This window comes from Poecilia mexicana, unplaced genomic scaffold (genome assembly GCF_051168715.1).
Source record: "Poecilia mexicana isolate PSO_F unplaced genomic scaffold, ASM5116871v1 scaffold_21, whole genome shotgun sequence".
Classification (NCBI taxonomy): domain Eukaryota; kingdom Metazoa; phylum Chordata; class Actinopteri; order Cyprinodontiformes; family Poeciliidae; genus Poecilia; species Poecilia mexicana.
Window position 1 is genome coordinate 12,628,483 of NW_028263390.1, and position 142,481 is coordinate 12,770,963.

The 142,481-nt window shown below is 38.5% G+C and overlaps 9 protein-coding genes and 1 non-coding gene across 16 annotated transcripts; 6 read left to right on the forward strand and 4 right to left on the reverse strand.

Annotated features, from left to right (window-relative positions):
- Nucleotides 1–582: 582 nt before the first annotated feature.
- Nucleotides 583–3,598, reverse strand: LOC106928313 (adenosine 5'-monophosphoramidase HINT3-like). Of its 2 annotated transcripts, none has more exons than XM_015004473.2 (5): nt 3,418–3,598; nt 2,802–2,919; nt 2,646–2,710; nt 1,487–1,613; nt 583–1,351 (listed from the first exon to the last, which is right to left on the reverse strand). In XM_015004473.2, the coding sequence occupies exons 1-4, from the start codon at nt 3,538–3,540 to the stop codon at nt 1,500–1,502; spliced, it is 420 nt and encodes a 139-aa protein (XP_014859959.2). In that variant the 5' UTR covers nt 3,541–3,598; the 3' UTR covers nt 583–1,351; nt 1,487–1,499. The 2 variants fall into 2 exon arrangements, with proteins under 2 accessions (XP_014859959.2, XP_014859958.2); XM_015004472.2 differs by having other exon boundaries at nt 2,641–2,710; nt 3,418–3,597.
- A 744-nt stretch (nt 3,599–4,342) lies between these two features.
- On the reverse strand, nt 4,343–18,700 carry ncoa7b (nuclear receptor coactivator 7b). Of its 3 annotated transcripts, none has more exons than XM_015004479.2 (17): nt 18,501–18,700; nt 17,605–17,752; nt 12,196–12,341; nt 10,388–10,458; nt 10,136–10,243; nt 9,944–10,045; nt 9,674–9,799; nt 9,098–9,282; nt 8,563–8,684; nt 7,823–8,380; nt 7,490–7,661; nt 7,207–7,354; nt 6,980–7,105; nt 6,549–6,701; nt 6,293–6,388; nt 6,128–6,201; nt 4,343–6,025 (listed from the first exon to the last, which is right to left on the reverse strand). In XM_015004479.2, the coding sequence occupies exons 2-17, from the start codon at nt 17,640–17,642 to the stop codon at nt 5,890–5,892; spliced, it is 2,361 nt and encodes a 786-aa protein (XP_014859965.2). In that variant the 5' UTR covers nt 17,643–17,752; nt 18,501–18,700; the 3' UTR covers nt 4,343–5,889. The 3 variants fall into 3 exon arrangements, with proteins under 3 accessions (XP_014859965.2, XP_014859962.2, XP_087858275.1); XM_015004476.2 differs by having other exon boundaries at nt 8,563–8,717; nt 18,501–18,699; XM_088002149.1 differs by lacking the exon at nt 18,501–18,700 and adding an exon at nt 18,252–18,423 and having other exon boundaries at nt 8,563–8,717.
- A 179-nt stretch (nt 18,701–18,879) lies between these two features.
- Nucleotides 18,880–18,951, forward strand: trnae-cuc (transfer RNA glutamic acid (anticodon CUC)). The gene has a single exon. It is a non-coding gene; the product is annotated as a tRNA-Glu (tRNA).
- An 18,614-nt stretch (nt 18,952–37,565) lies between these two features.
- gata4 (GATA binding protein 4) lies at nt 37,566–46,623 on the forward strand. The gene is made up of 6 exons (XM_015004467.2): nt 37,566–38,406; nt 42,010–42,176; nt 42,274–42,399; nt 43,200–43,281; nt 44,224–44,384; nt 44,509–46,623. Exons 1-6 carry the CDS (start codon nt 37,887–37,889, stop codon nt 44,632–44,634), a joined length of 1,182 nt encoding a protein of 393 aa, XP_014859953.2. The 5' UTR covers nt 37,566–37,886; the 3' UTR covers nt 44,635–46,623.
- A 109-nt stretch (nt 46,624–46,732) lies between these two features.
- LOC106928311 (uncharacterized) lies at nt 46,733–51,380 on the reverse strand. Its single transcript, XM_088001973.1, has 2 exons — nt 50,477–51,380; nt 46,733–47,864 (listed from the first exon to the last, which is right to left on the reverse strand). Exons 1-2 carry the CDS (start codon nt 50,608–50,610, stop codon nt 46,733–46,735), a joined length of 1,266 nt encoding a protein of 421 aa, XP_087858099.1. The 5' UTR covers nt 50,611–51,380.
- A 5,427-nt stretch (nt 51,381–56,807) lies between these two features.
- fdft1 (farnesyl-diphosphate farnesyltransferase 1) lies at nt 56,808–62,803 on the forward strand. 2 transcript variants are annotated; one of them, XM_015004488.2, is made up of 8 exons: nt 56,808–57,037; nt 58,786–58,883; nt 59,505–59,688; nt 59,826–59,954; nt 60,337–60,528; nt 60,812–60,988; nt 61,643–61,795; nt 61,878–62,803. In XM_015004488.2, exons 1-8 carry the CDS (start codon nt 56,939–56,941, stop codon nt 62,097–62,099), a joined length of 1,254 nt encoding a protein of 417 aa, XP_014859974.1. In that variant the 5' UTR covers nt 56,808–56,938; the 3' UTR covers nt 62,100–62,803. The 2 variants fall into 2 exon arrangements, with proteins under 2 accessions (XP_014859974.1, XP_014859973.2); XM_015004487.2 differs by lacking the exon at nt 56,808–57,037 and having other exon boundaries at nt 57,092–58,883.
- A 103-nt stretch (nt 62,804–62,906) lies between these two features.
- ctsbb (cathepsin Bb) lies at nt 62,907–67,052 on the forward strand. Its single transcript, XM_015004471.2, has 10 exons — nt 62,907–64,128; nt 64,478–64,601; nt 64,695–64,780; nt 64,912–65,026; nt 65,118–65,233; nt 65,501–65,586; nt 65,670–65,813; nt 65,893–66,009; nt 66,401–66,529; nt 66,653–67,052. The coding sequence occupies exons 2-10, from the start codon at nt 64,479–64,481 to the stop codon at nt 66,727–66,729; spliced, it is 993 nt and encodes a 330-aa protein (XP_014859957.1). The 5' UTR covers nt 62,907–64,128; nt 64,478; the 3' UTR covers nt 66,730–67,052.
- Nucleotides 67,053–68,008: 956 nt separating this feature from the next.
- On the forward strand, nt 68,009–73,600 carry LOC106928321 (phospholipase ABHD3-like). 2 transcript variants are annotated; one of them, XM_015004493.2, is made up of 9 exons: nt 68,009–68,451; nt 69,099–69,259; nt 69,337–69,519; nt 69,722–69,767; nt 70,135–70,247; nt 70,326–70,499; nt 70,594–70,642; nt 71,806–71,971; nt 72,071–73,600. In XM_015004493.2, exons 1-9 carry the CDS (start codon nt 68,332–68,334, stop codon nt 72,325–72,327), a joined length of 1,269 nt encoding a protein of 422 aa, XP_014859979.2. In that variant the 5' UTR covers nt 68,009–68,331; the 3' UTR covers nt 72,328–73,600. The 2 variants fall into 2 exon arrangements, with proteins under 2 accessions (XP_014859979.2, XP_014859980.2); XM_015004494.2 differs by having other exon boundaries at nt 68,011–68,215.
- A 1,865-nt stretch (nt 73,601–75,465) lies between these two features.
- Nucleotides 75,466–91,265, forward strand: prkg3 (protein kinase cGMP-dependent 3). Of its 2 annotated transcripts, XM_015004469.2 has the most exons (22): nt 75,466–76,271; nt 78,589–78,678; nt 79,625–79,687; nt 79,798–79,924; nt 80,218–80,384; nt 80,510–80,623; nt 81,599–81,704; nt 81,832–81,895; nt 82,074–82,151; nt 82,230–82,318; nt 82,766–82,831; nt 82,947–82,994; nt 83,111–83,152; nt 84,389–84,500; nt 84,633–84,769; nt 84,867–84,956; nt 85,335–85,476; nt 85,574–85,737; nt 86,960–87,076; nt 87,300–87,362; nt 87,797–87,872; nt 89,536–91,265. In XM_015004469.2, the coding sequence occupies exons 2-22, from the start codon at nt 78,591–78,593 to the stop codon at nt 89,620–89,622; spliced, it is 2,040 nt and encodes a 679-aa protein (XP_014859955.2). In that variant the 5' UTR covers nt 75,466–76,271; nt 78,589–78,590; the 3' UTR covers nt 89,623–91,265. The 2 variants fall into 2 exon arrangements, with proteins under 2 accessions (XP_014859955.2, XP_087857803.1); XM_088001677.1 differs by lacking the exon at nt 89,536–91,265 and having other exon boundaries at nt 82,074–82,318; nt 87,797–88,671.
- Nucleotides 91,266–103,158: 11,893 nt separating this feature from the next.
- Nucleotides 103,159–132,744, reverse strand: kcnk2b (potassium channel, subfamily K, member 2b). The gene is made up of 6 exons (XM_015004491.2): nt 132,413–132,744; nt 124,453–124,570; nt 119,221–119,381; nt 117,158–117,368; nt 113,439–113,581; nt 103,159–108,206 (listed from the first exon to the last, which is right to left on the reverse strand). The coding sequence occupies exons 1-6, from the start codon at nt 132,599–132,601 to the stop codon at nt 107,850–107,852; spliced, it is 1,179 nt and encodes a 392-aa protein (XP_014859977.2). The 5' UTR covers nt 132,602–132,744; the 3' UTR covers nt 103,159–107,849.
- Nucleotides 132,745–142,481: the final 9,737 nt, after the last annotated feature.

A 142,481-nucleotide genomic window follows, 5' to 3' on the forward strand; every position in this document is an offset into this window, starting at 1 on the left:
TTTTTTCCCCCTCTCTAACATGTTGGTTTATATTTGGTTTATTTGTAGCTTAATGTCACAATAAATGTGGAAAAGAGTGCTGAAATATTTTGTCTTGATCATCATCATAAAAAACTGACAATTTTTAGAGGTATGTAAACTTCATTATGTCCATTACAAATTGTCCTACAAGCAAGGAAGCCAAAACACACTGACAAAATAAAAAATACGTCAAACGGATGAGTTTGATTTCAAAACTTAAATTACAATATAAGTTGGCTCATATGCTATACATCTTTAAAGAAAGACAACAGACACAAAATTTTAACTCTTGACTCCAAATGATGTGAATAAAAACTATTTTGAGGTGACACAAATACTGAGAATTGTTATCCTATAAACAATTGTTTCATCGCTTTATAAGTTTAAATGGACATTTAGAACTTTAAAATAAATCCAAGAATAAATACAATAAGTTTTCTTTTCAATCACAATTGTATCTTCTATTGTGATTTAAAAAAAGATTTTTGGTGTTGAGGTTTCATTTCACTGATAAAAACCACATTTTAAAAGACGTACGCATCTTTTTTATATATCAGACCATTTTTCAAACAAGTCAAAAATCATCTTTTAATGTTCATATTAGTTATCTAACAGTTCATTTGGTATTAATTATAAATAACTATAAAAAAAACAATTGGCTTTACACAGATTTCAGTAAACAATACAAATCTAAAATTGATGATTTATAGGCCACAGTTTGGTTTATTGTCTCCTTAACATGTAAATGTGACTAAACATAAAGATAAAATGATTTAAATAAATGTGTAGGTTGTACAGTGGTGCAGTTGGCAGAATAGTTGCCATGTAACAAGAAGGTCCTGGGTTGGAGTTCCATCCAACCTGGATTTTGCATGTTCTCCCTGTAAATGCATGGGTTCTCCCCGGGCACTTCGGCTTATCCGTAAGTGTGAGTGTGTGCGTGTGTGGTTCTTTGTCCTGTTTGTCTCTGTGTTGCCCTGCGATGGACCGGCGATCTGTCCAGGGTGTATCCCACTGGAGGTGGGCACAAGCCCCCCTTGCGACCTCTGTGATACATAATGGATGAAAGAACAATAAATATTCAAAACGGCACACCGGAATTTAGTTTTTCTGTCTTAACAGCCAGTGCTTGTAAAAAGTCTCTTTCCAGGCTGAGTTTTTTTTTTTTTTTTTTTTTTTTTTTGCCACAGCTGCACAATCATGAGAGGTTCCTTCGCTGTGGTCCCTTTAGGGTAAATGTCAGATCCAAAACCTAAAATCCCAAATATTGTCTAAAACTTGTAAAGGTAAGTGGAGACACTTTCTTTAGACGCTCCCTTAGAGACTGTTCCTGGAGAAAGAGTAGAGAAAGGACACACGTCGTTATATCTGATTCGTGTAATGTTTTCTTCTTTAAGTGAAGAAAACATTACAATAGTATAAAAAATAAAATAAAATAGGAAGAGAATTCGTTAGCCAATCTCACAGTAATAAAACGGTCAGTTCCTGGGGTGAACTTGTGCTGCATATAAGTTGAGATCTGGCTGGCCGGGGCGAGCACATGGAGGTGAAGGTGTCCTACTGAGATGAAGGGAGGCTGGTGGAACCCCAACCTGAAGAACAAACACACATCAGTGCCACGCTCAGTTTCTTTTTGCTGCAGTCTCACAATATGTGAGTGAAGCGGCAGATTGAACAGAGTTGCTACAAGCTTGTCTTCACTTCTAATGTCTTGTATTGCAGCTGACTCAGAATTTCAGGGTTCTTTTTCAATTTCCATTTTAAAGCACAAATAAAAACACTTCCTACTGAGTTTATACACTAAGTATTTGATTCATTCTTAATGATAACTGCCTCCAATAACTGGTGAACAGAAAAAAAATATGCACATTTCTATTTGAGACCTGCAAAATCAAGGGAAAAAAAGAAAAGTTAAAAAAGAAAGTTAGGAAGGATTACAGAGTAAAAGACAGCAGGGCTCATGGAAAGAAGAAAGGAAAAATTGCAAAAAAAAAAAAAAATAAAGAGAATCAAGAAGAAAGGGAGAAAAGAAGGATGGATGGAAACAGGTGAAAGATTGGAAGGATACAAAGAAAAAAGGAAGAAATGTAGAAAGAAAGAAAAGAATGATAATTTGATAGAAAGTCTGTAAAGTAATTTTATTCCCACCAATCCAGGCCTGAAATATATTTGCACATATTTCAGATTCAAATTCAGTACTTTCCTGACATTTCCAATGTTTTTAAGATGTTTAAAGTAATTTTATGGTTAAATGAATTGCCTCACTATGGCTAATTTGTGGTTAAAATGACCAACCTTTGATCATTTTGGTTGTCTGTCAGTTTATTTTTTCCTTTATTTCGTATATTGCTCTACTGTCACAATCTGTGCAACCATTTCCACCTGTCTCCTTGTGGACATTTTCTGGTCACCCTGCATGTTGTGTTTGACATGTTTTGTTTAATTTCTGTTGTTTTGTTTTATAAACTACCCATTTTACATTGCAAACATCTTACATTTCTATTTTATTCCCCTCATGTAAACACTCAAGAAGAAGAAAAAAAAAAACAGAAGAAAGGCCAGAGGAAGTTTGCTGGCCACAAGTGAGAAATAAACACACTTGTCAGATTAGTCACCCACCTTACATTCTCCATATCGGTGATCCCCTGGTCCAGGAGCACTTCTTTCCCAAATTTGGCCATCCTTTCAACTGTTGAACACACGGTTTGTTATTGCTGGCTGCTATGAGCAGCATATATACAAATATAATAGAACTAGTGAAAGGAGAGCATGTCACCGACCGAGGTCAATGTGGCTTCTGTTCAGTGATTTGCAGCTGACAATGTGGTCTCTAGGAATAACCAGGTAGTGATGAGGAGCAACAGGATCAATATCTCTGAAGCAAACAAACTCTTCGTCCTGCAGAAAAGTGAAACTATTTCATTTGAGGTCATGATGCCTTAAATGAGATGTTGACCTGGGTTCTTTTAACTTCCTGGATGATTCAGAGAAGTGCTTGTCAATACGTCAGACAAGTTCTATTCACTTTTTTTTCTTTTTACTTTTAAATATCCCAAACACAAAAATAATACCCACTTACTCACCCAAAGAGAACCCACATTCAGACGTGATATCCATTTAAAAATTCTGAAATGTATAATTCAATTCAAATATACTTTATTGATTCCAAAGGGAAATTAAATGTTGTTGTAACTCGTATTAATTCAAATTCTTCAAAGAGTTATTGTAGATAGATCAATAAAAATCTTGGACGGGGTTTTTATTTATTTATGTATTGCTTGTCATGTTCTGTGACAACGGAACGAGACAAGAGTTTCAAAACATAAATCTGAAACTCTGGCCTAAGAGTTTCAGCTGTATGATCTCTCCTCTTTAAGCCCAACAAAAACTCCTTACCTGCTTAAGAATGGTCGTTTCTACGTCTCTATTGTGCGCAAAATGGCAGAAAATACACGATTCATCAAACTCTTTACAAGTCTTTCCTTCCATCTTCCCTCCAGGTGTTTCTTCAATCCGCATTTCCCCATCGGATACGGTTCCTCCTGTGTCTTCCCTTTCAATTTGTTTTTGTTCCGCATTACATGTCTACAAAAGATCGTCAATTTTTGCGAGTGGACATCACTCGTCAGTTTTCCTAATAGATAAATGGAGATGAAGTTAGGTTAAAATAATTTAGAAAGACCTTAAGAGTAAAACAAAAGTACCATTTAGTTAACATATTCAATTTGCCAATCTCTTGAATCCCCCGAACACATTCGAACCTCCTTTTAAAGCTAAACTGAGCTAAAAACTGTTCGTAATCTACAGAGTGATGCATCTTTTCTGAAAACGGTCTTTGTTGAGATGACGTTCTACAGCGCGTGTCAAACTCAAGGCCCGGGGCCCAAATCCGGTCCACCACGGGTTTTTGCGGCCCTTCAGACTACAGAGGGACATAAGTCTAACCTTTAAGAGAACAGTTGTATATTTAAATTTTATCAATCAAATCAAAGCAGTTTTTATCTGTATGCTGCCAAATTACATCTCTGTGAAAAGATGTTCCATATTATTTAATTTGAAGTACTCACTGAATGGAGAGACAACTATTTATTAATATTTTAACAGTTTGTTATTGGGTTTCATAAATACATTCTGGCACAACTGGCTCTTTGAGGACAGTTGTGACCTGCATAAGGCTCTAAATGAAAAATTAGTTCGACATCCTATTATCTACAGGCTATAACATCAGGGGATTATGTTCCAGTACACATGTTCCGCTTTCAGCAGTGGAAAAAAAAAAAAAGCTTTCAACTCTCAACAAACTGAAATCATGAGCAGCTCATTGTTATATTTATGTTATATGTTCGACATTTATTTAAATTTAAATGTGGTGGCAATAACAACAATAAATAGCTTCTTAGAGACATCACAGAGCGCAGCAGTTTTGAATTCACAAGAAATAATACTTGGGGAGCATTCACAGTTACAACACCAACCAGCTCTAAAGTAATATCGCTCAATTTTAACATGAAGCATTTTTCGGGCATTAGTGAACAGAGCATGGCAGGTAGTGGTGTTGTATTCATGCACTACAAGCCTGCATCAGACACAAAAAGAGGCTTCATTTCTGTGTTAACAGATCTGACTGTGTAGTTAGTGCCACATCAGAGTGGAATAACAGTTGATCCCTTTTTCTCATCAACGCTTAGCTAATGTAGAGAGTGAGGCGTGGTTGGACTTCCCTTTTCTGGTTAAAGATTCAACTAGATTCAGTAACAATTTAACAGTAATATTAAAGTAATGCTCATTACCAGGGGCCACAAAGGCAGCATTAGCTGCATCCTGTAGTGCAAAGTGGCATCATGTTAAACTGGCTCAACAACAATGACCAAGTAAAAAAAAGAAAAAATAAACAACAGAAAACAAACCAACAAAAATTCTTACATAAAATTACTCAAAACAGAAATAAACTATGGTAAAAAAAGAAAAAAAACAACAACAACATAATACCAAAAAAAGGAGCAGTTTTCTCATAAAAAAAAGAATATAAAAATAAAATGCAAAAATATTCTTATAAAATACAAGGTCAGGAACAAAACATTAAATTTGGTCATTGCAAACTTGTTTCTGGCTGTAGGAGTCTTTTTGGATCACATTTCTTCATTTGGAAAGTGAAACGTATCTCACTCTTGCCATTTCAGAGAGTGGATCAGTTACCACCAAAGAGAAAAAGTTACCACCAAAAAAAAGAGAAAAAGTTACCACCAAAGGAGAAGCGAATGCTTCAGATGGAAACAATTTAGCCATTTGTCGTTGAATGGATTAAAATTAACCCTGGCAATTGTCACTTTCCTTCAAGTTTTGAGTAAACTGCAGCAATAACAAAAAAAAAAAAAAAAAAAAAAAGATTGACATTCCGAATTTCTTCAGTACATAAATATGTACATTGTCAAACATACAAATATTGTCAACACTGTTGATAATTTCTGTAAGGATTAAGCCCAGATCATTCTGAGACTTCCTGGTGTTGATGGGAATAATGTGAACATTAATGTGAGAACTTTGGCCTCTTTAGGTCTTAGCCACACAGTCAAAGAGCAGCTTTGAATGCAAGGCAGCCTTCACGCCGAGGAAGCTGGAGCCTCTGTTCCATTGGTAAGGCGGCGAATGAGCTCAGGGCATTTTGTCGCACTTCCACTTGCAAAAGCAACTGGATGTAAACTCGTGATCAGGCTCCCTGCAGAACACAGACGCCTTTGCCGCTTGCTTCTGTCTCACATAACACTCAGTCCCTTTCATGAGTGGCTCCAAGTGATGCATAACAGACTTGGGAGTGTTTGTCTAATGGCTCAAGATGTGTAGATGTGTCAGGAGCCTGAGCAGATGAGGCTACTCAAAGGTCCACACCTCCAGGCTGTGGATGTTGAAGTCCTCCCGGGCGGAGAGTGGCTGATTGTTGAAGGTGGCGCACTTGGTGGTGGTGCCTCGGTACAACTCGCCGTCTAGCCAGAGACCCAGATGGCCGCTGCAGTAGAGGGGACACAAAAAGTCAGGGAGCAGCTAAAACGCACTTTTCTGTTCAACAGCCAAGTGACAGCAAAGGGAATAACGTGGCTGTTGTACACACCCTCCTCCTCCCATCTGCAGAGAGTCAGTGTTGCCTTTCACAAAGTAAGAATTCTCCCCCGTCCAGCGGTACACCTGAAATCATGCCAAATTACGTCAGAATTAAAACACTCTAAAGTGAGTGCAGATTTCTGGGATGTGTTTATGGAGATACTGAAGCACGAACCTTAATTTCAGGACAGAAGCTGTAAAGGAATGTCTCTCCAGTGCCATAGAAATGTTCACTGACTCTGAAGGGGTGAGTTGAAAAAGCTCCAAATATCTGTAATAAGACAAAAAATGAAATATACAAAAATAACCTTTCTGATAGAAATATCCACAAATGACATGACTTGGGGTTTGTGAAGTCTATATATATCTTTCACCACTGTGAGGCGCCAAAGATAAACAGTTTTATCTTGCACAATGAGTCTGTTATTTACTTGCTCATCCACATCTTTGACAACCAGCAGCACGGGACTGTCCACATCTAACAGGTTCCTGTACAGAGTCTTCAGACTGGTGCCATGTTTCTCAGTGCTGTAGACCAGCCTCCACAGATAACCCTGCACGCGGGCTGGCAGGCGACAGGCAAGCTGAAAGAAACAAAACAATCAACTATTAGACTGTGAATTAAGGAATTAATACTTGCATAAGCACCTAGGGTAGGATTTAATATGTTTATATTTCTTTCTACCCCATTTTAAACATAAAACCAAGCTGTTATGCTGTGATTTTTTTTTTGCATAGATTTTTTTTGTCGTGTTTGACAAAGTAAAATGAAATCTCAGTTTAAAAAAAAAAAAAAAAAAAAAAAAAAAGAATAAAAGGTTTTGGGTGGTAGGAAACCTGCTGTATGTCCTATACAACTTACCTTCTCAATGTGTGTATCTTGCAGCAGATCACTGTTATCAATAAGCATGGGCAAAGCGTCGACCGTGGAGTCTCTGTCACAGCTGCTGAAGCTCTGTCTGCGTTTGGCCTCGTCGATGGTGATGATCTAGAATACACAGCAGGAAAAAAAAAAAAGACAAAAGAGGTTAAAGTGGGGAATAAAACACACACACAAAAACTGGGGCGATGGTAGCACAAAATCCTCACCTCCCAGCTGCAAGACGCAGGGTCACTGAAGAAGTTGTCGATCATGTCCAGCTCGTCTTTCTCCACCACAACAAAGCCCTGCTCACGGGCTTCCTTCCCGTACACATCAGGAGACCACTGGACGAAAAAGGAGTAGAGACTGTCCACCCTGAAACACACACACGCACACACACACACACACACATCTTTCAACAGATTATCCTCGAGGAAAAAAACAAAAGACATTACCATTTTCTGATGTTTTTTTTTGGGGGGGGTGGGGGAGAGGGGAGAAAAACATCACCTCTCCTGTGGAACAGCAAACCAGTATTCTGGCTGCCTCTCCCGGACTCTGACCGAGGAGGCGGGACTGGAGGTCATGCAGGTGGCGAAGGACTTCCTCATTGGCTTCCCAACCTTGAAGCACAGGAACATGGGTGGATTTTTGCTCTTCTCCTCCGATGGTAAAAGCATGTCTGCCAAGCAAGACAAAAAAAAAAAAAAAAAAAGAAGAAATTAAAACTTCTTAATGACACAGTTTTATTCTAACTTTTCACAGTTCACTGAAAAGTTTGAATTTTTGAGTTGTAACATATTCAGCATATAAATACCATTAATAACCAACCCTCTGATGTACCTTCTATTGGAACCTGCATCCTCTTCAGCAGCCAGGACCTCATCTCTGATTCCTGGTTCTTCTTTTGTCTCGCCTCCTCACCGACTCTGTCGCCCTCTGCTAGTCTGTCTGGGCCTCTTCTCTCTACCTCCGAAGCCTCCTGCAGACTCAGCCTCCTGAGTGTTTTATCTTCTACTCTACTTGGCAGCTCTTCGGTGCCTTCGGGGTGCGTATCTTTGGTTTCAGTTACCTGCTGGCTCAAGGGTTTAATCTGCGAGCTACCCTGCTTCTCGGTCTCCAAGGCAGACAAGACTGACTCTCCGTCCTCTACGGAGCTGTTCTGAGCAACACCTTCGTCCTCTTCGTCATCCAGCCTCCCTTTAGCTCGACTGAGTGCTGAATGGTCTCGGGACTCTTGCAGGTTGAGGCAGGTTGGTCCTACGTGATCATAATTGTCTCTGCAGTGTGTAGTCGAGGAGCTCCCCTGGGTCTCCTCAGTGTTCCAGCTGATGATCGGCTCCAGATCGGTAAATCCCTCATCCGACGGAGACTTTTCTGCCTGCTCCCCCTCTGTACTCACTGAAAATAGGGAATATGTTAAAACAAAGCCCTGTACAAAACATAAAAGCCACAATAAAAGCATCTTTTACTTTTAAAGGTTTTGAGTCCTTTGAGCATATTTGACCAGTCGATTTTGGCATACCGCTAATGCTATGGGAGGGTATACAGACTGGAAAAATCCATATTTGATGACGTCTTACCAGTTTCAGAAAGAGTAGACTCAATGTCATCCAAAAATATGGGTTGTTTGGGAACCAGAGCCTCGTACCGACTGAAAGGGTTCAACTCCTGCTCCGATGGCAGCTGCTCCCACTCACCTGGCCTGTAGACAGGACACAGATCCTGGGGTAGGTCTCTGTGAGGACACGGGACATCACATAGACGGGAAACAGGATGGAAGGAGGGGAGGGGAACAAAAAAAGTACAGGGGAAAAAAACAACAAAGAACATGACCAACTTAAATTAAAAACTGCACCCAACTGAAAATAACAAATGTGATGTGAGGCAACAAAAATCTCAAACAAAGGACACATTTTTAACAAACGAAAACGCTCACGATAGGATGGATGGGAATTGGAAATGTAGCGTTCTGAAGAGAATGTCAGGAAAAAAACAAAAAACAGCTGAGGACAAGAGAAAGCTGAGCTGGACTCAGGATAAGGGAAAACAGGAGTAGAGGCGAAGGCCAGGAAGGATGGCAAGAAAACGGCAGAAATGTGGAGCGTCAGCTCTTACGATGGCAAAGCGTCTTTGAGCTGCATGCGCGACACGTCGTCGTACAGCGCCACGGAGACCACCTCCTCCATGGGGCAGATGAGGCCGTACTCCTCACAGCCGTTCTCGATCACCAGGGGGTCCGACTTGTGAGGGTCGAACATGATGTTGTTGGGCGTTACAATTAACACACCGCCCACAACACCCTAACACAGGGAGAGCAGCTCTTTAAACTATGATGGGGAATGAAGTCTGAGAGTACAAATATTTTTTTTTTCCAAACTCAGCATCGTCCAAACTTGGAAAATGCTTAGACCAAATTCCACAGTAAAATTTTCTGCGTAGCATATGTGCCTCAGGGTTTTTCTTTCTTCCATAAAAAATACAACATGAGAATGTACATATTTAATTATCACTTATGCATAGTATACATTAAGGTAAGGTATACACAACAGCCGGAGCAAAAGAAGACAAATCATTTATCAACATCAAAGGACATGCATGAAAAAGAATAACTTTCTACATTTCAAAGAAGGAGTCTTTCGAGATTTAACCTACATTTTAACCAGACATCAGCAAAGCATGTAAGCTTCTCACCATGCCATCGGTGAAGTACTTGCAGCTCATCTTAATGAATTTAACCGTTGCCGGGCTCTCGTCCTCAGAATTTGGCGAGAACTCCCGACGGATGGACTTCGCTGACCGGCAGCTTTGAGTGCAATCCTGGAACGAGTTTAAGGACAAATCCAATAATATGTGCACAACTGAAGTGTCAAGATTTGACACTCATAAATGCCACGGCACGCTGTTAAGGTATTTTAAGGTCAAATAACCTAGCGGCAACATCCCAGACTGATTTCGACTCACTTGTAAGGGCTTGTCAGAAACGCCGTTAGTGAAGGAGGCGTCAGAAGCCGTTGGCGACTTCGGGTCTGTTTCCGCTTGACTCACATCGGGAACAAACAGCTTCTGTAATGACAGTGGACCGGCCAGTAAATAGTCAGATAATCTATAACGACGACGCAAATCAGCCCGACCGGACAGTTTCGGTCCTCTCACCTGGCCAGGGTAGACGCTGCGGGCGAAGAGCTTGTTCAGCTGCACCAGCTTGTTCGGGGTGATGTTGAATTTAAGTGCGATGCTGTTGATGGAATCATCAGGTCCCACCTGCAACCACAGATCAGCCTTTATGTGAAACCTAGCTTCTGCAGACTTTCTAAACACACACACACACACCGCTTAAAAATGATGCAAAATGAATAGATTAGCATCTTGTTTTTCAAACTGTCTAGAGAGTGTCGGGCTACTCACAATGAACTCTACTGTCCCCGGCGGCTTCTTTTTCTCCATTTTTGCCTGGTTGTTACTTTTACAGCCATCACCTGAAAGTCGAAGAAGAATTATAGACTCTAGAAAAATATTAAATATTAGAAATCTCTTCATTGGAAAGCAATGTCTCAATAAAAACACAAACTTCAAAGTATATTAGTAGGGTTCGTGTGAAACATGAAGCATAACTGCAAGGGGAAAATAAAAAAACTAAGCTGAAAGAGACAGAGCAAACATGTGGAGGACGATGTCATGTGATGTCGCATGAGGATGAAATTGAGCAAATTATTCACACCCTGGTAGAGCTAGACCTTAAGTCATCTTTTAACGTTTTAAGTCGCGTGAGAAAAATTAGCTACATAGAGTATATGGTATTGAATAGTCATGCCACAACAAAATTTAGAACCTGTGATTAACATATGTAAGGACAACTTACATTTTGTAAATTAATTTAAGACATTTTAAGGCCTTAATTATACATACATGAATTTTAAGATTTTTTTTTTTTTTCAGGAATTTGTGGTCATGCTGTCAAAGTCACAACTCGAACCTCAGAGAGAATCTGTGGTGCAGTGAAGGGCCTTCACATCCACTGAGTTACTTGTCTCCCAGTACCAGTTATTTTTTTCTCCCCATTATCATCATTCAGCACGGGATGCAGCAGTTCTTGTAAGCAGACACACAATCAGACTCCTGTTGCAGATCATTCCCACAGTCAGCACTTTCCTCTTGCCAGGGCGCAGAAGCTGTTAGTGCACAATTGACCGAAACGCAGTGCATGACTAAGACTGCTGGAACGTTTGCTGCATGTGCCCGGACAGCCACTGCTCTGACCTCTGCACTTCACCGAGTCTGCACAGAGCTGACACTGTAATACCACAACGTAAATTCAGTCTGTGTGTACAGGCTAACACCATTGTGATATTACACTACATTTAGGGAGAATAGAGATCCTGTAAAAAAAAATAAAATAAAATTACCCATGCACATCAAATAAATGTAAAAATATATTTAAAATAATTTAACACCAAAACTTTTATTTAGGTATAGCGCATGTTCACCTTTGTATGATGTACTACTTTTACTGTTTGGTTTATCAATACAATGATTTATTTATAAGTATCCACAGTGAATCTTGTGAAGGACTCATTGTCAACAAAACAAAACAAAAAAAAACAAACACTATTTCTACCATTTCTTTGCACTTTTATAGATCCGATAAAATCAAAGTGCAAACAGATTATGCAGAGTTTTAACATTTCTTTCAGGATTGACTAATTAAAAGCAAATCTTACTGCATGCAGGCTTTGTGAACAAGGTGTCCTAAGTGTCCTCACTGACTCTTAAACAAACCAGGAAAATGATTACGCAACTTCCCATTTAAATCTGCTGAGGTTGCGTCAATGCAAACGATTCCCTATTTCGTGGGGCTTGTGTGTTGCTCTGAGACCACAGGAAACATTTTAAATAAAAAGAGGAATGTTTGTAATTCTCACAGTCACTGTCAACAGCTAACTCAGCAGAATAAGTAGTTTCTGAACAGAAACACCAATGATTAGACGTCTGCAGTGGTTGAATATGTCGTGTTACATGTAACTGTCAAATGCGGGTTTCTTTATTATGCTCAAAACAAGAAAGACATCAGAGTAGGCCAAAAGATACATTATCCAACAATTTCTAACCCAGATAGATTTATCTTACTTCTGCTCAAACCCACTAGGTGAAATTTGACAGTAATAAATGGACTGTTTATGCTTTTCATAGATATTTGAAGAAGAATCAGCTCTCACCCAGATCTGCAGGCGGTTTATCCGTTACTCTGTGCAGATCCGCCTTCTTGTTGGGATCCGTGTCACAGGAGGAGATGATTGCCGGACTCGGCTCATTCTGGCTCTTTTCTGGTTGGGTCGGCTTCAGCTGCTTTCGCCTTTTCAGCCTAATGAGATAGCAAAAAAAAAAAAAAGGAAAAAAGGACTTGTTTACAGGAACCTGGAAAAATGGTAAGACTGTTGCATATACCATAATCTAGATCCTTTTTTAAACAAAGTGGATTTGCAATAAACTGTAGATGGAGTGAGTTTTGAGGCCTCCTGTCAAATACAGTTTTTTTTGCAGTGTCAGCAGTATTGTCTTCCCAGACTCTTCTTACTCCCTGTTTAATCATTGATGGGCAGCAAATGATGGGCGTACATTATGGAAGCATACTACTGTGAAGTACACGGGTAGCCAGGGTTAATGGTGAGCCACAGGTTATGTACTGTGCCTCGTAAGTGTATCTGCACCCTTTGAAGAGCATAAATATTAGTTGTGCAAAAATCTGGCTTAGATGTTTCAACGTGAAACTGATGGTTGAAAGAAGACCAGAGGAAGTTTGCCGATTGCGTTTAGATCAACGTGCCATCTTTCATTAGAATGGCCTAGTCAAAGTCCAATCTAGACTGAAATTGGTGTTCAGAGATGTTCTCCATTCGATGTGACCGATCTTGAGCTATTGTGCAAATGTGAATGGTCTCAAGATGTGTGAAGCTGGTGGACACACACACACACCCAAAACATCTGGAACCCAGTTTAGGGGGAGATGAATAAAAATGCACGGCTCGCTTTTTAAAAAAATTTTATTCATGAAACAATTTGTAAAGCAGGCATCTTTTTTTTTTCTCCACCAGAGTCTAGACTTAAAATCTAGACTCTGTAACATCAGAACAGTTAAAGAAAGACTTACAGTAAACCAGCACCACTTTGTGTTGACTGATCACATTAAATTAAATTGAAGTTTGCAGTTGGAATGTAACAGAAATGTGTAAAACTTCAATTGGTGTGGATACTTTTGCAAAAGCACTACATGCTCTATAAGAAGATATCTCAAGAAAAGATAAGCATACTTATTGGGGGAACTGGGGTAATTTCCAGCACAGCCCCAGGTGAAGAGCAAATAAAGGAACATCACAACAACAGGATCTTAAGTATTGAAGTGCTTTAATGGAACGGATGAGATTGGGTCGATAAGGCTGCAGAAGGAGGGAGCTGAGGTCTCTCCTCTTTGTAGTCTTAGACACAGCATGGATCTCTAGAAACTCAGCAGTAGTAGCATCTGTTTCGCTCGGGGGCATTTCTCATACTGCACAGATCAAAAGGGTTCCTTTCATTTCCACACTCTGCTTTTCTTCTTTCGCGTGTAGCATTCGATTTGTAAACGGCACCTCTGCGGTGCTGTTCTACAAACCAGAGTCTGGGCAGGAACAGATTCGAAAGCCCTGAGACAAAGCAAAGTCTTGCTTGTTGAATCAACCAAAAATGTAACTTAGACTTTTGGTTGGTGACCACAGTTAGTTCATACGACTTAAAATTCAGATAGAATTCCTGTTCTGTACAAAATCTGAACAAAGCCTTCTCATTTGAAAAATAAAAAATAAAAAATTGAGTAAGCGCAATACTTCCAAGAGCCACAAAGTGCAGGTTAACATCAATTATTATCCCATGTCCTTATATCTCCCCGTCTCACTGTTCCTGACTAAATGTGTAATGTTTTAATATTCATTTCTCCAGAAATAGAAACATACAACCAAAAGTCAAATTAATGAACTATATCATACGACAAATCCTAGTACATTAATCTACAGTGGGACTTTGACATTAGTTTATTGCAGAAGGATTTTAACACACCCACTTTTAGCGCAGCAATCAAGTAAGAGTGATTAATCCTCAGCTCAGAACATATAGCATCTCTTTATGACACTTGAATGTTAAGATTAACCTTGGCTAGCATGAGTCTTATTGCTTATTAGAACAACAGTGTGTTGGTTTTACATTCACAACTTTGTTTTGACTTTTGCTGCACTGAAGCAATGATTGTGCACCATTCAAAGAAATCGTGCATGAATAAACAAGCGTTTGCCAGATAGCAATCAACTACATCAACAAAACATTACTTTGAGTCGTAATAGTGAGCATAACTGGAACAAAGCAGTTCGGTGCCTAATGACTTTTGCTTGGACAGCAAAACGCTGGGCGGCCGCATGTTGACCTTTGCTCGATATGTCAGGAAGCGAAGTGGCACCCACTTCAAATAGGAGGGGATGTGGTTGTTACAGCAGTAGCTGTGTTGGCTGATAAGGACTATTTTTGCTACGAACATATTGATTCTTTTCCCAAACACACCGTGAGCCACTTGGCTCTACAGCACTCCCTCCGAAGTCACTCGCTTCCCGTGATGAACAAGCCTAAATCCAAAAATAGGTTTAGAATGTTGAAATAATAATAATAAGAAGATTTTAACTTCTGAATTTGAGATTATTATAGACACATAACTGAGGAATAATCAAAGCCGTTTCGACTTTTACATCTCAAATCGGTGCGTTTCCCTTTTGTAATAGCAAGTTAAATCTCAAAGCTCAGGCTAGCAGAGGGAAATAAAAGTCAGGAATGAACCATGGCAACCACGGTCGGTATAAAACATACTGCTCCACGCACCACCATTTTCTACCAAAAAAAATCCAAACAAACAAAAAAACAAACAAACTGCAAAGCACAAAATAGCAAAGGGTAAAACAAATTAAACATTGTAGCAGTAACATTAACTACCACTCTGTCCAGTTAATCCGTGATTCAAAGCCGAGCTTTTAATATGAAAGAAAGCTCTGAATTAAAATCACAAAGTGACCGCTTGATGGTAGCTATAGCAATAGGCATATTAAACACCTCTGTTTGACAGAACTCCATCTTACTGCACGTGAGACATCAGACACCTCTGGGTAACTTTATTAGAGGTGATCTGCTGCATGTTGCTTTAGATCTGCTTAGTGCCCATACAGGTAGACCTCTCCTAATAGTACATAGAGTCAAAATCCCATTAAGAACCAACGCAATGATGATCCAATAATTAAAGTCCAGTATTTCCAGGAGAAAAGACATGACTGATGTCTTATTTGAGCCAGATTGTCAGCCCAATCAGAACATGAAACCGGAGCCATAATGCAAGGGAAACAAGCCCATAAGACACAATTGAATCACATACCCACTCTGAAAAAACCAAAACGCTGCGCTAACCATCCGGGCATTGATTGTGTTTAAATCTACTTCACCCCCCACCCCCCATTTAGGAAGCAACTGAACACTCTACTTTATGATTCACTCCTTCCACAGGTATAAAAGTTGATTTGTGATTATATATGGTGCTCACATCCACTGAAACACAGGATGCACAAACATCCTTTTTTTTCCGTGCATCCTGCACAGAAAAAAGCTAACAACCTTGTCCAAGAGGAATGAATGCTGCAAGTCCATGACTCGATGTAATCTGCTGAATTTCCTTAGACAGAAATGTTTTGTGCAATTGAATTTTTTTTTTTTTTGTAAAGTGTCCTGAGACAACATTTGTTGTGAATTGGTTCTATGTAAATAAAATGAATGGAATCAGAATAAATAACAACTGGTGACAGATTTCACAGTAATCAAACGTCTGAACTGCATGCAGCTCGCTGAAGCACCTCACCTGCAACAGACGTCACAGACTAAGAGCTGCAATTTGCTGATAGCTTCACAAGTTCTCATCCCTCCTTACTCCGTAGCTGTGAAAAGTCCTTTTCCACTCCTTTCCCAATATCGTGTTTCACAACACTGCCAAAATCCAATTTTAAAGTCAACAGCCAGTGCCTCTCTGTGTGAAACTCTGACGCACTACTGATTAAACGGAGGTCTTGTAAGGTGGGTGTAGATCTGCGACACGTAGCAGAGATTGAAAATGCACAATTACTCAATGCGCCTCGGTGTTCAGAACGGATGATGAACAGAAATGCCGAAGACTTCCAAATCAATAAATATGTTTCGTCAATACAACCAGGAGATGCTTTTAATATTCGAGCATAAGCTTGAGTCTGGTACAATAAATTCTAGCGCTAGTAAGCTGGCGTGTTGGGTTCTCCAAACGAGAGAAATGAAAGAGAGTCACGCAGGTTTAAACCTAGATTAGCTGCATAAGAATGTTGAGCTGAGAAACTGAAAGTAGCTTAGAAGGATTTAGCTTTTGTTGCAGATGAAGTGAGAAATCTCGGACTCCTCGCTTGCTTGTGAATAAGCCGAACTGTTAATTCTGAATGTGCAGATGCCATCAAGCTATTTCTTTCATAATTTGATGCTTTCTGTCGTTTGATTTTTTTTTTTTTGGGTGCTAAAAAATTTAATCTCCATTTTCTGTTTGACTAAAAGGCTAATAAGTAGCAACTGGGATAAGGTGTTTCAAAAGGTGAAAGCTGTAAATAAATTGAAAATAATGTCTATATACAAGGCTTCAACTCAAACTCAAGAGTCATAACAGACGAGTCAAACGAGTTTTATTCACTGTGTTTACAGACACAGTAAACATATGGAAAATTATTAACTACCCAATAAAGTTTACTTTGCAAACAGCAAATGTCTGCATTGGAAGAGACCGCAGCTCTAATACAAGCAACCGGAATGACTGAACTACAGTAGTGGGTGGCAATAAATTAAAGATCTGCAAAATTACTATTAAATGAAGAAAAGTCACCAAATGTTAGCTCGTTTAAATCTTAAATGAATGTTTTTTTACTTAAAAGTATTTATTAGAAAACGTATAAATCGCTCAATGTCAATTCACTGCACATCTCTATTTCGTACCCTCATATTGACACTTTGTCCTTTTCTGTGCTATGTAAATAAACCTTGACTTGACTTTTCTGCTTTCATTTCATCCCTATAAACAACCATTTGTCTTTTAGGCATTTTTATGATTTAGAAAAATACCTAGCTCAATTGCATATTAATTGCTTTACATTGTACCATGTTTCCATGATTTGTGGTCATAATCATTGTTTGTGCCAGTTGAGTCCAATATGACCTCAGATCTGAGCAATATCCAACTGAAACATTGTACATATATATAGAAGTCATAAAACCACATTTCCATACAATACACAATGAGTAAATTATATAAAATTATTATAACAACAGTGAGAGGTTTGTACTGTCTGTGAATGTGAGGGTTTTTGAAGGCTCTATGGAAGCGTGTGGGAACAGAGATGCGGCTTAGTTCTCTAATGCCTTGGACGGGCAACGATAGCACCAGCTTGACTACCTCTGCCTGGTCATTTAGGCATGAGCTCAAATACAAACATTGGCCCTAAACATTGCAAAGCAAGAGACATTTAATATAGACAAACAAACCCCGAAGAGTGCCTTACCTGTCAAAATATCCCTGCTTTCTCTCTCTTTTTTCCATCAGGCTTCAAAAATCTGCATACAGCTACAGTAAACACATCCATACAAACATCCACACACAGCCAAGCTAGATGAGGATCCCGCAGTTGTCTCTCACACTTATTTTTCGTCCTGCAAATGAGAGAAGGAAGGAAATCAGAAAAGCTCTCAGTCTGCCTTCTCAAGCTTGCAGCACTCCGTAGGGCTGCAAAAACCTAATAACGCATCCCATAAGTCAGTCGTCTTGCGTGGAGGGCGACAAAAGCATCCCATAATGATCTTCGTGTCAGGTTAATTAGCATAAAGGGAGAAAATGCTCCTTTCACAAGCGCAGCTGCTCCCGATTTCCTGCCATAAACATGCGTTTTCATTATGTAATACAGCTTAATTGTAGGAGTCTGTTTGTCTATTATTAGCACTGAGCACTGGGAATCCAATTGATGTAAACAGCCACACTGAGATACAATTATCACGACGCTAAAATTAATGAAACGATTCAAGACATACTTAAAAAAAGAGGACAAGTTGATCCATGTGTAGCTTTCAAGTCTTATATAACAGGTAGATTGTTAACCTTTGAGGAAACGTAATAATTGAAGCTACGTTGTTTAAATTTAGCTAAATAGCTTACTTATCTTGACCAGTCGAAGCAGCGACAGCAAACCACAAAACAGCCAGGTATGTTATTGTCAAAAAACCGCCCGAGCAACCGGCAAATTTAAGCAAACAAAGACGCATCGAACAAGGTCCAGCTTTCTTCCAGCTGACCACACACAGCTGCTGCTAACGCTGCTACAGCGGCTAGCCACTTTGTTTACACACAATAGCAACCTGCTATTGAAGGTAGGAACGGAATTGCGGTTTAAAACCGTTTGCTTACCCTGAGACATCCCTGCTCCTCCAACCTGTCTCAGCAGTGGGCTGTAACGTCTTTGTGCAATGACTCCATGACGCGCAAAATTGATTTTGAAAACAGGTAGCTGAAGCAGCTCACACGCCAGGCGAGCATCTTCGAAGCGCTACATGAAGCCTCTCCTTCTTTGCAACGCCCTCTGGCGTCGTCAGTGCCAGAAAATGGGGGAAAGATCGTCCCTTTTATGTAGAATTACATCTCCCTTTGTGCTTCTTTTCTATAAATGAGGCAACAGGGCATTTATTGTACAAGTTAAGCAGTCATAGAACAAATACAACAAATAACCGACATAACATGACCATCGTAAAAGAGTCAACAACATGTCATGTATTTATTTTGAACACATTCCCTGGTGGTCTAGTGGTTAGGATTCGGCGCTCTCACCGCCGCGGCCCGGGTTCGATTCCCGGTCAGGGAACTTTTTTTTTTTTTTTTCAATTTTAAACAATTAATTATTTAGTGACTGCATAAAGTGTAATTTTTTTTAGTATATCGGCAAAGTGAAAATAACTAAATGATCACATAGGTATGGAAATAAACATAGCCATACATTTGTTTCCCTACAAATAATATCCTTAACCTAATTAGATAGCTCAACTGAACAAGGACGTCAAAATCAGAAAACTTGTGGTGATGATAACATCACCTAAAAGACCCCCAAAATCATAAATATTTACTCAAAGTAACTGGAACTGTTATTTTGGGACAAAATCACCACATTTTAATATATCATTGAGTAGTTGAATATAATTTATTTGTGGCAAAATAACAAAGAGCAAACAAATAAACAAAAAAAACATTAAATAAATATATCCATTTACCCATAATTATCTAAATTTACAAACAAACAAATATTGTGCTGATTATGTTAAAAGCATATGACTACTTTTTTATGATCAGTTGGTAAAAACATAAATAAAATAATGGAGTTATAATTATTTACTAGTTTCAAATACTTATTTAATACATTGTTGTGTGTTTAAGTCTTGAAATTATTCATTTACATTATGATAATCTGTGAAAATCATTATTTTATCTTGTCTTAAGATGTGTTCATTTGACCCATTGAATTTGATCAAAACAGCTGACAGAATAAACACCGGATCTGAAAATAGAATAAAATCTTAAATGATTCCACTTTCACCAAGTTTGAATAGAAATGTATGGATTTGAATAGCAATTTATTCTTTCACTTTTATTTTTTTATTGATGTAGTCATAGTCGATGAGTTTGTTAAATAAGTGGCAATAACAACATTGATTTAGCATTTCTATCTTTACTTAAGCAAATTATAAACTATATATATATATATATATATATATATATATATATATATATATATATATTTATATATATATATATATATATATATATATATATATATATATATATATATATATATATATATATATATATATATATATATATATATATATATATATATATATATATATATATATATATATATATATATATATATATTTTATAATAATAAATTAAATTGCGGCACTCTCTGATGACATTTATAACAGGAGCAGAACAACCACAAGAGGGCGCCAAAAGATCTGTCGTGTTCAAATCCAGTTATCCAGTTGATCCACTCTGCAGTAATGCAACTGGTGAAAACAAAAACTGATATTCACAACTCAGAATTTTTTCTTTGTTAGGCTTGTTTTGTTTATCTTTCTTTTTTGTTTTCCATTTAAATCCTGCCCCAGTGTTGTATGATGTGAACATATGTGGCTATCATCATCAGACCAGGTTGCCGCTGACAGCATACAAAGCAAATCTGAGAACTACAACCACTACAAGACTTTAATGAACAACCACCTAGTGAGATGCTATGCTTCGAAGCATAATCTATCCATTAACATATTTTCATTTTGTATATTACATACAAATTTCCCACCTCCTTGTAACAGAAATACAATCAAATTATTTTTTCTTAATAAGAAAAGACAGTGATGCTGAGGGTCATCTGTAACTTTATGTATTATTGTTAAATATAATTGGGTGCCAAGACAGCAGTGACATTATCAAGCTCAAGTGAGCCGTGTAGGAAAGACAAAGGCCCCGGCATTCTAGCTGGACGGCCTACAAGTTAACCAGTTCCTTGCTGGGTGTGTATCTTGGCTGTTATTTTGACAGGCGCTATCACTGAGAGAGAGGAGATAAGTTGTCTTAGGGATCGCCATGGCGCCGGTGTGTCGCTCCTCTGGCCTGTTCAGACTTTTGTTGGCCTCCCTTCGGCCCCCCACCTCCTCTCCTTGCCCTACTCAGAGCAAAGGATCGTGGGGAGGGAGGTGGCTCTGTTCAGAAGCAGGGTTTGTGTTGGCGGGGACGCTGTGGAACTGGGTGTCATTGTCCCAGATCCACAGAACCACTGTGGGACTGGAAAATTGGACAGTTCAAAACATGGCCTTCCACCCGCTCTTTTTCAGTAAATGTTGTCGTTTATCTGGTTCCAGAGAAGAAATTAAAAGACATCATGTTGAGTCCGAGATGTATTACATGGTCACATAATTCAAGCGCTCAAAATGCCAAAAAATGGGGTAAACTTTAAGCTCATATTTTTCAAGATGTGCACATCAAACAGACCATCATTATCTGTTTGGTATGTTTGTATTTATGGATAAAGGGATAGACATAAAGGAATTGCACAATACACATATATCAAAGTTGCGGCCCATAATCAGCTCTAATGCATCCCTGGATGCACAGTAAAATGATATTTACCCACTTCCAGATTTCTTCTGTTTGTCTTTTCCCCAGATTTGCAGTGTCCAGACCATCAAACGCTGATCAAAAAGCTGAGTTCAGATTCACCGGCCACACCCAGCATGGATCTGCCTGGCCTAGAGTTGGGAAGTCACTTTAATCTGTTGTCAGAATCTGTCTGATAAGATGAAATAGGCTAAAAGTTTTCCAAAAGCAAGGGATCATGGCCTGATCGAAAGTAATCCAAGAACTGCTGAGGAACAAAATCATCTGTCGTTGTCGTCTGTTGCTCTAGGAAGCGTTCTGAGCACAAAATGGAGAAAACATGAAACAGTGCAGTCTATCAAATTTACTCCAAGACTGCATTGCTGAGTCCAGGAGATCAGAAAAAAACTTCCTTAGCACTACAGGCCTTAGCCTCAACTAAGGTCATGATTCAACAATAATGGACGTGTGCTTCTTGTTACTTCAGGCACAAAACTAACACAGCATTTAAGAAAAAAAAAAAATCATATCTGGATTAAAACTGGTGGCTATAAGGTGACAATCTTGGGCTCTTTAACTACTGCAGGTTCACTTCTGAATAATTTAGGAATAATTTAAAACAAGCTAAAGGCTTTGGAGTAACCTGGACAATTTCTGAACTTAAATGTGATTCTAAATTGCTGTGGTAAAAGCTTTGATTTTGCTTAATTCTCATGGTCAAAAATGTCCAATTCAAACTATTCAGCAAAGAAAAGTGGGCCAAGATTCCTCCACAGTGATGCCATCAGAGCGATGTAGATTTAGATAGTTCTTTTCTCTTTGAATTATTTGAAAACTGCCTTTTTGTACCCACCCAGCTTTTCTTTGTCTGATCTTAAAACATGTTGGACCAGACCCAGCTGCAGAGGAATTTAGACGGGGATGCATTTTGCCTAATATAAATACATACGTTTATGTAACGTTTTGAATGAAACAACCAAGTTGTTTATTAATACAAAATATCATTGGTATAACAGTGAAATGCAAGTGCACGGGTCAACAGAATACACTAAAAAATTATGCTCAGATTAGCACAAACTTTAGCACTTATGTTGCAGAAATCTAAGAAACTAATGTTTACAGTCTTTAAAGTCTATTTATTTGAATGAAAATAATCAGACCCTGTGACTGATTTCTCCTCGCAATAGACATATTTTTCAAAGCAAGTTATAATCACTCCTTACCTGATAAGACGATGCATCATCATCCCTGCTTCTGGCCTCTGGTCTCATGTCTCCTCCCTGGTTTTGCTCTTTTGATTATAATAATAAAAAAATATAATAAAAAAACCCCATAAAAATGTGATAAGAAATAGCAAACACGATTTCTGTGCAGAAATGAAGGATGATTCTGTTTATTCCTAGTATTTTGTTTTTCTAGAAAGGGATGTAACACAAGTAACAGGATTAGCATTCCTACTAAGGCGTTTAAGGTGACATATTGGCGTGGATTAAGTAGTCATAAATAAACATTATTTGCATCCCACAACATTACTCAAATTAGCCTACTTGGTTTATTTGAAAAATACAAATATGCAAATTGGTTGCGGCCATAATTCCAGCACACATGCTCAGCAACATGTCTCCCCTCGCTGACCCACAGGTTTAAAAAGGACGTTAGTGTGTGAACGCTTATGCTGAGTTCAAAGGCGCCTCGGAAAAATACACTACAGCATGTTGACTGGAGATTAAACAGTTGTAAACATTGTAATGATTGAGAAAAAAAAAAAAGTGACGGGGACTCAGAACGGCAAGTACTGGAAGCAAATACCTTTCACACCAAAAACTTAGCAAGTTCCTGCAACAATCTAAAGATTTATCTAGCTAGCATCTCCTCAGTACTAATGCTAGAGTCATACCTTGCATGATGATCTACATAACCTTGTTAATTATCTTCTTAATCAATGTTGATAGGAAAAAAAAATACATGTGTTGTTTTTGTTTTAACATGGACAAACCCGATCAACATGATTGTTTTGAGTAGATAGAATTTAACTAACTTAGTAGGTTACTGGTGAAATGCATCTTTCTGTAAGAGTCTTTTAGCCATACTTAATACTCAAAAATACTGATTAAAATCTACCCAGGTAAAGTAAAATGTACTCAAACATGCACGTTGCACCAGCTTCACAGATTCAATTTCAACACGTTCTCTGATCAGTGTATGCCTTTTTCAGCAATTTCTCAATAAAATTGTCAGCATTTTGCTCTTGTTTTAGACATTCTCCCAAGAGTGTAGACTAAAGGCTTTGTTTTGGTAAGTCAGTGCAACTAAAGATGATATCTTGTCTCTATCTGCTTAAACTGACACAGAAGTCTGACCCAGCTCGGTCCTTGGATTGATTTAAAATCATTTTGCGCAGACGTCAAAAGCTCCAGCTTAGACTACGGCCACTGATAACGTCAAGTACACAGTGGCAACAAGAAGGAGAAAGACCTAAACACTGAAAAAGGAGATGTCACACAAATGATAATTGATAGAGACTATGGGGTCATAATTCATTTATAATAAGCCAAAACATGTTAAATAAGTGCTGCTGTATTATGGGGGGGAAGAAATCATGTGTTTTGTCTCAGAGTCTCAGAGAGTCTCAGATGATTGATGTTGATAGAGGGGTTGGGTCATAAACCAATTAGGGCAAGAAATCTTGAAAACAGAGCCAATCATGAAGATAAACAACAGAGAACTGAGCGTCCCACTTACAACACAGCTTCGACATAAATAAGCACAGCACTGAAGAATCTGAGATAGCAGAAGTTCAAAATGAGATGTCCATGTTTGTGTTATAGAGATTTTATTGTAATCACAATTTTCTTCCTGCTAATCTATTTATGCTTGCATCGCCATGGTTTATTCAAAATTACAGCCTACTTTCTGATAGTTAGCGTCTTTATTTGTCCTGCCATTGTTTATAAGATTAGCAGGGAATAGTAGTAACTTGGTTTAGACTTTGAATGTATTATTTAGCCCTAAGGTTAGCAGATAATGTAAACCCAAAGAAAAACAATTAAAGTAAGATCTTAAAACAAGAAAACACAATACAGTAACTTTCCACATTTGTTACGGGCTCTGGTAAAGATCTCTGAAAAGTCATGCAGAAGAATAAACTGAGGTTTATCAGTTGCATAATTCCACATGGAAAAATCCAACCCTTCTGAATTGTGTTTATTAAATGGAAAAAATGTCTTTGTGTGTGTATGTGTGTGTGTTTTTTTAAAAAATAAAATAAAACCTAATGTGAAGAATTTGTGATGTCTATGAAAACCTTGTTGAAATGCATGCTTTCATAAACCTTCCCAAATAACTGGACATTTTAAACAACAAAAAAAAAAAATCGGTGGCTTCTGCAAGTGAACTGAAAATGAGCCGTTACTAGATCGCTCAACGTCCAAAACGAAAGGTCAAACGAACACAGAAAAAGCATACCAGACACAAAATGAACCTTTTCCATGGCATTCTGACTCCCCAGACCTAAATCCTGTAGAAGACCTTCAGGATAACCTGAAGAGAGGAGTACATAAGGCAGGCCCAGCAAATGACACAGAGACACTGAACAAAACAAAAAAAAGGAACGGACAAAGAGACTTTTCTGTGTTTGCTCCAACTTTATGAAATGTTGTAGCCTATGACTAAGAAGAGAGAGGTGTACAAAACTTTACAAGAGGATGCTTGGGTAAAATATACATTTGTGATTGTTTCTGTAGTGAATAAATACACTATAATTAAAAATTGACTTTTCACTGTGTGATTATGCTATTGCAAGAAAAGGTCAGCATGTGCGTCATTTAGGTATGCTTATAAGCGTTAATCTAATCTAATTTAATAAAAAAAAATCAGAATGAAATTATTTAGTTACGTTCAGAAATTGGACTTTCACACTATAAAAACTGATATTATGACATACTAATTATTAGTTACTGACGATAATTTGGCATTCACCTTAAAGTAAAACATGCAGCAATGTTTTGGACTCAGAACATTCAACGCTTAAGTCAGGTTCAACAGACCTTCAAGTATGCTAATTTCCACTCTGATTTCCCTTCCAAAAAAAATATTTTAATTCATAAGTGTAATCAAAGGAGGAAAAAAGTGGGAGAATGCTCCTGAAGCTTGAACATATGGAGGTGATTAAACATGAATCTATGAAACTTAAGAAAAAGAAGGGAAATATTACTGAAAGTGGCGTATGAGGCGAAAAGGAAAAGGAGAAAAGTCACATCGGTCTGAGCAAGAGCAGCGATGGAGAGGAAGCGCTTTGTGAGTCGTGAGCTATCGTCAACACCGTCACATCGCAAATCCTTAATTACGCTGACGTTAATTGCAGGTAAACGAAACAAACAAAAAAACTTAACTCCATTATGTCCAATTAGTCCTTTTCCCTCTGCAATGATTCGTAAAACAAGTCAGAGGCCTGTAGAGTTAGAAATAAAATACATTTCCTAGATGCAAAAGAGAAAATCAACTCTACCTTGGTGGTCTGGGATTGTCCAAATCACCTTAAGGACCACCTTCTTTGTCACAATGAGTTTAATGACCTCCTGAACACACATGCTCCTTGATTACAGGCAGAACAACGACATGGCATCAGACGTCCCTGTGCTGTATACCATCCAGTGCCACTACACCTACTGTCAATCTGACATGTCAGCTGAGGTACTGCAGCCACGACTTTTGACCCAGAAATTAAAGAGAGCATGGAAAGAGGTTATCAATACTGGAGTTTTAGTTCAAATAGACATACAGGGCCCCCTCTATCCCCTCCCCCCCCGCACCCACCGCCCAGAACACGGATTAGACTGCGTCTGCAAAATCGTACCTTTTCAAGCTCACATAGAGGCTATCATCAGAGTTTCTTGATCATGTGACTGCTGCAGGGGAGCAAACAGTGCAGGGTTGTTTACCTTTCTTATCAGTGGTGTTGTAACAAGTAAAGGAACATGCAGGCTGACCTCAACACTTCACACACATGCGAGATGCCTGACATCGGACGGACGGAAAATCTGTCTAAAAACATACTGAATCCATATACTTTTCAAAATCCCCTTTAGGTTTTTTTTTTGATAATCTTCCTTCAGACACAGTCTATAAAGAAACCACGAGCGCAGAAGATGAAGAGTAACGCTACTAGTAAATCTCCATCGGGGCTACTTAACTCTCCTCTGATCTCACCTGCCATAAAAAAGAGGCTTGTCGTGTACAGTAATGATTACTTTTTAGGGAATAAAATCCTCTCTGTGTTTGAAAAATACATAAACCCTGAACCTTAATAAACATTTGCCAATAAATAACAGCTATAAACTCCAAATGCATTATTTCAGTGTCTGTCCATTTACGACTGAGCAGTGAATCAACTTTTCATCCACTGAAACAGCAATATTCCTTTAAGATGTTGAAGATATAAGGTAATAGAAGGGCTCCTGACTTTTGTTGCATGTCTGCGCCTTTTGAAGTGTGTTTTCAAGTGTCCTGGAGTGCGTGTGTGTGTACGAGCGCGTGTTGCCTCCCACTCTAAACTCTCAGACTCTGGTTAGTCCAGGCCAGCGCCACATCAGTCCATCATCGCAGATATGGCTCGTGGTCAGATAGCAGGTCTGGCGGTGCACAAGACATTTTGTCCACTCTGTCATGTTTACTTATAATGATAAGCTTTGATGGATTCTCCACAAGCTACAGACCCCACAGCACACACTCACACACACACACACACACACACACACACGCACACACACACACACAGCGGGTTTCATACATACACGCACACAAGAGGAAACGAGTTAAATGTGGATTCGACAAGGTGCTCTTAAATTTCTAAATTTCAGCAAGAGAAGCAACTTCAACGTGATTAATCTTAACGTATGTCATTCGCATTTGAAAAATTTAACCACAGTGCTGCTTATTTAATGATAAAAAGTCTTTTGAACAAATGATTTAGTCAAAGGAGACAGTTTTTTTATTTTATTACAAAGACCAACAAGCTATCGGGTGGAGGGAGTAGGTATATTTAAAAACTTGTGGTTTTTAGATAGAAAGGTCCACGAAAATACTCTCGTAAAAAGAAGTACACAGTAGTTGGATAAAACTCTGAAAAAGGCATTCAAAGCTCAGAATACAGGATTTTCTCATCGTGTTTAAACTTTTCTTTGACCTGTTTGATCTGTTGCTCAGTCTGCGTAGCTTTTCCGCAAGGTTACCTTATTTAAGTTTGGCAGGTAGCCAGCCCACAAACCAGTTCACATACAGCAGCTGCTCTGGACCAATTAAAACGCCTAATGAGCCCATCTCCTATAATGTCAGCCAGAGGGCAGAGATGAGGAGACTTGAGTCACTCAGCGTGGAAAAAAAAGAAAAAGAGTTGGAAATATACAAACTTTTTTTTCTCAGTATACACAGCAGACTTTCCTCCAGTCATTAAATCCGTAACATTTCTTGCTAATGCTCTGCTTTCTTCTGCTATCTCAACAATTTTCATTTAGGCTGAACGAGTCGAGGAGCAGCATAACGGAACAGGCATGATGTCTGAGCGCCGAGGTCACAGGCTTGGACATCCTTCTCATGCAAACACCTACATTTTCATCCATGCATTCATTTATTTAACCAGATTTGTTAAGTCTGGTTAAATAAGATTTAACAATTCACAAATTTGCATGTTAGGTCAATTGGTCTCTAAATTGGATTCCCTGATTCGTGGACCATAACTTCAAGTTAATCACAAAAAAATTCACTTTATAATTTTATTTTTTTTTTTTTTTGTACAGCATTTTTTAATATTTAAAAGCAAATGCTGCTTGGGAAGTAGGAAATACCAATATTTGACACGGTACTGGCATTTGCAAAGCAGCCAATGCAGGAGCGAAGTACATTTTCCTTGGCGTCGATTGACTGTTTGAGACTCAACATCTTTCAGACAAATTATTGTTCCATCTCAGAGTGAGGCAGTAAAATACAAACAAGCCTCGGTGCCTGCCCAGAGTGTGTATCGTCTCACATCTGAGTCACACACCTGCCTGGCTCGGTCAAGAATAGATCTGTAAGTTGCACATCACACTCTCTGAACCTGCCTGAGCATGAAGAAAATAACATTTAGTTCCTCTAAAGCCTGAATCGAGTCGTCTTATGAAAATGCATCTTGGTATTGAGACAAAACCCTAAAATATACATATTTTAGTACACCTGTTCCTATAATTTCTAACTGATGAGTAGGTGTTCAGCAGCCAGGGTGCAGAGTAGGTCAAAACGTTTTTGCTCAGTCACTCACCTTTAACCACATTGTGATATTTGTTTAATAGCCACGCATACGCTTCTTTGTAATTGTATCGATACTCTTTGAACGTGACAACTAAGCACTTTAATATATTTAAGAGAAGTATTATGGGATTAATCAACATACAAATAATGCAAAATTGAGAATTGTTGTGGAAGAAAACCTGTAAGAGGCCGAAAAATACTTGAGACTTGGGTGGAGGTTTGCTTTCCTGCAGGACGACCACATACTGGCAGAGGTACAAAAGAGCTACAAAGAAATGATTTTAATCAAAGCATATTCATTTGTTAGAACAACCAAGTCAAAGAACAGACCTGAATCCAATTGAGATTATGTAACAAAACCTGAAAATTGCTGTTCAGATGCTTTCCATCCAATTTGACTGGCTATTTTGCAGAACAGAATAAGCAAAAATAACAGACTGAATGTCAAACTTTTCAGTTTTGTAACTGCAAGCAAATCAAGCAAAAGCCAAGACCTTAAGCTGCACACATACTTTGTATTGGCCTGTCATATCCCAACCAAACAAAACACAATACAATGAAAGTATAACAGGACGTCTGGTGTAAGGAGTGTGTGTCTGGGAGAAATGAGAGCAAGACTGGAAGTAATAACGAGCTCAGAAACAACGGCTTCCTTCTTTCACAGATTCTTATTTAAGATCTCACCCCTCCTAGCTCTCTGTCAAGGCCGCTTGCTTCTTCCTCCTACTAGCTCGACGGGGAAGAGGTCAACGCAAGACACAAACACGCACACGCACCAACCCAAGACTGACCAACTACAACGGTTACAAATCTCCTTCGCTTATCGAGGACAACACACTGATAAGCGCGTCTCCACTCCCCATCCGACAAATCCATCACCGAAAACATCTGCGACACACTTAGGAAAAGTGGAAATATATGCTTGAGCAAAGGACAGATTGATGGTTCACCTCGCTCCCCTTGAGTGTAAATGAGCCAGACCAGAATTAGACAGAGGAACAAAGGCGCATTAAGCGTCTTCCTTGGGATTATTGATGTCGAAGTATGAAAATTAACAAGGTTTAGATGACATGAGATATCTTTGCGTGTGTGTGCGCGCGCGCGCGCGTGTGTGTGTGTGTGTGTTTTGCGTGCGTGCGCATGAGTGTGTTTTGGGAGTACAGCACCTGCACTTAATGATGTGAAACTTCATCTGTTGCAGCCATCCATGTTGCATTCACTCCCCACACTTCACAACTTGCACCTGTTGACCTGCACCAACAAACTCACATGTTCTCTGGCTTTGTTTCTCTCAAGCTTTTCTGCCAAGACAATACCAAGTCAACTATTTGGGGTTAAGAGCAACCTTACAACAGTCTGGGGAAATGTATTTCTTGTTTTTATTCCATGCGGTGCAAATGTGTTGGGTTTTTCTGGACCAGCACCAACACTTTTGTTGGGTTATTTGTAGTTAAAATTAGCAAAAACAAAAAAAAAAAACCCAAAAAAAAAACCAAACAAACATAAATGTAAGCAAATAAAGTATGTAAAAAAAACATATTTTATTTTATTGTTTTTTACTTAACCTTTATTTATCTTGTTGATATAGTAAAGTAAAGGTGACAAAAATGTTATGTTCTCAACCTGTTGTTTGGAAGCAGTTTGCTAAACTCTTCTTTGACTTTAACAGGAACTGTGTGCTTTGGACGGGTAAGACTAAAACTGAGGTGGGTCTGACCTTAAGAAAAGAGTGAACATGTGAAAAATCACGACCACTGCTAAGTACGGTAGAGGATCTGTGATGCTTTGGGCCTGGTTCTTTTCCAGTGGGTTTGGGAACCTTGTTAGGGTGAAAGTCATCGTGATTGGGAATTTGATCCAAAAGCCTCGGAGCAAATCAGCACCGATATGGTTCACCAGAGACAGAATTTACTTTTTCCCATTTGAACCAGAGCGATTGGGTTCCAACCTCAAGAGAGGGGTATAAAAGAAGACTAAATGTTATTCTACATGCACGAAAAGAGAGATTGTATTAAAAGAGCAATAAAAAAGATCTTATGCCTCTGCAATAAATGATGACATAATTATAAGGGTTTTTAAGCATCTTCACAATGGATGCCAATAAATACGACAAATGATAAAGTGATAAAAAAAAAAAACAGTTTCACCTTAAATGAATGAAGAATTGATTCTCTGGTTTTATCAAAATGACACAAAGTTTCACAGTTATTTTTTTTTTTCAAATTCATTAAAGTTCTTAAACTTGTAGCTGTTACTGAAAGTAGATTATTGTGACAAAAATAGTAGAAGATAACAAACGCAGATGGCTACTTTAAGGAAAATGCTGATGAATACATTTGTTGTATTTAATATTAAACTCTGACTTTTGATGAAAGTTTCTGTTTTGTGTTACTTCTGCAGCGTTTTCGGAAATGCAAAACACGAACTGCAGCTGTTGAGAGGCGCAAAAGCGATTGACATTTTAGTTTTCTATTTTAGTGCGACAGTCAAAAAATCAACAACAAAGCCATAAATTGACATGGAGTGTGCGCTGTCATGGATTCGCTGTTATTGCTTGCCTCCGTCTGTTCTGGTGGTGGACGTGCAGGGCCACTGGGTCGAACTGGGCTGGGCCGCTGGTTCCCACAGCCTTTGCGGAGGCAGCCTCTGCCACGCTATCAGCCTCTGTCTCCGGCCCCCCCTGACGTCAGGCCTGGCCTGATAACGGGGGTCCACGGCAAGCAGTGGAGGGCTGGTTGGACGGGAGCGGAGAGGGGGGTAGGGGGGGGGACATGGAGATGGAGGGATGAGGTGGAAGGAGAGCGGCCGTGCTGGAAGGGAGGGAGAGGGGTTACACTAACAGAGCCAGCAGTGGATAAGACCCTCAGACAGATAAGGCAGAGGAGAGTGTGGAGCCTCTTTTGTTTTCCACTGCTCCTCCTGTCTGGTGGCATCCTTCTTCTCAGCATTTCTTCTCTGTTTCTTGATCCACTTTCAACTTCATTTCTTTTTTCTTACTCAATTTATTAAACTCCTCTCACACATCATCCCTCCTCTCTCTGTCCAAACAAAAAGATTCCTGCTGTTATCAGACTTGGGTGCAGTTGAAGGCACCATTTCTCCTCCCTCCTGCTTCCTCTGAGTGTTTTTTTGTTTTTTCCTACTTTTTGACTGACAGAAACAGGACGGGTTTTCGACCATCTCCACCTTTCGGAGCATCTCGTTGAAGTTCCCTCCCAGAAGCAGCTTCTCAGACCACCTTTGCATGAACTCTGCCTGAACTCCTCATCACCTCCAGAACCCATTGTTTTTGATGACATCACTTCACCTTTACCTAACCTGGATCTTGCCCCTAATTTGCCCCTCGCGTACAAACAAGCAGCCTTACCTTTGCCTGCCACATCACACTGCGGCTAAGTCCCATGTATGCGTTTATTAAACACTCCGTATGTGTGTGTGCGTTCCCTATTTGCTCTTTCGGCCTTCTCTAGCCAGCGGACTTTGGTCACGGCTTATCACAGGGAGAGGTCCCGGGATCCCTTGGTCCGCACTGCTAAAAATACTCTTGCTATTGCTTGCACTCATACACTTAGTGTCACGGGGCATGAGATTTAAAACTGGCACTTATGATACTGTTGAGGCACATGTTAAACCATCGATAGCAGAGAATCATTCACAAAACTTCCAGAGGACCTTTCATTTCCGGGATCTTAAAAGAAAAAACATAGACTCACATGAACATTTGTTTTGTTTAGCTTTTCTGTCGTATTTGGAAATAATCAAAAAAAAAACTTCATTGATTGTAACATTGGAGATCATAAAAGCTGATGGAAATGCGAACATTTTTTGGTAATAAAACAGAAACCAATTTCTGGGTAGGAATTAACTTGGACACCCCTATTTTTATTCTTTTGTTAAAATCACACACCGGTGGATCAAGTCAGCACATGATTAAAACCCAGTGATTCAGCAATTTCAAAGAGCAAGATTGCTCGAGATTGGTCTGCTCCTTAATGTTGAAACGAAAGAGAGAACAAAATAGCTGTCCGGGGCATTCAGAAAGACGATTGTGGCGGCGTATAAGTCTGGTACACATTTAAAGAGGTCTCTAAAGAATTTGAAATCAGCCACATCACTGCCTGAAAAATAGTCTTCCAATGCAGGACATTAAAAAAATTATTATACCCCTGAGCCAAGTAAGCTCACCCTGAAATCAGAGCAGAAGTTGCTGAAAGAAGTCTCCAAAGAGCTTAAAATGTCGCAATATAGCAGGTCTTTTTGGTTGTTGATATGAAAGTCCATGCCTGTGCAATCAAGATGAGACCAGAGAAGCTTGGCTTTCATCGGAGATGTGCAAGGAGAACACCAGCAAACATAGACAAGGGTTTGGGAATATTTGCTGTAGCAGGAAAATGTTATACCATCTTTAAAAAAAAAAAATAAAAGAAAAAAAGACAGACAATGACAGTAAATATACCTGTATGCCGATCATATTTTAGCTGAGAATTAAGAAATGGGAAGAAGTCCTGGGCCCAGTCAAAACCCAAATGTCGATGAAGTGGGGCCACCTGAAACCAGAAACCCCTCAAACATGCCACAGATGACATCGATCTCAAACCAATCTGAGTGACCCGCAGCTGGCCTTGGTAGCACTAGCCACTGTAGGGGAGCTCTAACTTTCTCCTTACCTAGAAATCAATCTTTTGTTGATATCTTTTGCTTGATGAAATCAACAGTGTTTTTGATTAGTTGATTATTTGATTTTTATCAACCGTAGTTGAATGCTGCTCGATGTATTTGTATTTGTTTTGTTCTTTAAATTATGTAAATAGAGTCCACATCAGCTCTTCGGTAATTGATGAGAGATCAATTACCTGAGGAGTTAATAATTTGTTCAAAAATACACCTCTGGTTAATAGTGTGTGTGGATGTGTGTTTGCATGTGTGCGCGTGTGCATGTGTGTGTGTGTGTGTGCCTGTGTGCGTGTGTGTGTGTGTGTGTGTATGAAAAAGAGATGATCGTCTTGCTGATGTCCAGGTCTCTCTCTGAGAAAACCAGTGTCTGTGTGACTCTGTGTAACCTTAGTTACACAAACACACCCTAATCCACGAGATCCTTTAAAATAACACACAGATCCAGACCCAACAACCTTATCAAAAGTAAATGTAGAAAAAGTTCAGAATGAATAATGTGAAATCAAAAAGCCTTGATTTTGTGTCACATGGAGAGTTGAGTACAAATTGACTTTGTTTGTTTAAAGAAGAAAGATGAATAACACCATATGCATTACTGAACAGAGGGCCATGCAAAGCTATCGATAGCTTCTTACAGAGTTGGATTGAGCTCTAGACTTTAAGCAGGCTATGCTAACTAACAAATATATTCACACTTACGTACACTTTTGTGTGCATTCTGTGTTTTCTCAACTACCTAAGGGGGTATTGGGGAAGACGGCTGCTACCGCCGAGCCAGGTTCTGCTGATGGTTTATTTACATTTGCAAAACAGAAAGTGTATTTCTCAGAACGAATCGTACAAACAGCAAAACGCCATGGATTACCCACAAAAAGCCAGTCTCCTTTTGAAAATCCTTAGTCTCTCAAAAGTAGATATCAGTGCTTCAATGTGACAGGTTCTTGATTAATTGTGTATGGAAAAGACAGTCAAACTGCATAATCATGTTGTCAATACAACTGCACTCTGGATGGATATTTTGTTGTAAACTATGTCTTAAGAATTGCAAATTGCATTTATGGCAAGACACTAGACAAAACTATACTTACTCTTTTACTGTAATTTGTTGACAGACCATTTTATTGTGATACAGAAAGGAAAAGACAGCACTGCATATCTCAAAGAAAATAAAGTCAAAAGTAGAAATGGGAACATAGGACAATCTCCTTAAGAAAAACCGCACACTCTCCGAATCCTTGTCCTTCCATTGTGGGAAAAGGTAACATTGTGATGTGCTCTGGCTGTTTACACTTGTAAGTTGATTTCTGAATACTGGTGGATCATTGGTTGATCTAATGCTAGACACATTACCGTCACTACAGAAACTCGGAATTCACTGTGTCGAGACAGATTAAGAAAAAAAAACAATCTAATGGAAATGTACACAGTTTTTCTTGATTGCATTAATGCAGTTGTCAACTCAAACTTCACATTTTCAAAATGATTAACATACATTACAAGCCTAATCAGCAGAACTCATGGTCCCACTGACACACTTTATTTGCAAAATGCAAATAAAAAAAATGCTTTGGCATTTTTTTTATCAACTAACACATAGTTGTTGACTGAATTTGAATGCATTGCTTTATGAGCATAACTGGAATGTATGCAACTGACATTAAATCTGTCACACTGAATTGACTATATTTTTCTGTGTAGAAACTGGATTTGTTTGCCTTGTAAAAAAAAAAAAAAGCCTTCTGATAACATTATTTGTGAGTCGACGTTATATAAACAACTGATTTCATTTTGACTGGTTAGCGTATTCTACACTTCAGTGTTTTGCTTACTACGATAATTAATCGTGGGTTGACTTTCAGATATATTCCTGAACCTGCAAACAGTCAAACTTGAGAGAGTATTCTGAGCAACAAAACTGCAAAAGCAGACATCTGAGCTGTGTTTGAATTGATTTTCACTCTTTTGTCACATGAGGGAACATCAGCCCGGTCTGCTGTAACAAGACAAACAGGTGACATCAGCAGGAACAGATGCAGAAAAGATGAAAGGCCTTTAGCTGAAAGAACTCAGATTTTCTGCTTACTTTGCAAAGGAAAATGCCAGTGAAGAACACCTCGAATACAACGGAGTGACGTGTGTGTGTGCGCTTGTGTGTGTGTGTTTTTCACTGGCCTCATATCGTTGCTCTTCCTGGGTTTTCCTGCTTTTCCATTTGAAGTGTTCTTCCTGGAGCCAGGAGTCTACGGGCCTCTTTCTCCTTGAGAGCGTGTGTGTGTGTGTGTGTGTTTTTGTGAGCGTCTGTGTGTAAGGAAGAAGGGCCAAAGTAAGTCACCGACCCCGAGTGATTGAGTCTTTGCCCCCAGTCAGGACGGGGACAGTTTTCCTGGTGCCTGGCTCAAACACACACATGCACACGCACACACACGGACACACACCTTCCTCACGGCAGCGGTGTGCCGCACATACCAGCATCTCTATCTAGTCCCTCACCCGACACCTCCTCATTCATACACACTGACAGCAAACACACACTGAGCACTGAATCATCGTTTGAAGCGCACACATGAACACGCACACATTTCAAATAAGCTCTGGCCTCTGTCACTGTCAGCACTGCAGTCTGGCATGTGCAACGCCACACGAACCAAAACATACATTTTACAGTACAACAACAGGGGAGAGAGGATGCTTGATTTCAGACTGTTTTTGTGAACCTTTCACCTTGCACTCCAGCAGTCCGGACAGTAACAATCCACCCAGGACAGATATAAAACTACAGAAACCTTCAGCTCTCCCTGGAGAGTGTGAGCAAACCTCTGTACATTGACTGGATTGGGGCCATAAAATCACGAATAACCCGTGACTTTGATGCCACTTTGTGCCGTCTAAGGCCACACGCTGAGCCACACCTTGATATTATTAGTCAGCAATTGGTGCTCGCGTTATCAGCCTGCAGTTACACATTGATGGCAGTTCCCCATTTCCAAGGAGGCAATATTGCCCTGTTCGCCTTTTGCTCCTACAGGAAAGGGCGGATTGATTGAATCAATACTGAAATACATATGGACTGATATTCATAGTTTAGATAGATAGATAGATAGATAGATAGATAGATAGATAGATAGATAGATAGATAGATAGATAGATAGATAGATAGATAGATAGATAGATAGATAGATAGATAGATAGATTCTTCAACTTTATTCACAGCGTCTTTGTTTATTCTAAAATTTTAATAATTACACTTTAATGAAAGCAGGACTTTTACTTTTACTGCGATGCTTTCACCACGCTGTAAACAATCTTAAGTGTTTTTCAACGGCGGAGCATTAATTGGTGTGTGCCCCCCCCCCCCACCCCCATGTTTTCTGGCGTTATTCCATTCAGTCTAACACACACGCTGTAAGAGAAACACCATGCGGGACTCTACAGGCCTCCGTAGCGGCTCCATAACTCAGTATGAGGCTGTCAGCGGGAAGTGGCCGCACAATGAAATGGCCCCGTGTGTTTACGTTTTCTGGTGTCGATGACAGGTATAAATCTGTCCTCATAAGGGCAGCAGCCGCTGCCGGACACTTTCCACGGAGGCAGATTTTGGCCTCTCTCAAAATCTGTCACTTCCAAGCAAAATTAAAGGTTTAAATCGACTCGATTACTGATAATGTCTGTTTATTTTGCAAAATATAAATTATTAATATAGCAGTCATTGGGTTTGGGAATTTTAGTCTTTGAGTGAATAATAGTTTTGAAGAATTAATCCCTTATTTAACTCTGTAATAACGCGTTACAAATTTCAACGTACAACATTACTGACTTCAATAACTTCTAAAGGGTAGTCCAAAATATGTCAATTTTTCGGACAAAAAGATGAGCTCAATGTCAAATAAGTCTGTAACGAACGAAAGATTTAGATCAGTTTCAGAATTTTGAAAATCGAAGAAAGATATAATCCCCCATTATGTTATGTTGTATTATCTATTTATACAACAAACACAAAAATCCCGCCGATCTTATTGCTGATCAAAAATAAAATAAAATAAAATAAAAAAATAAAAAATTACATCCGCGCAAAATCGCAGAAAATCCAAACTTTACTGATGCTTCGGTCACAAGTAAGATTAAAAAATGTTAGTCATGGTTTAAAAACAAAAACATTTGTTCATCTTTTTCTGATCCCCAAAAATATTTACTCCGTTACTTTTTGCTCAAAATATTTCAAGTAAAAAAAACAAACAAAACAAAAACAAACAAATATACAAAAATAATAATCAAAGAACGACAAAATAAATAAATAAATAAATAAATAAATAAATAAATAAATAATAGAGGGATATCATTTCCGCGTAATAAGGGGAAAAATGGCATGAATGAGCATAATTTGGCATAAAGTATGTGTTTGAGTGAGAAAGAGAGGAAAAGAGAGAGAGAGACAGAGAGGGGGCAGATAACAGCTGGATCTTGATTTACTTGGATAGTCTCTTCCTCCACCTCCTCCTCCTCTCTCATGCAGCCTATCGTCTTCCTGCCTTCAGACAGATTTTAATTTTCTCAATAATGCGGTCGCTCCGCTGGACCTCAGCAGATCAGATCTGAACCAGGACAGGGGCGTTAATAAGCCAGATAGCGAGCCTTGCGGTGATTTGCAGGCTTCTCCAGATTTACCTCCACGGATGACCAGCTCCAGGTGGGGACATGTACCAGGGCATTATGACTTCCAACCACGGATCCTCTTCCTATGAGGCCGGTTTTCTCCACAACGCCTCGGCGGCCACGTCTCCGGTTTACGTGCCCACCACCCGGGTCGTCACCCCGATGATCTCCGCGCTGCCGTACCTCCAGACGCCCGGCGCTTCGCAGCAGGGCAGCCCGGTTTCGAGCCACTCCGTCTGGGCGCAGCCGGGTGCAGACCCGATGCCCTCCTACAACCACTCCCCGGTGTCTCCGCGCTTCTCCTTCTCCACCAGTCCGCCGCTATCGTCCGGTGTGGCCACGGCCAGGGAGGCGGTCTCTTACACCAGCCCGCTGAACATCTCTGCCAACGGAAGGGAGCACTATGGTCCGCGGGGCCTCGGCGGCTCGTACCCCAGTCCCTATTCGGCCTACATGAGCCCTAACGTCGGAGGAACGTGGCCGGCGTCCCCCTTCGACAGTCCGGTGCTGCACGGTCTACAGACCGGCGCTTCTCCTGGCACGACGCGGCACCCAAACATAGGTGAGCACCAGAAAAATACTATAACAATATATTTAAATAATAAAAAATTGTATGGACATATTTTGAATGTTGATGTTTTTAAGGGTTTTTTAATGTGAAAAAATAAAATAAATAAATAAATCAACAAACAAACAACCCTGCTATCCCCCCAACATAATAAAGTTTTAATTAAAATATATTGTGCACATTTGTGTCTCATAGGAAATACTATCAATTTAAAAATAAAATATAATTTATGGTTAAAAATTACTTTAAATCTATACGTTTTATAAAAAGTTTATTTTATTCCCACATATAAATATGGACTTTTCGTATAAATTAGTTAAAGAACAATATTTAAAACTAAACAAAACAGAAAAAACAGTTAGAAATTAAAATCTGTTTTGATTATTGACTTTTATGCAGAAATATTTTTTCATAAAGGAAGCAATGAGATACTACCGTCCAATTATTGCTATGAAAAAAATGACTGACTGATTAATATAAAATGTAATACAACACATGATGGTGGCTGTAATTGATAAAAAAAAGAGTTGGAAAGAAAATCAATTGAGCAAAGACACTTGCAATGAAAAAATGACGACAAAATAAAAACGATGCGGGGATTGTGCAGCAAAATTAGCATTTTAATGCGTGATTTAAATATATTTGTTGTGCAGATAAGTTTTTTTTCCCCACGCATTAAAAATACTGGACATGATTTTGAAAAATAGCTCTGAATATTAAACTTTTTCTTTTGCAGAGCAAAGGCTTGCACCTGAATGGTTTATTAAACTTAATTCTCTAAATCTTTTTAAAACGCAACATAAAGCGAGGCTGACAAGTCGCTGCTTATGGAGTTTAGGGTTTGTGGATTTTATTTGATGTGGCATTTCAGATCACATCAGGCCGATAAGAAAGTGAAGAGAATAGACATGAAAATACAACTAATATTTTTATGTAAACTTTTATTTTAAACTTTAAGGAATGTTCGAAATAAAGCGTTTTATTTCCTATTTTGCGCTGGGTGAGCTTGTGGAGTGTGCTGTACGACAGAGATAACACTGTTCAATTGGTGTTGCCAGGTTTTAATATCTGATCTTCTTTACACTTCGTTTTTTCCCCCCACCGTTGTGTTATAATAAGGGGGCAAATTATTCCCATGTTTCTGTTTTACTGCTGTTTTGTTTCAGTTCCAGCTCAGTGTTGGCTAACTCAAAACCTCATTGGCGGCACTGAGTAACTCTTTAAAGCATCTGCTAATATTCTGATCCACTGCAGCTCCTGATCACATCATTCCTTTCTGGATCGTATTTGCTCTATATTGTCTGTTAGTGATTAAGCAAGTGACTTGGGGATTATTTAAGTTTCCATCTACAAGACCGCCCCCTTAAAGAGAAAAAGTTCAGCTGTGTAACAGTAGGAGAGATTATTACATTACACTCACACTCGTAAAAAAAATTGAAAAATAAATAAAAAATAATTTAAAAAAAGGCAATCTTTTTTTTTTCTTTGCAGGTTTTGCTCTCCCCCCCCGCCCCCCAGGCACACACTGATGTTTCAGCCACAACAACAAATGACATCAAATCTCAGGCTGAATGAAAAGCAGTCAGTAGGAAGCTTGCTGTTCAGGGTAGAAAAGAAACAGAAAAAAGTCTATCTGTTGTAAATGAATTCAGTGACCTTTGCATGGAACAATGTATGTTATTTCTCTGTTCCTTTAAATACTGAAATAACGTATATAACTTGATGTAAAAGAGATAAAGCACCTTTCATATTAAAAGCACTAAATAATTGTTTTTCAAAGGAATCTTTAAATATTTTGTCTAAAAATTGCTTCCAATGTGTTTTTGTTTCAGAAGCACGTAACACAGACATTATTTAGGACATTATTATAAAAAAATCAATTAATTTTAATATCAAAACTATGTCATCCTCAAATGAGATTTAGTTGAGAGTGTAAAAAGATACAATATAGATGCTCTGTATTATTCTTAAAATATATCTAAAAAGAAAAAAATAGGGAAGAAAAAAAACATGTGGTGTTGTTATTCATTGTTTCTTTTTATTTCATCCAAGTTAAAATGAAAATAAAGCAAATCAAATTACATAATAAATAAATTATAACAAGCAATCTTCACATATTGATTATGTCCAATTATTTACATTTATATGAAAGTAAAATAATAGAAAGAGACAAGACTAACAACTTCTTCCTATGATGTATTAATGGCAATATTATTTTTATTGTTCCTATTATTATTATGTATCAGTAAACAGTGTTAGAAATATTTACTCTGTGTAACACCTAAAGACTTGGGTTGTATTATTGAAAAATATTGTGTGTTTTACTGTATATTTTAATTGCTGAAGCACAAGATAAGAAATTATTAAAATCGCCCACTCTGGTTGTTCAGAGTTGTTTTTATTCTTTCTTGAAAAATAACAACATACCACTTCAAAAAAAATTATAAAACGACGTTTTAAAATTGAAGGAGAAGCTTCTCAGAACTAAATGTAACTCTCGTAATGTATAATTCAACATAAGAATGTTGATTTTTCTGTTTAAATATTAACCAAAATAAAAAAATGTTGGCTGCATATACCTAGTAAAAATATTAGAGGTCTTTTTTCCCCCCCAATTTATAATTAGCTTCATTTATTTCCAGTCTAAGATTCATCAGAGTGAGATTATCAGAACTTTTAATGAAGCTCACACTCAGTAATTTGTCTGTATGGCAGTAACTTCTACTCTGTAACACTCTGTGTAGCTGTTTATTTCCACTTTCACCTTTGGCCTCCTGAAGTGTTTGTGTGGATGTTTTTAAGCTGAGACCTGATAAAGACGCTCTCTGACACGCACGCTATCAAATACAAAAAGGCATCCATCCAGATAGAGGATTTCTGCTGTGCATTGTTCTGTTTTCACACTGTTGTGTTGGCTACATGTGCTGCCTATAGCCCAAGGTTAACTCGCCCTGCCGGCTATGCTTTGGCTCTCAGCCTTGAGGAGGCCCCTCGTACAAGCTCTGCTGCACAGCCAGAGGAGGGAGGGATAGATACAGGCCTGATTTATGCTATCTGAAGGAGGGGCAATAATGCACCTTGAAGTGTGCAGTTAAAAAGTCTTTTTGTAGTGGTTTAAATGTGGTTTAAAATTCACTGTCGTGCTAATTTCTGCAACACATCAAAGTGTTCTTGCTGGTGGTATGAAGGCGATGTGAGGAGAGAAAATCCGAGCTGTCTCCTCCGCTCTGCAAATTGATGTCTCCTTTTTTTTTAATGGCTAAGTGGTTCCTGGGAGACACTCTGTTATTTGGCAAATGAGAGGCTGGAGATTACATTTATCAGATGTTTGGCTATCTGAGAGGCCCAGGGAGAAGGAGATGTGATGGACGTTTGAATTTGATGGAGCTCTATATACCATCTCTATTTCCAGCCAGGTTTTTATCTTAAGGGGAGCTGTGATAAGGAGGGATTCCATTCAGGCTGCTGCTATGTGGGGGGGCATAGAGATGCCTCCTACTGGTTTACGTATGCCACTGCAATACCTCCCTTTCCCCCCCGCCGCCCTCCAAAAAAACGACCTTTCCAACTCACATTATCTTTTTAACATCCCTTCAGATTTGTTTGATGACTTTGCTGAGGGACGAGAATGTGTGAACTGCGGTGCAATGTCAACTCCCCTCTGGAGGCGCGATGGCACCGGCCACTACCTGTGCAACGCATGCGGCCTGTACCACAAGATGAACGGCATCAACAGGCCGCTCATTAAACCCCAGAGACGGCTGGTGGGTGATCACCGAATGAACGTTCTTCACCTTCATCTCCTCGCTCATTTTCCCTCTTTATCTTTGTTTGATGAGTGACGCGTTTTGCCTGTTGCAGTCTGCCTCGAGGAGGGTGGGCCTGTCCTGCACGAACTGTCATACCACCACCACCACCCTGTGGCGACGAAACGCAGAGGGAGAACCCGTCTGCAACGCCTGTGGGCTCTACATGAAACTCCACGGGGTAAGAGGAGCACATCGATAATAATAATGGGAAAAAAAAACAAAAAAACAAAACATAATGCCTCTCATTGCCATGCTTTTTCACACTTTGTCACTTTACAACCGTTCTGCTGCTGAAAGGTATTTTGTCTGGATTTTATAGGACAGACCAACAGAAAGTGGTGCATGATTTTGAAGTGGATGGAAAATGCTTTTCAAACTGTTTCACCCATAATACTATTAAAAGTCTGGTTTGTTTTCAACCCTGTTTACATTGATATTAAATTCTATTGCAGCCAACTATGTCTACAAGCCAACTGACTATTAAGTAGAAAAACAAACATACGGCCTTAAGGTAAAAACACTGTGAGCAATGGAAAACTGCCCATTACTCTGGTCATAACCATTCCCATGGTGAAACATGGTAGGATCAGATCATGCTCTGGGGATACTTGTCTTTAGTATTTTTTTTTTCTGAGCTTGAACTGCTTTGCATTAAACAAAGAGAAAATATTTTACGGTTTTGATGTGCAATTGTGGGAAGCTGGTTAAGACATACTGTCAAAAACTTGATGGTTTGTATCCACATTTGTGTCCACAATGAAAGATGGTTCTTTACTCAAGAGGGTTGACTTTATGTTGCTTAGTCAGATAAAATGTCTCCACAATAACTGATGTTTGTGGAGTAGAGTGACAAAATATTGGTTCACTGGGTAAGAATACCATTGCCAGACACTGTATGTAAAATCTACAAATTATTTTAAGGATTTGCAAGAATGCTCTGCGTAGATTAATTCATTCTGTCTCTTCTCGTCTCTTCAGGTCCCCCGGCCTCTTGCTATGAAGAAAGAGGGGATCCAGACCCGTAAACGCAAACCTAAGAACCTAAACAAGTCCCAAACAGGTTAGCTTCCCACGCACAAGGACTGATATGAGACTTCACCAAAAATAAACTAACGAGCTGCTATATCCTGTCCGAGATCACAGTACTTTTTCAAGGTTATACCGTTTACACCAGATGTTAATTAAGCCTGTGTAATAAGACACACAGGCATTTTTTTAAATTTGAACCAGGCTAAATTTTTGTTGTAGGTCGTCAGTTAGGATTACCAGATTTTTTCTGTACATTGTCCCAAGCTGGTCTCTTCTCATAGCGTCTTGATGTGCAGTTATAAGACCAATGCCACCGATTGGAGGAAACGGTGAAGCCAGCAGTTCCTGGAGAGTCCTCCAGACTAGCCAGCAGCAATCAGCAAAAACCTGGTGCAACTGCATTTCTGCTGAACTCATCATACAAAAACACTTTTCAGTTCAGTTCAGTTCAGCTCCTAAGAACGGTTATAAACGGCATAATGGCGTAGCCCTGTTGTGATGATGTGCTAAAGGTAGTTTCGTAAAGAGACAGAGGCAAATTTCAAGGCATCAAATTTTAAAGTCCAAATTCGTTTGTTATGTTTGATATATATAAAGCATTTTTATAACAACTGGAACCTGATTGTGCTATAAAATGTCACTGTGTGCCTGGAAAATACAAAATGCCGCTCCTTTAAATGTTGTCAACGAACCTTTCAGAAGCTTGTGAAGGCATCACATCATTACCTGGGCTTATTTAAGGCACAGTAATCTCAATGATTTCTAACTAGAAGAAATAACTAAATAGTTCTTTAAATAATATATAATTCTTATTACATTTAGCTAACAGAAATCACTGTTTAGATCATCCTCACTGATCTAAAATGGTAACATTTTAGCCTGGTTTTGATTTCACAAAGTGAGAAACTCAAGAGCAAGCAATTGTAGATACGAATCACATTCACAGTTCTACTGGACTCTGTATGACCTCCAGGCACCGAGGGGGCTCCAGTTACTCCAAGCAGCACTCCCCGCTCCTCCTCTTCCTCCTCTTCCTCCACAACATCCACCTCCAGCACTGCAGTGGAGCCTCGCCAGATAAAGACAGAGCCAGAAAATCACAACTTGTACACACACCACGGCCCGCACACACAAGTAAGCCACTTTGACAACTACGTGACTACAGCTTTTGACCAGAGAGAGACAACACTGCCAAGCAGACTCTGATATGATTCTCAATCTATCAAATGTTTCTCACCATTTGTACGTTTCTCCTCAGATTTCAGCCCTACCTGCTTACATGGCAGCCCAGGGAGGCGCCATTCCTCTGAAGATGTCTCCAGGTGGACATGGTGGGTCCTCCAGCTCCAAAACAGAGCCTTGGAACAACCTAATCATGGCTTAGGAGACCTACAGATCTCTGCATCCCCCCCTCCCCCCCCAAAAAAAAAAAACTACCTATGTACAGCATCCTAACAAAACTCTCCAGGAACTGATAGCTGCACCGTTTTCTCCAGTCGGTGGCATTAGTGTCGTGACTGCACACCAAGACACGATGAGAAGACACCGACTTGGGACAAAGTACAGTCAAACTGGGATTATAAAGGAACATTTTTCGAACTCAAACCTTTTCCTACAAAGCCAGTATGGAAGCACAAGCTGCCTTAAAGATACTGAAACAGTACATGAGAGTTATGAGAAACATGAAAGACTTAAGTGTAAGTATTGCCTTCATAGCTTTGGACATTTTTCTCTGGATGTTGTGGACATCCAAAACAGAAAAACAGATCATAAGTATACAACTTTGTGACAAAGGTTACACCACAGAGGTGCTACACCAAGTGTTATCAGGGTAAGTTTACAGGAAAATAGTAGAAAAAAAATATTTAATTCCTGGCAAACTTTCAAATGATCCATCTGGGAGACTGTGCTCATGATAAATTACTATATTGTTGTATTAGCAGCAGATGACGTGAAAGGATTTAAGATTTTACATACAAAAAAATAAAAAAAATAAAAAAAAGGAAAAAAGAAAACATAAAGACTTGGACAGATCATTAACCTCAACCATCATAGAGATAGCCTGAAATTGTTTTAACTGATAAAAAGGGTAGCAACTTTTACAGTTGGCATTTGTCTCTAAAGGTCATGTTTCCTTTAGATTCTATAAATAAAACAAAAAAGATGTTAAAGTCAACTTTTTCAGAGTGTGGAATAAGGATGTTTCACAGCTTCACTCACGAAAATCCAAGAATAAATCATTCTTGGATTTGCTAGGAGTCTCGGATAAGACTAAGAATATTCCTTTGGACCCAAAGGAATATTTCAATAAACCAGAAGTTGTTTTGAATCCAACAAAAAAGTTGTAAAATATGTCTTTAAATGTTTGAAAAAGTGTGCGTTCAGACATGGATAAAATGCTAAATTCAAGTTCAGAGGTGATAAATCAAAGTAAAAAAACATCGTTCAAATATAAATAACTGAAATAAATTGCATTTGTTAAGCATTAACAGATTTTTATTCTTTAGAGTATGAAGCAAGAAAAAAAAAGTCTGAAAAAACAAATGTATTCCTTACTCTATTTGATTTCGCAGCCAGACTTTGGAAATTATAAAAGCAAACTTCACAGTTTTTAAGTCTTTTCAACAGAGGAGGAACCCTGGCTCATCAGGAAAACGGTAGCTACAGCTATGCATCATAACAATTGTTTGCAAGTAAAGAAGTAACAGCAAAAATCCTCTAAGATGCACAGCATCCAAGAAGACCTAAAAGTCTTTTAAAAGGAAAAAAAAATCAGTTAGAAATTGTGAAACACTCAGCAAAACAAAGAGGCAAAATAAATGAATACAAACTATTCCTGTAAATTCCTCCTAGTTTGTCTCATCCGTCACTCCTCACCCTAAGTATTACCTCAGCGAAAGTGATCTACAGTTTAGTGCAACAACAACTCCTCCGTCGTGGCTCATTGGCTGTTATTCCTCAATTGGACGTCACGTCTGAAAAAGTTACAAAGACAAACTACCTAACTAGCGTAAACGCTCATTATTCCGAATGAGCGTGACAGGAGGCACACAGCGCCCTCTGCTGGCTTAGGATCAGATCTGTATCTTCTAGCCAGTAGCACACGGGGCCTTTGAAATGTTTGTGGGAATCTACATTAAAATTCACGTCCTATATAATATGGTTATCAATGGGTAAAACCGTAGAGAATATTTGCAATGCTTTCTAATCGGCTGCTAACGAGAGACAACTGGTGTAAATGTGGGATACTATCATATGTAATTACAAGAATGAGAAATGTACAAAACATCACTCCACTATAATCATGTACTCTGTTATTTGTGATATACTGTACGCAAATGTAATAAAGAGAAAGCATTTTGGCGTAATATAAGCGACGGACGAGATTTTTGATAGTTTTCAATGCATGACAGGTGGATTCCTCACGCTACTATTCCCATAATCTTTCCAAACCCTCAGTTTTACTAAGGATTATTTAAAGCTTAAAACTTCAATTTTCCAATTTGCAAATATGCTTGTGTAAGCCTGTGAATGTCCTCGACAAAAAGCCGAACAGTGAGCTGATTGAACTCATCAGTCAGCTTTTCCCTGACAAACTCCGCACACCTGTCCTGTACTGTCTCCCTCCAGCACTGTTGAAACCTGACTCTCATTTCTTCCTGGAGGCCTTCACATACCTCTGAGCTGAAAGTGTAACTGAGTGAAAACACTTTTCCTTTCTCCAAATGCTCCTCTAAGCCTTGACTTTCACCTAAAAGCAAGGGATCCGCTGCTTCTGCAAGTGCATTCAGCTCCTTTATGAGGAGTTTTTTCTCCTCTTCCTGTTTGGACTCAAGAATACTGTTCATATTTTTGAAGTAACTCTTCTGTTCCTGTTTTTCTTCTGTGGTTACCAAAGGGAAGTTGAGCTTCTCACCTTTCAGTAAGTCCTTAGCAACAAAAAACACAGTTTCACACAAAGGACTGAGATCATCGATCTTATCAACTGATTCGACGTAGCTCCCATAGTCCACACTTTGAGTAATAATTTCCACTTGTCTGTAACTGACTTCCTTAAAAGCATTTTCTTTGTTTCCTTTAAAGCCCCAACTTCTCATATAGCCAATATAAGTCTTTACTGCAAACATGCTCCACCAGCCCTGGGCCCTACGAACGAGGTTTAGCATGCATGGGTCCGAATTTCTTGCCAAACATGGACTGTTCATGGTGAAAATATACACTGTCCAGCCTTGAGGAAAGTCCTCTGCCTCCAGAAGCTCTTGGGTTTGTGTGATGACGACGTCCTCGCTGTGTTCTCCGCTGTTGTAGTTAGGATAATAAGGCCCATACATGACCACCTCTTCCTGTTTTTCGATGACTGCCCACGAGTGCTGCTTGTCTTCTGTGCCATATTCATCCGTGATGTCTTTGTGAAAGGCTAGAAACTTGCCGTTCACCACGTGGTCTAAGAAGACGTCGCCCCGTTTGGCTTTGAGACGCTCTAAAACTTTCTGCACAGAACTTTCCGTGTCGGCCCAGAGCCGCATCAGCTCCAGAAGCTCCAATGTGTTCTGGTGATTGTTCTTCCACCTGTTCACACACGCGTCGAACAGACAAGTGGAAGAACTGCTTGTCCTGAAAATCAAAATGGTAATTTATTCAACCATTTAATCAGTTGGCCTGAAGCTTATTTGTCAGCATATTTTTCTTGCTGAGTTAATGAGAATGTTCCTTCTTTGGGTGCAATCTATTTATTTTTTTACTTACATCAAACCATTTTGTGTCCCCTAAGTTGCCAATTAAACACTGAAGAAGAAAACTCAATTTCAGATTAAAGATGATTGTTCAAGATCTAAAAAGAGCAGTAGGCGTTTGCATGTAATTTGGTCCCGTTTATCCAAATAAATCACAAATAAAATCCAACTCATCCAACTGTCTCCTAATAAGGAAAACATGGTCCAGCTGTGTGCAAATTAATTTCAGCGTAAACAAACCTGTAAAGGCAACTGAGGTACATTAGAGAAAATTACGGAACAAAATTCATCACAAAAACCAGAGGGAGAGTTTTTGTTATGAGCCAAATGGTTAGTTAATAAGAGCTATTTTAGGAAAGGAGCACCTGCTGCTACAACTGGAGTTACCTGGCATTTATCTTTTTTTTGTCTGTTATCTTTTGTTTTTATGCATTTGTATGTGCAGGTTTTTCTACTGAATGACGAGAAGACACACCCTGACTGCTGCTGAAAATATTAGGGTGTGGTTATGTCAATCACTCAGCACCCACGCGGTGCTGAGTGATCCTATTACATACCACTTTAACCCCATAGATACTCCACATGCCTTTCACTGTCTTCACAGATTTTGAAAAGACTTGGAGTTCACACTAACATGGCTAAAAGATTGAAGATCAACCACCTAAAACTGTGCAGGGATCACAGACTACAGGATTTATCAAACAACTGAATACATTAAGCACCTGAAGACACTCTCACTATGGAGATAATTTGCTTCAATAAACAGGAAGTAGTGAGAATTGACGCTAATTAGAATTTGGGCAGATTGTATTACTGTTACCCTCCATAAAATAAAAGGGATACAACTTAAAATACATTGTTGAGTTGAATTGGATCCCTGTTTGTTCAGTTGTTTTGGAATTTGATTTATTACATCATTTTGTGTCGCTCTCCTCTTTCTGCTGTCTGGTCTCTCCCCTCACACCTGCAACCTATTAGTCAAACAGTTCAGCTCTTTGTTCAAGCACTCTACCTGCAGTACTTATTCACCTCTTTCTCAGTCACTCCTTGTTGGTTCCTTCAGTTACTTCCTGTCGGCTCTTAGCCCCTTGAGTCCTCCTGTTATTTCCTCGGATTTATGATTCATTTTCTACCCGGGGCCTCCTGTAGATTTTGTAAGTTAGATTTTTTTGTTTTTTGTTCCTCATCGCTTCATTTAATAGTGTCATCATCACTTCCACACTTCTGCTGTTCTGTATGTGTGCTTACAATCAACCACAAACAAAACATGACAGAGTGACTATATTTCAAAAAAGTGTCTCAACCTTAGAATACAGCGACATACTGTCTCTGTTGAATTGCACAAAAAAGTACTTGGAATACATGATGAATGAATTGATTCTATTTTTCAAATGTTTTATTCAGTCTCACAACTTTCATGCTAAATGTTTATGATGCATAATTACACCTAAAGTTTCAAGAAAGCTTGCAGCTGACCGCAGTCCACAAATGCATCCAAATGTGGCTCTGAAAAAAGTAAACAAATACTTGCACCCACTTTTTGTCTACATGGAATCGGAAAAGAAAATTTTCCACAACTCATGACACGCCTTGCAAATGGCTCCCGGGGTTTGAAAACCCACATGTTTACATCAAAGCATATTCACATGTCAGACTGGTTAAGTTAAGCCCAGACATAAATCCACTCGAGAATCTGTGTTAAAACTTAAAAACTGACATCCACAAATGTTCTCCATCCACCTCAGCTTGGTCACTCACTTAAGACCTCCATTAAATACATTTTATGATTGTGAAATGACAAAAAGTGAAAAAAAATGGGGTAAAAGTAATTTTGCAGGAAACCATGTCCCTCCTTGGCCACATCTTAGAATCTTCTTTAGGTCACTTTTGCTCTTGGAGCAGCAGACGTAAGTGAAAACATTTGGCTAAATGAAGTCGGCAAAATGGTTTTGTGATATTGATTTAAAGGTGAGGAGGAAGACAGTTGTACAGTGGTTTAGCCAATATGTTGGTCTCAAGTTAAATCATTTAGGATAAGCTTTACTTTTAATTTAAGAATTAAATTAAAAAAAACAGAATGTAGCCTTAAACATAGCCATTTTAAATAACTTCAAAGAAATAAAACTGTTTCTTTGTTTGTACCCATTATCTCTATATGTCAAGGAATGTCCAAATTCTTTATGAATCAATAGGAATGAAAACATTTTAATATTTCTACAATTAGATAACATGGAGTTTTCAGTCTGATGGTTTTAGATGGGAATGCCACAGTTATAGAGCTGCAACATTAGATTTTGACTTCCCATGATTATGATAACGTCATACTGAATTCTCCTACTTTCAAACTAAATTAAATGAACTTGAATGGTAAACTGTCTGTCTGTTTATGAAAGTTTCACAAATCATGTTTTTCCTGACAAGAACACACCACACCGTCCAACAAACACACACTGAAAACAGTTTTTCCACATATTCAGATTAGTGTGTACTCACATCAGTCTGTCTGAATGTGCAGCTGACTCTGACCAGTCCATCAAGCATTTCCTCCTACAGAGTGGAAGCTGATCATCACATCCAAGTAACAGATGCCGCTTACGACTAAACCTGGATGAAAACACACACGTCATTTCGATGAACAGAGCTGGTGAGAAAAATATGTTCAGAAGGTCTTAAATTATGGCAACGGGGCTGTGAGCTGACAAGATTAGAAGAGTTAAGGGCTATTTCAGCATAAATATTACAAAGACAGATCTATTGTTTTCCTAAACTCAGATATTTAGGTTACTCACAGGGGAATGTCCATGCTCCTTCTTCATCTGCCGAGAAGTACTACTCTCAGGTTATCTCGGTGCTTGCAAATGCTGAGTTGCTTCCAGGACTTCTGCTATATGAAGTGACAGTTATGCTCATTGCTTTGCTTCTGCCAGCCCAAAGCTCCACCTCTTATGAACACACACAGCCCTAATAAACATACTCCAAACTGTTTCTATTGTCACTCTGTGAGTTTGTGTCAACCACACTGTTATCATCTGTGCGCGGTGGCCTTGTTTTTATGGAGTAAGGTGAATAGTTCACACAGCTGTGCAGAAAGAGTAAATCAAAAAGTGTATTTATTAATTTTTTTCCAGGGGGACAGTGATGCCTCATGAAAGAAAAAGAATATGTAAAGAGAAGATGAAACCGTGACAAGTCACAATGATGAATGGATATTTATGATGAAGGTTGGCTGTGATCCAGCTCTGAGCCCTTGAGGTAAATGCTGCACACGAAGACTATCCAGCGGTATTGAATGTGGTTTTAAGAAATTCGACTGTGAATTTTGTTTGCTGTTAAATAGTTTAAGAGATTTTTTTTTATGTCCTGAAGGTGAAACCTCAAAATTATTTTTCATTAAAAAAAAAAAAAAAAAAAAAAAAAATATATATATATATATATATATATATATATATATATATATATATATATATATATATATATATATATATATATATATACATATATATATATATATATATATATATATATATATATATATACATATATATATATATATATGTATATATATAACTCCTCAGGGGAGCAGGGGCGGTACAGCAAAACCAAAACAAAAGAGTAGGCTATAGTTAACACTACTTACTTTCCATTTGCCTGTTTCTTTTTTTCTTTTTGTTCTCTTTGAAATTTTATCTCATCTCATTAAAATGGGGAAAACATGTACAGACTGAACTGTACAAAGAGGTTCTGCTATATAAACAAAAATATGCTGAGAAACATGTTAGACAAGATCTGGCTGCAAGTCGATGTCTTATGAAAAAAAAGAAGGAAAAAAACGTAAAGTGATTTATAGCGGTGTTGAACCCTGAAATTCATTTTGTTTTCATTATACACAAAGTAATAAAATAAAAAGACACGATTGATCTCCCTCAACAAAAGGCTTGAAAGACAGCTCAATTACTTTCTCAGTGCTGCTGACACTTCTTATAATTATGCTGCAGGACAAACGTATAAGTCCTGCAGTAGGACTAATACATTTTTTTTCTTCATTCTGCAGGATTCCTTTCTCTAGTTGTCATTGTGAATGCATTGTAGTTATTGCTGCAACTTTCTTTCTGTTAAAAAGATGATTGGCTGAATGATCTTATGTTTTATTTCATGACACCAGCTGACCTAAACCTGTTTGGGTCAAGGGGTAACGTAGTGATGATGTACAGTTTTCATAGTATTTAAAAGCATAAAACAGATTCAGAAATAATGACAAAAGTTATCAGAAGGGGAGCTATCAACCGCTTTCCTATTGTTAATGCTGAAAGATTATTATGTAAGAAAGATGAAAAGACTGGTATGTTGATATTAACCTGGTAAATGTGTTAAAGTTTGATGTTCCCAGATGTTTTAAATCTTTTTTATCCTTTGCAAAAAAAAGTTGTTTGTATGTAAAAATACCAGACTGCCCCACGTCGTCTCAACCCTGAATGCTGACTTGATTTATGAAAACCAACGTTGGGTGTTGGCATCTTTGTTTGTTGAGTTATGAACGGCCTGAGGTGAGAAGTGGTTTATCCTTATGAGTTTATGTCTCTATTTTTTCCTGGCTACGTGCTTTGTCACGTCTTTGCTCAAGAAGAAGGATTGCTGCATTGTCAAAGATTCGATTCAGTTCCATCGCCTTCCTTTCATAAGTAACCTTTTTCCCTTCGGCTTTAAATGATACAATTAAATTAATTTGACTGTGCAAAATTATTATATTTAGGACAGGTTCAGACTGTATTTGTTATGATTACATCATTAGATTGTGTTGGAATTGAATTTCACTGTTTTGAATTGAATTTGTATTTTATAAAATCAGAATCCGAATTCTGATTTTGTTAACAGATTGTCTTGTAAATTACTTTCAGATGGCATTCTTTTGTTGATTAGTGCTAATAAACCAAATTTAACTTCATTGCCCTAATGTGAGGTAATTTACAATGCACCTCTCAGCATAGAGTTAGCAGTAGGTTTCTATGAATTTGTAAAGTGTAGATTAAATACACAAGAAGAACCCCAGTTATATTATTTTTGATTTTGGTTTCTTTCTTGTCATTTTTTTCCCCACAATGCAAATAATGTGAGTGAAGTACAAGGTTTTACTCACAAAGACTTCTCATTCAGAATTTCTTAATCTGAAATCTAAAGCCAAAGGTATGCAGGTAACCAGGGACCCTGTGGGCACAAAGGTGTAATTTTCATATTAGGAATATGTCTAAACCTACGCTCAACTTCAGAAACAGACAGCTCCCACCTACTGTCATTTCTTTTTGTGCAAAGACTTTATTAAATATGCCTATCCAAATGCTTGTTAACACAAATGTAAAAAGCCACCAATTAAGGTGGCGCATTTACACATCCAGATGTGGCAAAAATGACTTGGAAGCAGCAATTACACAATTTATGTTGCAGTTATTTAGAGAGCCTAATAATTAATTATAATGATTATGTGACAGATTGTCTTTAGTTTTCGTAATAACATCTGTAATATGTTTGAGTGTTAAGTGGCAATTCATTAGACCTGACTGGGAGTTTTTTTAAAAATATGAATATTTCTTCCTTGTTCTTTAAACAAAAAGTGATTTCAAGATATTTGTAGTATTTTCTCCAGCTTTGACATGGCTTAGAGTAGTTTGTTTTTCTTATAGTTTAAAGGCAATGATCTGTAATAAATAAATATGTTACTACAATAAAACCACTGTTAACTTATATCATTTTAAAAATATTTTAATTTTAAAAGCCAATAAGACAAAACAACAAGATGTGCTAGGGCGCTTAGGTCAAGAGTGGAAATAGTTGACAATTACTTGTTTAATTATTTGCAACCAAATCCATACCTTCAGGTGTAGAATGATTTTATTTGAATTCTTTGCATGAGTGGATTACTTATCTGTTGGGAATTTTTGCACCAAATGAAAGGCCCCATTAATAACATTCAAACAACAAAAAAAACAAAAAAAAAAACACTTTGAAGTATTTAATAGCTATTTTACCGACATAAGACCCACCACGGTGTGAAGGATATGTTCTTGACACACTTTTGATCCTTTAAAATGAATAAAGCATTGTTTCCATGCAGCATTCTAACCTGGACGAGCTCCCATTTGCTATAAATATCACACTTGTGGGAAACTGAAACTCGAGACGTATAAAGATAAATTTGAAGTATTCACAAGTGTTCCACATGCATAAAATAATTACTCTCAGTAATAGTTTTGTTTCTGGATTTTGTTTTGAGAGATTTTTTTTTATTGATCTTGAACTTAAACCCTGACATGGAAAACATAAAATGTCTAGAGCATGAGTCTTTATTTTGAACTGCTGTAGCTCAGAATACCACATTGAGTGTGGCACATAGACACATTGCAGTAAACAGACACTTTACATATACTCTTAGACATGATGCATTGTACAAGAGCACTGCATACTTCTTATAGACATAAACTTATTTTTGCCACTAATGGAACTCAATATGGAATAAAACATGGAGGAATATTGAAATAACACAAAAAAAACTAAGGCAGTTTTGAAGGAAAACGGAAGTTGACAGGTACTTGCAAAGTGTACCATTAAATAAGTAACAACTCACCTCTATTGGTAGATTTCTAGGGCTCTTTCTTTGACTAGGCAGGTTTGGGCTTGTTGAATTTCCGCTGAACTAATCATCCTTGATTATCAAGTAAACCAATTACCCTCCTGAATGGGTGTGATTATTATCACAACCCCTAGTACTGAATGACATACTGTGGAATTGTGACATATGAAAGTAATGCAGCCAGCAACTACATGTACCAGCATGTGTGTATGCGCATTAGGATTTTTTTTAACCCACTCATTTCATTGATTTATTCATTTTTGAAATGTAGGTCAAACTGGGTTAAATATAACAATTCTTGTCCTTTCTCTTATGTTTGCGTGTTTAATATTTTCATGTACAATTCTGCAACATTGTATACCCACTCTGTGTTTGTGCTGGTTTATCCAGGCGTTGTGTAGGAGAGCCTGCAAGGAGGAAGTCAAAAAAATGGGAACCAAAACAATTGATTTTGAATATCTGTGGCCCACATGTTTGGACATCAGAGCTGTGTGTGCCTTGTTTATGTGTTACGTGATAATCAGGGAGCTCAGCTTATCTCAGTGTCAACAAGCTGTAGTCCACAGTTAGAGGCAAGACACTACCTGAAGCCTCATTTAATAGTTGAATATTAGCATTTATTTAGGAAGTAGAATATTATTTTTTCACCCCTTTATGCCAAAGTTGTCAAAGCAAATAATGTATTTATTCATGTTTAAATTTGGTTGACTTTTTCTCTGCATTTCACAGTTTATTAGTGTGTGGACACTTTTGAAATAACAATTAGTATCAATGACGGGGCAAGCTAATTTATCACATAATAGCAAGACAGAACTTCTACAATAAATAAATATTCACCAGTCACTCAATTAGATACACTCTGTTAGGTTTTTTGTAGCACTGAGTCAAAAAATTGCCCAAAACATCTGGTTTTATTAACCTATATAGGAGTGTCTGCTGTATAGCAGAGCTAATTTTCCCACAAACTGCCTGCTAGATGGATTTATACTCTTACACAGATGCCAAATCTGACTATATCATCTGCAATTGATACCCATCGAACCCCAAAATTTTCTTCTCACTTTTTCACCAAACGTTGATGAGCTTGTGTAAATTGTCCCTTCAGTTTCCTGTTCTTACCTAACAGGAGTGGCACCTGGTGATGTCTTCTGCTGCTGTAGCCCATCTGCTTCAGGGTTTAATGAGTTGTGTATTCAGCATTGGTAAGTAATACACACATAGATCTTCACAAGCGGTTATTTAAACTGCTGTTGCTTTTGTGTCATATCAAAACGATTCGTCCATTCTCATCTGACCGCTGACTTATTGTTCCAAACAACTGCTGCTCATTGCATATTTTCTCTCTTGTAGGCCATTTTCTGTAAACCCCAAAGATACCCGAAAATAAACACTCAGAAGAATGAATTTCCAAATTGGCTCTTTCACCAATTTTTTTCTCCCACATTTTGATGCCACACAGAAAGTTGTCTGTCTTCACCACATGTGGATTCCTAAATTATTGCAAGCAGTAACACTAATGAAGTAGCTGGTGTGTGTTTAACGTTTTTATAATAATAATCTGTAATATAAGCCTAACATTGCATTTTAAAATGAAAAATGACCTCTGAAAACTTTTAGTGTTTTCTTTGGGCAAACAATAGCTTCCTGCAAATATTCTTTGTTGGGAGGACCTAATTCCATTAATTAAGTCATTAGTTAATAAAAGAGTTGCCCAAACCAAATACGTTTCCATTAATTCAACAAAGTCAACAGCTAATATATCCCTGACCTCTGTTTTTTTTATAGAAAATAAGACACTGAAGGGATTCAGACTCAATGCTTTTTGACTATGTAGCAAGGAACACACTAAATAAATAAATAAATAATGTTAATAGTGTTAGCATTACATGCGGTTAATTCTTTCCAGAGTTATGCTGCTGCTACTATAACGTTGCAAAGATACAAAGTGTCTATACCACAATGTGGTTTAATTATATGATTTAATGGCCTGCCATACAGGCCTACTTCCGTCGATTTAAGTATTATTGCGCAGGTATGGTTTTTCTTTCGGATGATCAACGGGCCAATCAAAAGGTGCGCTCAGATGACACTTTATTGGGGCGGGGCATCACGCCAGACGCTCTGGTCGCTCATTGGACCTTTCGCTGTAAACCCATGACGAGTCAGCCAATCGTAAGCGTCAGTCCATATGACGCGCTTGAGACAGAAAACATCATTCGCTTAATGGTGGTCTTTGGACAGCTGCATCTCGGCGAGGAAATAGCCGATGGAGAGCATCTGTTCGGTACTGCACACCAGTCTGCCAGAGTGAGACCCGGACAACCTGAGGCAACATGGACATCCTGAAATCGCTGGGACATCCGGAGGAGATATTTAACCTGTTTAAGTTTAAGATGGGAGGATGCAGAGCTGTCATGCCAAAGTTGGATTATGTGAGTAAAATACGTTCCGCAACTGAGACAGACGCTGCACTATACTATAGAGAGGCTGGATTTATCATGGGGATTATGCAGCACGTCATGTTCTGCTTTTCAGAACAGCTACAAAAAAAAATATGCAAATGATAATAAAATGAACATACAGGCCTATTAGAATGTAGGCCTGCTACTTTGCAGTGCAATTAATTGCGCTGTCGAGAGTGGAAGCAAGCAACTAATACGACTTTGTCAAATTAGATCTGCGCTCTTACCAGGCAGAGGTGACCACTGACGTAGGATTTAAATTGCATAATGAGCTTGGAGGGTTCACCACTAAGGAGAGATGATAATCCCACAGTTTAAACACCAATGTGACCTGGAAAAAACAAAACAAAACAAAACAAAACAAACAGACAAAAAAAGGCTGCAAAAATGTCTTAAAACAGACTCCCGGTTTTTGTTGCTGACATCTCAGCGCATCATAGATGTCACTGCAATGCAGAGGCTGTTGCTCCAAAGAGTGTTGCATCCTTCTAAATGTATCCTGGCAAATGTAGTGATCCGAATTAATCTTAACCCACTCTAAAGGGATCGCATTGATTGGGTGGCCTTTATTTCAAGCTAGAGCAAAAAGCCAATCTGACTCCCTTTATTAACAATATCAAAGACAGATGTGGAGAAGTGATCACTGAAAGGTAAGCCACTGTATTCCACTATTGACGCCTCGAAAATGTTAGGAACTTTGGTTGACATTTAACATAGCATAAACGTGTTTGTTTGGAAGGGTGACAGCCTGTTTTAGGCTAGCATGGAAAATGTTTTCACATCCCCAAGGTAAATAAAACTCTCCGTCACAACTCTTCTTAAAACCCTCAAAGAATTTATTGAGTTGCGCCTGAAAATACAACAACAGAACTTTTTCTTAGAGCCCTGTGTTTCATTTGAGCCTGTTTAACCTTATTTACTGCACTGCTTTTCAAGAAAATACAAACGGATGTAGTTCCCACGGTCTTCCACAAGGTGTCAGCAAAGCACCACCCCCGTCCCCTCTTAGTTCTGCTTTTCGATCCGTTTGTCACAATTCATTTTGCAGAAATAAACACTCGTTTTGCAGTGCACTCGATTAATAAAAGCATATACTACAACCCTGCAGCAGTGCGTCCTATATATCTTTATGACTAGCGTTAGATCTAAATTGATCTAAACGGTAATATTTCCTCAAGTTGGATTAGGAAACAACGTTGCAGCTGCTCGTGTTTTGGGTTAGAGGGGGTGGGGAAGTGTGCCTGATCATAACAACAGATCTACAAACGCTCTGCGCCAGCTCCGCTCTGCTAATGCAGCGATAAGCTTGTTTATAGACCTGCGGAGCGACCTCACGCCCTCCAAGAGATTTTACAACGCGCTTCGACCCCTCTCCCCGCTCCCTTGTCCTCTACATGGACTGGGAGTTTGAAACTCCCCCAAGCAGCGTGGCTTCCACATGGACCGTGTCGTCTCCTAACTGCAGGCTAGGCTCGGGCTCTTCCCGTCAGGCTTTTCGCATGGCCGGAGCCTGCTGCAAATGTCCGGCCTCTCTGTCCGTGTTGAAGCGCTCTCTCTCGGTGGCGCCGCGAGGCTGCGGCTCCGCTCCCCCTCGGTCCGTCCTGCAGGGCTGGAGGAGGCGCGGAGAGAGGGGCCTGCAGGAGGCCACCAGACCCAGTAGCGCCCTCAGATCCGCGGGTTTCTACCGACAAACGGCCTTTCTTTGTCTCTCCTGCCAGGAGTCCATGAGCGACAGCCTGCGGACCTGCTACGTGTATCTGAATCAGACCAGCAGGAGCTTTGCGGCCGTGATTCAGGCACTGGACGGAGAGCTGAGGTGAGTCGGGGCTCAGCTGGCTGCAGGTGAGGAGAGGCGTGTCTGCAAAATGTTCCATAGCATGATGGCTGCAGCTTGGATCTTCCCTTGGAAAAATATAAAGAATCGAAAAGGTAGATTTGCGTGTATTTCAGCCTTATGGAGTCCTTCACTATAAAACTTCAGGCATGTCGAGACATCTGCAGCTCCTTTGTCTGTCTGCAAAAGCAATGCGTTTGTCGGCTCCTCCTGAGGGACACGTTGCATCAGTTTAACTTTTATAAAACAGTCAACAGCCCCAATAAATCAATAACTTCTTCAGTTATTTGCTATCCTAAATGACAGTCATTAGAGTGTACTTTGCACATTGCTTTGTAAAATCCTATTTGGCTGCAGCAAACCATCAGTTCACGGTTACCCAATATGCCTTTCTCAAGGACTGGTTTAATCATTTATTTAAATTGTTTGAAAATTATGTAAATATTAAAGGGAAAATATCTAAATGGTCTGTTCGTTTCCTGTTTAAACAAACAGTTTAACAGATTGTTTTGGTCTGTCAAATAAAATTCCAATAAAACACATTAAACGTCGTAGTTGTAACCTTGCAAGTTTTTTTTTTATTTTTTATTTATTTTGATCCAGACATGCGGTTTGCATCTTCTACCTGGTGCTTCGTGCACTGGACACAGTTGAGGACGACATGACCATCCCTCTGGAGAAGAAGGTGCCCATGCTTAACAATTTCCACACGTACCTGTACCAGGAGGAGTGGTGCTTCACTGAGAGCCATGAAAAGGACCGTCAAGTTCTGGAGGATTTCCCTACGGTCAGCGGCACCCATGCACGCACAAAAGGAACCTATTAAAACCTCTGCAGAGGGATTTCTTACATAAGAGAGTTTATGTGCATTTGCATTAGTTACTTTAAGAGTAACTGTGATTGTCCTGGATTGTTTGAACCCAGATATCACTCGAATTTAGAAACCTTGCTCAGGAATACAGAGACGTCATCTGTGACATCTGCCACCGGATGGGAGTCGGGATGGCTGAATTTCTGGAGAAGAAGGTGGGATCCATGAAGGAGTGGGACCTGGTAAGTGTTATCCATGTGTCACAGTCATGTTAGAAGCAAAGCGGCAAGATGAATGACTTTGAATGGGTTCCTACGCATGTTTGATTTTATTATAAAGGTTCTGCCTAATGATTGCAATAGACTGTGCTGGCAGCTGATCACTGCCTTATCTTTAATCTTGCATGTTTTGAATTCCACACACTGTTATTTTTTTCCATTGTAGAAAAAAAAGTTACAATAGATTTAGCAAGTGTTTGTCCCTATGATTGTAAATGTGTAATAAGCTGAGAACTAATGACTAATCCAGGGGCAACGTAAGGTGACCTTTCAGCCACAATGGTATTATTAGTACCTCGCTGTAACGATAACAGCCTCGTTGTGTGTCCTTTTTTGATCCGTGCAGTACTGCCACTACGTTGCCGGTCTCGTCGGCATCGGTCTGTCGCGGCTCTTCTCTGCCTCCCAGCTGGAGGATCCAGAGGTGGGACGGGACACGGAGCTGGCAAACTCAATGGGCCTGTTCCTGCAGAAAACCAACATCATCCGAGACTATCTGGAAGATACTCAGGAGGGACGGGCCTTTTGGCCAAAAGAGGTAACAACAACAGCAGCAAAATCATCCAGTTAGATTGAGCTTGTTGGCGTTGCAGTTGTGGCAGTTTTATTGGCTTCAGGAATGCGAGTCATTTTCAAAAGATGGCCACTGAATTGAAATAAAGCGTTTATTAGTATCATTAGACATATAGGCGATTCATTTTTGCCCACTGTTAACACTTTGCAGTTTGTACGTAGGTTAAAAAAAAGCTGCAGTTCTTACCGAGGGACACGTTGGCTGCAGGAAATGTTGCAAATAGCATCTCTCTTGTGTCGCCGTGCAGGCGTGGAGCCAGTTTGCGAGCCATCTGGAGGATCTAGCCCAGCCCGAGAAGCTGGAGTCGGCGCTGTCCTGCCTCAACCTGCTGGTCACCGACGCTCTGCGTCACGTCCCCGACGTCATCGCCTACCTGTCTCGGCTGCGCAACCAAAGCGTCTTCAATTTCTGCGCCATTCCACAAGTAAAGACCATTTGGTCTGCTACTCAAATAATGTGGTGGTTTCACTTCATGTCTAGGTGTTTCACTCTCTGTGCATCTCATTAAAGGTACTTTAAACTAAAGGAAAGGTTTGACGTCATCAGCTTGTCTGTAGATTTGGAACTGACCTTTCAAAAATAATTGGTGTACATTAAAACCAGTAGTAAGCATTATTACTGGTTTATAGTAATATGGCTACTGCAATATAAAGTAGTTGCAATATCGACGTAGTGGGGAGTTCACTGGGACTGACACTTTATGCTGATTTCTACGACGCCTGGAAACCGTTATAAAGCCAGAAGTCTCTTCTTTATAAGAAATATTCACTTTTTAAATCATTTACAGACTTCTTGTCTGGAACAGTGTTTAATTACATCTGCCCTCCTTATTTATGGATATTTCAGCTGTTTGAAAAATCCCAGAATCAAATACCAAGAGTTGTTGATGTTTTTCTCATTGGTTTCACAGAAGTAGCTACATCAGACACCCAAATACATACTGTTTTTTTTTATGTATATGTATGTTAAATGGATTTCTGGCATGCATTAAAAAAATAAAATCTTCTTTTGGGATGATAATTCAGGCAAGCGCTTTGATTTTTGTCGACTGAAAAGATGCAATTCCTCTGTCAACCAGGTGATGGCAATAGCTACCCTCTCAACGTGCTACAACAACCCGATGGTGTTTCAGGGTGTGGTGAAGATCAGAAAGGGACAGGCTGTCACCCTCATGATGGAAGCCACCAACATGAGGGCAGTGCAGAGCATCATCGCCCAGTACAGCCAAGAGGTTTGTAGGTTCCCTCAGTCTTTTCTCTGCCGGCTTCTGCCATTTGACCCTCTTGACCCAACTTTCCTCTCTCTTTTTGCAGATCTTACAGAAGGTCTCCCTCACCGATCCGACACGGGACAAGACGCTGCACATCCTGGCTGTGATCCAGGAGAAATCGGCCCTTCCTCAACCCAACCTCAGCTCCAGGAACCACCACCTGTCTCCTATGTACCTGTCGGCTGCCATGCTGCTGGCAGCGCTGAGCTGGCAGTATCTCAGTACGACAGCTGCCCAGGCGCAGGGCACGGGGGACATGCAGTGACTCTCTTCCCGACTGGAAAAAAAAAAAAAAAACTCTGTCTTTTCCTGAACATCTAGTCCTTCTCTTCCTTGGGAAACCTGAGGAACGTCTTCCCACATTTGAAGTCTCACATCGGCTGTTGAAGAACCACAGACTTGTTGAACTTTGGGATTCTTTTTGCAGCCTGATCTATAAAAAATTCTGCGGTGTTGACACGTTCTCATCCATTTTGTGTTTACCGCAAAAGGACAATTTTAGGATCTTAGAGAACAGCCATCAACCTTTGTGAAGTTTCACTGATTTTTGTTTTCTGAAATTTTAGCTTTTTTTGTGTTCTTGTTGAATCCTCACTGTGAGAGACACTTGAAAGTACGTCAGCATTTGCACTGTTGGATCACGTGGACATATTCCATTAACCGATTTAGAACATTTCCTGTTTCATTCAGTTTTGACTTTATTCAACAATATGTGGGAAAGACCTTTCTGCTAATTTTATCAGTCATGTACTAAAAAAAAAAAAGAAATGGAATGGAATAAAGTGAAATATATTTTGAACAAAAGGAAATTTGTTGGCAAAGTGTCCTTACCAGCTTTGGTGAAAGGCTAGCACAGAGTGACTTTGTACAGAACCAAAGGAGGGCTACAAACATTGCTATGTAATGTGTCATTTTCATTTGTACATATTTGAAGAAATAAAGAAGCTAAAGGCTGCAATCTGTGTGAAATCAGAGTAAGCTTGCACTTCTGTTTTGTTTTATTTGAGTCAAAGATGGAAAACCTTGTTAAAATGAACCTACAAATAAATAATGCATCTGGAAGCTTTTTTTTTTTTTTTTGTGGATTGAATAGTCAAATTTATGCAAACTTGAACCAATAACGTTCACAGCTACTACTCTGTTTCACCACCTTTGTGTTTCCCGGCTACTAAACGAACAAGGGAGACGTTACACACCTCCCTTCCCAAAGTTCAGTTCATTTTTCCTGTTTTACGTTTCCCTGAGACAGTCCCAACGTTTAAACTGTGGCTTAACACAAGGGCCTATTTCATATTTCCAAACAAGAAATGTCTGAACAATTCGAAGACTTACAAACATTTCCGTAGACTTGTGAGACAAGTGGAACCTGAAAGATAATTTCTAGTGGGCGACTTCAAGCTAAAGCACACTGGAGTTAGAGTCTGTAGGAGGACAGTGACCTTTAGTATATATGTGTGTCCCAAAAAGTAAGATGTTGGAGTGGCCTAGTCAAAGTCTGAGCTTAAATCTGATATGTGGTATTACTTTAAACAGTCCATTCATGCCTCAAAATCCTCCAGTACGTGGAAATTTCAGCTAAGCAGAATCTTAATTTTTTTTTTTAGCAATTTGAAACTTATTACCAGATACCACAGCAAGAAATCTGTAACATCAAAACATTTTTCACAGCAGCGTGGAATATAATAAATCAAGTTTACAGCTGTTTTTTAGGCACATGACGCCCTGTTAATATAATGCTAAGTCTAAGTCATGAGCGACCTTAAAACTGACCTAACAATAATTGTAAAGCAAAAGTTAAATATTGGAAGCTGCTTCAGATTTATGGAAGGCAGGTGATCGTCATTCAATCTCATGGCCACTACGAGGCAAGCTTATAGCAAATTATTGTTTGTTTTTGTTGTTCCATGAGATTTATGAAAATATATTTGATTTGCTTTTTCTTTAGAAGTAAATCAACCTCCTTCAATACTAATGATTTATTTTATTTTTTTTAGCAGAGGTATAGATTTTAAAGCAGAAGACTGAGATCCATACAATTTCAAAATAAAGAGGGACTTGCATAGGTTTTGCTTATTTCAGTTTTTATTCTCACCTGTGTGCTAATTCCAAGAGCAATAGTTAACCTTTGGAGTTTTTCAGGTCACATGAGACAAACAGTTATGATACATTTATTGCATATACATGTGATTCCATGACTTTGCAGCTCACATAAAGGACCTCAACAGACCTTGTTCTTTGACGGGAACGAAAATAGCGGTGAAGAGAAGCTTTCCACTTTGAAACAGCCAACCCAGGTAGGAGGACATTGGTTTGAGATGTCTTTTTCTGCTCTTGTAACTAGAATTGTAAATATTGAAATAATTTTTATTCATATTAATACTTACAGCACTGGTTTGTCTCAGAATTTAATAATTCAACGTTTGGAAAGTTATCCAATAATTGACTTCTTTGAAATGGTGTCATCATATATAAAATGAACTAAATGTTTCTGGTTTTAATCAGAGAAAATAAGCATAACAGCTAGCATCACTTGGAACAGTAAATAGTGTGTAATTACAGCCACAATTATCATATTTCTTTTTATGATTTGAGGTGTTTTAATAATGTTTCTCCCATTGACTAATAATGCCATCTGTTATTCAGGATGCATCCTTTCTTCCTGCTCTGTGTCGCGGTGGCGGGGTCCGTTGCCTGGGCTCGACCTAATCCCTCTCCCTTCTCCTCAGAACTGATCCACCTTATCAACAAAGCCAACACCACCTGGACTGTGAGACTATTCCTGTGTTTTTTCCCCATGATAAAAGTGACACAGCCACAGACTGTGGTAATAATCCAGCTGTATTACTTCACTCTTGTTTAGGCTGGCCAGAACTTCCATAATGTTGACATTAGCTATGTGAGAGGGCTTTGTGGGACCATCCTGAAGGGACCCAGACTGCCAGAGGTGTAAGTATTAACAGTGTTTCACGTTTCAGGGTGTGAGATGTGAGTGTTCAAACTCTCACATGACCAAGCAGGTGGCAATAGGCAGGTTTGTCATCTGCAGTGTGTTACAGACTGTCTCCTCTCTTGTTTAGGGTTCATAACATTGAAGGCATAAACCTTCCAGACAGCTTTGATCCACGCCAGCAGTGGCCCAACTGTCGAACCCTCAATCAGATCAGAGACCAGGGCTCCTGTGGATCCTGCTGGGTAAAAAAAAAACACCCCTACAAATAAAATAAAAACCAGCATTTTATTTCAAAACATTTTGTTATTTATCTTTTTTTTTTTTTCCCTACAGGCTTTTGGGGCGGTGGAAGCAATATCTGACCGTCTGTGTATCCAAAGTGGTGGTAAGGTCACTTTGGAGATCTCTGCTGAAGATCTGCTCACCTGCTGTGATGATTGTGGAATGGGGTGAGCAAAAGAAATGTCTCCACATAAAAGGGCACTTCTAGATTCTTAAATTTCCAGAAGATAACAATGCTTGAGAAGTGACAACAGCGGTTCAATTCTTCAAATGGAAACACTGCTCAGTTGCATTGTGAACAGTCTGGTAGCTGATCAAGGAGAAAAGACAGTACATTCAAGCCATTTTGTGTGTCTCCTTCATATTCTTTCATTCTCGTGCCCTTTTGAAAGACTTTTTAAAGCAACACATACCGTGGGTTTGTTTGCTTGCAGGTGTTTCGGTGGTTACCCCTCAGCTGCTTGGGAGTTCTGGACAAAGACTGGTCTTGTGACAGGAGGCCTGTATGACTCCAAAGTCGGTAAGTTCATCCCGCACTCAAACTGCATCTTTTGAGGGCCAATAAACTTAGCAGCTGTGTGTGTGTGTGTGTGTATGTTACAGGTTGCAGACCCTACACCATTGCCGCCTGTGAACATCACGTAAATGGAACCCGTCCTCCGTGCCAAGGCGAAACAGAAACCCCGAAATGTGTGCAGCAATGCAGGGATGGGTATACTCCGTCTTACCCGAAGGACAAACATTTTGGTAGAGGCATTTTCAAAACAGCTTTGCTGGCTTTGGTTTATCTCGTGTCTGACTCTAAGCTTTGTCTGCACCCCTTTAGGCCAACGTTCGTACAGCATCCCTTCGGAGCAGCAGCAGATCATGACAGAGCTGTATAAGAACGGGCCTGTGGAGGCAGCTTTTAGTGTCTATGAGGATTTCCTGCAGTACAAATCTGGTGAGGCATTCACTATCCCAGCTGTGTACACACACACACACACACACACACACACATCTTTTTTTAAAGTATTTGTCTTCTTCTTTCCTAAGTGTTTCAACAACATAGCAAGGTGGATTCACCTCATTTCTTTTCTTAGGCTTTGGATACAGAGACAGATAAGCAGGGCAGTTATCTGCTGAAGTCCTGTTCAGTCTGATCCTGCTTGTTGCATTCATATAAACCACTGAGTCACAACTGAGTTTCCACATATTCCTGTCTTCTTCAAACTGACACTTAGAAGAGTGCTCTTCTAAGTGCATGCTCTTCCTTAGGCATCGGGGACTTCTGCTGAATTATAATTTTCTGCCTGAACAGAATAAAGTTAATGAGCTCTTTCTTGCTGTAACAGGCGTGTATCAGCATGTGACTGGAGAAATGCTGGGAGGTCATGCCATAAAGATCCTAGGCTGGGGGGAGGAGAATGGCACCCCCTACTGGCTGGCTGCGAATTCCTGGAACAATGACTGGGGAGACAAAGGTAAAAGTGAATATGTGACGTTTTGTTTTAAATTCATATTCTACAAAACAAAATGCAAAGTTCACAACATTCGAATACAGTAAGAATTGGAAATAATGTCTGCATGTTGCTTTCCGCATACAGGTTTCTTCAAAATAAGACGTGGGAATGATGAATGCGGAATCGAGTCTGAAGTGGTCGCAGGAATGCCCCTCAACTAGATGATTTAAAAAATATGTTTCGAGCTTCTTTGTAAGGTCAAAGACCAGCAAGTACATGTTCAGATTATCATAAAGAATGGATTTCATGACAACATGGTAACACTGACGAGATGATTATTTTATGATAGAGCCTGAAGTAGCATTTCCTGATTAATGAGAATCTGAATTTATTTTAGGAACTGCTTTGTTTCTGTTTCTATAGCGAAATGTGAGTTAGAAGCTGATTTTTATAGTTGATTTAACACATGTTTGTAACAAAAAGTATTTGCATGCACTTATATAAGGTTTGTTTTAACATTAAATAAATCTAATATGAAAGTAAATATGAGCCTTTTCTTCTTTCATTTATTTTCATATGAATTATTTGCTTATACACAAGAAAAAAAAACATGTTAAAAGAAATGAGGTGAATGGTGAAGGTTGTTCCATAAAATTCCATGACTGCCAACCTCCTTCCCTACAATGAGCATTCTGTCTAGGTGGGCCCCAAATGGGAAAAAGGAGGACACAAAATATGGGTCCCTTAAGGGTTTGTCTGCTGTTTCCATGGTGGCCCCACATGCCCATGTGAGCCCATGTGGGCGTTGGCCCTACATGGGCAAACCCATGTGGGGCCACCATGGAAACCGCAGACAAACCCATATGGGACCCATATTTTGTGTCCTCCTTTTACTCATATGGGGCCCACCTAGATATGTTGGCTGGGGGATAACTTATTTTACTCCCTGGAAGGGTAACCAATTTTTAATTGCAGTTTTTTGGCAGAAAAAGACAAACTCCAAAGATTCAGTATTTACGAGACAAAGGTATTGGGTTGGATTTCAACATCACAACAGTTCAGATGTATGTGGAGCAGCAGAAATAAGGGTGCACACATGGCCCCATTTATTGAGCTGGAACGGAGAACAGCTATGTCATTCATGGCCATAAAAATATCACACTTTGATTTTGAGAGTCTTTAGAAACTGAAGTCAAAGTTCAGTGAATGTTGGCACATTTCGCCAATGATATTAGTTTAATTTTAGCCACTTTACTTGGCTTAAAGGAAAGAAGAAGAAGAAGAAGAAGAAGAAGAGGAAGAAGAGGAAGAAGAAAAGAAGAAGAAGAAAATTAATTTAAACGTTTTTAAGTAGTTAAACGACCTATCTACGATAATTAATCTATCACTGCCTCTGTAGCTGCACTTACAGAAAAGCACCACACCGTTGGAGGTGGCGCTGAAGCACATTTTGAGTTTCATGGCGATAGAAGAAGGCCAGAAGGCGGGATCTAAACGTCTCGCTATCAGAGGCAGATTCTGGTTGGTTCAAACCCAAACACTTTCTTCGGTAATGGCCTGACAGTCAGGAAGCGGCATTTCCCGGAGAATATACCGGTCAATGAAGGCCGCTGGTGGACTTCGCCGCTGTCACAACTGATGGGACTTGTTGTCGGGGTTGAGGAAAATCGGGAAGCGACCTTTGATCGGTAGCTGGTGGGGATGAAGGCAGGTTCCCCGAGGTTACTTTAATCATTTTCTGTTTGTCAGGTCTTTGTTGTGTCGAGCGCTGTCGGCACTGCGGGTTTAGGTGTTGTGCTGGAGGATAGCCATAGGTCACTGGCATGTATTTATCCAGTGTGGAGCTGTGGAGAACATACTGGGAGTCTGTTTCCAGGCCGTACACGGTGTTCATCTGCTCCGTGACCGCTGCTCTATACTATCTGTGGGGCCGCAAGTGTGAGGTCAGTCACAGCGCTGGCTTAGCTGACATAACTGCAGTATATGCGCTTTATTACTTATTCTATTTTTATTTATTCATTTCGTTTCCCCCCCCCAGAATGTGGGTTTATTCATTGCTACTTTTTTAAAAATAATTGTTTTCTTTCAATTCGTTCGTTCTCTTTTAAATGCACTGTTATTATGCAGTGTTAAATAGGTTTTACTTTTCTATATTCAGTGTTTTTTTTGTTGTTGTTTTTTTTTACCTCGGTAAACTTGCTTTAATTTATTTTATTTATTCATTCTTCAAAATAATAATTATTATTAATTTATGACATCACTAAATATACTTTATGTATTTTCTCATTTTGTATTTATTATAATCCTTTACGGAGTTCATGTAGTGTACATGTTCACAATTTGCAGGATGCTGTTTTTATGGTGTTTTCCATAAATAATGAAAAACTCAGCTATGTAATTCTTTAATCTGGTAAATTTCGAAATGTAGAAGTGCAGATTAGTTTTTGCGGCTACTTACATTTGATCAATACTAAGACCCTATATGCTTTGGCTACATAATGCTTGATGGCTGCAGACGTTCTTGTTTGATTTTAATGTCAACACCTTTTCTGTTTATTTCAGAGTTTACTTGTTCTCTCTTTCTTTTCAGACTCCTGCCTTGATATGTAGCGAAGCGTTTAGTGTGTTCCTCAAAAAGCACTGTCCTGTGGTAGCTGAGCGCTTCTGTCCCACTCCCTGGTGCTGGGGAGGACGGTTGCAGACCCTGGTCTGTGCGCTCCTTAAATCCAGACCCCCTGTCTCTTATCGCAAGTAAGAGGAAACCTTTTTTTTTATGTGATTTCCTTTTTTGCTTTTGGTAATTTATTTTTGCCTTCATTTCTTTTCAGTGAGTTGATTCGTACAACAGATGGTGGTCAGATCTCCTTGGACTGGGTTGACAATCATACCAGTGAGACCTACCCTGACTCTGGCGTGCGACCTACTGTGCTCATCCTCCCAGGACTGACGGGGAACAGCCAGCAGCCCTACGTGCTTCATGCTGTTAGCCAGGCAACAAGACGGGGCTACAGGTCAGCTTTGCTTCTGCTCTTCTCATGGGAAGTGCGAAGGGGCTACTGTAGCATCCAAAAGTCTGCAGAGAGAGCTGTCGAAACTAGTTTCTGTTCAGACAGTAATATTAAATAGATAAAGTAATCTATCCTAAGGAAATATTTATTTAATTTCAACTACCCTACAGACTTAACTTCCTTGTATTGATTCTTCTTTTTCCAGATGTGTGGTGTTCAACAACAGAGGAGTAGGAGGGGAAGAGTTGTTGGTATGTAATATGAACCTCAAAGAGACGCTGTTTTAGTGATCAGCACTGCAGATTTAGCCACTTTTGTAGCTCATAAATGCGACTGATCTGAAGTAGTTCTGCTTACATAAAATGTTTTTATTCAGAAGAATGTTTTTATTTTTGTCAAAACCTACCGATTTTAGTGAGTTAAGCATAAAAAAAAACATTTTGTGGATTTAGATGTTTGTTGTAAGCACACTGGTTTTAGTAATGTTGTTTAAAGACCCCCCTCAGTGTTGCTAGAGCAACTCTAGTGTAGGAGTTGCCAGTAATGATGATGATGAATAAAGGCCCTCCTTTTAGCTGTGAATCCAACACTTCTCCTTTGAATCTGTGCCTCTTTCAGACTCCAGTCACCTACTGCGCTGCTAACACTGCAGATTTGGAACAAGTTGTGCAGCATGTGAAAGGCCTGTACCCTCAGGCTCCAGTTCTGGGTGCTGGTGTATCTCTTGGAGGGTGAGTGGTTGGCCACCAGCTCAGCGCATCTCTTTGACCCAGTCCTAATTATTTCCCGGCCCTTCTTCTCCTCTACAGTATGATATTGTTGAACTACCTGGCCCGTAAGCGCACGGAGCCGGGAATGGTGGCAGGCATCACCATCTCCGTCGCCTGGGATGCGCTGAAGTCCTCCGACTCGATGGAGGAGCCTCTCAACTGGCTTCTCTTCAACAAACACCTCACTAACGGCCTGCGCCAAAAAGTCACCAGGTTGCACAGTTTGTTGTAACATTCAAGTTAACCACAGTTAAGTGTGTAGAGTGAGATTTTATTAGAAGACTAAACGTTGCCTTGTGTCTTGCAGGCACAGGAAGATTCTGGAGAAAGTGGTGGATGTCGACTATGTCCTGAAGGTACGGCTCTTCGAACATCCTCTCTTGTAACCTGATTTATTGACACCATTGGTAACGAATATAAGTTCCTCTTTTAATATCGTAGCATCGTATCATAATTTAAAAGGCAGAACAATTCTACTTTTATTTTAGCACATTTGCCTTGTGGAGAGAAACAAATCCCACATAAAGAAAAACCCCTTGATGAACAAATATAACTGAAATGTTTTTAAATACATTACTTTTTGAGTTGATCAGAATTATCAGAATTTCTAATAAGCTTATTTTAAAAAGCAATTGTGAAAAACAAGACCAGGTAAGGACTCTGTGTTCATTTTACCGTAAGAGAGGAGTCTGCTAAGAGTTTTGATCAGATGAGACTAAGAGGCTTTAGAAGTTATGATGAACATCTGAGAAAGCAGCTCATGACATTGTTCTCTAGTAGGACCTCTAGTGGTCAATGGAGAGAATCGCAATCACGACTTGTTCATCTTAATCATTTACAACCGGTACAGTGGTGTTACTCTTCATACACTTCAGTTTTTTTTTTTTTATTTCATAAGGCATTTAAGTTGGACTGCAACATTCATAAGATGTATTTCACATATAAAGACTGGTGTAATTTTCACATGGGACTAGTGCAAATGTACGCTATATTATATACTATATTTTGGCAGTGTAGGTTTTTAACCTATACTTAATGTCTTTAACAAATGAAAGGAGTTAATTTGGGAATGATGAAGAGAAGAAGAGCAAATGGGGACGACTTGCTGTGTGAAAGGTTCTGTACCAGCTTTGACAAGAAATGATTTTAAGTCATTTTCTATATTTGCTTGTACGTCTCTGATGTCTTATATTTGTGAGCTGGAGGTCACTCAGTTAATTTGGTTTGAAAGGAGGCTCTTATCTGTCTTTTTGCGCCTGCTGGTTCAACGAACCAGAACCAAAGGAAAAGGGATTAGAGTGCAATGCAGCTGATTCAGATTGTACCCGAGATTTGAACATCTTTACGACGCCTTATCTCCCATAACAGATAAAAACAGATTTGCCATGATTTAAGTAGATTGCTATGAAATGATGTGCTTACAGGTACAAAATGGAAGTAGAGAGGAATGACAACAAAAGCATGAGTTGAGCCTTTGTTTTCCCGTCCTCTTGTCGTCTAATCCTGTTCTCCGTTCCAGGCACGAACGATCCGGGAGTTCGACGAGCGTTTCACTTCGCATGTGTTCGGCTACAAGTCGTGTGTCGATTACTACCGCGATGCCAGCCCAGCCAAGAAGCTCCCCCACACTGCCGTGCCCATCCTGTGTCTCAATGCTGCCGACGACCCTTTCTCTCCACAGAGTAGTGAGTAGATGACAGGACGGTCGGGTCCTCACAGACCTACTAACTTCGCAACATACCAGATGTCTCTGACCTTTCTGAATGTGTCTGCGGCTTTTGCAGCGTTCCCAGTCTCCATAGTCCAGACGCTGCCAAACGTTGCCCTGCTACTGACGGCTCACGGCGGACACATTGCCTTCTTGCAGGGTCTGTTTCCCCGCGGGGAGAGCTACATGGAGCGCCTGTTCGGTCAGTTTGTCCAGGCGGTCTTTGAACACCCGAAGGACATCGAGAGAGCCTGCGGCATCGCAAAAGACGAGCCGAGTCAACAACATAGTGACGGTGGAGAAAAACCAAGCAGAGATGTCAACAGTCAGTGAAGTTTGATCTTGAAAAGAGGAAAAAAAAAAAAGAAAAAAAAGTCACTGAAATGTATTGTTTTTGTGTGTTTTTTTTTTTCTTTTTTTTTTTTTTTCCTTGCATGCTTTTGACCGTCCACCCAAATGTTTTGACGTCATCGCAGCCCTGCTGATCTACCTCAGACGGGAGCAAAACAATCTAATTTAAAATTCATTGCAGGGAAAGCCACTTTTCAAGTGTTTAGGTATGAAGTCCTGAAGCATGTGAAAAGCTTTTGCACAAATGAAAGAAATATTTTTAAATGATTTTTCGGAATGTTAATTGCTTCCTGTTTCCGCTCCACCGAAATCCACCCCGGACACGGAGCAAAGTAATGTGTGCAAAAAAAAAAGAGAGAGAGAGAGAAAAAAAAGCCTTTTTAAACAAATTACATAGAAAAAAAGAATGTTTAAGATAGAACTGCTCTACTTTCATTACTTTCTGGTATTAATATAAAGATTTTTAAGTCTGATGCATTGCTTCCTCATCAAGGTATTTTAAATACCTCAAATTATGTACTGTTTGCTTGTTTGCAGTTTAGAGTACATAAAAATGTAAACGAGTAAAAAGTGTATAAGATACACACTTGATCTTTCTGTGCACTTAAAATATTAACATCTTCTATCAGGTAGAATGTGAAGTATTAAAAAGTTTTGTTTCGCTACGATTTGCTGTTTGTTTACCGATTGCACGTTGTTCAATGAAAAAGCGACAGATGAATGAGGGAAATTTTGGTCTGTGCAAATCTGCTAGACTGTCCCTGAAGGCATTTTGGGAGATCTCGTTTCAAATTTATTTCTTGTGGCAGCACGGACACGTTTCGCGATTGTATCAACACGTTAAAGCAGGATGAGCGGGTCCTACTTTAACGTGATAAAAATCCAGGTGGGAATGAAGTTGGATTCATCACAGATGCCTCCATTATTTTATATTTTAGGTGACTCTTAGTGAGAAGTGATTTCATGCATCATTTATGGCCATGAATAAATTATTGCAGCTAAAATTGTTCATTGTTGGCCTTTAACAACGGGTATCTTGACATTTTATTTTTTTGCACATCTTTAAAATGGGTTTTTATGTTTTTGAGTGACATTGTTGCCCTTATTTCACTTGTCAGAGCTATAAACACAATCATACTTTTTAATCGTTATTCATAAGACGCACATATAAATACACAAATATGTAAATAATTTGTTCTATGTTAATGTATTGAATCTTGTAGAAACAAATAAAGAATGGCATCTGAAGAGTTTACATGTTATCTGGTTGATTTACATCTTTGGTTGCCTTGCAGCAGAATTCATGCCCCTTCAGTTTTTCATATAGTCACAGCTCACATCTACACGTCTTATTTGAACAAAGATATTTGAAAGCAATGTATTATTTTTGTCCACTTCATAATGAAGCACTACTCTTCAAATCCCAATAACAGTCAATTAACTTTCAGAATCAGAATTCCCTTTATTGTCATTGAGCACAAAAAAAAAATAGCAACTCTCAAAGGCAAGTCAAATAGTTGAAAAAAATAATAAGTATATCAATAAATATAGAAAATGTAGGAACACAGAAATGATGATCAGGTTTTAGATGGATTATCTCTGTCAAAATGTGCGAAAGGTTTAAGGCACTAAATGGCATCAAACATTTTTCTCCATTAAAAGTTAAGCGACTAAGATCTGCGTCAACAAATAATTCAGATGGTTTTAATTAACGCATAACATGAGGTTCGTCTTTATGTAAAAATGTCACAACACACGGCGTTCCTGACAGCGAGCCGCCTCCGGTTTCACCGATTTAGATCCCAGGCCTTTTATCTCGGCGCGGTGGAGTCATTAATGTAGCTGATTAACCAGAAACACATCAATAATTAACCAGGAACAATAAAGCCCCACGCCCTCTGTCACAATCCTAACCACTCCAAACCCTCGTTTAGATTCAGTTGTGGTCTGGAATACGAAGAGGTCTGAAGCAGCATTTACTTTGTGGAAAAAATAGAAACAAACTCCTGTAGATTGGAATCTGAGAGTTGAACTGATTTGCCCTCACCTCCGAATACCGTCCACAGCTCCTACTGTGTGGGTGAAAGGAGGAAAGCAACTTAAAATGAGAATAATGAGAAAAGAGTGGTTGTTTTCAAATTACTCATGATGTCTTTCCTACTAAAAGACATCATGAGTTATTCCACTGTTACAAAATTATTTCTGTTTTTAAATGCTAGAAGAAAAAGAAGGACATTTTCTTTCTTACCTTAAAGTCTGAAAGGTTTATACACTGAAGGCCTTGAAACAGTTTGGTAAAATTCAGATGGTTATGTCCTGGCTTTGTAAGCTTCTAATAGGTTAAGTGATACATACTGAAATGAGTATGGACATAGACTGAGAGGCCACTTCTAAACAAATGAAACTTTGCAAAGTCACTCATGGACAAACAGATTAACCTTTAGAGACAAATTTTGCTTTACGAAACTGAAATTGAACTGTTTGGTCAAAATGGCCGGCATGAGATTTAGAGAAAAAAAAGCGGTCTGAGACTGAGACCACCAATCCGTAAGTATGGGGGAGCAACATAATATTATATTTTGTCCATTAAGACAGTCTCAGTAAGGATAGACAATATCTTCTTTGACACTGTCTCTACATCATTGTGGGACTCCACAAGGTTCAGTTCTGGATCTATTGTTTTTTTTAAATTTTTTATTTTTTTTATATCCTTATGTTAATTGGAATTAGTTGATTCTTCGGAGATGAATCCTACGTCTTTGCAGAAGACATTCGGTTGTATATGTTTATTTCCACCAGCTATACAACCTGTCTGCCTTTACCCAGGATTAGTGACTTTCTAGCAATTTTCTTCTTTAAATTGTCAACAAGACAGAGACTCTAGTTATTGCTCAAACTCATCCAGGAAGTTGTTGGTTTTGTTCAGCAGCCGGGTCTGAAGTGAAAGGGAAAAAAAATAAAATGACCCAAGATAATTCTACCAAATACTAATGAAACATATATATAAACTTTTAAATAATAATGAAAAAAATCTCCCTTGTCATTCTGCCAATTTACAAATGCAAATAATTTGGTAATTCCTAAGCGATCTAACATAGTAAGACGTTTGTCTAACCCTTTCCTAGGTTAGATGACCCTAGAGAAATTTATGCAAATATATTGCGTAAAGTGTTATGCAACACATTTTCATATCCTCATTTTAATGATATCATGAAATGGTTACAATAAGTAGAAGAAAGCTTTTTCTATAATAAAAAAAATATAAAATTGATTTATATTCACCTACTCATCCTCTTTTGTCATTCCTTATGGTTCTCATGTTTGAATTCTTTATGCAACGCACTAGCAAAATAATATTTCTTCAATTAATGTCACATAAATCTTTTTTTTTATTTTAGATATGTTCTTTTTATTATTTCTTTTATTTTTAGAACGACTGAACCTCAGTTTAATCACTCGTCAACAAAATATTTTACTTCTCATCTTCAACTTTCTCTCCAGACCATCCTTCTCTTCCCTACTGTACCTGCCTGGTGTGATGGGCGGAGCCTCAGGTTACGGGTTAATGATTCAACACTATAGCTGCTGAGATTGACAGATATGGAAAGAGAAGGAAAGGGGGAACAAACGAGAGAAAGCCGGAGTGGAGAGAAACACAGACTTTGCAATGTGAGCTCGGAAAAGTGTGCGAGGGTAGAAAAAAAAACAAAAAACAAAAAACAAAAGAGGGAATAGGTGGTAATGCCAGAGGGGCAGCAGACTGTAGACCGTCTAGGAATCAAGCAGGTTCTGAAGCTGAAACTTCTCCACAGCTGAAGTGGTTATTCTGGGGGCAGGCCAAGTTGATCGTTTGGCTCCTATGATCCATGCGGCCTGACTAGGCTGGACAGGTGCTCAGCTTCAGTACTCATCTATACCTCCTGCAGGTAAGTCTGTCTGTTTGACCATGCTACAGTTTTTTTTTTCGTAACTTCTTCTAGTTGTGTACAATCTGGAAACATCTGAATATTTAGATGTTGAGAAGCAATTGTTTTTATTCCAGTGTCTATTTACTGCTATCACACCAAACATCTAATACGGTCCTAATATAGAAGGGATGTTAATTATATCCAACTATTTCAGTATGCCTTCTGAGAATTCAGCTGTAGATACACATTCCCATGAATTATTGATAAAGCAGCAGGAAGTGTACAGTGCAATGGCTGGATCAGTATAATGATAGCTGGCATCATCTTCCTGCTGCACAGGTGAAGAATGCATTTCCCATCCCGACACCTCCAAGTATCATTTCCAGCACAGATCCCTTCCTATATTAAGATTGTTTATATTGCCATCACATGGTCTTTTTTTTTAAAAGAATAAATAAAAAATAAATCTGTGAATGCACAAGCTGCAAATATTTATAGAGTCTGTCTCGATGACACCTGCCTGGTGGTTTTCATTTAATGTTGTGTGAGCTGGAGGTTATTGCCTCACTCTGTCCCTTGGCTCTACTTCTTTATAGCATTAAGTTCCTAGAAAGCTCACAGAATGTGTTTGTGCACAGCTCTCTTGTATGCTTGTGCTGTACGAGCCAGTTAATAAAATGCTTAAAGGCAAATCCTTGTCATTTGCAGGAAGCAGGGACAGTTTTGTATTTGCCCACGTCTGTCGGCTCTGCTCCGTCACTGAGCTGAAGCTTAAAACATGTGATTTTTATGAGTTATCTAACTTCTCGCCATCTTCCGAGTGACCTCCACTCAAAGCGTGCTGCTCTGCTGCCCTACAACTTTACGATTTGCTTCGACTCCTCGTCTAATCTCAGAGCCGTCCAATGTTCAGGGTGAGGCAGCAATAAATTCGGGGTCACGTGAAGTGCGCCGTGAGAGAGAGCAAACACTTCGGTCTTTACAGAGATCCACCTTCAGTTTATTGGTCAGGTAGCCAATCACCTATTGTTAGAAACAATTCCTCCCGTCAATAGTGACATAATCATCCTTCTAATATCTGGGAAGGAACCATATCTGCAGAGCTTGTGTAAACAGCTGATCTCTGCTGGAGGAAAGAAAAAGCAGAGGAGCTAGATGGCTAGTTTCACTCAAACATAAAGAATAACTTTTATTGGCAGCCCTTTACAGCGTCATATTTCTGTGCCAGCACAAAGTTAAATAATAAAAAGGAAAGATAAACTCATAGTTACCCACAATGCAATCACTTTGCAATGTTTATCACTAATAAGAACTGCAAAGGATCTCCAGTAAAAGCCGACAGGATGCACCCTGTTGACTGTCCATCATTAGCTTGCATTATTCAGCAGACCTCATGTTGTTTCACAGGCAGTGCTGGTGATTTGTTGAAAATATCCTGGACATTGACAGCTCAAACGATTTCCCCCTTATGTGCCTTTACGACACGATTTGGCAGTCTGCAGTTTAATCTAAGTTTTAGCACCACTGAAAATTTCAGCCATTAAAAATGTACAATTAAAAACGAAAAACGGTTCTTTCTGGTGGAGAATAAATTACTCCTCCCAAAATGACTGCAGTTACAGTCGGACATATTGTATGTTCGATCGATTACTCAGCATTTTTAAGTTTAAAATCTCAGACATTTAGTTTGTTGAGCACCTTACAGTAAGCTTGAAAGAGGTGGGTAAGACTTTCAGAAAGAAAATAGTCCACAAGACAGAAATTCAAAACACTTGCCAAAATGCAGAGGTGCTACTGTCCAAGCAAGTTTACCCTGAAAGCAGCATGCAATCTGCTAAAAGAAGGCAGAAAGTGGAATATATCGCAGGCTCTTGCCACTGCTGATGTATATGTGGAGGCTTTCTCAATCAGAAAGAGACTGCTCAAGTGTAACTTAATTTCTTTACATATTTTATTTAACTTTTTTCTTTTTCTGTCTTTCCTTTATTTAACCGGGTAAAACTCCATTTTAGATCCAGATCTCATTTGCAAGAGGGACCTGGGCACAAATCGGCAACACCTAATGATCTGGTTACACAAAAGTAAAATAAATTCATGGACATAACAAGGTTATATTTGGCGCTTAACAGGAGAAAATCAGTCTCTTTCCAAACCCCCTCAATTAGACAGAATTAACTGGCAACAGCAATTAAGAAATAGTTACTTAATGAGGTATCCTAATGTTACTTTCTCATGGCACTGTACCTTTTCTTCTAAGCAGACAACTTATGTGTATTTTGTCATTATTTCAGGTAATTTGCTACATTAATTTTTATGACTTATCTTCTCTCTGTAGCTATGGAGAAACAGCTGGAAGAGCTGAAGCAGCAGCTGGAAAAACAATGTCGGATCAACAAGGAGCTGCAGCGGCAAAACAAGGACCTGGGTGAGTACATCAAGAATTATACCACCTCTTGGTTAATCTGCATTCTGTATGAGCTTAATTAAATTAAATTAAATTAAAATGTATGTAAAGTGGTAAAGTCAACGAGTTGATGCAGTAACCTGCCCACATGCTTGCACAATATGAATTATTGCTGCTGCGAAGTCAATAACTTCATAGCTTTTTGCTAATGTAAGTGGCAGGATTTGACATTATACTACAATATTACAATGGCCTATTATGAATGAGTGCTTTGTTCTGTTTATCTTCGCTATGCTGAGCGAATAATATAACTACTGCTAGCAGTATATGCAAACAGTGTATTTTTTTGTTATAACATGCTTCAGAGCACCTGGTTGAATATTGTAATATATATTAATATATATTTATGTATATTATAATAATGTTTACTGAAAAACTGTGTAAAATTTTTGTGTGGGGTGGGGTTAAAATTAATATCTATTCTTTAATTAATTATTGTACCTACATATTTTCGATGTTTTGTTGTAATTTGAACTCATAGATTTATGAACTTACTAATCTGATTCAGCATTACTGAAAAGCAGCACTCTGCAATGTATATAAACATATACATATACATAAAAGCAATGTATATTTTTAGAGCTGCTTTTACATTTAACACTGGTATAGAAGAAAATGTAAAAAAAAAAAATTGAAGCTGAGATATCATTTGCACGTTTGTAGTTGTGTAGAAGTTTGCATTAGCACTGCAGCACAGCCACCTCCTACAGGAAGTTAGAACAGTTTCTCCAATGGGACTTTAAGGGATGACTCCTGCTATTTCTGTTGCTTGAAATAGAAAGTCTTTTTGTCTGACTGCTTTCTTCTGTTGATGTGCTGTCTCTGGCAAAACAATGTTTTTGGTAAAAAAGCACGTCTTCAACCATACGTTGTACAGTAAACAAGCATCTTTACTCCCATTTCACAGAGCTACGGCTGAAAGCCAAAGAAAAACTTTTGCAGGAACTGCAGAGCCAGTACCATGATCTCGGTATGAGGCCCACATGGGTATCACCTACACACCTGATGCACCTCCTCAGTTGGTTGAAGTGATTTTTGATGGTGATCTCTGATCTTTTGTTTGTTTTTGTCTCTCTGCAGAGTTTCCCTCCCAGCCTGCTAATGAAGCAGAGCCTGAATTCAGGAAGAGTCGAGCCGCCGTTATGGCCCCTGAACCAATACCGGAGAAACTGGAAATTTCAGGCAACATGGTTAAGAAGACTGCCAGGTCAGGAATAACACTGCTCACTGCATTTCACAACGCTAACCGTTCAGGACTCCTGGGGTCAATCTGGGTCATGTTTTTTTTTATCCCTTCTTCATTTTTAAAAAATAATAAATACTTCTGCATAAAGTAATGCTAAGGGAAAGTAAATGATTTGGACCAAGAGTAAAAATTCCCATCCTCTTTTGCATTTATCAGACCCCCGAGTACACATGCTGTGTTTGGTGATTGGATCTCTCGATGAGATCTGTGATCTTACATTCAAGGTGACTTTTTTTTTTTGTTTGTTTCTGCAGTGAGACAAGTCTTATTGTTAAAGCCATCCAGAAGAACGACTTCCTGAGCCGCCTGGACGATGAGCAAATAGCCATGATGGTGGACCTCTTAATGTCATCGAATTACAAACCTAGCGAAGAAGTCATTAAGGAGGGATCGGAGGGAGACAGCATGTACATAGTGGCAGGTGGGATCATGTCCGGATGTGAGCCTCTCTCTGTGTGCCATGACAACATTAAACCTGAAATTAAAAGCTGAACATTACTCTTAACCTATCCAGAAAGCAACATCAGAGGTATTTGCTCTTTTCAGCTGGTGAACTCATCGTGACTCAGTCGGGTCGGGACCTGAGGACTCTGACGAAAGGAGACGTTTTCGGAGAGTTAGCCATCCTCTACAACTGCAAAAGGACAGCGACAGTCAAAGGTTAGGTTCTTCGCTATACTGATGCATTAGGATGTGACGATTCGTCTCTAATCTCAGATAATAACTGTTAATTCTGTGATTTTATGCCGCATTGTAGCAGTTTACGTTTGCCCTGAACATCAATCAGTTTGGCATCTTTCTTGTAGATTTTAATGTGATGGACAAATGGCTTCAATAACTCCACCATAATGTGATAGTAAATAGAATCAGTTTTGGAAGACATGTTTGGACTGTAGAATTTTTCAGACGTTTTGGTCAAAATCAAATGACATTCAAAGAAATATGTGGAAGAAGGACATGTTTACATGCCTTTGGTTTTGGCACGTCTATGTATGTTTAATTTATATTAAAGTTATTAACCAAACAGTCTCACAATCTTAACACGTATATGTTAATATACAGTGATGAACTCCTGAAATTTCCAATCAAATATCTTTGGAGTTTATCTCAGCATTTTTAATTTATTGAGAGCAAAACGTAATTAATAAGCACTTTATTTAAAGAATAACAGGAAGCCTTTGTGAGCTTATTCTTAACAGAATCAAGCCCTGAATATATAACGTATCAAACTAAAATGAATTCATTAATGATTAATTAATCAAAAGAAGCAACCAAAAAAACAAAGTTGATTTAATGGCCTAATTTTGTTTTTGATCTCTAATTGAAATCTGAGAGGAGGAATTAATCTTGGACAAACTCCAAGCCTCAGAACCAGAACCAGCTCGATTCGGTTTGATTAACAGAATTATTTCTTTGTAGCAAACAGCTTATTAACAGCTACTCACTGAAAGGTGTTGCATTGTTTGTCCTTAAATTTAGAATAAATGTCACATAGCAACAAACCTTACAGTGAAATTGCCTTAACCATGCAGGACTGTAAGAACAAAAAGTATTGGGAAAAACACCTGGAAAGACTGTTTCCATTATTCAGTTTGAGAAGTTTTGACCTCGTTGTGTGTTCACATCCTTAATCAGCTAAGACACATGTGCATCTGTGGTGCATGGAGCGGCAGACGTACAGGACGATTATAACTAACAAGTCCAAGAAGAAACGAGAGCAGCTCATGGGTTTCCTCAAGACGTGAGTTTCATTGTCCTCCAGCTGATGTGGGATCTGTTGAATTGTTCTTAGGTGGTCCTATTTTTTTATTCTTTTACTTTACAAACAGAATTATGTCTGATTCTACTATTTTAATAACGTGCTACAGGTCTCGTACTCTCAAGGATCTGAATGACGCGCAGTTGTCCAAAATTATTGACTCCATGGAGGAGGTGCGTAACTTTATGTGATTAACCTCTTATGACGAACATGCGCTTTATTGAACATTTATTAAACACACTGTGATCTGATGATTGATATTTACTTTATATTATTAGTCAAAACATCTGATCATACAATAATTGCTACATAAATCTTTAATTTTTTTTTATTTTTAAAATTTTTTTACAGGTTAAGTTTCAGGATAAAGAGGTTATAGTTCGAGAAGGAACAGAAGGAAACACTTTCTACATCATCCTCAAAGGAGAGGTGATTTCATGTTACAATGTGTGTGTAAACCGACACATAAATGTTTCTCCACTGATCTCAGTTGTGTTGTCCTCACAGGTCCTGGTGAGCAAGAACGTGAACGGACACGAGAAGCAGATTCGCAGGATGGGAAAAGGGGAGCACTTCGGGGAGCAGGCCCTCATACGGTAAGCATACAAATGCAGCAACCGCCTGAGGAAATGTACGTTACCTTGCAAAGAGATGTGAAGATGTGTGTACCTGCCTTGAATGCTGCCCTATTTACCATTTTTCTGTCAAAATCTGCAGATTTTCTTTTTTTTAATATATATATATTTTGGAGACTTTAAAGACAAAAAGAAAAACTTAGACGCACAGTCAAAATGCATTTAACTATGATGTTAAATGCATTTTAGGGCTTTTATTATGTTGCATGATGTAAATAATAAACCAAAAATAATAATTGTGTTGTTTTAACCATGTGGAAGGAATATTATTGCCATAGCTTTTCTAAAATGAGCAATCAGATTTTTTTTTTTAACAAAGGAGAGTTTTTCTTTGACTTATTGAAAACTTATTCAATTATACTGATAATGAATAGACTTTTAAATGCTTGTTTGTTTCTGTTTTCACAGAGAGATCTTGAGAACTGCCACCTGCACGGCCGATGGCCCTGTTACATGCTTCTCTATTGACAAGGAGTGAGTCAGTCAATCACGGATGGGCATTTCCTCTTTGTTTCTGTTACCTTGGCATCATTTATTTTTAGACAGTGATTTGCCACTTGTTGACATGACTGTGCTGTTGTTTTTTAAGGGTTTTTGAAGAGACAATCCCAGTAGAGCACCTCGAGCTGTTTGACGAGTATGTGACTATTTTCTACCGAGATCCCAAAAGCGGACTGTGAAAATATTTTCCCAGCTAGTTTATTGCTCGTTTTCCATCTTGTTTTATTTATTTATTTATTTTTTTACTTTTAGCTCCAAAGTGATGCAAGAGGCGCAAGGTCCAGAAAAGCCAGGGTAAGTTACAGTGAAAGAAAACTAAAGCCTCGAAGATTTTGGTGCCTGCAGGCTGGAAGAACATGTAGAAACAGATGTTTATCATCTAGTATGTTAACATCTTTACAATGTTTTTAAGAGACTTTAATGATGTCAAAACCAAAGTTCAGAAACTCAGAACAATCTTTTTTTTTTTGCATTAAACTAAAACTGGTTGCCAAACTTTTCTGTAAATTCAGTCAAGATAATTTCACACAAAGCTTATCGCTGTTAGAATAACACATCATGGTTAGATTTTTTGCTTGTAGATTTTTTTTGCAAATATTTACTTAAGACAAAATCCACACTCCAAACGTAGAGCGATGACATCACACAAGGCATAATGTAACTCATTCGTTCTTTTTTAATCAAAAGGAATGTTTTTTGTTTTACCTTTTTTTTTCATACATTTTAAATTTTGTTCTTTCTTTAAATATATATTCTGTCCATATCTTCACTCACATATAGATTTAATTTTTAAAACTATATGTGAGTGGTCACATCTCTAGATATACAAGCAGGAGAAGAAGTTAGTGTGACTCTTTGTCAGCCATAATGTCCTTCCACAAGTCTGTGTTTCGTTTCTGTGGTAATAAACTATTGTACTCGATAATATGGTGGTGTTACCCTTAATTGTTTTCACCATTGCTTCAAGTCTAAGTCAGGCAGTCACCGCTGCATCAGTTTATCTCACACCAGTTTTAGAAAGCTGTTAGCCACTGGTTCGCTAATGACTCCAGCATGACTCAGAACACTGCAGTTTCTTTCTTCAGGGCATCCGTTCTACATAAACACTCACACCTGCAAGTAATTAGTTTTGTTATATTAGTTATGTTAAGGAACAACGGTTGGAAGAGGAAAGCAGTGCTGTGCTACTTTCATTGCAGATTAGCTCTAAGCTTTGCTCGACTTTTGGGTTTTGCTGTCCAGCCTCTGTTAGCACACCACATTCCATACATTCTCAATCAGCTGTTTTAGTGGGGCCACCACCTCAGCAGGTGTAACACATGGAGCAGAAACTAGTTTTCCAAAGTGGGTTGTTCTTGAAATGTTTGATTGGGTTTAATTCTTTGATTGCATCTTAGTAATTCCTGATTATATCTGTTACACAAATACACTTTGACTTGACTTTCACCCTCCAAAATTCATCCTGCAAAGCAAACATAAATGCTACAAATTACTTACTTAAAATGGAACATACGTTTCTTTCTGTTTTAGTCCGAGCTCCAGTCTGAAGTTTAAGGATCTGGTTCCTGTTTTATACCAGGAGGGACGCTATCAAGGAGATCCTGTCACACTTGGAGTTGGAGGGTTTGGTCGTGTGCAGCTGGTAGGTGTTGCCAATTCGTCTTATGGATGTGTGCATGAACCAACTTTTACAGAAGTGGCATTGTGATGGAAATGGTGGCTTCTAGTAGGTTCATGTTTGCTAAAAATGATGTCGTCTTTTTGTTGAGCTCAGATGACCACAGTGAATCATGGGAAATACTACGCCATGAAGCGAGTCAGCAAGAAGCAAATTGTTTCCAAGAGACAGGAGGAGCACATGTTGTTTGAGAAGAAGATCCTGAAAGCGATCCAGTGTGACTTCATTGTGAAGTAACTGCCATCCAATATACTGTCTGCATTTTTTTTTTTTTTTTGACGTACAACCACAAAATTAAACACAAATGATTTCTCTCTGTGCCGTTTGTAGACTTTATGCAGCATTTAAAGATACAAGGTACATTTACATGGTGATGGAGTTCTGCGGTGGTGGCGAGATCTGGACCAAGCTCAAAGAAGTGTAAGCAAAACGAAAACCTAGTGAAATAGAAAAGCAGTACAGTGAATGAATGAATCACACCTGGTAAATCTGATAAGACAGAACTGAAAGAAAGATATTTGACAATTTAATTGGGTTTAATTAAGATTAACTGTATGTTTATGACATAAATCAAAAAAGGACATGCAAAAAAAAAAAATCGAAAAGTATGAAACCCATCTTATTTACTTGTTTGTACCCAATGGTTTTTCAAAAAAAAAAAAAAAAAAAAAAAAAAAAAAAGAGCAGTCAACAACTTACTTAGGTTAAGACATGCAAACTAAAGAATATTAAGACTGCCACCCAAGTTACTGAAGTGGAGTTCTTTTTTAAAAATATTTTTCATCTCTGTAATGACAGAGGGCGATTTGATGAACACGTTGCTGTGTTTTGCACTGCCTGCGTGGTGGAGGCCTATGCATACCTCCACAAGAAAAGCATCATGTACAGAGACCTTAAGCCTGAGAACCTGATGCTGGACATGAAAGGCTACATCAAACTGGTGGGTCCTTGGGCATTCAGGGCTCATTAAACTCTCTAAATTTCTTCCACGGTTTGCTTTAGAAGAGATTCTGCTGACTCTGGATTTTGTTTCTCAGGTTGACTTTGGCTTTGCGAAGGAACTGGTGCGTGGCGAGAAAACCTACTCCTTTGTGGGCACGCCTGAGTACATGGCTCCAGAGATCATCAAGAATCAGGGTCATGACTTTGCAGTTGACTTTTGGTCACTTGGCATCCTGATCTTTGAACTTTTGGTGGGAAGGTAATTACATTTGAAGGGATCCAGGCCTCAGAGCAAATTATGCCTCATTACTTCTCTCAGATCGAAAAAGAATTCATACCGCTTCAACTTTTTTTCCACATTGTTTTACATTACAGCCAATGTATTTTTTTTTTATGAAGAAACTGAGCAAGAAAAAAAGTAGAGCATAACTGAACATTTGAAAAACTAAAAAATATAAACGAGGTTTTCAAAACTGTGCACAAAACAGTCTAAAACATGTGATGCATTTAATCTAACTATTCATCGTTCTCCTGACTGTATATTTAGTTTTGTTTTCATTGTTTGGCTGGAAGGTGAACCTTGGTATCGATCTCAAATCTTTTGCAATCTATAACAAATTTTCTTCTAGTAATGCTGTTCCCCTTTCACTCACCAGAAAAAAAAACACCATTCCCTTAGCAAGATGCTGCCTCTACCATGTTTTTATGAGAATAAGCTCATTGCATGTATAGACCAGGATTCTGCAACCTCTATCATCCAAATAACCATTGTGATTTTACTATTAGATATGTTTCGTCATTTTAATTTACATTTTATTTCTATTTTTAGGTTTTAAAATTAATAAAAAATGTAAGACTTATGCAAAAATATTATGGAACTATTTCTTCTATGTGATGTTGATTTTTGTGCAAAATAATGTTAAAAAAACAAACAAAGCAATAATGAAACCCAACAACATAATTTCAAAAAAAAAAAAAAAAAAAGAGTACCAGTAATTAAAAAACATGCTACATAAGTGCTCCTAGAGTCAGTAGGAACTTCAATGCAATTATTCCACGAAAAAGAAAAACACGTGTTAAAAAAAAATCTGTTTGATTTTTATCATTTTTATCAAATTAAGAGCCATTGCAGATGGCCGCTGTAAACCATGAAGGTCAATTTTTGTCTCATGTGACTGGAGTCCGTATGTTTACATGTGTTTGACCCTCCTGAATGGGAATTATTTATAGCTATAGATAGTTTAATTGAACAAGGTGTGGAAAGGTGCAATAAGCATGAGTAAATTTGCAAGCAGATTTACTGAAAAAAATGGACAGCATATTTTCATACCAAAATCATTTTCTAACACCTTCATATTCAGAAAAAAAAATATTTACCAGCAGATGGCAGCAGAAACGTAGGATTGATGTCTTATGCGTTGACTTGTGTGTTTGAACTAAAGGTTTACCAACAACTCTCTGTTCTGCTTTTAAACCTCCAGTCCTCCATTTTCAAGCTCGGAGCCTCAGAAGATTTATTCCAAAATTTTGGATGGAGAACTCAAGTTTCCACCTTACCTGAGCGAGGCAGCAAAGTCAATCATCAGCAAACTGTGCAGGTAAGCAGAAAACAAAAAAACAAAAACAAAAACAACTAAATAATGTCAGAGCAAGGTGGTTCTTAAAATTAGGGAATTTTAAAGTTAATATTTCACCATAACAGAGCTGAATAGAGCAAAATCAAGAGAACGGCTTTAAAGACGCATTTGGCTGTGTTTTGTTTGGCGCTACATGAGCTCATGCATGTTTTTGATTGACTGTCTCTTTGAACGCTCTTTGTAGACCTCGGCCGGGTCAGAGGTTAGGAAACACCAAGAATGGAATCAAAGATGTCCGGCATCACAGGTAACCATGGCGACGAGTCGTCCTCAGGAGGCAGATACTAAAAATCCTTCATCTGTTCACGTGTCATCCCCTACAGCCTACTCTGTGCATTAGACGCCGAGTAGAGCTTCATGGAGCTTTTGTGCTGGAAAACAAAATGTGCTTGTGCATGCCAGGTCTGGGTTCACAGCACTATTTGTAGAGCAGTGGCTGCATTCACATTTAGTCAACCCATACAATGTGTTAAAACATTGGCATGTATTACAAAATTGCATTAGGGAATATGAATTTACATAATTGCATAATTTATGAGCAAACGCAGACAAACATGCTTCTTTCTTTATGATGTGACCATATGAGAGTCAGGGTATCATCAGTTTATATTAATTCTCACAATGAATCGACAGCCTGATCAACTATTTCTCTAATTTGTCTTTTTTTTTTTTTTTTTTAAGGTGGTACAGCAGCATGAACTGGCACAAGCTGCGTATGGCTCAGCTCGACGCTCCAACCATACGACTTATCCGCAAGGCAAGTGAAAACATCACGAAAGGCTTTTTTTGTGTGTTTAGATGAAACAGAAGGTGTTTAGTAGACAATTACAATATATAAGATAGTAGATTTACTTTAGTTTACTAGACATTATTTACTGTCCTTTTTAATTATACTGTGTTTCCAGAAGTTTTGGACATAGCAGCTTTAATGTTGGACTAAACCCTTTTATTACATCTAAAATGTAACGAGAAGCGTGAAAAGATATTAAAGAAATATAATCTACCAACTGGTACTATAAAAGGTTTCAGCTTACAAAAGTTGAACCTCTAGCAATAATAAAAAGAAAGGCTTAAAATATACCTTGTCAGAAAAAAATAAAATAAATAAAAATTGAGACACAAGGTAGTGTGCACAGTGTGGAGTAGCCTGAGGCTCCTGTCACACTGTTTCTTATCTTGCCACATTTGCTGATGTATCTGAAAAATGTTTTTTGCATGACTCTGAAGATCTGAGGCCTATGCTGTGAAATATCAAATCCTGTGAAGCTCGGTTGTTGCTCATGATGCACCATGGCTTTGTAAATTGTATGTCTGTTGCGATAAAAGGTGTAAAATGGCTCTGTATGCCTCTGCGTCAGGACAGAGTAATGGTGGATTCTCTTTGTACTCAGACATTCTAGTTCTCGTTTCTCAGCTGGAAATTAAGCAAAAAATTCCCACTGAAGTTGTTGTTCTGAATGGGAAGAGTGAGATGTTGCAGAGTACCCTCAGATTCAGTGAGCTGCTGCTCATAGTGAAAGTTGCAGAGATAAACACTTTATAATTCATTGGAACATCCAGACGCTTGTATTAAAATTAAACCAGAAGCACACACAATACTGTGAATGTTTGAAAAGAGTTCCTTTAACGCTTCAACGCGAGAAACAGAGATACATACATTGATATCTGCTTCTGTTCAGTAGTTTTGCAAGGATGTAACAGTGTTGTTTTCTCTCTCTCCACAATGTTCACCTGTCCTCCTCGGTGGTCAAATAATTGTTAGCTGAACTGATCAGAAAGGAGGCCAGGCTCTCATGTTGGAGAGCCCACTTCAAGCATTCTGCGTGAAAGCGTGACTTCACCAGTGCAGAGTCTCTGCATAGCTTTGCATGAGATTAAGCAGCATTCGAGGATAAGCTATTTGCAGATTTATCTGTGGAAAATCTGCCTATTAGCTGATTTCTTCCTTAGGCCATGTTTAAAATGGCCAATAGAAAATGCAGCTTGGGAAGCTGGAATGTTTAGGCACAATGCTACTTGACACGATATCTGCGCTGAGCGGATTAGATGTTGACTTCTGCAGTAGTGCTAAGACAGTTTTCACTCTCTATATCTTAAGGTACATTTGGGCATTTGAACCAGTAAAATATGAAGTTATAAACGTTTTTTAAGGGAGTCTCAAGTATTTAAACTAATTGGTGGTTGTGATATTGTCTGAAACCTGAACCTAGACCTGGAACTAGATTTTCAGATTTGTGTTATTACAAAGTGAGTCACTGTGAGCCTTTAATTTAGTTTCAATACATTGTGGATTTCAAAACATTTTTTTGTTTTTTGTTGCCATTCATAGGGATTGTGTAGGGTAAACATTTTTTTTTTCAAATTGGCAAGACTCATATGTGATTGTTAATTAAAAAAAAAAAGTCTTTCTTCTCTTTCAGGGTCCCTGCTACATCAACTTTGATAAATTTCCTCAGGACCACTCGGTGGCAGAAGAGGAGTTCTCTGGATGGGACCGTGACTTCTAATTCTCACGTTTAGGTTGAAGAATCGCATGGTGGGCGGTTTGTCCATGCCATCCCAACAAGGACCCTAATTAAAGACACTGACCTTAGTTTATTCAGCCTCTAAAGGGGCCAAAAGAAGATTAATGCTACTGGGTACTGACATATCACACAACACATTTCTTACCAAATTTTCACACCAATTACACTGAAGCTCCAGGGAGTCACTGTGACAATATGTGCGGAAGTTCCTCTGTTGCAGCGAGCGTCGGCTCACACACAAATGTACCTCTGCAGACGAGGAGGAGGTGTAGAGGCAAAATGGTAGGACTCTGTGTTTTCATATTCAGCACAAAGACACTTGGTAGCTGATGACTAAGTGTTAAATTCATGAGGCACCTTGCAGCGATTAAGAATACTCACCAGTTGATCAAATGCTTCCGATGTAAGGAAGAATTTCAATGAAAAGTCTTTTCTTACGTTTTAATTGTGCAGGACAATAAAATGAATATGCATGTCACATGTTGTGTTCAAAAAACAATAACAGGATCAATCACTGTTTTGTGTACAGATTATATTTCTACATGGCAAATAATTTATCAGTACGTGCAAAAGCCCTACGACAGAACCAATAGACCCAACAGTTTTAACTCGCATCCTTTATTAAAGGATAAACGCAGCCAGTTTTGTACAGTAAATATTAGCCGTTGTGTATTCTGAGTGAAACCTGTTCTTAAAATTGTTCTGAACAACAGGGTGCTTGTGATGTTGTTCAGAGAGAGCTTAAGAAATGCAGAAAACCATCCACGGTTAAAAAAAAAAGTTCAAAATGCCTTCAAACAGAAACTAAAACAAGGAAGATGAGGAAGAAAACGGAAAACTATAATTCATTTAAAGAATAACCAGAAGTATCTGCTTTAGGGTGACCAAAGAAAGTCAGTTCTTACTAAGTGAATACTGTAACGATTAGAAAACAACTTTATAAAGCCAATATCATCAGTAAGGAGCCCTGACAAAGTCCAGTTGTTGTAAGAAAAAAAAAACTACATGGTGCAAAAGGGACCATCATTTTTAAAAATTACCATCAGGATTCCCTTTTTAACATATCACCATACTTGAAGACGTCATTTTGCTTTATCCTGAAGAGGAAGTACCGTCACACCAGTGAGCGAGCAGCATCTTGGATCCAGACCGACAAGATTAACATAATGAAGCTGCCAGTCCAATCCTTGAACCTTAATCCTAGAGAAAGCTTGTGGGGTGAAACAAGCTGTTTCTGAGGCAAAATCAATGATGAGGAATCGAATTAAAACGCCTGTTCACAGGCTGAGGAAGTTGGCGGACTCCATGTAATGCAGAGTTTAAACAATTCAAAGGAAGAGTGGTTGTCCATCAAAACATTAGTTCCATAAGTCACAGCTATGTTAAATCGTTGGTATTTTGAATTGTGCATATGGAAAAAGAAGGTATTGTAGTTTGAGCTTTCAGCATAAATGTTCCTTTTTGTGCTTTGTTCTCTTGACCTGTGTGGTTAAAACTTGGTTCATGTTATAGCTTTGACATTGATAATACTTTACTGTTTGCTATTGCTGACTTATTCATTCATGTTCATACTGATGTGTTTTAACACATCTTGATGATAAACTAAATGACTTTTTGTTCTTGAATCCCGTGTGTTTGCATTTTGTCACTGTCGACCCTGAAGAGTGAAACTCTTCGCGTGTTTTACGTTTTTACGTTGTGACCAAAACCTCCTTCCCGACCCAGAGAGGGCAGGTAAAGTATTTACAGATCACATGCGTGATTAGTTACGAGCAACGCTTCAGGGAAACATTGTTGTTGCTGTTAGCAGGAAGGAAAATGGCCTGACGTTATCAGGGAGGGAAAATAGCCTGCGAGGAGAGGTGGTGGTGGGGGGCGTGGGGGGCGTGGGGGGTCGTTACCTCGTACGTTTCACAATAGCTGCAGCTGATTGTTTGGCTCTGAAGGTGAGCAGCTGTCCGGCGTGGCAGCAGGTTTTAAATTTGTAGGGAAGAGTTGTCCTGTTCCCTCCCTTTAATGCATGTTGTGAGCCTGCTGAGAGTACTTTTCCATATTAGAGAGAAGAAACTTCACATGAAAGTAAACATAGCTTCTAGTGGGAAAAGACACATCAGCAGATGTTTCCTTCCTGCAAAAAAAAAAAAAAAAAAAAAAAAAAACATACATGGAGAGCAATGATAGAAAGGACCCAAAGGAAGCATATTTTGGTGCAGATCTCTTTGCTGTGTTTAACTGTGTTTTTTTATTATTAATATTTTACATGTAGGGTGAAGATTTATTTTGAGATAAATCAGTTTCTTTTTTTTTAATCAAAAAAAAAAAAAAATATCCAAAAACAACACATCAAGTGAATCAGTATTATGCAAAACTACCCACTGACTTCAGCCATCTGTTCCCTCTAATCGGAACCAATCTGCTTTATGTTTACTGAAGTTAAACAGCCTCCGCCTCACTGGTTTAGAGCTAGAACTGTGTGGAAAGTCTTTAAATAAATTCTACTTTTGTTAAATTAGCATAATCTCTCAACCACAAACAAAAAAAAAATGATAATACAACTTTGATTTTAGAAATTTGTAGAGAAAGACAGAGTATGATGTTATGAAACACTATTTTTCCATAGGTTTAACTGTAAAAATTGAGACAGCCATTGGAAGTTATTATTTTGTGTCTGATCAACCACTTTTATGCCATGTCATATATTTTGGATCGTTATTCTGTTGAAAGATTTAATATCTGACAGGTTTTATTTAAAATCTGTAGAATTACATTGCAGACCCACAGCATTACAGGTCCTCTACCATCCTTATGAGCCTGGTTCCTTTTCTATATTCATCCTTCATTCACCAGACCTAACCTGGAGTTTTTTTTTCCTGATAGTCTCATCCTGGCTAATCTCTTGATTCCAGTTAAAGTCCCTCTGGAGTTGAACAACCTTCACATTTTTTGTGCTTGTGATAGCAGGACAGAGAAACCTTTTCATGGCCTCCGTCCTCAAAAACGGCTCAGCATGAACATTGTGTGTAACGATCGTTATGAAGACCTTGTGATTCAAAGACACCGCTCTTCGTCTCACTACTCTGTTTCAATTGTTTTTTAGACATTTCTTCCTTTTTTGAAGAGTTCCCAAAGAATCCACCACCAAATTCAGTGAATAAGACTGTATGATAAATATCTGCATCAATTGTGTGCTTTTTGGCTGAAACCTGCAATTAAATGTAAATATTTAATATTGCAAAATCAGTTCTGACACTTGCACATTGTACTTGTATTCATTTTCATATAAAACATAGCTTAGGTATAATCTGCTGTGATCCAACATTTTGAAACTACATTACCAAATGTTTCATAAATGGCAAACGGGGGGGCCTTGTGATGGGAAGGCAGAGATGACCCAACGATGTCAAGCAGACTCAAAGTGGAGTCAATGTGATAAGGTGACACTGTAGACGACTCTGTTACCATGACTACAGATGCTCTTCTCTTTGATTCTGGCCAAGTTGATATAAATAAATGCATGGGAATCCACAGTGATGCCAGATTTAATATTTAGAAAGGTGTTTCTGCCGTGACAGGCTTAACCAGTGTCACGCACGCACGTTGGTGAAGGTCTTTAAAGTGACAAAGCATCATTTATAAGAAACAGTTCTGCTCCCCAGTCTCCAGGATTAATTATAAATGTTCGGGGAGCTATTTTCAGCATGGTTATTTGTCACTCTGCGACCCCTGGGAAAGGGTTGGTTGCTATGTTGCTGCCTTGAGCAAACTAGTGAAAACAGTCCCATTCATTCACAAAAGGTAACCTGCAGGGTTGAACCATGACCATCAAGAAGTATTATTGTTAAAAAAAAAAAATTGCAGTCAAGAACTGTTCAATCAAGAGTTTTATGCTGGTTTTAGAGTCAGGGTTTAATTTGATAGATCTTCCATTCGGTCATGTCTTCTCAGCTGAGTGGTCATGAATAAATTGGACTCGGTGTTAACACTTAGGCTGATTAATTACTGTTTGCACTTTTGTTTAAGCTACTTAATCTCCCCGTGTTTGCTCTCTGCTTTGTTTGATCATTTGTCCCGTACATCTGAGTGGGAATTTATGTGTGAGTAGGTCCAGAGAAATGCTTTAAGGCTATGTCAGTCTTGAAGCAATTTTTTTTCACAAATGGACTGTAGCTTCTTCGACATGAGACTGCAGACGGATGAAGTGAGCTTCTCGTAACTATTTTCATGTAGCCGCATCGACCTGCAAACTAAATTGGACTACATTAATGTGTCAAAAACTCCCCTTCATTTCTGAGATCATTTTATAAGTCTACTAGAGCGGGGCTGATCTGCTGTCACTGATAGCTTTCCCATAGGAAAAGAAATGAAATTTGACAGACTGACATGTGACATGATTTGAATTGAAGGGACCTAAATGCGCAAATAAGAAATGCAGATACTGCAGGACATAAAAGAAACATAGTTTACAAAAACATCTTCAACTTTCTGTTTTATATTGATAAAATGGAAACTTGGGCAACAAAAAAAAAATGAAATTAATAGGCACACACAACAACATGTGGAGTTACACTGAGAAGAATGTTTGAAAGAAGAAATGAGGTTTAGATTAGCTGTATTTTACCACGTGACCTATAAATTAATAGGTAATATCTGCCTCATAGTTCACTAAACAATCTTCTAATCTTTTATGTTGAGATTAGCAAAGCACCCAGGTACAGATATCTTCTTTGTACTAAAGGATGTTTAATAAGAATCAAGATGAGAAGACTTACAAAAAACCAAGAGAGGAAACGAGCACAGAGGAAGTCACAAGGAACAACTAAGATACGCAAAAGTAGGCTCCATCAGAGAATGACTGAAGGAGAGGGGTTTAAATACTGGGAGCCTTGGTTACTAGAAGAGAAACAGATGGCTGATTGGAACTGGTTGTAGGTGTGAAGGAAGAGCAGAGAGCAAACAGGCAGGCTGAGGGAAGGAGACTAATAAGCATGTAGGAAGGTGAGGAGGAAGTACAAACTATAACCGAAGGAAAAACACTGGCAAAGTAAGAACACGCAATGGGATTCAATATGAATGACTGAAATACAAAGACAACATCTCAGCTGAAATAAACAAACAAGAATATAATCAAAATGCAGACAGATGAACACCAAATGACACTTATCAGACTGAAACCTTTTTCTTTCCCATTGATTAATCAATTATTATATAGAAAGTTCAGGAGTTAGTCCATTTCTTACTTTAGGTTTTCTGTCACAAAAAAAGGAACACATCACCTAAAACCAAAGGTAAAAATTACCAGAAGATCTCAGATCAACATATAAGTTCATTAATAATGAATCTAAGCTATATTTACAGGTATTTACTCAAGAGAAACATTGGCAGCAAAATGGACTAACAAACCAACCAATGTCAAACACAATCTACTTTCAACTGATCAGAAATCAAAAAGTTTTTGCAAAAAGAACTAATTCAAGCTCTAAATGCTGCAAGACATTCTCAGATTTTGTTTAACTGTGAAAGACTGAACTAGCTTACTCTCAAAGGGAATAGGAAGAGGGAAAAATGAGAAAAGAAGGCTATGGTTCATCCAGGGGTGAAGTTCACAATGAGACTGGTCCACCTGTTTTGCAGAACACGTCGGTCCCTCTATGCAGAGGTCACGTGTTGTCAGTGTGTTCCAGTCCCTCTGCCCCATCTTTGGATGTTTGGAAATATTGGTGCGTCGTCGTTTGAGTCAGCCTTGGGTATCAGTTCACAGAGTTCAAACCACAGCTGGGATGGAGGATGTTTTAGTGAAATATTCCACACTTCAGAATGGAAAACACAGAAAGTCCTCCTTCAGGAATAAAGACAGGACTGAAAAACGTTTTGTCCAACATTTCCTGTGGTAGAAACTAAACAGGTAGTCCTTTAGACAGCTGCTGATTGGATTTTAAACTGTTATGCACTAACAATGAGAAGGAATAGCAAAAGCAGTTAAAATGCCTTTCATTCAAAGACTTTCCCAACATTTTATGCTCATTTGATTTTTTTTAAATTTTATTTATTTATTTTTTTTAGAATATTTGATTTTCAAATTATCATGAGGTGAGAACAAAGCTCAAATTGTTTCCTGGAAATGACAAAGCTTGCTGGGAAGTAAACAGGAAATCTGTATTAAAAACACCATTTCACTCCCTTCAAAGCGCTACCTCCATCCGTAGTTGTGAATATTTGCAGGAAGATAATAAAACGAAAATAGAACACGGACGCTAAAATTTGATGTGTTACCACTTATGGGAGCTCTTTCACCTCAGAGTTCACTTCTTTCCATTGTTTCCGTGTGACCGGACACCATTTTGTCCTGATGCGTTTCACAGAGGTAGGACTGTAGAGTTGATTCCTGAGATTTCCTGTGAGATTTCCTTCGACGTTTTCCTCTGCTAATCAAAGGCTCCTCTCTTTGGCGTTTGAAATGAAGTCGCTGAAAGATGCAAAGACAGTTTTATAACTTCTTTCACGACTTTCACAGCTCGGTGTGTGGTTAAAGACAAAACAAAACATGCAAAAAAAATAAATAAAAAAAATAATAATCTGCAAATTTACTCTTATATTATGATTCAAATTTTGTTGAAAGCTGAATACTCAGTCCAAGCTCCATTGGTCCACCTAAGAAATTTATGAGGTGGGCATTTATCAAAATAATAAAAAATAAAAAATAAATCTAAAATAGCCAAACAAGATTAGGGTGAGAAATATTGCAAACATTTCCTTTCAGCAAGAAATTTTTTATTGCCGATATTGCAGAGCGTTAGGATCTCACAGGATCTTTGCAATTACCACGTCTAATAGGTTGCCTTGTGTTTTTCTTTCAAACAGCTCAATATGGCAGACATATTTGAAGATTTCTGTTTTTTATGGCAGCTGCGTAACAGAATGCCAAGCTAAGAATCAATCAAATTTATGTGCCACGTGGCAAATAGTTCAATGCAACAATCAGTCAGTCTCTCAGTTTTTAATTATGTTGCACTTTCCTTGTAAAAGGTGATTTTAACTGGAAAATATTTACTCTTACATCAAACGAACGTCTGGGAAGGTGACTCAAAGTTAAGAGTTAGCCTACAGAGTATTGCTATGCAGGACTAATTAACTCGAAGTACAACCAGCTGGAGTTTTTCATCTACGTTTTGTTACACAATCATTCTTGAATGGTGTTTACTTGTATTCTGTATGGTTTAAAAAACAAAAAACAGAGCCATATGTTGAGAACCCCATAGGCCTTATGGATAAATCAATAAAAAATCCAAAGCAGGTAATGAAGGGAAAGAGTAGCAACGGGTCCACCGTTACCTGCCAGCACCACCGTGACACGTGGAGCAAGACCCAGGGTTTTCCTTTCAGCATGAAGAGCGGAGTACACTGGAACAAATGCAGCACCCTATTCAATTGTGCACATGCAACAAAATTAACTCCTCCGCGGTGATTATGCACTTTGCAGAGTGTTCGAGGTATACATTAGCAGATTTTTATGTCAGCTATGCGATTGCTGAGCTGGCATGTCATGTAATTGAGGCGACAGGAGCAGAATACCGTGTTCTGAGTGGCCAACATGCACAGAAATCAATTAAACAAAAAGAACAATATGGAATATTGTTCATTGATACTTGCGTTCTGAAGACAATCATTTTCCTCGCTTGTTTTAGACTCACTAACATCCGTTATAGATTATGAACCATCAAAGGAATGTCTAGCTCAAACACGTAAGGCTGAATTATTCGCAGCAACAATGATTGTCCTGTACATTTTTTTGTTTTTTAAGAAAATTGGTTTTGTTTAAATGGATGAAAATACTTCCTATTCACAAAAATATTCTTAAATAAACAGTAAAAAAAAAAAGTGTCCAGTGTTTGTTGTTTATGTATGTTTTGTTGAATATCTGTATGCAGATATTCCTCCCAGCCTTAAGTTATTATGAATTCAGGGCTCCAGCAGCATCCCTACGTCTGTGCTGTGAAATCACAAATGTGTCTAATGTGGCAGAAATCCTTCCAAGAATAAAGCCATATTTAATGCTCTGGGGAAAAGGAGATAAGCCTAATATGATATCATCTCACTAACACCGGTAGCTTTTAACCAGAATATGGATCAATAATAAACATAGAGATCACATGTTTAGTGTTTGTTAAATGCCAGCTTATTGGGTTCAGGGACACCTGTTTCTAAATATATCTTTTCATGCACCACTGGGAGAACTGAAGCAGTAAAGGTCAGGATGTCATTTATCCTCCCAGTGTGAGAGGATATCCTATCTGCTACAGCCTGGACACAAAAGGAAAAATGCAGTAAGAATCAGTGAAAGGTTAAAGTGTAAATATTAGCTTTCGTAGCTGTTTTATGTGGCTCCGTTCAGAACGTAAGTGAAGAACGAGACACTTTTCTCTTCATTTCAGTGAAACAAAATGAAATATTGCTGCAACGTCTCTGAAAACCAGGAAGGTTGGCAGTGCAAGGCTGCTAAGGCGAGTTGATCTGATCACGTTAAAAGCGTGGCAGCAGCTGCACTGCGAAGAAATAATAATTTATAATGCTTTCTCCAAATTGAGTTTTAATGTGCAAAGACTACATTTCACAGAAAGTCAGACTGCGTAACAGAAATCCACAAGAATTAATCTGATGCCCAAGGCTGAGTTTTAAATCACATTTTGAAAACAATTCTATGCTTTATAAGTTAGGTGTAAAAACTCAACAATGAGAGCCTGAAACGAAGAGGAGGAATCCCGAAGCACAGTGCCAGCTTTCACTGAGTTTTGGTGGTAGTGCAGAATTTCTCAGCTGACAAAACCCCAAATTGACTTTTTTTTTTCATCAAATGAACATATCAAGACATTATCTGAGTGCATATTTTGGGAGTGTGGGCCATACACAGGCAGGCTGGTTACAGCTACTATGAATGTTTCAAAAAAATAAAATAAAATTTTGAAGTAAACACAGGAATCTGTTACGAATCAACTACAAGACAGGGTTTGGTACTGCAGAATAAATTAGAAACAGAACAAGTTTTACCTTTGCCTAATAAGGTCAGAAGGGAATGAATACTTCTGCACAATGCTGTATGCACAAGTCTCGTTAAGTGCCAAATTTGCAAAATATATTGTTGTTACAAGCACTAAAATGCACATGCGGATGTTTGTTTTCATGAAAGGAAACAGCATCCGATCATCCAACCATGAGCACAAAGAGTATTTAGTCTAATGTGTTACCACTCATTGCACTGATTCAATGTTTGCTTGAGTCATGCAATTGAAAGGGTGCAAGCACAAGCATTACAATGTGTAAGACACGCTGGTCTTTAATTAGATTGTAATGTCTGTCTGAACAAATAATTGATTTTAAAAGGCATGTTACTGTTTTATTTGTCTTCCAGCTGGTTTTAATTGGCACGACCATCTGGCTAATGTGTGACTAAGTTCAACATTTGTCGAAAATACTCAATCACTGAATCGCCTATTGGCTTCTATTAGTTAACTATGTGAATGCATTGCTCAGTGAAAAGTTCTTTATTCTTCATGTGTTTCCACTTATTTCTGATTACCTTAAAACTACAAATATATCACAAAATTTTAGGTACCTGAAACTGTGACTGTCTACACATGACAAGCTATTTGATCCTTTTCTTATTTAAGAAGCGCTCCAAAAGATAATCGCAATTTTTTAAAGCTTTAAATAGCTCAGTAAATAAACTAAGAATGAAACATTTTAATGAAACAAAGTATTCTGATTTCTGCTTCATTTTTTTGATCTATATATGAATGTAGATCCAAAACAAAACAAAACAAAAAAATGTATGCAATGATAATAGAAATGTGAAATATATTGTGGAAAGAAGTGTCTACAACTCCCTCTTTTTCAAAAATGAATGGTTGAACTAAAGTGTGCTCCCAATTAATGTGAAATTAAAGTGAAAACAAAAACACGTCTGCACATTTGTGTTGCACCTAAAATTTTCAAAGGATTTTATTGTTTCAGCCAAACTATCACCCTAAAATGTTAAAAACTGTTGGGCTAAATTTGTACATTTATCAAATTGCAGTTGGGGGGGTTCACACAAAAATTATTCCAAGGGCCTCAAATGGTTGCACTTTCGAGACCCCGGGATTGAACAGAAAATCAATTCTTGAATGGGATTTTCTTTGAAAGCACTCCACCAGTCAATAGTCTGCAATTAATTCAGAGGGATGTTGTGATCACAGTAGCTCTGCTCCGTGGCGCAAAGAACCTGTATCTAAAAACTCAACGGGAGACAACATCACAGGGTCAACTCAATACTCAGAGAACCGGGACAATCTGTAGAGGATGTCGACTAAATTACCGCCACGCAGACACACGCAGCTCCTCATCGCTCAGAGTGTGAGGTAACCTTCCCCGCCACTCTCACGGTGTTCCTTTCCGCTCCGAGATGTTGTGGTTGGTGGCTGAGTCACAGTTCGTCTCTGACGTCACCGCAGACAATTACTAATGAACCAGCAGATCTCCGAACAGGCGGCCACTTTGATGGATCCATAAGGCCTTATCATGTCTGTCCAGTATTTCAGAGGAAGCTGTGAAAAGGATTTGTACATCTGCAGGGAATTCTAGCAATACTTAAAGCTGTGCATCACTGGCATTAAGAAAAAAAAAAGTCTTCAATCAGGATCATGAGCTGTGCTTGGGGCTATTTCTAAGTCAAGAGTTCTTCATCATCTTAAGATGTGCTTACGGTCCTGTCTGTCTGATGACGAGGCTCGAAGGTGACGTTCAGTGTCACTCTGTCTTTACCAGCAACTGTCAGTTTGTATCATTTGTGTACAATATGCTCAGATTGGGCTTTATGTTACAGATTGGATCAGGAAACCGGCGACAGATGATCGACAAATTACACACCAGCAAGGTCAACGACAGATTTAAAAATCGACAAGAGCCAATCAAAGTGCTTGTCTGACCAGAAAGAAGTAGCCACATGACGTAAAGAAACTCATGATAATTGAAGGTGTTGAGGCTGTGACTAACCCGCTCTCCCTGTGCTGTACTTGTGAAGCAGGGAGAACAGTTTGCAGCTCGTGACTCAACCCAAATGCATTGTGTTGCAGTCTCGGTCATTGTGTTTGTAGAGTTTTAGGTCTCTTGTGTGTTTTGCTGCGGAGCTGCATGGAAATACGTGTTATTTTAAAAGCAGCGGCACTCATTCCAATTAAACCAAAAAAAAATATAAAAATAAAAAGTTTCAGGACTGACCTAGTTTTATTTTATTCTTTTTAATTCTAGTGTCTTTATACTGATTATTCATACTCCTGACAGATTTAGCATGTGGATACATATTTATACTCTTCTCAAGAATCAATGGAGAAAAAAAAGTATATTAGACTTACAACAATCAATCCGTTCTTCCAGTCAGAAGAAACATTCACTCATCCATCCATGCTTATACATTTTTATTTGTTTTCCCCCCTTTTTCAATCTCAGTGAAAAAGGGGAATATAAATAAATCCTATAGAGTCTCTCCGGTTATCTAAACTCATTTTCTGTGACTTGTTTGCAGAAGTTGCCTAAATAAAAGATTAATTACAACAAACTTTACAGATTTCAAGAGAATAATTTTCTGTACAAACTGGTTTTGCTCCAGTCATGGCGTTTTATAATGAAAGTAATCAACAGAAAGCGCCTTTCCTTCAGTTATTATGGCTGTGTTTCATCTGGGAGCTTGTCTTTGGACCCTTTTTACCCCGCCTGCTCATGGCAGGACTATTGGGCCATTTTTGTTCATTAGCAGTTATGTGCAATGATGAGAACATTGTTATGGTGTTTTTCTCCAGCGGCAGACAGAGCAGAGTCAATAAATGAGCTAACAAGACAGCTTGGAGATGGGAACACATCACAGTGAGAACAATGCTGCGTATTTACTGCATTTCAGAAATCAACCTCAAACCCACAACAGAACAATGTCGGTGTGTTTCATTTTGCAGCTCTGCTGCATTTACACAATTTAGGAAACTTTAGTTTGTAATCTAAGCAGAACGTTCAAATAATGAAACAGATCAGACAGAGCACCAAGAAAGATAAATAAGTAAAATAATGCGCATTAGACTTTATTACACGCAATAAAGTTTAATATAGAGTAATTGTGTTGTGACTGCAGTGTGGACCATTGCACCAATAAATTCTGCAATTTTCTTCAGTTTTAAGCTACACACTTTCCTTTTTCTTAAGACAACAAAAATAAACCCTCCTGCTGCTTTTCACAGCTAACAAAAATGTTCTGACCAGCACAGCTACTCTAAATCACACAAGCTTTCTGGGAGTTTGCTACACTTACTTTGTTGCATTTAAGAAACTTTTTGAAAAAGAATGGAAGTATGTAACATAACTCTAACATAATGCAGGAAATGTAAAATACATAAATCTTCATGAGCTTTGTATGTTTATAAAAGCTTTCAAAACATGTTTTACCTCTTCATCATTTTGTTATGTAATAGTGTTAAGATGTATAAATTTTTGTTTTATTCTCCAAATCCCAAGAATTTGCAGGCAATTATTTTATTTACTTTACCTTGCCTGATAACATAACTTTCATAAATTACATCAGACAATAGGTTCCAGCAGTTAATCGACAGTCAAGCAACTTTTTTTACTGAAAACTTTGTACTTTTATTTGATTCTTTTTTGGATGACCAATTCGTATTTCTACTTGAGTAAAAATATACTGTGGTGGTGCTTCTCTTACTTGAATACGGTTTTTGGCAACTGTATCCACATCTACAGAAATCAGTTTAGAATACTTTATATCAGGGGTGGTGCAGTGCCTGTTTAAAAAAAAATAGCAAAAATTAATGAAAGCAGCTCATCAGTTTTCTGCACATATTAAATCTGTTTGTGGATATTTTAGCTGCACAGTATGTATCTATAAAAACATTGTAAGGAGACTATATTTGACTTAACGTTGCCTATCCTTCGTTTAGTTGCAACATGTTTGGGCCTAAAAAGTCACTTCAAGCTAATGCTACACGTGGATATCACAAGCAGAGTCGCTATGCAGCATGTCATTCATTTGGCTCAAACACTTTGAATAAACACACTCCTGCTGCTTCTTATGATCACTGGTTTAAATATGGGCCGTTCAGAGAGCAGTTTTTAATTTAATGTCTTAAAGGAAACTGGATATCTGTCCACATTTTGAACTCACACATAAGAACTAAAAACATCCCAAACACAAGAACACATTTTCTGCATTCATGTCATATCAATAAACACACCTGTTGCCTCTGATGCAATGCTAGAGTCATAATTCATTTCCATTGCAAGATCTTTGCTGCTTTCAAGTATCTTTCAGTTGCAGGGAGGCATGACTCCATAGAGCTCTGTTTGTGTCAGAAAAGTGCTTTACAATTATTTCTCTTCTTAAAAAAACATGATAGAAAGGCTCACGTTCGTCTATGTTTATCACACTTAAAAGATATGAAGATTTTCTGACAAAAATACGACGTTTGTTCAACAGGGCAAAAATGATTATCTTTTTTTTTTTGCATATAAAGTATTTTATTCTAGACATTCTGAAAAGTGTCATGACTTTAAAGTGACATAGCAACATCAACGTATTAACATACAGGAAACAAACAAGAGTCATACTTTTTTAAGAGTCAATGCAAAGCCTGGCATAGTACAGAAAACCTCCAGTGTTTATAAATTCATTGAAAGTAGCATGCAACAATTGGGTGAAATCGTGTTGTTTTGAAAAACGTGACTGTGTGTGAATGAGGCTCCACAGGTTGGGCAACAGATTGATTTACAAGATTCTCATGCAAAAGACTCTAGCCAGGTTTAAGTCTGTGGCGGGATTTTCAGAACATTGTAAAAAAAATGTTGTTAAAAATTACTGTGACCAGATGGAAAATAATTGCCTGTATAACATGGCGCATGTGAGCCAGGGCTTCAAAAAGGCATGTTTTCACAGTTAAAAGACACAGATGTTTACATTCAGAATGAGGCTCGTCTCATGAACAGGTAGATACATTCAACATGCTTGAGTTGGGGGTATGAGAGTCAGTTACTGTAAAATGGCTACCTAAGGAGAAGAAGATGTTGCAATACTGAAACAAAACCCATCCGTGGGTGCAAATATCACATATTTCAAGTTTTTGTCAAATTCACACATACCATCACAAAATGCACGTTTATATTATCATAATATTCAACACCTTTCTTTGGACGGTCTGACGCCTTATGTAACGACTCACCATCAACATGCTGCGACTTTCTTCCTCACTGACAGCTTCTCAATCACAGAACTGACTGACAAAAAGCAACATGATGACTGTTTGAAGGAGAGGCTTTGATTTCTGAACCCAAACCAAGACGTGAATACATTTTCCTAAGGCAACTCAGCTTTAAAGTGTCTTTCACTTCAAATATATACCTTGAATTTAAATAAGCTATAAAATACTTTTAATAACAAAATATTATGATATTTCAACTCCTCTTCTTATTTTCATAATCTAAAGTCTTAACTCCAATACAAATACTGCAAGAACAGAGAAGTTTTGTTCTTTTGCCGGAGGTAGCAATCGCACAGTTCTTCCTGGTCAGGATGTTCGATACTTAACAAGAAGGTTTGTACATAACAATGTGTATATGGGAGGAAAAAAAAGACGTACTGTCCAGAAGCTGCACGAGATCCAAATTATTCTGGGAGAGAGAACAAATGTCTCTGTTCTTGTAGATTATGTATGGGCCTTAAGTGAAGCTATGATACCTACTACAAATTGCCAAGTTTAGTCTACTCATTTGAAACTGGGACTTTATATTAGTCAGTAATGTCAGCATTTATGGTGATCTACAAATGCAGAATGGTTGGAAAATTACATTTACTTGATTGTTTGAGAATCATTCTGGGGGTTTTTATAGACTTGATGGATAAAAAACTCAGGTTGAACAAATTTTGGCTACACAGTATTTGCTGACATTTGTCTGTTATTAATAATAATAATAGTAATAATAATAATAATAATAATAATAATACATTTTTATAAGACATATAGAATGTATGGTGTGACCTTTATGTTGACGTGGAAACAAAAATCTGTACTTAATAACCTCTGGTTCCAGACTCCAAAAAACATGTATTTTTTTAACTTATTGCCAGAAAACGTCTGGGTGGTTTTGCATAATATCATTTAGATAAATGTTTTTTTTTGTTTCTGTACTGTGAACATTCTCTCTTTAACAAATGGACTTCAAACAGATTGAAGATATTCATGTAACGTTCCTAGATTGCTGTACAGTAGCAATTTCTTCACTATTTGGTTTCCTTATTTAGTTAATCCCTCAGTTTTATTCTGTTTGTATTTATTTTCTGCTGAGTTGCAGTCTTTGGTTATAATTGTTCTCTTTAGAGATTGCAAAAACACATTTCCATGAGCTCTCTGTGTATTTAAATCATGTTCCTGTTGCACCTGTTTCTGAATTTCTGTGACTTTTTTTCCCGTTTTTTTCAATCTTAATTCATTTTACTGGGTTGTGCCCTCTTTCTGATTTGTAGCCTAACCTGGTTTCCAGAGTACTCTCATTTCCACTTTTTACCTCAGTTACCTCTGCATGTTACCCTCACAGCTGACATCCATTCTGCTAATTAGACCATCTGTGTTCACTTCAGTGATCACATTCCCCAGTATTTAAGTCTTGATTTTTGCTCTCATCCTGGCTCTCATGTTTCCTCATTTGTTGTAAGTTTGCGCCTTTTTTTCCTCTCCATTTTGACCTCCCCTCTGCCATGTGAATCTGTTTGTTCTGCTGTCATTTGAGTACTCCAATAATAATAATTTCTAAACTGTCTTTAACACATTATGTGACTTTTCTATAAATTATATCAAGTAACATGTAAAATCATTTTTTTAAGTATTTGCTGTCAGAGTATAACATTGCAGGCCAACATGTCAAAGACTAAAAACAAAAGTGTCAAAAGAAAAAGAAATTGGACACTTGGGGGGAGCATGACTTGCTGCAGTAATCACCCAGTGGGCCTAAAAGATAGATGCACAAATTTTCAAAGGCATCATTCATTCAGTGCATCCATTCCTAAGTGCAGCACCTCATTTGCTGCTGACTTATTGGCTATTGAGTCGCTGCTGCAAAATGCAGCAGGATAAATGAAAGGTTTCGTGTGGTGTACATTCAGTATTGGCAAAACATTAAATACTCCATCTACTTTAACCGAAGAAATGTTTGCAGACAAATTCAATCAAACAAAGCAACAAATGTGCTTCAAATGCCCCTAGACTTTACTGCTACAGCACCATACAGTGCCTTGCAAGAGCATTCTTACCTCTTCAGTTTTTGCACATTTTGTCAAATTCCAACAGCAAAGTTCAACATATTTTAGGATTTCATGTGATGGACCGATATGGTGAGTGATTGAGCAGTTGAAGGAAAATGACGCATGGTAAGCATGCTTACGACTGTTTGTCGTGAACTTCACAAATCTTCCATTTTTGTGAAAGTGTCAGGGAGCAAAGCAGTGTCAAAAGGAAGCCGTAGCAGGTCCTATTTAAAGTTTACCGCAAGCGAACGGCTAACATTTGAGCACAGGCTGTCTGGTCAAATCAGATGAAAAATCATGTTGTGTGGATGTTTTGATGAGTCTGCAAAAAATAAAAAAATAAAAATAAAAAATTGAGATTAGTGTACAAGTTCAGCTTTCAGCAACTCTTAACTTGCAACCAAGGTTTTAATAGAGAAAAATCACATTCGTGACAGAAGGGCCCAGTCAAATCCCAGAATTAAATCAATGGGAAACTTGTGGAACAATTTAAAAAAATGACGATCACACATATTCTCTATCCAATCTGAACAAGATTGCACAATTTTGCAAATTATTGATATTGGAATAAATGTTTCTAAGTGGGCAGACCTCAAATGAAATCCAGCTGCAGCAAAGTGTGGTTCAGGAAAAACATTGACTTTTATGAGCTGAATATAAATGCACGCCACAGCTTTGTGTCTTTATTTGTAAAGCATTTTTTGTTTAAAAAGTATGTTCTAATACGACAAAGTTCAAGGTGTAAATATCCTTTTGCAAGGCACTAAGTATTCATTAATTTCTGTGGAAAACAAAATGTAATTTTTATGGCTGACGTGTGATTACTCATTCGGAAAATCTTGGAGAAGATTAATACAAATAACTCATACAGCCCAGCTGATGCTCTATTCAGACCCAAGACCTAATCAGATGGTACTTTGACTCGAGGTGGGGGGATGGATTTTGATGTCTGAAACACTTTACAGTATGCAGCTATTTAGTGTGTCAAGAACACATTCACCTTTAAAACATTATGTTCTCCGCTTTCATTTATAAACGTTCTATATAAGTATTTTTAAAAAATTCTTTAACTGTCCACGATGCATTTCACAAATGTCCTTATTACTACTGTGATCAAAAATAACACATGAGAAGATGGACACGAGTCTTTTGTTGCCCTCACATGTCCAGTGTTTTCAATAAGGCACCAGTGAATTTATCCCTCGGGATGAGAAGTTCATGGAGAAAGCAAACATGTCGACATTCGTCTCTTTAGTAAAGGGTTGATTAAGTGGCAAATGCAAGGCAGATAAAGTAAACAGAAGAGGAGCGATGAGAAAAGGAACATTCCTTCCAGGATTTCTGCCCGTAAAGAACCACAGGATAGACCCATGGCCGATAATTTGGTGTTTTTTAACTATTGGGGATGATTGATTCGATCCCCGTTTTAGGGTGGCTGTCACCAGGTGAGTGCAGATCCCTCTATTGCTTCTTATGTTTTGTGTTTCCCAGGGAATACTGTGAAAAAGAAGACGAGTGTGCTGCCTGCAGCCTCAGGGTGGACTTTTATCTCCTTCCAGCTTCAGCAGCGTTTGAACTTGCGCCTTAAATTCAATCTCGTTCCATTTGGCTCAGGTACAAACAGATCTTCGGTAAAGTCTGACTTCTACAGATTCAATGCAATCTGTTTTCTTTCCTTTCTGTGCAAGAGATAAACATGGACAAGAGCGAACAGCTTGATGATTTATCTGTGCTTGGGTGTTTAAATCACGGGAAAGCAATCTGCTTCATTCAGGTACCTCATCAATGTCTGGCGTCAGTCAATGATCACCAAATCCTCGGGTTTGTTTTCAGTCTCACAGCTGCAATGCTCAATGCAATGAATCCTCCCTCATTGTACTGATACTCATTTGAGTTTTTCGATTATGGCGATTTCCTGTCGATCAGCGTAATCTGGACTGAGGCCGTTCAGATACAAGCTGCCGTTCCTGGTGAGAGCACCCGGGACGGGACTTAGAGAAAGCGTCAAGGACGGGTACGTCTCTTTGTCCTCGCCCAGGTTGGCTGACAGCGTCCTCTTCCCAGGGGTCATCTCCTGGTTCATGGTGGCATTAATTCCCAGCTCGGACGACAGCTTGCGCTTGATGGACGCGGCCCGCTGGAACCTGTCGTAGATGTCGACGCTGAGCCGCCTGCGGGTCTCTTTGAACTCCGCTGATACATTTGCCGTCCACTCAGCAGCATGGGCACGAAACTCGCCGACCTGCAGAGACAAAATGAAGATTTATGTCCAAATGGCTCTTTGTCTGTTGCTCACATTAGAAACAGATTTAACCCCAAGGACAGATCCATTGAGTCAAACATCTAGTTCAGCCAAAACACACTCACAGGCCACAATTTTAGCCATATACAGGTGCTGGTCATAAAATTAGAATATTGTGATAAAGTTCATTATTTTCCATAATGTCATGATAAAAATTAAATTGTCATATATTTTAGATTCATTGCACACCAACTGAAATATTTCAGGTCTTTTATTGGTTTAATTTTGATGATTTTGGCAAACAGCTCATGAAAACCCAAAATCCCTGTCTCAAAAAATTAGAATATTATGAAAAGGTTCTCTGAACGAGCAATAAAAATAATCATCTGAATCAACAAAGTAACTCTAAACACCTGAAAAAGATTCCTGAGGCCTTTAAAAACTCCCAGCCTGGTTCATTACTCAAAACCGCAGTCATGGGTCAGACTGCTGACCTGACTGCTGTCCAGAAGGCCATCACTGACATCCTCAAGCAAGAGGGTGAGAAACAGAAAGAAATTTCTGAACGAATCGGCTGTTTGCAGAGTGTTATATCAAGGCACCTCAGTGGGAAGTCAGTAGGAAGGAAAAAGTGTGGCAGAAAACGCTACACAACGAGAAGAGGTGACCGGACCCTGAGGAAGATTGTGGAGAAGGGCCGATTCCAGACCAAATTAAATTTTCATCTCCATAAAACTTTTCAGCAGATGGAAGCATGAAGTGCTCCAAAATCTTCTGATAGCTGCTGCATTGATCCTGCCCTTGATAAAACCCAGTGGACCAACACCAGCAGCTGACATGGCACCCAGACCATCACTGACTGTGGGTACTTGACACTGGACTTCTGGCATTTTGGCATTTCCTTCTCCCCAGTCTTCCTCCAGAGTCTGGCACTTTGATTTCCGAATGACATGCAAAGTTTGCTTTCATCCGAAAAAAGTACTTTGGACCACTGAACAACAGTGGTCCAAAGTGCTGCTTCTCTGTAGCCCAGGTCAGGCGCTTCTGCCGCTGTTTCTGGTTCAAAAGTGGCTTGACCTTTGACCTGGGGAATGCGGCACCTGTAGCCCATTTCCTGCACACGCCTGTGCACAGTGGCTCTGGATGTTTCTACTCCAGACTCAGTCCACTGCTTCCCCCAAGGTCTGGAATCGGCCCTTCTCCACAATCTTCCTCAGGGTCCGGTCACCTCTTCTCGTTGTGCAGCGTTTTCTGCCACACTTTTTCCTTCCTACTGACTTCCCACTGAGGTGCCTTGATATAACACTCTGCAAACAGCCGATTCGTTAAGAAATTTCTTTCCGTTTCTCACCCTCTTGCTTGAGGATGTCAGTGATGGCCTTCTGGACAGCAGTCAGGTCAGCAGTCTGACCCATGATTGCGGTTTTGAGTAATGAACCAGGCTGGGAGTTTTTAAAGGCCTCAGGAATCTTTTTCAGGTGTTTAGAGTTACTTTGTTGATTCAGATGATTATTTTTATTGCTCGTTCAGAGAACCTTTTCATAATATTCTAATTTTTTGAGACAGGGATTTTGGGTTTTCATGAGCTGTTTGCCAAAATCATCAAAATTAAACCAATAAAAGACCTGAAATATTTCAGTTGGTGTGCAATGAATCTAAAATATATGACAATTTAATTTTTATCATGACATTATGGAAAATAATGAACTTTATCACAATATTCTAATTTTATGACCAGCACCTGTATATGGTAGAAACTTAATGCATTTATACATCTAAATGTTCAAACTGGGTATCAAAATTAGGAAGAATTTGGATCTTAGTGACTTTGAACATGGTGTGGGTGTTTGTGCCTTTACTGTCAGTAAAGGCAACAGCTCATTATCTCTTTCACCATGTTGTTTTTACCAGTACTGTCTGTGCATTTTACTTTATCTAAAACCAAGGCATAAAACAATGTCTGTCATCATGTTGCACCAAAACAAATGAGGATTTTATAAGCCAGGAGTATAATACACAACCTGGCTTTAGACTTTTGTTTTTTTCACTCAGTTTTGAATTTACTGTCGTTTCCATCAAAATGGACTCATAACTATTCAAACCGCTAAGGACATTACATCTAAAAACAATAGTTTTCTCAGTCATCATGAATGTGGAAATGAGAAGTTCAGTTACGGGAAAGAAAACTTCAAGATGATTAAGAAATGCCCAAGAAGCACCAGAATGGTTTCTGGCCAAAAAGTTCCCCACTGTCTCAGAAAAGATTAAGGACAGACTGTAATTCAGTAAAAATATTTGAACAAATATTTATTTGGGAAAGACGAGAGCTACTATTTGTGCCCTGTATCAAGCAAAAGTAAAGCTTGATGCAAAGAAATAGACTGCTTTTGAAGAGAGAGGGCTCACTCACAACTCTGATTACTGGCACGAACAAAGGCTGGCAGCAAAACGTCCACCAAGAGCAACTTCATCAAGCAATCTGGGCACAATTTATTGATTATGTGTGCATTTTCCATCATGATGGATGGAGCACCGTGTGAAAGAACAAAGATCATCAAAAATGACATTTTTGTCAGCATGTCAGAGTTCAGAGTACAAAGCAATTTAAAATGATCCATCTATGTAAACCATATGCAGTATGTAATTTTTCACATCTGCAATCAAAAATCCAAGTTCACTTAAAACGTCTTGTTTTAATACAAAATACAAGTGGGTAGTAAAGAAAATGTCATACATTTTCAAAGGGAACTTTTAATCTGACAAAACAGCCTCATCATATTGAATACCACTGTTTATAAGAAAACGCGATGTAACTAGTTCCATGTGCCCAGTAAAGTGAGCTAGTTAAGGCTGTGACTAAACCCCAGATGCTATTGAGTGAACTATTAACTTTCAAGACTCACTGAGTTTTGCTCGGTGATCTAAGCCTCGACTTGGTTAGCAAACATGGACTATCTGCTAATGGATGAAATCATGTCTGAAGCATTTAACCCAGAAAGGTATTAAGAGAACAAAAGTCGCGCACTGATTATCAGGCTGACCATGTCTAATATCTTCAGCCTCTTTAATGTGCGCAGCTGACGAAAAAGTTCACTCTGAGATCATAAATGTCACGTCCATTAATCTCCTCAGACAGCTGTTGAAAAGCTCTTCCCTTCAGCGCTCTCCCACATGCCTCGCACGTGCTCCAATTAGCAAACCACATGGAGGAACTTTATAACCTTACGCGCCGTTGTTCTCCGTTATTGTTCGTTCATCACAGTGGCCGACTGCAGATGTGAGGATTTACGAAAAACGGGAAGGAAGAAATCAATATCCAAGGATGATGTTTTTGAGACTGGTGCAATAAACAGGTTCTTCTTAGAATTGCAGCTCCTCGCTATCCAACTCAATTCATGCACAGATCTATAAGGAATGTTGTGCAATATTCATAATAATACAATATTTATATTGGGGTTAGTGCCCACTGGGTTTGTCTCTAAGGCTAAGAATGCCTTGATTGTAAAGTTTTATGCAGTCACTATCACCCAGTCGTCATGCCTAGTTTTATTATTCTACATCTCTCACTGACCAGGGCGTCATTGAATAACACAAGCCAGTTTTCTGGTACAGATTTGTAAAAGTATAAGGTGCACACAGTCTGTGTTATAGACACAGACAGCGAGTGCGTCCATGGTTATTGAAAGGTTTCACCTTAATATTGCATCAGCCTTCCTTCTCTAGGGTCCGTATTTATTTAGCAGCCTTTGAGGTGAAGAGTGAGGTGAAGAGGCACTTGAATTGAAATTTATGGCACATGTGTGTGCACATTGGGGGGGGGGGAGGTGAAAAAAAAGAGAAAACACCTTCTGTCTACTCGTTTTCTCCTCCTGCTCATCATCGACGCTCGTTCCTTCCAGCAACCTCCCACTGAAAACCTCCTCTCCCAATGATTTGATTCTCTGCACAGCTCCCAGCCTCCTCAGACGTACACTTAATATGCCAGCGGAAGGACAGAAAAGGCTGCATACTTCCAAATAGCCACCGCTCCGTCTTATTTATGTCTAAGGAAATAAGATGGGCAGCAGGATTTTGAATTCAGGAGGAGAGCAGACGTGTGTATGTGGACGTGTGGCTTTTATTTATTTATTTTATTATTTTTTTTGCCTGTGAGTTATGAGCCTGCCGTAACAGCAAGGTATTCTATTACTCAGCTCCAGCAGACGGCCAGTGTGAGACTGTATTTACTTCACAGAGTGAGGGCAGGACGAATCCACATCACTTTCAGATTCATGGCTTGAGGGGCGTAAACAGTGGGGTCACTGTGGTCTTAGGCTTACTGTAAATATCTCTACACACAACATATTAGACACACTGCCGACGTGACGGTGAAGAGATGTTTGGAGGTCGGCACAAAACAGCAGCATAACATTGAATTCTTTAATTGTCAGATATCATATTTTTGATATATTATGTAGATCACTATCAGTCTTTTTATTATAACACATATTAAGGCTGGGCGATAACGGCTTAAAAATAAAATCTCCAATTTTTTTTTTTCCTGACCAGACTCAATTTGAATCTTCTTGCTTACTTTTCTAAAAATTACAAGTAATAGAAAATATTTTCAAAAAGTGGCTTTTATTTAATTCAATTGTATACAATGGAGTGTTACTAAATCAGTAACTGCTCTCCAAATATTTGTCCTTCATATTTTTTTCCCAGTCAAATGAAGCAGAGAGTGTCTTACTGCAGCTCCAGTCTGACTTTATGTCCGATTATTTATTAGTGTTTAAACTTCCACATGTGCAGCATGAGTCTGAAGTAAGTTTTTAGAGCCAATCAACTTGTTGTTTGAGGGAAACTTGATTCAGATGGATTTATAGAATCTCGGTGATGGGTAATCAGCCAGCTACAAGTCATTAACCTTTATCTTGATTAGCAAAACAGACTGATTATTTGGAGGAAATATAAAACCAGAAACCCCTTCACAGCTTTCTAATGGAAGGTAGGCTAATATTACGACACAGTTGTTGGGATGCTCATGCATACCTGGTTGTGCACATCGCTGCAAGGAAAAATATGACTTTATTTAGCAATGAAATCTTTGTTTTCACTTATTTGCAGGAAATGGTAAAATTGTCTGTACTTCTATAGAGCTTTATCAGGTACAAAGACTCCTGAGCCACCTGCAAGAAGCAACATTTTGATCTTCAGATATATTTCTTAAACTTGAACCTCAATAGCTCCTACCTCCTCTTTAGTTTTCTTAGAGATGACTCTGAACCAGTCTCCAATCATGCTGAGCACTGCTGCAAAGTACGCCAAGCCCACCAGGATCCAGAACCACACCACCGGCTTGTAGTAGTCGAGGTACTCGAGATTCTCTGAACCGCCTGTAAGACAATCAACACAACAATTGGGATACAATGGAGCACCCTGTTTGGTCTTTTAAATTACTTGAGCTAAATAAATTGGGCAATTTAGTTTTATAACTTAAGGAGAGTTGGCTTGTCAGTCTTGTAGAGAAGTCATCTGTCTCGGATATCAGAACTTCATTAGCACTTCATCACAAGAGAATGGTGGACTAACATGCATAAAACTCATATAAAGCAGAATATCATATAACATTTAATTTTTAAAACTGAACATGTATTCTCACAGAAAAAAATAAGGATATCTTGGGGTGTTTTCAGGATCAAAATTGAGAACAATGTGAAATCACTCAAACATCTTCTAAAGTATTTTTTTTTTTTATTAAACTGCAAAACAATCAGTTCATTCAGTGTAAATCTAATAATGATGAATGTCAGCCGGTTTGTTAGAATAAGCTACAAGCAACAAAAGGAGAGGATGTTTATTCTTTAAAAATCTATGAAGAGTGTGAAACTTGCTGAGCTGTACTTGTACGCACATCTGTATTTAAATCCCAACAACACCATATCTATAAAAGCTACAGAGCAAAAGATGTTTAAAGTGATGTGTGGGTGCCCATTACAGGGCACGTTTAACTAAGAGGATCCCAAGCTAATTAGTTTACTGTAACTACTGCAGGCTGATGCAGGTGCTGTAATCTAATCGATAATCACTAAGGTTGCTCAGGGAAGTTTAATCTAGCAGCTAAGTGTCTGTGATTTTTCCCATCTGCCTCTGCCTTGTTATCTGCCAAGCAGGTCAACTTGAACTAACTGCCTGCTGCACACACACACACACACACACACACGCACACACGCACACACACACACACACACACACACGCACACACGCACACGCACACACACGCGGAAACTTTAATGAAGACACACCTAGTGTCTCTCTTTTATTCTCTCCAGTTTTGGCTCTCATTCAGTCCTGCCAGGTTCACTTACTGCATTAGCGTGACCATTTGTAGTTAAATCTTCATTCTTGTCATGATGTATTTGAATCTTGGATCTAATTTGGGTTGATTTTCTTTGTTGTTTGTATAGACATATCTTGTTTTTTTTTATAAGTTGCATTAGTCCCTTTATGTATTTATTATTGTCAGTGCATTTGGACTCATTTCTTTAGATTAGTGTTACTTTCTGTTTATTATTTTTTTTTCCACTTAAGTCTCCTGGTCTCCCTTCCATTAGTTCTCCCCACTTTGTTTCTTTCACCTTCTTCTGTCAAAGAAACTCTCTGTGATATTCCATGACTCCTCTGTGATTTTTTTTCCTGTTTTGTATTTTTCTTGTCTTTAATAATTGAATAATTCATTTATCAAAGGGTAAAATATACCCCTATCAACTTGGTCCCATGTGGGAACATATTTGCAAATTTTGCTACATGACAAACTGGTGAACCTTACAAGGAGCTTCAATCCAACCAAGTCACTGCATGAGTGCTTGAAAACTCATCAAAGATGTTGCAACACAACTAAGAATAACGTCTGCCTGTCAGCAGTCGCAATTTATCATCCAGAAAGAGAATGGGCAACAATGGCACCCAAAAACAGGTCTGACATGTTTTAAGTTTGCAAAATCTCACAAGAAACAACCAAACCTATGGAACAAGCTAACCAAACGAGGCAAACTATCTGAATTAGTTCATAAAAAAATAAAAATAAAAATGTTTAACTCTGTACTTATGTGCTGAAGAGCACCCGAAGCTTAAATTTTACTTTAATAAGAAAGAAACGGAACGATTAACTGAAAAGAAGTCTGATTATTCCATAGCTGAGTTAATATGCTAAAATGTGAAAGTATGAGATCATAAAAACATAGGGAATTTGTGAATGATGTATCTTAGCATGTCTTGTTTGAAAGCAAAAGCTCAGTTTCATAGACGTCAACTGCTGCAGACTTTAGATTGCAGGGCTTAATGACATACAGGACAACTTAGACTTTGCAACCCAGAATGAGCTGAATCAGTTCATTTGACAAAATGTTTTTGAGCTCTGATTTCCAAAAAGTCATTCAAAATATTAAAGTCACCGGCTTCAGGTTTTAATATCAGGAGAAAACGTCTCTGTACTGTACAATTAATCAGTGCCTCCAAACCTTTTTTGGTGAGGTTTTTGTACTGACTTTATATGAATAGGATCTTGTCACTAAAAATCACTATTCAAACAAAATTTTCCAAAATGTCATCAAAACCTCCAACCTGTCTCTGTTTCAGATGTTTCAGATTTACACAGCAAGACTGAATGTAATTAAGTGGAAATACCATTTAATTAGTCAAAATCCAACTCTTCATCTTTTTAACCTGTTGAACTGTCTTTTAAAAACACTAACAGCATTCAAAACCAATTATTTTTGAAGGACACATTTCTGCTGTATTCCAGACTGCTACTAGGACTTTAAAAAATATTTAGTAACTAGTAAATAATCCCCTAAAAAGCATTTATTTTCAAATATTCAACTGTACCTACATGTTCTTGGCTTTTATTTATTGAAGTAGCACTGATAGAGACGCAGTATTTAGGATCAAAATAGTAAAGCAGCTTTAACCTTATATTGACATTAGGACCTTCCTCTTAAGCAGTTTCTATGCTTCCTCTGACTTTGTTTTATAGCGGAAAAGATTGCATGCTGTTAGAACTTAGTACGGTGCTTCACTGATTGGAACATTCTTCTGTTTTATTAACGTTCCACTAGCCAGGGATTTTCAGGTTAAAATTTGGGTGATTGTGATCAAGAGACATTTTCTCAGTGCATCTCTTGCAGAATGACGATACCACTGTTTCGTAATGTAATCGTTCTTATAACGAGGCTCACGCCATTGCTTTTCATGTAATTTTCAATTAATTTTGGTACTGCAAAGTTTACAGCACATGTGGTATTACTGCAAACGTAGAACACTACGTTCTACGCTGGCCGTCTGACCTCAGACCAGACGGCCAGCGAAGCTGAAGCCTTTCTGAGCCAATATGTGACACAGGAAATATGATTTCATGTCGTCCAGCAGCTGTTCCAGCACCTTATCCTTCCTTTCGGTGGTGTAAATTGAGAAAGAAAAAGCTGTTGGGTCTCAATGTAACTAAACAAAACTTTCCTGTAATCCAAAAGCACAAATTTTAAACTGAACCATATGCGACTTGGAATAACTTAGCTTTGGATTTTGCCTAGTTGCTTGTTTATGTGGTACAATGAGCTTGTAAATAAAAGCTAATTTTATTGGACTTTTAGTTTTTTAGTTTGATTTGACGACTCTGCTATCTGAATCCAAACAAGTCCATACTCATCACATTGAAATTTGAAGACCCATTTAGGTGATGAGTAGCAAATTCAGAAAGAATCTTAGATTTAACAGATGGGAAAGCTGAACATATAGCCGCCATTTGTAGTCGGTGATGAAGTATAAGGATTGGAAAAAAACTGTCTGGTGGGAGATTCATTGCTACTTAGCCCATCCACTGAGTCAAGCTGTCAGACTTTGCTATAAATACACTGATCTTAATAGAGGTGTCAGTCAGGCAAATGAAAGACGTGCTGCGATACAAAATCACATACCCTCGGTCAGATGACCTTTTTCTCCGGCCACGAAGTCTCCGAAGCCAATGGTGGTGAGGGTGATGACGACAAAGTAGATGGACTCGAGCGTGCTCCAGCCTTCGATATGTTTGAAAATGACAGCTGGCAGGGCCACGAAGATGAGACACCCGAACAAGATGAAGAGCAGGGTGGAGATGACGCGGATCTTTGTCTGGCTGACTTTCCACTTCTGACAAAAAAGGATAAGAAAAAGGGAAACCATTGAGAAGTTTCACACCTCAGAGAGAGTGACAAGGCGATTGACGGTTTGAACATTTTACCAGAGCAGAAAAGCGTTTCCCAAAATGCCACACACGTTGAACTTTTTCATCACGTTATTTGAAAATGAATCTTTTCTTAATAGGTTGTATTTGCTTCACCGTTACTCATTCGCATAGTTTGCGTCTTTCTGGAAGTAAAGTTTTGTTTTACGATATCCTAAATTTAATGCTGTAGAGTTCATGCGGTATGCTTTTCCCGCTAGATGGAAGAATCCTCCTAATCAGGATGAGATACAGCACATGTTCTCATACCTGTCATCTGCTAAAAAACAATTTGTTATTTGCTATTTCAGTTGCCTTCATGGTAGTAGATGTCTGAATGAACTCAGCAGTAAGTCTGATGGGCAAAAACTCTAAATTCATATGAAAGCTGGAGTCTTTCTTTTCTTTCACGGCTGCTGCGAGTTGAAACATATTCTGCATGCAACTGATGTCTGGGGTAGCTTTTCCACTTGAGATGACTTCCTTCAGCTGGCTTCATGCTGATAGCATCATGCCCTTTTCCTCCCCCGGTTATGTAAGATCTAAGAACAGTATGTCTACGGGGAGGCGTAAAGAGCATACGGACCTCAGATCAGAGTTTTTGATCCCTTTCTGGTGCCTTGTGCATAAATATAGAATACAGTAAATTTTAAAGATGATGTGCTATGCTAAAATTAGTTGAAAGCCAAGCATTACTTTTTTCCCAAGGGAGGCTGATAAAGCTGAGTTGCTGTAAAGCATTTCCCCCCCACAGCAGTGACCGTAGTAATCCATCTGTTTCTATTGTCTGAATGACCCTCCAACCTTCCCTGCTCTAGACAGAGCGTGCAATGAATCAGTAACATAATTAACCTGTTGCTGTCAAGTATCTGGGTGTTAAAAAAAAAAAAAAATAGCCACTGCCACTGGTTTTGCTCCAAAACGGAAAGCTTGAATCGTCTTTTTGAATAAGTACGCATGCGGAAAATGTCTGTAAAATGTTGGGCTTTAATTGGAGAGAGTATAATCTGCCATCAGCCTCCAGTCAAATGACTATGGAGTGGTGCCTGAGATTAATTGGCTGTGGCCCCAGTTTGTGGTGATAACACCTAATTGAAAGCCTTTATTTTCCCCGCAACAGTAAGCACCGGCTCAGGGATAAAACAGTTGTGACATATCTGCAATCAGAAGGTTGTTCTTATCAGACGTTGTTGCCTTTCACAGCGCCGAGAATAGTGGCACGTCCTGCCCTCCTGCTGTGTTTGTCCACAGGCTTGTAGTAGGGATCCCCCAGCACAGCAAGTCTATCAAAGATCAATTTATCAATCTGTTTGTCTGTCTGTCTGACCGGCTTGTCAGACATCCCAGATTGAGCGACCGTCTCGCTCAATCTGGGAAGCTGGCTGCTTCCTGAGATGTGGGTTTGACTGGGCTTCCTCTTTCTTAAATGAAAACGCATTTACTGTAAAGCCGCTGTAATTTTCGGCGATGAGCTGAGCGGTGAAGTACAAAGCAAGGGGGAGGGTTATAAAAGAGTCTCACTGGGAAGTGGTTTCCTCTCCACCTGCTGCTCATATGGCTGGTTTAGTTTTCTTGTTGAAGAGTGGGCGAGGACAGCAGGGAATAGGATACACTTGAATAAATCAGGCCTCATCTCGAATCCTTTCCCTCTTCTCGTCCTCTCAGACAAACAGTATCTAGTTTGGTTTCTACTGCTCTCCTCAATGCTTTGCATTTGTTATGTTGATTATTCCCAAAATTAAAAAAAATAAATAAATAATAATTCCCAGCGTTGCTCACCACAATCATCTTCTCGACTTTGGCGATGCCTTTCCCAAAAATAGTTCCCAACTGGTCGCCGACACCGGCCAACAGGAACCCAAACAGGGGAATGCCCAGCAGAGCGTAGAGGATGCAGAAGATCCGTCCTCCTTCTGTGTGGGGAGAGATGTTCCCAAATCCTGGTGAAACGGAGAGACGGGCGGGAAATGAACAAAAAAAAAAAACGATTCCAATTCGAGTCAGAACATGTTATTTTCACAGTTTATTGCCGCCTAATCACTGTGTGCCCCTCACTGCCAGCATTGGCCGCATGAAAGCAAAACAACACAGATCCTCTACTGTGCCATTAATTCATTTGGTGCGAGACTTGTTTTCTTGCTGAACAAATTTGATTTGCTCAAATTCAAGAAGTTTGTAAATGCATTTGTACATTTTAGAGAACAAAAATATTGCGTAGATTTGAATCTTGTAGCTCCAGAGGCTGAACATGGACAGAAAGAAAGAGCAGTTGATGAACATGCATGTGTTCAGTTTGCATCTTGTATAATTTTTAAGTCACAAGCTGGGTTACCTAGTGCATGATTTAAACAAAAAAATATAATAATAATAATAATAATAATAATAATAATAATAATAATAATAAACACATCTATTAGTTACTGTTTTAGCTTAATTAAACCTGGCAGACAGGAAAGCTGACCCACAAACTCTGAATGAAGCACGTTAGAAATTCAGACAAATGCCGAAAAATCAGCTTGATGAAATTCCAGTGGTGGAGGATGGAGGTGTGTAAGGGCCTCTGACTCACTCTAATTTATTATTCAGACCTTCAACTTCAAAGCAAAACGAATGGAGTATGAAAAGAGAAAGTGAACCTTCTTGCTGACTTTTAGCACTTTCAGATGAGACAAAAGTACAGATCTGTTCATGGCTTCTCCTCGTCAAAGCTGCTTATAAAGTGCAGCTTGACAATAACATGTTAAACAGAAGCTTCAGAGATTTTTTTTTTCCTTGTGTAAACTTGACTCCAGGCATCACACAGTGCTAGTTTCATTATTCAACAGCTGCTTAATGAACTAAATTTTACTTTCCTGTATTAATGCGTGTAAGCTACAGGGAGCCTTCTGACGACTCTCTAGCCTTGGGCTGGACCGGAGTGACACCTAATGTGAGAGAAATTGTCAATCATATCTCAGTAATTCTATGATTAATTCCAGGGGAGCCTGGGAAATGATAAACGGGAGACCAGGCTTGTCGTAATAAGAAATAAATCAAATAATCACATGATAAATTAAAACAAACTCAAGTTTCATTTGAATGATTTATCGTTTTTCTCTTTTCTCTTTTTCTTTCTTCCAAAAACTAGGTAAAAACAGTCTTGAGCCTGGTGCTTTGGTCTCAACTAGCACTTTTTTTTGAAGGACAATTTTGTTTACAGAGACTTCATAATTTATTTTATGTGTTGTTTCTGTTGTCTTGTTTATTTATTTTGGATATTTAAAATGTCTTCCAGTTCCGGTGTTAAATGTTCATTGAAATTTAAACTTTCTTGCTCTTGCGTTATTATGCCATCACCATTGAAAATGGTCTCAAAACAAGACATTATGTTTTATCGCATTAACTTCTGGGACAATTTGTTGTCGTGACAGAACTACAGGGGACAAATTGTACACTGTGTTTAAAAAAGCCAATCAATTCATAATTGTTTTCTTTTCATTCCTAGTGTCAAGGTAAATAGGGATTCATGGACTGGGAAGCAACAGTGAAATTTGGCTGGAGTTAGAGATTCACTATGCAGAGATTATCTAAAGCTCTCCCTGCCAAGTTTAATTTAAAAACAAACAGAAATAAAATACCGTGCAACTCTGGCTCCCATATTCAGTAAACTGAAACCGAGCTGCCAAGAACAAAATGTTTAAACAGAAAAATGACTGCAGAAAAAAAAGAACCTTAAGCTATATATGTGTCTTTTTGCATCACAAAAAATTACAGACACAGTCAAATTCTCCATCATCTTCACCTCAATGAATGATAGAATTACAGCCTTAAAAAAAAAATCACATTGTTAACCCTTTCTTTCCTCTTTCTTTTAATTCAAAAATGGCAAATTCTGCTCAACAATCAACTTCCTGGTGTTTTTCTAGCTCAGGCACTTGTCTGTCTGAAAAATTGTACATTTTTCCAACACCTTTATCTGCCTTGATCCTGATCTACGAAAGGAAAACTAGTTCATCTGAGTCCATCGGTGAGTTTCACGCCTTACTATAGATGCTCCGTTAATAATAAATAAGATTTTCTCAGTAAAAAGGATGAAGCCAACATCCTTCATTCAATCATGTCACCATGTAGTGATTCATATACAAGAAGAGTTCGACTGTCTGTGGTTAGAGGAAATAATAATATAATGGCCATGAAAGACCAGCAGTCATGAAGAGAGAAAAAAAAGAGTAACCCTGATATCTTCACTAATAGCCAAATAAACTATTTTATGAGATATGTAAATCATTTAATGAAGGATATGCTGTTTTTGCTGTAGTTTCACATTAGTTTTCATTTATGGGAATCCCAATAATTTCACACAAAGGGACTCTTGGCTTAATTAGGTCTTACAATGAGAAAACCAAATCATTGCAATACTACAATCCACAAAAGGTTTATTTTGCAATCAAAGGGAGACAAGCATGTAAACCCTGCTTATCCCTGCTGTTACAAACTAGAAATAATATATTCCTTTTGAGTGTTGGTATTGATCCAGGCAGCGTGGAAAGTAAATGGATTGTAAGTCAGATAGATTTAACGACGAGATCCCAGGCGATCAGCTCCAGGAGAGAGGAGGATAATCAGAGGAGCAACCAACGAATGCCTCATTTATATTTCATTTTCTAAATTTGCAGTAGGGGTGAAAGAGAGAGAGGGGATTTTCATTAGTTCAGGTAATTCACTGGGAATTATCTGCAAAGACAAAAGAGATCCGCAGATTTTAACAGATGTTCAAAAATCTCAAGCTGATCTAAACAAACGAAAACAAAAATTACATCTCCGGGATTTCTCTGACAAAATGACACACTGGCTTCGGAGACAGCCTCTGTGTCTGATTTATTTACATAACAGCACGAAGGCAACGGAACAATCAGGAACAATTATGGTTGCATACAGACAGCACAGCAATTATGTGCTGTTTACACTAACAGGCTGCAAAGACAAAGCACACAAATCGCCACCTGGGAGGGAGGTTTCTGCAGAAAAATCAAAGCTCTTGCCCTCTGCTACCACCCTTACTTCATTTATGCAATTTGGTGTTATGTGGACATTTCTAAAAAAAAATAAAAAATAAAAAAAAAGAAAGCCAAACAGATCTCTGTTCTTTGAACTGAAGCCATGGAGCTGTGAGCTAAGAAAAAAAAAAACTCTTTGCCTACAAAGTGACTTACAAAAATGTTTAACACCGCCGCTTGAAATTTGTCACAATTGGTCACGTTACAGCCACAGACTTTAATGCATCTTATTGGCAGTTTATGTGAAACACCAGCACTTCTCTAAAGGGCAAAACTAATAGTTGTCCAGCCAAAAGATTCTTTCATCTGAGCTTCCCCAGATTTTTGGCTGCTTTTCTGATTAAAGCTGACCTTTCCTGGCTTGGCATTTTAGGTGGTGGCCATGTCTTTGTGGCATTGCAGTTGTACATTACTCTTTTCATTTATATACAATGGACTGAATAGTTCTTTTTTATTTTACTATATATTTAAAGCTTAGGGTATTGTTTTCTAACTAAGCCCTGCACATCTTTATTTATGGCTGTCAGGGCAGAAGGAGGCTGACTATATGCCTGCTGCTCTTGTCAGATGTTTTTGAAAGACCGTTTTACTTTCTCTTACACATTATGCATTAGTTTGTGTTAATGCCATAACATAAGTCGCAAAATGTGAAATGGGGATTGCCTATGCACGCTTTTGCGAGGCGCTGTGGCCTTTGCAAAAATTCAAATATTCATTTATAGCAACTCAACTTTTTATGTGAAAACGTGCTTCTTAGTAATGATCTGACAGAGCCTACGTTTAATAAGCTGCAGGTGCCCACCAAACAGATGTGGAAGAAGCCTGTGAATGTGTGTGATCATGTTGTGACTGGTTTCAAAGAAAAACAAAAAAAGAAACATGACTTCTCCATTGCGCAACACACACTGGGAAACTGGAAATGCTTCTGGTGAGAGTCTGGGCTGCATGTGGGTTGTATCGTTTGATACTACAGCGCTCATCGAGAACACGCTCTGCCTACACATTATGGCCATTCATGTGAAAATCCAAGCACACTCTTATTTCCAAGCTGATAGCCAAATCAGTTCATTACACTTTAGTGCATTTAATTTCCTCATTAGAGACTGAGCTTTGACAGGGCGCTGGAGATGTGAAATGGACAACCCACTGAACAGACACTGCAATCTGTCAAGGTCCAATTGGAAAAGCCAGATGAGCTGTCAGAATGTGTGCGTGTGTGTGTGTGTGTGTATGTATGTGCAAGAGTCTGTAAGGAGGGTGCTTGTGTGAGCTGTTACTTTTTTTTTTCCTGATTAGTAAGCTCTTACAGCTGCAGATGACACAAAGAGGGGACAAATTGTGTAAAAAAAGATGGGAAGCATGGTGGATTTTCAGCCTGTGGCATTCAGATAAAGGGTAATGTGCTCTAATTATAATTTGAGTCCTGCATTTAACTTCTGTTGCTGTGAATGAACAGGATATTAGCTCTGTTGCAAAGAACTGCGATAACATTTTAAACCTTGCAAGGAGCAAAAATCACTTAGTGGAAATTCTCTTCAGTTGGACAAATGGTTGACCAAACTGAGGCTAGATTCAGAGAGAAGTTCGCTATCCTTGTGGTTCGGTCATTCATCTGTCAGTTATGTTGAATATATTGTTTTCGTTGTCTTACTGATGTTAAATAGGCTCCATTCAGTCTGCGGTGGAAGTGAAAGAGCAAATCAAGGTGCAATCTCGTAGAGGAAATGAGTTTTTTGCAACTGTTGCTGGAGTGCAGTCATTGTGCAATCTTGGACAGGAGCTGATGTGACTCTAATTTGTGTGTGCAGGTGCAATTTCATGCCAAAATGGTCCTTGAAATTACACAGTTATTCTGCCATGCTTCTACTCTCTAAAAGGGGAACATATGTTTTTTTTTCTTTTTTCTTTTTTAATTTTCAGGACTCAGAAAACAACAGGTGCTATTTTCTCTTCAGTTAGAAACTATTCTTCCTACCGATTGTGGTGATTACGGTCCCGGCAAAGAAGAAGGAGGAACTGAGGTCCCACAGGCTCGTCTGATTGGACAAATTTGACGATGGATTCACTCCAGCACGAACTGCCAAAACCAGTTGCTGCAGACGAAAGGAGAGCAGTTTAAACGTTAAAGACGGCGAGTCTCGTTGCGAGTTTGACACAATATAAGTTCAGAAACTCAGAAGATGAATACAAAATTAGTGGTGCACGACAACTATCCTGGGGAATAAATGACAGCCGAGGTAAACATCCAACGAAGCCAATTAAGAGTGGAGAACAGATAAGTAGCATCTGTCACCTTTTGAAGATTTTCTTTTTAAGTTTCAGCCTTATTCACAAAGAACCTGTCAAGGCTGTTGGGAGTAAAGCAATAAAAGTTCTCAGTTTTGATGAATTCTTGTTTACCTTTTCGTGTTTTCCAAAGCCAAGTTTCACGCCCACTTCACCTTTTAAAAAAGCCTTCAATCAACATGTGGTCTCCAACGTAAACACTAAAATGCAAAGAGCCTCCCCACTCTAAAATCCATGCTCTGTCTATTGTGTTTGAGTGAAAGACTGAACATTTTAACTCTGTGTGAATTGGTGACTTTCTGCACCTGGGCTGCTAAATGCATGAATGCTAAACAAGGTAAGATGAACTCAGTTTAGCCGTTTTCATTTCTGCCAACAGTTTTGACCCCTCTTGCTCTCTCGCAGTCTAAATAAACCACAGACAAATCCTTAAAAATACAGTTTCCTTTGTATTTCTCTAATATCTAACTCATCTAACTTAGTTATAAAGCTCAAATTTTCCTCAAAAGACTTAAATTTGAATTAGATATTCACAAGTCATTTTTCCTACATCTAAATCATGACTCAAGTCTTTGAGAGGCAAGTTCAAGTTAAGTTAACTTTTCTTAATAAATGCACACCAAAACATACTTCTGACCAACAGTGCATTACTTTAGGTTAAGAATTGAAATGTATAATGTTTACCATAGGTTCTAATTTAATGCAAACATTCAATAGCACTTTTTGATTCTAGCACTCACCAACAATCATTTAATGTTTTCAGATTTGAACTTAATATTACACACATAATGATCTGATTTTATTGTGTTTTTCAGGCTCAAATCTTTCAGTTTAAGCAAAAAAAAACAAACAAAAAAAAAAACAACACTGTTGAATTTCTGTGCTTCTTATTTTAGTCTTTAAAAATCTTTATCTTTAACAGTACCGTATAACATAATGACATGCTTAACTATTAATTATTTTAAGAGCTGGAAGGATTTGAGCTCACCTTTTGTTATTTACAACTGACCCTGGGTTTGGGTTGAAACAGTACATCATATTTAAGACAAAAGGTTGACTCAGGTGGGACTTGTGATCTTTACAGAATCACTGAGACAGGAAAAAAAAGAAAAGTTTTGAGACATCAGGAGAGCTGCAGGCAAACCTTTGGCTCTAATGCTAATAATTGTGGGAGAAGATTTTAAAACATTTATCTCCTGTCTATTAGGGATTTTCTTTTAAAACTCAAAGCCTGTAAAATATAAAATCTCCTGTGATGCCGTTTAATAATTTTGCGACTTTGAGTTTCAGGAGGGAGCAGCAGATGGAATAATCTCCATTAACTGAATTTAATATGAATGGACCTCCTGGAATAGAGCAGTATTGTTCCATTAATGATGTTCATACACAATATTTAGGGTCACTAAAATGTCACAGAGCGTACAGTGTTTATTATTATTCATCATCATTAGTCACTGAGCCTTCTTTAATTCACATCAGGGAAGCTGCCTCTGCATAAGAAAGTGAAGACGAGAGTATTAAAGTGGAATTAAAAGGACAGCGAATGAAAAAAAACTGATTTACAGTTCAGACAGTAATATGTCAGAGGGAAGACAGAGAGCTAGATCAAAATTACACTGGCAGTGTAAAGTTGCACTTACCAGCCACTTCAAAAGGTACACCTTGCTACTAAAAAGGTCGGACTCCCTTTTGGGTTCAGAAACATCTTGATTTTTTTTTTTTTTTTTTTTTTTTTTTGTGGCACAGAGGAACATGTCTGAAAGATTTCTCTGAGATTTTGTTCCATGTTCACATGATGGCATCTCAAACCTGCAGCAGATTTGTCAGCTTTACATCTTTGACGGAAATCTCTGACACAACTCAAAGGTGCCTTGTTGGACTGGGATCTGCTGAATGAACTCATTGTCAATTCAGTTCCAGATGATATATGATTTATGTCATTGTATGTTTTTTTTTGTTTGTTTTTTTTTGTTTTTGCTGGAAGTGTCCCTGAGAAGATGTGCACATAAAAGGATTGACACAGTCAACGCTCCGTACTTTAGGGAAACATCTCACCTTCCCATCTGAATGCTGTTGGACATAAACTCATCTAACATTTTCCAAATATGTTACTGAAACTGTAAATTGTTGCCTGAGTTTTCTAAACGTAGCTGACAGGAGTGGAATCCATTGTGGTTTTCTGCTGCAGTAGCCCATAGGCTTCAAGATTCAACGTGTTTTTTTTTTTTTGTATTTACAGATTATTCTCTATAAATTAGAGAAAAGTTGTGCAAGAAAATTTCAGCAGTGTAGCGGTGTGGCACCAACAAACATGCCACATTGAAAGTACCTTAAATCCCTTATCTCCCTCGTTCTGTTGCTTTCTTTAATTTGTACCAAGTCCTCCAAGTTCCTTTGATTTCTGCTAAATGTCTGCCTGATTTGACTTTTGCATTGACCTGCAATTGAACTGGTGTACCTGAAGAAGTTGCTGATCAGCGTTTATGGTGCAGTTTATATATTATTCATCAGTGAGTGACTTTTCTTCCATTACCTGTTTTCCCCTTATCTGAGATGAGACCAAGGTAACTTGTTCAAGTGAAAAACCAATATACTCCTCTGCCTAGAGATACTTTATGTGTTTTATGCATATTTTTGCTCCCAATAGTGAGTTGTAGCTTTGCACAGAACAGCTTTCATTGACTCCCCCAATGTAGAGAAGCTATTGCTCTACTCCAAGCTTCCCCCAGAGCTCCAGAATAAAACACTATCATACTAGAGATATTCCTCCACTTGAGGTAGGAACTGAAACCTTTGGGGAACATTAGTAAGTTTAGGAACCATGGCCTCAGGCATCACTTTAATTTTTAAACTCTAAGTTTGATAAATCTGAACAGACCAGAAAGAAACAGAGAGCCATCATGATACGAGCCGTTTTAGTCTAAGAACGCAAAAGAACCAAGCATCTATGCTTATTTTGTTATGTCCATGTATCATTCTTCTGATTAAGAGAATGGAAATTTTGTGCTAGAATGTTTTCAGCTGTTCAAAGCCTAAAAACAAATGTAAATGAGGTTAAAAGATAAAACCTCCCATCCATTGTTCCTCCAAAGAAATCCTTCAGCGAGGCAAGGCCTTTTGCTTTTCCCCCACGTGAGCTTATCATGTCTTCCCTGCTCTATCTTTTGCACGCAAAGCTGCCCCATAATAAGGCGAAATTATGTGGACATCACGCAGGCTGTTGGCGAGTTAAACCAAACAGTTGAGAGAATCTGAATCGTCAAAGCCTTTTTTTTTTATGTAGCTTACCTTTTTAATTACTCCCTTTGAGAGCACACTTCTCCTTCATCCTCTGCTGACTAGCTTTTGAAAAAAGTTGTGCGTCTGTGCAAAGTAAAGAGTGAATAAATGGCACCTGGGTTGAAACCGTGCATCAATAAATCATCAGAGGAAAAGTAGTTGCTTGAAAGGTTGCTTAACTCAGTCACTGACCTGCTCACTAATAGATGACAGGCAGAGCTGACGAATGCTGTAACATTCTTGCGAAACAACAAAAGGACAGAGTGATCTCTGGTTGAAAGTGGAAAGCTGTCTTACAATTAGTCTGGCAGTACCAAAAGAAAACATGCTTCCAACAGGAAAAAAAAGTACTGAGTTTGAACAGTAATTAACAGAGGTGGTTTGTCCTAGAATATGTTAGCTGTATTACATGACAATGTTTTCATATGGCATTTAATAAGCAATCAAAAATCCAAATTTAAAACAACACAATTAGACCTGGTAACCTGAAATCAATTTGGAAAATAATAAAGGCTAGATTAGACCAAATTTGAAAACGAGTTTTTATTTTTTCCATGGGGGAACAGCTGTCTAAAACAGGGAGACTATTAAGAACAGAATTCAGCTCATGAACAAAATGTCCAAATACCTGATCTCAAAGGATAGATATGTTTTTGATCAAATGTACGTATTTCGCTTTGCTTTAAACTTCAAAAGTGAAAGGTTTGTGGTAATTGAAGGCCAAAGTCCAGTGGTGCTTGAGCGGCTGTCTAAGAATTCAAAATAACAGAAAATAATTCCAGATCTGGAGATCAGAGCTGAAAAGTAGAAAATAACTACACTTTATATATAGAAACATTCTGCCATTTTTAATTTTCCCTTGGTTCTGAGCCATGAGAGGCTTTGAGTTTGATTTGTGTTTGTCTGCTATTTTATTCAGCAAGTGGTTTGATTCTCTTGTTTCTGTGTGCTTGTAGCATTCTGATTGTTTATCCTGTTGCTTCTTGTGCTTGAATCCCTCTCAGTGCAGCTGATCAGTGGTCATCTTTGGTGGTTTTCATTATTCCCCGTCAGATTGTTGTTATTGTTAGGACGCCTTCACACATTTGGAGGTGTGCACACCTCCAAATTGCACATGGAGAATTCAAGCTGTAGTTCAAATGCAAAGTAGAATTAGAACACAGTCTAGGATAAGTCCTGTCCTTGAATTGTAATCATTGATTGATAATTAACAAGGTCAGCAAAGAGAAAAAAAAAAACAGAAAATGGAAGCAAAAGCCTGAGAACCAATCAAAGAGACTTTAACACGATCTTTTTAAGTGGTTTCAGGAAACTACTCCAGGTTTGACATCCTCAGTACAATCGGCTCACAACAACTACATAAAAGCGCATTTAATTTTTTGTGCACGATTATTTTTCACTCCTCTTGCCAAGATATAAGCGTTCACTGTTTCCCAGATTAAAATGAATAGAATGATTCAGCAAAGCATAGCACTCTGTGACAAAAGCACCGATTGTGTCTCCTTTTGTTTTGCTTTCAGTTCTGAAATACTGAAAGTTTTTCTATGCTAGAAGTTTTATTTTGCATCTCACCTGCCTGCTCCAGTCTGAATTTAGGTCAAATTCATAGATAATTGTTTGGCATTGTCAGAATCTCAGCATAGACAATGACCAAAATTCATGTCAGTGAAAGATTTTGCAGCATCCAAACATAGCTCCTTATAGACTTTCATGAAGCTCAGCATAAATGTTGCAGATCTTTTTAAGGTGACTGCAATTAAACGATGTTAATGAGCTGCTTTTCAGTCTCAACATGAGATTTTTTTGTTTTTCATATGAAAACAGATGGAAAAAATATGGAGCAGCTTTTCTTGGGAATCCAGACATTTTAAGAAAAAAAAAGCACAGACAACAGCGAAGAGACAAACAGATATGAAGCGGATGAGACCAGATTGCCTAAACGTGCAAATAGATACATGATGCCAATTACTAACATTCAACTTGTTTTAGGAGAGTTTATTTCATGACAAACCAAAACATGAGTGTGAGCTACAATGTATATGTATTGGATGCGTCTAATACTGTTTTTTTTTTCTGTTTTATACTGAATATTGTAGTTTTCAGTGCATTTTAGTTTGTCTCTCCAAGAATGGAAAACTAATCCTGTGTCTTATGTTGACTGTTTACCAAGATCATCTGCAGATGCAGCAATGTTCTTTGTATAATGCAGTATTTGTGTCCCTGCAGCACGTTGCTGTTGTTCAATGTTCTCCTGGTGGTGGATTCATAAACATTAACCTTTACTCTGTATGTTAATGGAATCCAAACTCTTTAGAAGAGAAAGTCTAACCTTTTCCAGTCTTGTGAAATCTTTGCACGAACTTAGAAATCTCATTTACTCCTGCTCTGATACCTATCCTCATCCTTTTAAACAATATTTAACTTCCTGCTTCTAAACACTCCTGATTGTCACCATATCAGTTTAAAAAAGGTGTTTTAACATCAATAGAAACTGAAACTGCCACTTAGTGGAGCCTAAGAAAACACTCTTTGTTTCTACGACAACAACAAAACTACCAGTTATTGTGAATTTTCTCTTATTTTTTTAACTAGGATATCTTTGTATCTATTGTTTTCAGTCTAAATTATGTAGAAATCTTGAAAAATGTAAAACACACTTTCAAGGACAAAATTGAATCTTTCGAGAAAAAATAACCTATAAAATTATGACTTTTTATCAAGCCCTCTAACGAGATTTCCTCAGCGTAGTAAATATTTGTGTATTGAGTAATACAGTGTCAACAGAGTTCAGTTGCATTATTCTCAAGCAATCTTGGTTGAGTGTGTTTAAGAATCATCACAGGATTACTGGTAAGGGAAAAAAAAATCTTCATTATGACAAAGGTTTGAATAAAATTATAATTTTATTCAAAGTCAGTTTTTGCACCTGATCTTTACAGCATATAGTGTTAATGCTATATTATTACAGTTGGGGCTTCAAATTGGCTCATATTTGCATTTTCTTTAGATACAAGGTAAGTAAACTTGGTATTTGAGATGATGCATTCAAACTGAAAGAATCACTGAAGAAAATATACAGCATTTCATGCTTGAACATCTCTTTAAAGTAAGAGAGTGGGTTACAGTGACATCTTGTATCAAGCAGACTGAAGGCAGAAAACAGTACATTTCCAAGCTTTGATTGTTAAAAGATATTTTTCATGGATTAAAAACACTAAATGTAATCACAGTGGGTCAAGGAACTTGCACTCGATTCTTGATTTCTGCCACCTTGTGGTCTAAACTCACTGGCGACTTTGTTAGGTACACCTGTTCAGTTGATTTAAACAGAAACTGCATTTTAATCTACAAATTATATGTTGCAACTCAGTGTCTGTAAAACTAATTTGAGGCAGAAAATGAAAGCAGTTCAGTTCCTACGTCCAAATGCTGCAGTTCTTATGATAGTTATAGTTATGATAGTTCACCCAGATAGCTGCTAGGTGAAGCAAAACATCTCGGACTAAACTCTAAAAAAATTCAAAAAGTCAAAAAATCAGTTTTGTAACTGATTTTAAAACTCTGGAGAACAAACATATACAAACGTAGCTGAGAAATTGTTTTGTCACCTTGCCATTGTACGTCTATGCATCTTGACAGGGCATAGCTGTCAAAATGCTCACTATGTAAGTTAGCTCATGTGACATTTCGCTATCAAGGAACCTGTGCAGTGTTTTCCCTAACCAAGGTGGGCGCCTGCCAACAGGACTGCACTTCAAACTTCATATTTTTAATCCAGAAGGTTTCTATTTATTTATTTTTTTACTTTGACTATTGATCCAGCATTCAGACTGGTGAGTTGAGGCACGTGAAGAAAAATGCATATTCTATAGAATGCGACGACTCTGATGATGATAGAAATAAATTTTTTTGTTCCATTATAGTTGCATGATGTAGATGGCTGCTAGTTTACTTGCACTAAGACGTTCTGATTGTATCTGCATGCATTTTGTGTACTTTGTTGTGGTAAAATTACCACAACAAACTGCAGGAAGTTTAATAAAATGTTACTCCACAAAGTATCTAAAATAAGCAAAATTTTGTAAGCAGGAAACAAACCGCATTCAAGTGAGAAACGACCAAACAACCTTCTTTGAGGTTTATTTTAGCATACAAGGCGATTCATTCCACGACCGACCTCCAGCTGTGGTAATTGTTGTTTTTGTGGCAAAACAAAATATATACTGCAAGTGCTCTGATATTACTTTGTATAGGCAGCGTTTCAATAAATCATTCACCTTTTTTGCAACAGTTTGCTATGGAAAACACAAAACACGGAAATAAACTTGTAAAGCTCATTTTCTCAGCAGAAAAGAAGATATTACACCTGCCTTGACAAGATCCTCCAGCTCCGTTGAATTTAGGCAGCTGTGCTTGGCCAAGAACTTCAGTTTCTCCTCCAGAATGGCCGATTTCAGCTGGCTTTCGTAAGGCTGCTCCAGAGCCTGGAACACCGTCGCCCCGATGATGAGGTACAGCACCACCAGGAAGAAAATGGCCGACACAGTTTTCCACCTCATGACTGTGGTCCGGGTGTCGCACTCATCATCGGGAGTATTCAGCACCACTGGTTTTGCGGAGAACGACAGGCGAGGCTTGGAATTGTGGACGGCAGCCTTTGGGTCAAGGAGGTCAGGTGCGGCCACTGGAAGGATGGAGATGATCGTTATCTGAGGTGTTCCACACTAAAAGAGCTAAAAAATTGTACATGCTTCTGTTAAAAGAGCTTAGCTAACAAATTATGTGTTGTTTTTTTCTCTGTTACTTAATACATTTGACTTTGTACCAGAAGCTAATTAAATAATGTGTTGGATTATTGCCACTGCAGGGCAATTGTTTGAAATTTTAATATTTAAACTTCACCAGTAAGAAGATGACTGATTGTTTCACAGTTTTCATTTCATTGTACTTGTTTGATTTAGTCTCTCTTACTATTTTTATTCCTTCATTCCTTCAATAGATCTTGACAGAGAGCTAATGCTTCAAGTAACTCCTGTTTTCTCTTAGCCAAGGACTTTACACCTCTTTAACAATATTTCCATTGTTTTTCTCCAACTTTCTCAGGGCAACAGAAAAAAAATATTACTTTTTAAGGAGAAGTTTATGTGCAGCACAGCCAGCTAGTACAGCCATGCAAAAAACATGAGGCTCTGTAGACAGGCTGTATAAAATAGTAACTATGCTGCATTTTTCACTATAATTTCTTTCACCTTCTATCCACAAACATTTTTACCATGTTTCTTTAGGGGGAAAACATTTTTTTCTGTTAAGAAAGTTTTTTTTTTAATGTGAAGAATCAAACTTATGCTGTATTTTAATAAAAAAAAAATGCCTTTGCCTATCCATGGAGATATAATAGAGGGTAATGAAGAGAATATTTTTTTTTTCAATTTAATTTTTGTCAACTTTTAAGAATGCACATGGAGTGTGAGAAGCTGCTCGGCATCTACAAGCTTTTTCTTTAACCAACATGAACTGCACGAACTCTCAGCCTTGCACAGCCATACACTAATTATTTTATTAACTCACCAGTGCACCTAGGTGAAGTCATCAGTCCCCATTAGTTGTTGATTATTATTCAAGCTTCTGTCTCAATAATCCAACTATTGGTTTTGAAATATTTTACAAATACAAATCTCTAAGTCTGGTTTGGTTGAAGCTTGGATGAAGTTTGTTTTTGAACACCAGTCTTTGAAAGAGGACTGAACTTTGACTGTGCTTCTCTAACACAGTTAAGCCTTGCCCACTCCAGCTCCTTCTCCTACCAGCTTCTACAGTGTATTCTTCCAGGTTTGCCCTGCGTTTAGCTCCTTTCCAATTCTTCCTAATCAGCATCCCTGTACCTGGGATTGTACTGTGCTAAACAGTTCCAAGTCTCATTTGGCAAACTGGGGCTGCTTTTTGGTCATTTTAAAGCAAGTCAAACAAAGCTCCTGCATGGAGTTCCCCAAGGCTCCATATGGGAGAACGTTTATTCAGCATCGACCTGGTTCCTCTGGCTCACATCTTTGGAGTAGCACAACATTGTTTAACATATCTATCCTCCTGACATACAATATTAGATTTCTGTCCCCACTTGATCACCGTTCACTACAGTTACTGTGTCCAAAACATAATCTCCAGCTCAATGCAGATGAGTCAGAAATTGGTAAGTGGCAATTACTTCCTTGACTTATCCAGTGTATGTGCTGTATGTTTTTGCATTCTTTCACCAGAGCTGCACTGGTGCCGTACTGTCGTTGGTTTATAGGCAATTCTTGGAAGTTTTTAGTGGGCAGACTTTGTGAAACGTGAGATTTCTACAGATAGCCGACTGTAACTCTTTACTGAGCAATTTATGAGGCGTCCATTTTTATGGTTGTACCGTTAGAATTACTGGATCTGCACCTCTTGTTCAGCTCCCAGTGATCTGTAGCAATCAGCAGCCTCACATCTACGTGTTTTTTGTTTCCTTGTATAAAAGTCAAACACACAGACTCTAATCTTTGTGGAATAAACTCACACTAGGCTATTATATTTTAATGCTGCACATACAGCACTTTCTCTGCATGACTACATTCTTTTTTTTTTTAAGTATTTCTGTGCTTGGAGCATGAGCTAAAGCAGAAAAAATAAATTTAAATCATTAAATATTTAACATTTGTCACAATGATGTTTCTCAAACGCTTGCTACGCTTAGGTGATTACATAACACCCCCAAGAGGTCGTGCTGGCCATTTTTTTAAGGAAACTGCTTCTACAGAGTAGTACTCACTTCATATCCCTTAAGCTTTCGTAAGCATTCTTATTTTATAAGTTATATGACTAAGGTAAGCACTGTTGTCACAATTCAGATGGTTTAAAAAAAAAAAAAAACATAGTTTTTATGGAACAATGTTTGACAATAAATCTGCTCAGAAAACAGAAATAAAAGACACAAAAAAATGACATAAATTATCTGTTAACATTCATAATAATTCACGCAGACAATTTATAATCACATTGATGTCAAGGTAGGCTACTTACTTCTCTACCATCTCGTCTGTGTCGGTTTCCTAGAAGGCGTTATTTTCCAGGAAAGCGCAGCGCCGCTCTCTGTCTAAAGTCTGCCTTTGCCTCCCGTGTTCGCTCCAGAGGACGTGTCCGCTGTCCACATGGCTTCGGAGTGCCGACCTGCTCCCTGCTTCACAATCTCCGGAGAAAATGCATCCAGCGCATCACGTCTGTCGGCGCAAACGCGAGTTAAGACTGAGCGTAAAGGGAACTAGGAGGTGGGGGGAGAGGCTCGTATCCACGGTGCACATCCAGGTGTTTGGAGGAAGCGCGGTTTGTTGTTGGAGTGAGAGGAAACACTTTGTTAAGAGTAAGACAACGACGGATGCGCTGCAGAGCGCTGGGAAAGAAAGAGAGAGAGAGAAAGAGAAAGCGATCAGGAGAGAGAGAGAGAGAGAGAGAGAGAGGTTTCTGGCGCTGTAACATCTTATGGAAAATTTCTAAAGCTCACCATTCAGAGCGCAACGAATGATCATGATTATTATCTTGAAAGTTTGCGGTGGTTTGCAAAAGTATTCATGCCCCTTAAGCTTTTTCCACATTTTGTCTCACTGAAAACTTCACTCTCTCGGTTGTTGTGATTTTATGCAAAATAAATGAACAATGAAAAGTAGAAGGAAATTATACACGGCTTCATTTTAATTGTACACTGAAGGAAAACAGATCGGAGAGTGGCTGCTTCTTAAAGAGACAGAAGTCATAGATGTCATGACTTAATGGTGACTTTATAGCACCATGTTAGTTCCAGCTGTTCAACATATACTTATATGTGCCTGAAAATGCATAATACCACCCTTTTAAACTCACCCACAGCATCGTGCTGTGGGCAAAGTTCATGATTCAACACTGAGGAACAGACTGGGGTCTCTCTAATTTGCCCAAAACCATTGTGACATTTCTTAAGAGTCTTCAGTCTTAAGATTTTCTTCTGTGGACTAATCTAACACATCTGAAACCTTTCAGAAGGTGCATCTGGAGTAAAACTAAAATAGCTAACATCACACTGCACACTGACAGCGGCCACAATACAGACTGCAAAATGAAACAGCTGGCAATTTTGAATCATCATTTTACTCAAAAGCACCTTGTAAAGAGGACTGACATTTTCCTCCTGAGGTCTGCCCGCCCTTGTTGCTTTATTTTCCCGTCTCAAGGACAGTTTTCTGCTGTTTAAAGCAGAAAGCGCAGTGCCATGATGTCCTTGATGGACCAGTAATTTAAACGGGTGCTGCCCCCGTCACACAGAGAAGTTGAACCTGGAGGCGACAACCAGCTTATCAGTGGGAGGAAGCAGACCCCAGGGCACGGCACTACATGCTCCAAAGCACAGGTTCGGCGCATTAATTAAATCCATCCGAATTAGTGAGACAGTCTGGGCTGTTTATGATGTGACTTTTCACTTGGCGTGGCATGCAGGTGTGTTCTCTCTGAAAAAAACAGAGAACACACGGGGGCTGACAAGGATTTTAATTGGGTTAAAGTCTGTTCTGCCCTTGAAGATGTTCAGATAAGGCAGAGAAACAGTAGGATAGTGTGTGTGTTAGCATTTAAGTGCCCACTGTATTGATCAATATTGACTGCTCATTTACATAATGTACTTGTGGTAATTGAATGGTGGGACTCCAGAGCTGAGCTTCTCTGCTTTAATAAGATAAATTTATTTATCAAACTAAATCTCCTGAGGAACAATGTTGTGACTTTCATGTTCACCCCTCCCCACCCCCCGTTTTAGACAGATTATATCCCTTAAACTTTTAAAGTTCATGCAAAATTATCTACAGGTTTGTGTTCAATACGTGTGAACATTCTGTTCGTGATAACGGAAGAATAAAGAACATTATTATTATGAAAGATTGTAATTCTAACAGCAAGTCTTCTGGCGTTCAGTATTTTTCTTTTAAATCCAACAATGTTTTAAGCTAACGTTTCTTGCAGTCGGATAGAAATGATTTATAGCAACACAACAAACATTCTCTTTGTTGAATTCAGGCGAGCTCAAGTAAACAGCCGTTTTTCACCCAATATGAACCGTAAGCTCAACCAAATAGTTTTAATAAAGTTTTCTGAGGGGAAGATTTGCTCCTGATGTTGTCGTATTTATTTCACACTGAAGGAGTTGGATGTCTCAGTAAATATCACCCAACTCTATTCCTCTGGCTGCTCACCGACAAGTCCAAGCCCCTTACAATGAAATCCATCCTGCTCCAGTATTGATTTTTACAGCCACCTCCTAATTTGTTTCCTCTGGTAGATTAAGTCTTCAGCTGTATAAAATGTCTTCTTTCTCGCAGACATTTCGCTTGAAATTTTCTCTGGTCTCACCTCACCTCTTTCAATCCCAGTGTCGACGTCAGATGTGAAGTCACACAGAGAATGCGTAAATTCTCTCTCTCTTTTTCTTTTTCGCTTTCTGTGCAGTAGTGTTGATGGGCTTTAATAGAACGTATTAATTGCACGGATAGCTCAGTGTTATAATCACTTCCGCAATTTACCCAAACTGATCAAAGGAGCCTTGCTTCCAGATTCCCAATTTTTGCTTTAATAAAAAATAATTGAAGTAGTTTGAAGTTGATTTTTTTTTTTTTACAATAGTTACAAAAATTGAGAAAACTTATTTAGTCTCACTGAGGTCTATCCAGTAATGACTCAATTAAATAAAAAGGCAAATGTAAAGATAAACTGTTCTAACAGAATATACACTATCCCTCAAAGACAAATGGGGAGAAAACAGTGTAAAAAAGTGAAGGATCTATACTTTATTAAAAATGTTCCAGTCTCTGTGGAGTTTAGGAAAATGTCCGGATCTCAATTTGTTTTTTTGTTGTTTTTTTGCCTTTAATCTTACAGTTCCTTATTTGGGAACAACCCTGAGCATGTCTCATATTGAATGGTTGCCAGTTTGCCTGGAGGGCAGCGTTACTGATACCAGGAACATATGGTTCATGTTACACGAAGACAGTAACCTTGTTATGGGTGACATCGCTGCATTAATGTGCCATACTACCAAGGTAATTCTGTAAAGGCAGAGCAACAAAAGAGTAATGATGTTGATGTTGAATTTCGTACAAGGTTCTCACGAATAAATTACTAAAAAGCATTCTAATGAGTCCATAAGGGTCTTAATGTGCTGATCTGATTCCAAACTGTCGTAGCTATTTATGTTTTTCACAAACATGTTGGCAAAATCTATGTGCATCTTGCTAACAGATAAAAAAAAACCAAAAAAAAAAACCTCTCTATCTATTGTTCTCTGTACGAGTGCAAGGTTGTTTTAAAAAAAATGCACAATTGTCTTGCCAAAATCTGTCAGGAGTTGTGTTTTTCAGAAGGTTCAGGAAACAGATGAACCACAACATCAGCAAGCAAAACGTTTTTTAAGGTTTCATTTAATTACACACTTTTATGTCCACCACCTCATCTGCAAGCTTGCATTGTAAAGACTCCGGGGATTCGACAGTGGAGAAATGAGTTATGTCTCGACTCCCGGTCCTGCTGAATCCAACTGAACAGTTTCCACAGAGGCTGCACTTTGCTCGTCCTGCAGAGAGTTATCAGCAAATCCACAGCGTCGGGTCCTCTGCGGCATGTTTTTACACACTGCCCTGCATGTTTTCAGTTGTTTCCCTGTTTCAGCAAACCTGATTTCAGTCGATGGTTGATTAACAAGCTTTTTGCTGAACTGCAAACAACTGAATCAGGCGTGTTAAAGCAAGGAAACGTCAAAAACATGCAAAGCAGTGTGTCTTGAGGGCCTGGATTGGGAAAAGATGCTCTGCGCGGCAAAAAGTGTACAATTCTAGACGACCGGCTTTAAAATGATTCATCTTCCACCACAAATTAAATGTATTGGCAAAATTCAAACAAAGTTCCAAAAGAGCAATTTAGATTGCATCTAAATTTAACATGAAGTTACACTTTCATAAATGTCTGCTGTCTCAAAAATTGTTCAGATCCCCGGATAGTGCAAGAGCACACATCTATTTAGACTAGATCTTTACCTTCAGGTTGGCACTACACAGCGCTGTTTGCAAAAACCAGCCACTGAGACAGGATCTTTCTCCAGGCTGTCTCTGTTGAATACTCAACAATTCTGAGTGCCCAGATCCATACTTTTTTTAAATATTTTTTATCAGTTTCTACATGTATATTTTTACAATTAACATATTTTGCAGTAAGGACTGATCAGTTTTAGGTGCAACTGTGTAATGAATGTCTCAGCAAGTAAATTCAGTGTACTGTAAACTCAGTGTAAGTGATGTAAGTCACTTATAAAAGAGTTTGAAGTAGAATTCACACTAAATATCTGTAAATTACACAAGCTGCATCATGCAAAAACTTTTCTCATCTGTCAGGCTTCAGTGGTCCCTGTTAGTTGCGCAATCTTTCCACAGTGGGTTTAGAAGACATTAAAATGCACAGTTGGCTCTCAAACAGATAGAGCTTCAATATCTCATGTTGATTTCTTCTTCACTTTATTAAACTGCCATTTTCTTGTCTGGAAGCTAGTCACTTTTTTTTTTTTTTTGATAAGTTAAGCTATTTTGCTCCTATAATGACTTTTTCAGTTCCTACGTGCCAGTGGAAGTTGATTAAAGACAGTAATGAAGCAAACTAAACACGTTATGTTTATGTGCTCAAACACAAGCTTCACGGTTTAAATAATTAGGCTTTACATGAACATATTATTCCCAGTTGTACTGGATTTATAAAAGCCTGGGGAGACATTCTATAGCAGTTTGTTCTGCAAGCTGTGAGAAAATGGACATAAACATATCAATCATGAAATAATCAATTATATTAACAATTATACAACGTCAGTGTATTTACCTGAAACGAGGTGACAAAATGGTTTAAATGATGACTTCTGAAAAAATAAGATTTTATTCTTCTTGTTTCCTTTGGTAGATTAAATGAGGCTCAAAGGTCTGTCGGCGAATATTTTAGTTGTGCAAAGATGCAAATTGAATAAAAATACCTGTGGGATATATGTGATTAGATTTCAACATCACATCATTTTCAGCCTAGCAAAAAGAATGTTATTAAAGTGCAGGGATGCTCTTTGTGTCCTGTTCAGCACTGTTCCCTGCTCTCTCTGCTCGGAAGCACACACTGTTAATGGATGGAGGTGATGGGGAACCTGACTTTGGATGAGTGCAGGAAACCCAGAGGACTCTGCAAGACAAGTTCATTTGTATTCCCTATGAGTTCCTGCTTAGACATTTTCTGTATGTAACCCGGTTGTTGAGTTTATGTAAATAAAATAAAAGTATCCAGGTTCTGTATTTTATTTTTAATTTAATTCCTTCAAGAGTTTTTGTTTTTCAGTTACTTCGTATACAAATGGAGTCCCGTTAGTGCCTCCATTTGTACATGAAGTGAAATCTTTTGAATAAATTACCATTACAATTTGACACCAAATTTATTTTATTATTTTTTTGTTCTCTGGTTAATCAAAAATGTTTTTGTTTTTTTTTCAATTGTAAAAACTGAACAATATCTGCAAGCTTTATGAGTGTCTGTTTCAACAAAGCTGATTCAAATGGTCAGACTACTTCAACTTCAGTATGATGAAACCTGAATCATCATTTGATTCAGGTGAACTAAAACATCCAGGATTGACTTTGGACACCTTCTGATTTAAAGGGACCCCTTCAGGTACAGCACTGGTAATACACAAAGTAAATGAAAGAGCTTTACAGTAAAACAACAAACTAAGTTTAGAAAATAAATGAATGAAAGGAGGTGAAAGAATCACGTTTTTTGCTTCTGATTAAAGGAGCCAACAGTTTCTGCACATCTCAGGTTTGCTAGGAATTTGGTTCCAGAGCTAAAACAGCACATGAAAACCTAAGTGCTGCCTTTCCCTTGTGTATTTCTGCAAACACTGAGTTAACAAGTTTCTGATGAGCTGTGGGGTCCAGATTTGGTCCCTAAATGATAAAACCTGTAAAGAAATGAGACTCAAGATTCTGGTGAGAACATTTCACCCAACAACAACTTTATACTTGGTTCCATTGAGACAGTGTGACAAAGACCAACATGTGCATCTGACCAATTCAGTCAGATGATGTTTTTAGTAAGAGACAGATAGTCAAGATATATAACCACTACTTAATGTAGAGAACGGGAAACAATTTTTATTTAAAACGCTGAGTGAAAGCTTTAAGCACTGCATGAAGGAAGTCATCAGTTCACTCATGAACTGATGTTTTTTGCGCGGAAACTCTGAGAAATGAAATGGTCACGTCTCTCTTTCTGCTTCATTTTCTCATGACAGACGGCGTTTGCCAGTTCGCACACTGCTGACTCTCTGATCACTCTTAGGGCCACGAAAGGACAAAAAAAAATGCTTTTTTCTCTGGTGCGTCTGTCCAATTTCATGGCTGACTGGACGACAGTGAAGCAGAGCTACTGGTTCGCCTGATGTTTGCTTTAAGTAACTTAAATTGGTCACTTATTTCAAAAATGTATGTTTTCAAAGAATAAATAATTAGGATTGTACCACTGTGCAACAGATTTTAGCATAAATATGTAGCTGTGATTCTGTTATTTACCATTTGCAACTGTAAAAGAAATAAAAGATATGTTTGTTTTCAGTGCCAAACTTCGAAACTGCTTTTATTAAAAACCTTAGATATATCTAACATTTCTCCCAAATTTAATTTTCTAAAACATTTCCGAGGCCCCATGCCTCGTTGATGTTACACCTGCTCATTTGTACCAGCATATAGTCAAGCGTTTGATGAAGGAAAATGTTGCTTTTCTGTCCCTTTGTTCTTTGCCGCCTACTGAAAAGTCCATGTCGCCCTGCCTGCTGTATTCACTGTTGCACACCTCAGCAGTGAGGCTTAATTAAGATTAATGTGAGACCCTGACAGGGAACCCTGCTGACTGCGTTGGGACTGATTTTATGATGCAATGTGGTTAAAGAAGATAGCTGCAGACTTGTTGGTAGAGGCAGAATGTCATGACATATTATCCATGTGTGATTCAGTGTATGGAGGTGGAGGGTTGTTGTTGTAATAGTAGGACCCGAAAACAGGATGAAACTTGGCGACTGAGATTAAAGCAATGCAAAGACAGGCTGTACCAGCTTTCCTGAGCTCCTAATGTTTTTTGTTTTTTGTTTTTTTTCCCTTTAATTTTTTTTAGAATTGAAAACGTTTCACCATTTGAAGATTATGGCACAGGATCACTGAATCAATAGGTCAGGCAGAGCTTTAGCTGTTTTTTTTATTTTTTATTTTTTATTTTTTATTTTTTTTTAAGAAAATAAATATCAAAAGTCCATCTCAATGAAAGGAACCGCTCAACTTCATCCCAGCTTAAATAGCCGTAGACCAAATAACTGATTACATTTTGGGGGAG

Coding starts and splice junctions, on each gene's coding strand:
- ncoa7b (XM_015004476.2), bottom strand. CDS start 17,642: ATGGAAAAAAGAGAGAGAAAGCAGGGATATTTTGACAG. Junction 12,342..17,604: donor AAGCAGGGATATTTTGACAG/GTAAGGCACTCT, acceptor CTATCTCATTAG/GCTGAAAAGGCGAAAGCAGC. Junction 6,026..6,127: donor CTGCAGATGGGAGGAGGAGG/GTGTGTACAACA, acceptor CCTCTACTGCAG/CGGCCATCTGGGTCTCTGGC.
- LOC106928313 (XM_015004472.2), bottom strand. CDS start 3,540: ATGCGGATTGAAGAAACACCTGGAGGGAAGATGGAAGGAAAGACTTGT. Junction 1,614..2,640: donor ACCGATATGGAGAATGTAAG/GTGGGTGACTAA, acceptor TTTGTTCTTCAG/GTTGGGGTTCCACCAGCCTC. Junction 1,352..1,486: donor GAACTGACCGTTTTATTACT/GTGAGATTGGCT, acceptor CTCTTTCTCCAG/GAACAGTCTCTAAGGGAGCG.
- prkg3 (XM_088001677.1), top strand. CDS start 78,591: ATGGAGAAACAGCTGGAAGAGCTGAAGCAGCAGCTGGAAAAACAATGT. Junction 82,319..82,765: donor GGGGAGCAGGCCCTCATACG/GTAAGCATACAA, acceptor CTGTTTTCACAG/AGAGATCTTGAGAACTGCCA. Junction 84,770..84,866: donor CAGTGTGACTTCATTGTGAA/GTAACTGCCATC, acceptor TGCCGTTTGTAG/ACTTTATGCAGCATTTAAAG.
- LOC106928321 (XM_015004493.2), top strand. CDS start 68,332: ATGTATTTATCCAGTGTGGAGCTGTGGAGAACATACTGGGAGTCTGTT. Junction 68,452..69,098: donor TGTGGGGCCGCAAGTGTGAG/GTCAGTCACAGC, acceptor CTTTCTTTTCAG/ACTCCTGCCTTGATATGTAG. Junction 70,500..70,593: donor CTGCGCCAAAAAGTCACCAG/GTTGCACAGTTT, acceptor TGTGTCTTGCAG/GCACAGGAAGATTCTGGAGA.
- ctsbb (XM_015004471.2), top strand. CDS start 64,479: ATGCATCCTTTCTTCCTGCTCTGTGTCGCGGTGGCGGGGTCCGTTGCC. Junction 64,781..64,911: donor GGACCCAGACTGCCAGAGGT/GTAAGTATTAAC, acceptor TCTCTTGTTTAG/GGTTCATAACATTGAAGGCA. Junction 66,530..66,652: donor CAATGACTGGGGAGACAAAG/GTAAAAGTGAAT, acceptor TTCCGCATACAG/GTTTCTTCAAAATAAGACGT.
- fdft1 (XM_015004487.2), top strand. CDS start 58,462: ATGGACTGGGAGTTTGAAACTCCCCCAAGCAGCGTGGCTTCCACATGG. Junction 60,529..60,811: donor GGGCCTTTTGGCCAAAAGAG/GTAACAACAACA, acceptor GTCGCCGTGCAG/GCGTGGAGCCAGTTTGCGAG. Junction 61,796..61,877: donor TCGCCCAGTACAGCCAAGAG/GTTTGTAGGTTC, acceptor CTCTTTTTGCAG/ATCTTACAGAAGGTCTCCCT.
- LOC106928311 (XM_088001973.1), bottom strand. CDS start 50,610: ATGACGTGTGTGTTTTCATCCAGGTTTAGTCGTAAGCGGCATCTGTTA. Junction 47,865..50,476: donor GCACATTCAGACAGACTGAT/GTGAGTACACAC, acceptor TTTGATTTTCAG/GACAAGCAGTTCTTCCACTT.
- kcnk2b (XM_015004491.2), bottom strand. CDS start 132,601: ATGAGGTGGAAAACTGTGTCGGCCATTTTCTTCCTGGTGGTGCTGTAC. Junction 124,571..132,412: donor AGCTGGAGGATCTTGTCAAG/GCAGGTGTAATA, acceptor TTTCGTCTGCAG/CAACTGGTTTTGGCAGTTCG. Junction 119,382..124,452: donor GACCGTAATCACCACAATCG/GTAGGAAGAATA, acceptor CCGTTTCACCAG/GATTTGGGAACATCTCTCCC.
- gata4 (XM_015004467.2), top strand. CDS start 37,887: ATGTACCAGGGCATTATGACTTCCAACCACGGATCCTCTTCCTATGAG. Junction 38,407..42,009: donor GACGCGGCACCCAAACATAG/GTGAGCACCAGA, acceptor ACATCCCTTCAG/ATTTGTTTGATGACTTTGCT. Junction 42,177..42,273: donor TTAAACCCCAGAGACGGCTG/GTGGGTGATCAC, acceptor TGCCTGTTGCAG/TCTGCCTCGAGGAGGGTGGG.